The following is a 108,631-nucleotide window of genomic DNA, read 5'->3' on the forward strand; positions in this document are numbered from 1 at the left end:
TTACTTATTTTACAATTGGAAGTGTGTATTTTGTTGTTGTTGTGAGGGCATCTCTCATATTTATTGATCAAATGGTTGTTCACAACAATAAAATTCTGTATAGGGGAGTCAATGCTCAATGCACAATCATTAATCCACCCCAAGCCTAATTTTCGTCAGTCTCCAATCTTCTGAAGCATAACGAACAAGTTCGTACATGGAGAACAAATTCTTACATAGTGAATAAGTTACATGGTGAACAGTACAAGGGCAGTCATCACAGAAACTTTTGGTTTTGCTCATGCATTATGAACTATAAACAGTCAGTTCAAATATGAATACTCATTTGATTTTTATACTTGATTTATATGTGGATACCACATTTCTCTATTATTATTATTTTTAATAAAATGCTGAGGTGGTAGGTGGATACAAGATAAAGGTAGAAAACATAGTTTAGTGTTGTAAGAGAGCAAATGTAGATGATCAGGTGTGTGCCTGTAGACTATGTGTTAATCCAAGCTAGACAAGGGCAATAAAACGTCCACGTATGCAGAAGATTTCACTCTGAGCCTTTTATCAGAGATGGATTACCCAGGTTTTGCCAGTTTCCCACAATGCTGCCTTTTTCCCTTGCACTGTGAAAGAGATGCTTACGGGGCTTAAAGGGAGCCTCCAGGAGTTATGAGGCCATGTAGTTGGCCTTTTAAGAGTCATTAGATCACCAGAATTGGAGGGGGGGGTGTCCACCAGATGTGTCCGGTTGAGACCTGGGACCAGGAGACACAGAAATAGTCTGCTGCCGACCTGCAGGGGGTCTTTTGGCTTTTGGGACTGCCCAGGGAAGACGTAAAAGTGGCGCTCTTTTTCGAGACAGAGTCCCGATGGGCATCCAGTAGGGAAGAGGCTCAAACCTGAGTTCTGAGAACCAGGTGTCCCTGGTGTGGGTTTGGGAGGTCTGATTAAGGATTGTCCCTCAGCTGGTGTCTATAATTTGCCATGTGATATTCAGGGGAGTATGGGGACTCTCGGGAGCGTGAACAGTGAGTGACAAGTAGAGCTAGCAGAATTACTAACATCAGGTGGGTTGAGTGCGCCATAGTCTGAGTTTGAGCGGGTTGCGTTGGTCTCGATTGATGGTCCATTGGGCGATGAAGTCTTCTCGGATTGTGGAAGGTCTGACTGCTGAAAGTAGCTGTGATGGACTCAGGTTGCAATGCTGTCTGCTTTGAGAGCAGTGGGGGTTGTCAGCACCACGATGTAGGGTCTTTTCCAGCGCAGCTCAAGGGTCTCTCGGTGGTGCCTCTTGATGTAGACCCAGTCTCCTGGCCTGTACCAATGAGGTGCCGGGGTCGCTCCAGCCTCATAAATGGCACAGAGGCGTGGCCAAACATCCTCATGCACTTTCTGGAGCTCTCTCAAGGAAATAAAGTTCTTGGTCTTTAAATTCAGCAAAAGTTCAGCTTGAAGGTTAGGAATAATAGGGGGTGACTTGCCAAACACGATCTCGTAGGAAGTGAAACCTAGGGTGTAAGGAGTGTTCCTAACCCAGTAAAGGACATACTGTAGGAGGGCCACCCAGACCCTGCCCACCAGTCTCCATGGTTAGTTTGGTAAGGGTCTCTTTTAAGGTTCTATTCATTCTTTCTACCTGTCCTGAGCTCTGGGGCCTATAAGCACAATGTAATTTCCAATTCGCCCCAACCGCTTGGGCTACTGCCTACATTACCTGCGAGACAAAACTGGTCCATTGTCTGATCCTTTCATGGCACGAAAACCATACCTGGGTAAGATGTCTTCTAGTAGCTTCTTAACCACCATCTGGGCCGTTTCATGTTTAGTTCGGTATGCTTCTACCCGGCCAGAGAAGGTGTCTGTACATACTAAAAGATATTTATAACCATACTTTCCTGGTTTAACTTCAGTGAAGTCAACTTCCCATTGGGCTCCTAGTTTGGTGACTCTGAGCCTGGTTCTTTTTCAGTTGATGTGGCTCTCGCGTTGGTGAGTTGGCAGATCTTGCCGGTAGATACAACTCATTCTATTTTGGTGTCCTGTTGGTGAATTTTAATTCTGGCGTGTCGGATCAAGTCTCTTTTAGTTTTTGGGCTCCCAGATGAGTAGACCAGTGCATGTGTTCTAATATGGAGACTCCAAGTCATTCTGTCAGCATGAGCTCCTTGTTAGGTGTATACCACCACCCCTTTATCTCTTGGGCCATGGGGATTTTCTCAATCCGCTGCCTCTCTTCTTGAGAGTATTTGGGCTGGTCTAGTAAGACTGGGTTTCCTGGGTCTGGTAGTCATAGGGCCATGGTGGGGACTGAAGTAAGAGCTACAGCCTTGGCTGCCTGGTCACCTTTGCTGTTACCTCCAGCTACTGGGCATCAGTCTTCTGGTGCCCTTGGCAGTAGTTGATGGCCAATTTGGCAGGAAGCCATAAGTCTGTAAGCAGGTCAAGTATCTCTTGCTTTTTTTTTTTTTTGAGAGGGCATCTCTCATATTTATTGATCAAATGGTTGTTAACAACAATAAAATTCTGTATAGGGGACTCAATGCACAATCATTAATCAACCCCAAGCCTAATTCTCAACAGTCTCCAATCTTCTGAAGCATAACGACCAAGTTCTTATATGGTGAACAAGTTCTTACATAGTAAGTTCTTACATGGTGAACAGTGCAAGGGCAGTCATATCACAGAAACTTTCGGTTTTGATCACACATCATGAACTATAAACAAGTCAGATGATTATTCGTTTGACTTTTTTTTTCCTTTTTTTTTTTTATTTTTTATTTTTTTTTATTGTTTTTTTATTGAAGGGTAGTTGACAACAGTATTGCATTACATTAGTTTCAGGTGTACAACACAGTGATTCAACATTTATATACATGATGATTCTAGGTACCAGGTATCACCATACCAAGTTGTTAAAATATTTTGACTATATTCCTTATGCTATACATTACATCCCGGTTACTTATTTATTTTACAATTGGAAGTGTGTTTAAATATATATATTATTTTGTGAGGGCATCTCTCATATTTATTGATCAAATAGTTGTTAACCACAATAAATTTCTGTATAGGGGGGTCAATACTCAATGCACAATCATTAATCCACCCCAAGCCTAATTTTCGTCAGTCTCCAATCTTCTGATGCATAATGAACAAATTCTTACATAGAGTACAAATTCTTATCATTTGATTTTTATACTTGATTTATATGTGAATCCCACATTTCTCCCTTTTTTATTATTTATTTATAATTATTTTTTTAAATAAAATGCTGAAGTGGTTGGTAGGTAGATGCAAGATAAAGGTAGAAAACATAATTTAGTGCTGTAAGAGGGCAAATGTAGATGATCAGGTGTGTGCCTATAGACTAAGCATTAATCCAAGCTAGACAAGGGCAATAAAACATCCACGGATGCAGAAGATTTCTCAAAATAGGGGGGGTGAGGTTCTAAGCCTCACCCTGTTGATCCCCAATTTCTCCCTGATGGCCCCCCTGCGACTGTGCCTGTCTTAGCTTGTTCCTCCCTTGAGGAATCTTACCCGTCTCTGGCTAACCAGCCATCTGCCAGGGCCATACAGGGAAATGTAAAGTTGGTAAGTGAGAGAGAAGCCTTATTTTTTGAAAAGGTTAGCTTTTTACTTCTTTGCATATTTATGCCCTGTGGCTTCTATGCCCAGCATTTGTCTTAGGTATCTTTACCACTTGGAAGAATTATGATACTTGGTAATTTTCAATATGAGGCACGAATTCTACTAAAGGGTTGTAATTAGAAAGGAGAAATCCCTTGCTTATTTTTTATAGTCCGTCCTGCCGTCAGCAACCCCCACTCTTGATAGATTGCTCCATGAACATGAGCTGTAGCAAATTCATATCATCTATCTGTGTAGATGTTGAGCCGTTTTCCAGCTCCTAGCATCAACACCTTTGTGAGGGCGATAAGCTCTGCTCACTGGGCAGACGTTCCAGAGGGTAGAGCCCCTGCCCATATGGTGTCCACTTCGATGACCACTGCTGCACTCGCATACCTGCGTCAATCCTGCACAAAACTGCTGCCATCAGTGAACCAAGTAGCCTCAGCATCAGGGAGGGGTCGGTTGGTCAGGTCTGTCTGGAATCCGTGTACCTGTTCTAAGATCCCTGTGCAGTCATGTAGCGGGGCATCTAGGTCGGGGTCAGGCAATAGGGTCGCAGGATTAGGGCTGCATTGGGGTGGAACTGCACCCGTGGACGGTTAAGTAGCAGGCTCTGGTAATGAGTCATAAGTGTGTTGCTCAACCATCTACCAGGAGGCTGTCTCAGAACCCCTTCAATGGTGTGTGGAGTAGTGATCCAAATCTCTTGCCCTAGGGTCAGTTTCTCTGTGTCTTTGACTAGGAGTGCAGTTGCCGCAATAATTCTCAGGCATGGTGGCTAGCTGGCAGCCACTGGGTCTAGCTTTTTGGACAAATAAGCAACTGGGCAGCTCCAAGGGACTAAGGCTTGAGTTAGATCTCCTTTTGCTATTCCCTTGCGTTCATCTACGAAGAGGTGGAAGGGCTTCATAATGTCTGGCAGGCCTACCACTGGAGCACCTAGGAGGACTTTTTAAAAACTGATTAAAAGCAGTCTCTTCCTTTTCAGTCCATTTAAATGCTTTTCCCTCTTTGGTAGCTTCATATAGGGGCTCGGCAATCTCAGCAAAGCCCGGGATCCAGAGGCAGCAGTAGCTGGCCAATACTAGGAATTTTCTTACTTCTCTTCGGGAGGTGGGAGTAGGGATCTTCAGGACAGTTTCTTTTCTGGCCCACTAATAACCACCACTGTCCACCCTCCAGGATGTATCCCAGGTAACTTACCCTCTCCCTGCATATCTGAGCTTTCTTCGCAGATGCTTGGTACCCTAAGGCCCAAGGTTGTCAGCAGGTCCTGGGTCCACCGCTCAATCTTCGGCTGTGTCGGAAGCAATCAGGATGTCATCTATGTACTGTAGGAGGGTGAGGCTAGAATGATCCCTTCTGTACTCACCTAGGTCTTCATGTAGCGCCTCATCAAAGATGGTGGGTGAATTTTTGTACCCGAGGCAGCCGTGTCCAGGTGAGTTGCCCACTACAGCCCTCTTCTGGATCATGCCACTCAAAGGCAAACAAGGGTTGGCTTTGGGGTGCCAACTGCAGACTGAAGAAGGCATCCTTTAAATCTAGTACAGTATACCAGATCCTGGAGAGCACTATGGAGCTTAAGAGAGTATATGGGTTGGGAACAGTTGGGTGTATGTCCATGACTCTCATTTACTTCCCAAAGGTCTTTTACCGGTCAGTAGTCATTCGTGTGAGGCTTTTTGACTGGCAGTAGGGGGTGTTCCAGGCAGACTGGCAGGGAACTAGTATCCTTAGGCTTTGTAGCATCCGGATTTGTGGCTGGATTCCCTTCCAGGCCTCCTGAGACATGGGGTATTGCCTGATCCTCACCAAACTTTCTGCTGGCTTGAGCTCTACTAAGACTGGGATCCTGTGAGTGGCTAGTCCTACCCCTCCTGTCTCTGCACAGACTGTGGGGAATTCTTGTAGCAGTCTGTCCATGTTATCCTCTCTCGGGAGGGCTTTCTGGTGGAGGTGGTATTCATCTTCTAATTTCATAGAAGGTCAGGTCTAATTTCATTCATAAGGTCAGGACCTGGATGGGGTGGCCCTTGCCATCAGAGACCTGAGGCCCCCCTTGTCTGAAAGTTATCTGGGCTCCAATCTTAGTAAGTCCCACCCTAACAGGGGGTAGGGGCACTCTGGTATCACCATAAAGGAATTGGATACCCGGCCCATCCCCAAATCCACTATTCTTCGGGTAGTCCATGAGTACTGGCTTATACCACTTGCCCCCTGTACCCAAGACTTTTTGCTTGCTAGCTTTCCCTGTGGGGTGCGGAGTTGTGCTCCGGTGTCAACAAGAAAATTGACAGGGGTCCCTTCCACTCTAAGAGTTACCCTGGGCTCGGGGAGGGGGTCTGAACCCTAACTCCCCTAATTGCTCAGTTCATCCAGCTCTAAGACTTTTACTCGATCAGTCTTGCTCCCCTTCCTGCCAGCCTTTTCTGGTCATTCTTGGGCACAATGTCCTATTTCCTTGCAGTATGCACACTGATCTTTCTGCAGCCTCTGCCTACCACACCCCCACCCAGGTGGTTCCTTTGCCTTCTTTTTGGTCCTCCACCAGCTGCCAGAGATGGTGGCCTTGTTCTTCGGGAGAGTCAGCAGTGGTAGCTAGTAGTATTCTGGGCAGGTCTCAAGTTTGCTTGCTGCTGGCAGCTGCCATGGCACGAGCCTGCTTACTTTGGGAGCTCTCGGTTGTCATATACCTTTTTGGCTACTACCAGCAAGTCCTGCAGACTTTTCTCTCCTAGCCTATCTATTTCCTGTAATTTTCTTCTAATGTCTGCAGCCGATTGGTTTACAAATGCCATGACAACAGCTGCCTTGTTCTCTGGAGCTTCTGGATCTATGGGGGTGTAGGTACGGACTGCCTCCATGATCCATTCTAAAAAGGCAGCCGGATACGATATGAAAAAGAACTTCCAACATCAGCACTCTCTGGAAGACTCATGCCAGAAGATGATCATCAAAAAACCCCAACAAAGATCCACGCACTGCTACAGCTGTAGATGCACTCATCCCACCAGTTCCTGGACTTGCCATGGGAATGAAGAAGGAGATATCTAAGCTGGCCTGTGCATACAGTAAAACAACAAATTTGACTGGAACTATACTATTGGAACTCAACCAAGAATTAGGAGAAGTGCAAATTGTAGCGCTCCAAAATCTTACAACTACAGACTATTTACTGTTAAAAGAACATAAGGGATGTGAACATTCCCCAGGAATGGGTTGTTTTTAATTTGTCTGATTTCTCTCAGACTGTTCAAGTTCAGTTGGACAATATCCACCATGTCATAGATAGGTTTTCACAAGCGCCTAGGGCACCTAACTGGTTTTCTTGGTTTCACTGTTGATGGCTGGTAATTACAGGTATGCTTTGGTTATGTAACTATACTCCTATTATGTTAATGTGTGTGCGCAATTTAAGTAGTAGCTTAAAACCTATACATGCTGAAGTTACTCTACAAGAAGATATGTCAAAGAAATAATCAATCTTCCCATGTTTTCTTCCACCTGCTACTCCTATAGCTTTTCTTCTTCCTTCCTAATTACAACCCTTACATAGAATTCGTGCCTCATATCAAATTTACCGAGTATCATAATTCTTCCAAGTGGTAAAGATACCTCAAGACAAATGCTGGGCATAGAAGCCACAGGGCATAAATATGCAAAGAAGTAAAAAGCTAACCTTTTCAAACAATAAGGCTTCCCTCTCACTTACCAACTTCACATTTCCCTGTATGGCCCCGGAAGATGACTGGTTAGCCAGAGACGGGTAAGATTCCTCAAGGGAGGAACAACCTAAGACAGGCACAGTCACAGGGGGGCCATCAGGTGAGAAATTGGGGATCAACAGGTGAGGCTTAGAACCTCACCCCCCCTGTTCTGAGAGAAATCTACTGCATACGTGGATGTTTTATTGCCCTGGTCTAGCTTGGATTAACACATAGTCTACAGGCACACACCTGATCATCTACATTTGCTCTCTTACAACACTAAACTATGTTTTCTACCTTTATCTTGTATCTACCTACCACCTCAGCATTTTATTAAAAATAATAATAATAAAGAGAGAAATGTGGTATCCACATATAAATCAAGTATAAAAATCAAATGAGTATTCATATTTGAACTGACTGTTTATATAGTTCATAATGCATGAGCAAAACTGAAAGTTTCTGTGATGACTGCCCTTGTACTGTTCACCATGTAACTTATTCACTATGTAAGAATTTGTTCTCCATGTAAGAACCTGTTCATTATGCTTCAGAAGATTGGAGACTGACGAAAATTAGGCTTGGGGTGGATTAATGATTGTGCATGGAGCATTGACTCCCCTATACAGAATTTTATTGTTGTGAACAACCATTTGATCAATAAATATGAGAGATGCCCTCACAAAAACAAAAACAAACAAACAAAAAGTACACACTTCCAATTGTAAAATAAATAAGTAACCGGGATGTAATGTATAGCATAAGGAATATAGTCAAAATATGGTAACAACTTGGTATGGTGATAGCTGGTACCTAGAATTATCATGTATATAAATGTTGAATCACTGTGTTGTACACCTGAAACTAATGTAATGTAATACTGTGTGTCAACTACCCTTCAATAAAAAATAATTATCTACAAAAAAAAAAAAAAAGGCAGCCAGAGATTCATCTTTTCCCTGTTGTACATTTCCTACCTTGGCCAAATTGGTTGGCTTCCTAGCAGCCATTTGGAGACCCCCCATTAGAGTCTGGCGGTAGATCCGGAGTCTCTGCTTACCTTTTCTGCTGTGTTGAAATCCCACTCAGACCGAGTTAAGGGGAAGGAGGTGTCTGTCTGAGCCTGGTTGTTGGTGGGGTTCCCATGTGCACCCGAAACTAATTTTCAGGCCTCATTTAGGATTCTCTCCCTCTCTTCAGTCATGAACAGGACCTGCAAAAGCTGCTGACAGTCATCCCAGTGGGCTGGTGGGTAAAGAGGACAGAGTCCAATAAATCAATAAGCCCTGCCGGTTTCTCAGAAAACTTAGGATTTTGAGCTTTCCAATTGTAAAGGTCACTAGTGGCGAAGGGTCAGTAGTGGTGGGGCTGATTTCTCTGCTTGTTGAGGGGGCCAGTGGTTCATAGGGGCAGAATGGTGGAGTCAGCAGCGGAGGCAGACTGCTCTCTCTGGGCCCTTCCTCTGGTAAAGGGCGGGCTTCCCACTGGAGCGCCTCCGCCTCCTGCTCCTGGAGCGGCATCTGCCTCCCCCAGAGAGAGGGGGATGTCCCTCTGGCAACCTAGAGGGCTGATATGGGGGAGGAAAATTAGTTGTTCATCAGTTCCCCTTTGTAGGACAGGGTAGAGGGGTGCTGAAGGCTGGGTAGGACTCTTCTTATTCTTTTTCTCCGTCCCCTGCAAAGCAAGAATGGGTTTTAGCTCCAGAGGGTGTGGGGCCAGGAAGGACTTAAGCCAAGAGGGTGGGTCTTCTACAAGGCCCTGCCAAGTGACAATGTAAGGGAGTTGATCAGGGTGACTCGCCTTCAACGGAGAGATGATCTCCTTGACTCGGTGGATGGTAGGAAGGTCAAAGGTTCCCTCTGGCGGCCATCCGACATTGTATGCTGGCCATTCACTAGAACAAAAAGTCTGTGACGGCAACTTCTGGACTTTTACATTAAGGTTGTTAGCCCTTCCCCTTAAATCTTTAAAGTGATCAATCATAATACTTAGAGGAGTAGTTTGAGTGTGTCCCATAATGTCTGTCCAGTAAGTCCACAAAATAAAACAGAAAAACACAGAAACAAACAGAGGGCCCCTGAAAAACAGTCTTCCAATTCCGTGGAAGGAAAACTGAAAGTTAGATGACAGCCTCACGCCGACTGGCAGGAGTGACCCGCCTCGTCTCAGACTTTTTAGGGGAATTCACATCCCTCCACAAGAGGGATCAGAACGTCTTCCAAATCCTCTGGCCCGCGGTCTTCCAGTGCATGCACTTAGACTGTGTGGAGCACTACCAGAATTCCAGAAATGAGCTCATGCAAAAGAGACAGGAAGCGGACACACAAAAGAGACAGGGAACGAACAAATACAATACCTACTGTGGCCAGTCAAGCTCTCTGGGTCGGGGTCCTTCGGGGTCTTGGGGATCCCAGACGAGCCCCCCAAATGTTATGTCCAGAATTCATGATCCCCAAAGACTGCTAGGGAGCCGAGTCCAATGCAAAAGCAAAGAGCCTTTATTGGAGCTAGCAGGAGCTCAGTCTCCTATCAGCACTGACGCAGCGGCGAGATGCCAGAGAGAGTAAGTTTCAAAAGCACAAAGGTTTTATAAGGGTCTAGGGGTGGTCAGTGAGGTGATGGGCACGGCTTTGGCTGATTTGTTGGGGAGTTGGCGGGCTTTTTGCTGACTGGTGAGGGGAGAATCCGGGTCTCGATTGGCTGGGGGAGGTTCCGGGTCCCAGTTTGCTCTTTCAACTGCTTCTCAATTCGATCACCTGGGATCTTTTGTAAATGCAGATTCTCATTCAGTAGCTCTGGAGCAAATCTTGAAATTCTGAGTTTCTATCAGTCTCTCAGGAAATGCCTGCACTGTCTGTGGCCCAAGCTGATAAGCCTCCTGTAGCCCCATCACCTGTGGGTGTGTGTATACCTTGGGTTGGTGCCACAGCAGAAGGTGAAGATTTAAAAAAGAAAGAAAAAGAATAGACCTTGGATACGATGAAAATCAACTCATCAAGCTGCACAATTCCTGATATAAAACTGCATTGTGGAATTTTCATTCTTCAGAAGGTGAAATTTCATTAGAAATGAACATTAACATTTTTAATGACGCACATCATGGGTGAAATTCCTTACAGGGAATTCCATTCACAAGGACACAAGGACAGGACCTGTTTAACAAATATTCTCACTCAGTATATCTGGAGCAAGTCTTGAAATTCTGTTTCTATCAAGCTCCCAGGAAATGCCTGCACTGCCTGTGGCCCTGCATTCCACAACTCAGCCTATAAGAACAGAGCTTGGTTATTCGGCTTACAATGCAGCCATCTACAACAGCTGTGTTCTTTTGTCTTTGTCCTTGTAGGAATAACAAGATAAAACTAATCTGTACACTGTTTGAACTCAAGGAAGGGAGCAAGCTACACTCTATTTCTTCCGCCCTAACCTCAAAAAATACTCTTCTTGATTTCTCCTCAATTATATTGCTCTTGAACAACTCAAACTCTTCCAATTTATAAACAGCAATTAAAAGGAAACAATACTGAAATCCTGGTATCACCAGGGGTTAACAGACATACAGACTGTGCCCATCACCTCCCTCCTTTCTTTTCTTGGTAAAAAATACTTTTCCTTATCAATTGTGGGGAGTTTGGCCTTTTGGCTTTACTCTTCCTTTAAAGATCTGCCCTTCCTATCTACTTTTTTATGTCTGTAAGTCCAGAGAGAGGAAATCCCAGGGCAAAATACCTCTAAAAACTGAAATCAGTCAAAGGGAGAAATAAAGTTGAAAACCTGTTTATTGCTTACAAACTGCAGTCCAGGGCTGTCTTTCTCCTCTGCTCGGGAAGCAAAACCGACCCTCTCCCTCCCCTCTCAGGTACAGATAAGCCCGCTGTTGCCCAGGTAATTACCCATTGCTATAGAGATGACTTCTCTCCACCCGAGGAATGATGCAAATGCACGAAAGCCATACTTCTTTCCACCTCTGAAAGCCTATTGATAAACAGATCTACTAAAGCCAGGTGAGATATTCTGAAAATATTACAACTGTACCCACCACCTCCAAGTTCTTTAGAAAGTGATTTGTTATTATACTCCAGAAAACAGCAAAGAAGCACAGCAAAGAAGTGGGAGGGAAGCAGAGGTCCATGCTTATATTTAAAAATTAGGGAGAGGCTGTAAATGATAGGTTGAGCTTAGAATAGGGTAAAATCCTTAGCAACTTTGATTGCTGAGTGTGGGGCCATCTTTAAGGGAGCTGGGCATAGGAAAACAATGTTGGACAGGATGAGACAATCTGTTAGGGGGGAAGTCGGTTCGGAGATGCAGGGAAGTCATAGTATAGGTGATTAGAATGAAAAGGCAAAGTAACAAAGACACCACTGGCAAAGCACAGAGACAAAATGTTATAAGTGAGAGATTTATTTAAAGCAAAAAATGTGCACACTCAGAGAGGGGAGAGTGTGCACTACCTCAGAAGAGAAGGCACCCTCAACGTTTTAGGGTCTGCGGTTTTATAGATGGTTGAGTATTTTCAAAGGGCTAATGGTGTGGACTTGTTAAGTGGTCCCTGAATGTTTATCCTTCAGGAGTCATTACATCTTTCATTTGATTAGTTTTCCAGGTAATTCTGCAAAATTAACATAAGAAATTTGCTGCTGATTTCTTCCCAGAATAGCAGCTTTTTGGTCTGGGGGCATATCAATTAAACTATTTGCCCTGCCCTCCAGGATGGGTTGAGTTACTATTTGTTTGTTAGACGGTGAGTTAAGAATTTTACTTCTTAACTGTGAGAAACACACTCACTGGTCCTAATTCAGTAAGTGGACACAGAGACAAAGAGAACAGCGGAGCAGGGCTTTAATGATAGTCTTGCAAGATCGGGTGTCTGGTGGGCAGGCACACCTGGGGAGTTTGGCGCCAATAATTTATCTCCTAGTGCGCGGGTCCCTCCCCTGGTTCATCATTGACTGAGTACTACAGGGTTCACATTCTTTCCCGGACGTCACCTAAGTCAGTTATATCTTTCCATCTGTCTTAATCTTACTGGTAGGTTTAAAAAACTCAAACAGGTATCGCCAGGCCCTTATCAATTCCCCCACCCCCGCTCTCAGCCCGAGCAGCTTCCACCACGTGGCCCTTTGTTAATAACTTACTGTTAAAATGTTTAAACATCCTAGTGGGAATAAATCACATTTAGGTTTTATGCTCTTTCTTAACAGTTCCCCCCTCTTTTTATTTAAGAATTTCTGATTTTATGCCCAGTAATGTATTTTAATTTACACTTGGTCCTTTCTCAAATTTCTTTAATAGCTTTTTACTCTCTTCTTCATAGTTTAATTTTTCTTCTAATAACATAAGATTATTTTGGGTATAGGTCATAGGTATTTGCTTGTTTATGGCTGCCTCTATAAGCTTTTGAGCCAAGCCTCTCATGCAAGGGATGATACAGCATCCACAGCAGTTAAAACTCCTGCAACTATAACAAGGGATGTTAAGACAGAGGCAACCATACCTTTCTATTTTCTAAACCATCTTTCCAACCAGTCTGTAAAAGGGTCACCGATGCCAGAGTTTTCAGATAATTCATTAGCTAAAGTGGTGAGTCCCTGTAGGGCTTTAGTAACAGTACCACCAGGGGCAGTATTATTGGGGATAAAAGTACAGTATTTTTCTCCTAACATAACACAGATGACTCCTTTTTCTGCTAACATATGCTATTCTGTTTTCCCAGTCCATCTTGCTGGTAGCATCTAGTTGGCTAGCTACTCCTGGAAGAGCATCCCTGATATAGTTAATAATAATCTTTTGTTGATTATAGTAAATACAACTGACCAAATTTACCTTTTTGTTGATGGTGGACCACCAAAATAGTGCTGATTTAAACCCTACAGCTATTTGGTTTTTAGCTTTAAATTAATTGGGACTCCCCTAGGGACTTCTATTGAGTCAATGGATCCTTGTAATAATCTGCGATTTTCTAGTTAAGCTTTTTTTGTTGGGTGTGGAGAAAAATGCCAGGGTAAATGGAATGGCCAATTGGACTAAAGCACAAGTCCCAGTCCAGTTTGGTGGCAATGAGTAGCGCAGGTTCCCCTTTCCACAGTACCACCAAACATCCACTCGGGAGATGCGTAATTTTGAGAAGTTGCCCTCTTTAGAGACATTTAGGGCATGGGTACAAGTTAGTAAGTTTCCCACAGGAGTTGTGAAACCTTCTCCTTGCCCAGAGAGGCATAAGGAGTGATTCATCTTCCCTATGGAAAAAGAGGGGATTGACCTGGGGTCTGACTTCTTTAGTGCATGAAAGAGTAAAGACAAGCCCTTGCAAGTCTCATTTCCCCAAGCGTCCTTGTCCTGGTACAGGGCCAACATGCAGTTCAACCCTCCATGGGGTCTGTGTCCCAGCAGAGAGGGAAGGGGACCACCTGCACCTGTGGCCATCCAGCAGCACATGCATAACAATCGCTTTTATTCAAAGTGAGTACTGAAAATTTAACCCACTCTACCCAGGCACTGGTGTCTCCATAACCTATCTCTATTTCAAGAGTCTGTTTTAGGTCTTTTATCTCTGTTAGAGTAACTAGTCTAGGGTCATTTTGGGGAAGCTCTGGCTCAATATTTCCCTCAGGATTGGGGGTGGCCACTTTGGTGAAGTCTTGCCTTTGATTAAATTAAAACCAAACCTTCCCACAGGATCTACTCCAATGACATCTGCACCGAGTCCGTCTTGAGGTTTATGTATAGTTAAAAAAAGGGGTTTACACTGTCTGTCCTGGCAATTATCAGGAGGAATTCCTTTAGCTAAGTAGAGCTCTTTTTAAAGATTTTTCTACTGCATGAAGGGCCGTCCACCCTTGAAACCGGGTAGTCCCTACTTGCCTTTTTTATTCTATTAAGATTTGTCCATTCAGGACAGAGATACTTATCTAGAACCCGACAAGCATCAAACCTAATGGTTTGGGGCTTGATGTTTTAGTAATATTGATTACCAGTTTGACAGGACAACCAGGACTTCCTTCCCATTCTAAGGGCTCCCTGTGACTTAACTGTGAAATACAGAGTTAGAAGGATAAAAGTTAACATTTTTAGGTTCTTTTTAGTTTCAGCCTTAAGAGTTGGTTAGCCACCTGGGACACCTGCCAATTCTCTGTTTTGTCCCCAGATCCCACAGTCAGTTTCTTTACTCTGGTGTAATGAGTCCAACCCTTTTCAGCCATCCTCACTGTGTCTCAAGTGATCAGGAGCACTTGGTAGGGATCTTCCCAGCTGGGCTGGAGTCTATCTTCTTTCCAGGATTTTACTAACACCAGGTCTCTAGGCTGGAAGCAGTGAGTAAAGAACTCAAGTGGAGGAGTCTGGGCAAGGAGTCCTTTCAGCTTGAGAGAAGATAAGTTAGAAGACATGGCCAGCACATATTCCCTTAAAAATTGATCTTTTGTTTCCATAGTGGGTAAGTCTGTTGCCCTTCCCAGATATGGTAGCTCATATAATAATCATTATTCCCTGTAGTACTTTTGAAGTAAACTGACTCCTGTTATCTGAATCAACATTTTCTATTAACCCAAACCTAGGAATAACTTGCTCTAAAAGTACCTTTATCACTAATCCTGCTGTTGCAGTTGTTAATGAGTGGGCCTCCACCCATCCATTGAGATGGTCAGCAATCACTACTAAATATTTAAGCTTTCCCACTTTCAGCTTCTCAGTAAAGTCAATCTGAATACTTTGGAATGGTCTTATTCCTGGGAGTCTCTCTCCAGATACTGGCTTTCTCATACACTTCTTAATTCTTTGGCACATTATGCAGCTCCTACAAACCTGTTTAGCAATGGTGTAAATGCTAATACATCCATAAACCTTTAGCAAAGCATCACACATTGCCTGAGGACCCCAATAGCTCCCGCTATGTAACATGTTCATCAGCTTTCTCATAATAGGCTGGCTGATCATTTCTCCCATCTGGTAAAGTCCACCTCCCTTTCTCATCTTGAGATGCCCCCACCTCCTGTAGCTTCTTAATCTCCTTCTTGGAAAACTTTGGGAATCAATGAGATTTTAGGGATATTTGGGGTGAGGTTCAAAAATCTAACTTCATCTTCAGATGCAGCCTCTTTAGCAGCTACATCAGCAATTTTATTACCCATTGCTTCATAAGAACTTCCTTTCTGGTGACCATTCACATGCATTATAGAAATCTCAGCTGGAAGTACAAGATTTTCCAGAACCTCCTTAATTAATTCCCCATGAATCAATTCCTTTCCTTTACCGTTTGAGGCCTCTTTCTGTCCAAATTTTTCCAAAGGTATGGACTACTCCAAGTCTGATACTCTATGAGGTCTATGTAACTAAGGCTCAATTCTGACTGGCCTTCAGCTTCCACTGCACATAAGCAGCTGGTCAGACTGAGACAGTGTCTGTGGTTAAGATCAGGTCATCTTTTTCGAGTAAACTTGCTTCATGTTTTAAAATTTGAGAATCTGTTAGCCAGTGCCCAGCCCACTGATTAAGTATGACCCAAACCTGGTGAGGAGTACTGACCATGAGGGTTCCTCCAAGTTGATTTCCTGCTCTCTTCCACCAGTAAGGTCGTGGCTGCAATGGCCTGAACACATTCAGTCCATCCTCAAGGGACAGGGTCCAATAGTTTAGACATAAAGGCCACTGGTTGTTTCTTTCCTCCTCAGTCTTGGGTCAAAACCCTACAGAGAACCTTGTTCAACAGTAACAAACCAGTGAAATGGCTTCTCTAAAGATGGCAGTGTCAGGACTGGAGTGGTAAGTAAGGATTGCTTTCATTTCCTCTAGAATTTACAGTTCCCCTGGGGTCAATTGGAGAGGGTCTGGCTCTCCCTCTAACAATCTGAAATACATGCTTCTAGCCTCTCTTCTAACAAACACTTCTTGAGCTTCTCTCTGTTTCCTCTATAGGTTTCTCATTCCATCCATCTAAATTCTGTCATTTCTTAGCAATATCTGGCCAACTTTTGGTTACAAAATTGACTTTTAAAAGACCCTGTCCTACCTGAGCTTCTGGATCATGTCCTGAATACTTTCTCATCTGGTCCCTGAGTCTCTATGAAAATGCAGTTGGGGTCTCTTCATTTTCCCATTGGACTTCAAACACCTTAGAAACACTTTGAGATCTTGGGACGGATTCTCTAATTCCCTTTATAATTAGCCCTTGAAGATCCCACATTTTAATTCTATTCCCTAGATTATTATTATCCCATCTAGGATCTACATTTGGGAACTTTTGTTCCGCTGACTGGACACCCTGGCCTGGTGGATGTTTTTGTTCCCAAATGGACACAGCAGCTCTCCTGATCACTCCCCTCTCACCACCAGGGAATAGGATATTCATGATGGACATCAGTTCAACCTAAGTATATATATTAGGTTCCAGGAATTGATCTAGTTGGTCCACTAGGCCAAGGGGATCTTCTAGCAATGCTTAAAATTTCTCACCTCAGTACCCGTGAGGGGAGCATTAACAAATTTCCCCTTGTTCTAGTGGGAGCTCTCTCAATAGAAACACCTTGGGATTCCTGCTGGATTCCTCAGAAGGCAAGGGGAAACTCTAAATCCTTCTTACATTGTTAAGTCCAGGGAGAGGAAATCCTGGGGCAAAATACCTCTAAAAACTGAAATCAGTCAAAGGGAGAAATAAAGTTTAAAACCTATTTATTGCTCACAAACTGCAGTCTGGGGCCGTTTCTCTTTCAGGCTCTAGCATCAGCCAAAAACCACCCCTCCCCCTCACCTGTCAGGTACAGATAAGCTCTCAGTTGCTCAGGTAATTCCCCATGGAAATGGAGATGAATTTCTCTCCACCCCTGAGGAAAGATGCAAGTGCACTAAAGCCATACTTCTTTCCACCTCTGAACACCTGTTGATATGCAGATATGCCAAAGCCAGGGAGATATTCTGGAAATGTTACAATTTTACCCAAAGGGAGGGAGACAAGAAAGTGGGTCCCAATGTTAAATAGATATGAATGGGGTGGAAAGAGAAAAAGGCCAGGAAAGTCCACTAAAAAGACCCAGAGTTAATTAATTAAAGCTCCAAAAGACAGGAGCAACTTGGCCTGAAATGTTTCAATATTCCTCAGATAAAGGAGAGGGTACCTCAGCATAGCCTGTCTTTATTATGTTAATCATACAGACCCAGCCTTTTCTTTTCTTTTTTTCACTTTACCTATATGCTTTTATTTTTTTCTTTCCAACCTCAATCAAATATTCTGCAACCCAGGCAATCAATTTAGCATGCAGGCGCAGCTGTAAACAACATAGCAAAGGCAGTTAGGATTTCATCCCAAAGATTGCATTTTAATACCCAGGAGGTCAAGAAGCAAGATTCTCAACTTACTCATTAGCAAACAGACAATAACTCTGCCCCCCTTGGAAGAAGGGCAGCCAGACCTGATATGCTCCCAAACCAGGAAGCTGCCATCCTGGGAGGGGACTAAAAGCAGTAAATTTCTTGTGTTAACCTAATTTTGCAGAACTACCTAGATGACTGATAAGAAATATAATGTCTCATCAAAGATACTTGAGACCACCTAACAAATCTACACCTCCAGGTCCCGGCCACACTCTTAAAGAATCCTTAAAAAGGGAACCCCAACCCCTGGGGTGCTCCACTCTCCGAGGCCGCCGGCACCCTCAAACTGCACAATCTTTTAACTTCAAACTTTCTTCTCTCTAACCTCCAAGGGCGCCCCTCCCTGCGGAGGCCACCTGCACTTTCTCTCTCCCCCAGTAACTCCAAACAAAACTCTCACTCCATGACACCACTGTGTCCCCACCCCTCAACTCTCCCCTGTGGCTGCGGCTGTGGCTGCAATGGGGAAAGGGACCGAGGGAAACACACAACGCTCTCCCAACACCAGGGCTTGTCCTGGGCAGTCTCTTGTAGTTCCTCCCTAGCTTTCCCTTCTCTAGTGTTAGGGGAAATAGGGGAAGTACTCTTGGTAACCAAAAGATTCCTCAGGTGAACTGGAGGCTTTATTACTATAAAAAAAAATAACTTAAACCTGGCAAAGCCAGTTTTCATCTGATCTAACTTTAATCCAGACAAAACAGCAAAATTTGATTATCTTCTGTTTGTCCTTAACCCAGTACAGGAGGCGTCTCCCCAGTACCATTTAACCTTCACCCCAGAAGGCTATCTGGGGGAATTCCAAGGGAACTCATCTAGTTCTCTTTCCCTGCTTCCCTAGGCCTGCAATTTGTATTTTCCATCTTTCAAGAGGTCCCGGTGTACTCAACCTCCAATAATGGAAGTTTCTTGCACACACCCCGAGATTACATGTCTCAGCCACACACACTCGACCTCTGAAAAATGCCCAACCACCAAGGCAGTACTTATAGCCCGATTTTCCTACCTTGGCTCATACACAAGGTTGCCTGGTTGCTGCGGTGCCTGCATTTTCTCCCCTGCGTCGGTCACTCTGTCTCCGCACAACAGTCTCGGGTCTCCCCTCGGCCTCCGTGCAAAGGTGAGATGCCCAGACACAGCGAGCTGCCCAAAGCCGGGTGGGACGCATCTTCCCACTCTGCTTGGGCCCCCACCTTACACAGGCAAGAGGATCCCAGACGGGCCCCCAAATTGTGAGAAACACAGTCACTGGTCCAAATTCAATACAGAGACAAGGAGAACAGCAGAGCGAGACTTTAATGATGGTCTTGCAAGATCGGGTGTCTGGTGGGCAGGCACACCTGGGGAGTTTGGCGCCAATAATTATCTCCTAGTACGCAAGTCCTTCCCCTGGTTCCTCATTGGCTGAATACTACAGGGTTCACATTCTCCCCCAGACTAGCCTAAGCCAGTTATAACTTTCCTTTCCATTTGTCTTAATCTTATTGGTAGGTTTAAAAAACTCAAACAGGTATCACCAGGCCCTTACCAATTCCCCCACCCCCACCCCCACTCTCAGCCCGAGCAGCTTCCACCACGTGGCCCTTTGTTGATACCTTACTGTTAAAATGTTTGAACATCCTAGTGGGAATAAATCACATTTAGGTTTTATACTCTTTCCTAACATTAACTTCCTGGATTTTTTTAAATGAACTTTTGGCTTTAAGGTGGGATCACCCTGTCTTTATAATGCTCTTTATAGGTGAGACTTTTAGCAGGCTAGACTAAATTTTACAGCGATCTAATTGACACAATGAAGACATGGGCTGTGCTCAGATACTTTTCCTTATCTAGGGAATATTCAAACACTCAAGGCCAAGTTGCTCTTAATCTTTTGAGCTTTAACTGATTAAGTCTAACTCTGAGTCTTTTCTGACTTTCTAGTTTTAACTGGTTAGCTGAGTCCTTTCTAGGAGACTTTACTGAGTTGTTCTCTTTCCACCCTGCTCATATCTACTTTCCTGCCTAACAAATCTGCTATGGATTTATTGCTATAAGTTTATGTAAAGCATTTTCTAGTTAAATATATCATCAGTCTACACAGACTCTTCAAGCTTTCATCTCCTCTGTAAAGACTTTCACTGTACCGTCCCCATCAGGCATGGCTATTTCCACCTATGGCTACACAGATGCAGATGTGGGTAAAAATGTGGTATTTTCAGAATATTTTGCCTGGTGAAATATTATATCTGCATATCAACAGGTGCTTGAGGGTGGAGAAGAGTATGGCTTTAGTGCATTTGCATCATTTCTCAGGGGTAGAGAGAAGTTCATCTCCGTATCAATAGGTAATTACCTGGGCAACAGAGCTCATCTGTACCTGAGAAGTGAGGGGAGGGCTGGTTTTGCTGCTGCTTGAGCAGGAAAGAGAGAAGGGCTTGGACTGCAGCTTGTAAGCAATAAACAGCTTTTAAACTTTGTTTTTCCCTTTGACTGATTTAAGTTTTTAGAGGCATTTTGCCCTGGGATTTCCTCTCCCCGGACTTGCAACCACATTATTTATAAAGTAAGAGTGACACTTTATGTGTGTCCAGAAGGAGCTCTAGTCCCTGAGGGAAGCTGCCAGGGACAGCATTCGAGCCTCTTCACACAGGCATAACTTAAGTATATAGTTAATTCCTAGTCAGTAGCATTTGTACTTAACCACGTCAATGAACCAAGCTTGAAGGAATTTAAAAGGCAATTAAGCTTAAAAACAAAATTTTTATTTTGTTAAAAAATGTTTAAATATTCTTTTATTAATTAAGACACATGCATTCATACTTCCCCCAAAGAGCTCGGGCATAGCAGCATGGCTCCCAGGCCCGGGATGTGTGGTTCTGGAATGATTGAAGAATGGAGAAGGGCTGGGGGCCCTACAGGGAAGAAAACTTAAGAATTTTTAAGTGTGGTTTTCCAACACATACTCGGGGCAATCTGGCCTACAGTGAGTTCAGGTAGGTGGGAGCAACAGCTGAGGGAAAAGGTCTTTGCTTCCCCTTGGCCCCATGCTCCTGGGCTGCCAGCCCTTAGAGTCAAACACCATTTAATAGCTGTAAAATGGTGATACATTCCACATTCAATTCTAGGCCCCAGAAACTTGAAACAGTTAAGTCCGGTATTACCAACATGCCGCCACTCATACAATTTGATTCTTCCTCTAAATTCGATTCAAAGAGCAAAAGACAAATGTAAGGCTGGAGGCACCAGAGGGAGGGGTGAGCATGTCAGACAAGCTCAGCCCTAACCAAATCAAGGGGGGGGGGCAACAAAGCCCCCAACCCCAGCCTAGTAAGGGAAAGAGAACAACAGATTCCGGCCTGAAGACCTGCCAAAATCCCCAGCTGCTGCCCCCTCCAAACCTGCAAATGGTGCCTTAGGCTAGCTAATCCTCATGCCACTGTAAACTTATGCTCTCCCTCTCCCTAACTTCTTTATAAACTCACTGCCTGCCATGCTGGGCATGACTTCTCCAGCCTGTGACTAACCAGACCAGGGAACACCGCCCAGGATTGCACCCTATTAAACTTTTGGCTCCTTTGTAGCCTCCTTGTCTGGTTATTTCAGCTCAATTTTACCTTACAACAAGCATCAGACAAAGTAACAGGACAAAGCTTTATACATACAATCCGGAGAGGCAGCTGAGCCTGGTGAGGCTGTTGGATTCTCTCAGAGGAGGACGCCGCCCCAAATCACTCACGGAAGGCGTCTCTTGATGCAACAAGCAAGAGGAATTTATTCAGAGGCCAGCTAGCTGGGGTCCATGCGTTAGCCCGACGCAGCGGGTCTCAACGAGGACCCCGAACTCACAAAGCCAGAAGTTTTTATAGCATTTTCAAAGGGGCAGTATTTTCTACAGTCACAATACAGTGTTTTTTTTTTCATAGACACATAAATTTTCGGCTGACGCCTCATCCTGGGGGTCTGGTTAGATAAAATCACTTTCGGAATGTTTAGGGTGGTTCTAGCAAGATAAGCTTAACTGATTGAGGTTGGCTAACTAAAGGTCACTACAATTAACACTGGCTGACTAACTTGTTTTTCAAAGTTCTAGTAATTTTTCTCTTTCTAGGTTAGAAAATGGTGTTTGAGCCTTTAAGATGGCTGTGCTTATGCTAACTTTTGATTCTTCAGGTTCTACAAGGCCAGTAGGCAAGCTGGGTCAGGTGGCAGCTAAAAGTGGTGGCGGGCACCCTGCCTGCCCCAAAGGCTTCCCTCCATGGATTGAGGCATCGCTCCAGGATCTGCCAGGCTAAAAGTCTTGAACCACCAAGTTTTAGGGGCCAAACTGGCAGAGGGTTAGGGACAAAACACTGACTCAGACTTGGCAGGAGGAAGCAGAACAGCACAGGCAGCACCACCCACAGGGGACTCCAAGGCAAAGCCAGATTCAAGGTCATTTTAAAAGATCCTGCAAGGACCCAGTGAGGGGCAAAGCAGCAAGAAATGGGGAAACAAAAGTCCCCTTAAGGGACCAGAGGAGAACCAGTTGCTGGCCAAGCACGGTAAAGCTTTAGGGATAACCCACTTCCCCGACCCCATCAGATGCACACCAGAGCTGGTGCAGGTGGGCCAGGGCTGGACCCGCCACCCTCCAGTGAAGACAGCTCTGGCAGGTGGGGAGAGGGAGGCCGCCTGATGAAGCTTATAAACTAAACAAGTTGGGGCAGTTAACTGGACCGTATTACAGATGTTTCTTGGATTCTGTCTAGCCTCACCAGTGGAACCATTCAAGTAAAGAAAGGTATCAATCAGGCTTCTGCTCTGCCACATCCTGCCTCCCCTCCTGCAAAAAGCCTGAGGCTCTGCTTCCTCCAGGAGAGGGCGATGGCCTCCAGGGCTGCCCTTCCCTCCCTGCAGGCTGAAGCCAGAGATGTGCTGCAGTCAGTTTGCCTTATGGGTGTAGGGGTGGGGGTCAAGGTAGGGGTGGCATTGGGGGTGGGAGCAAGGGATGGAGGCTACTTCTTGTGGATGGGCTGCCTCTGGGCCTGCATTTTGCTGTCAGGCCCCTGGGGCCTTGGATCCTGCACCAATGGAAAAGGATGGGGCCGGGGATCCTGGAAATTCAACAAGACCTCATCAGGGCGGCCACTACCAGAGACTGCTTCTCTGGGTGCCCTAACCTGTGCAGGGCCAGGCCAGAGAACACCGGGTGCTTCAACAGGCCTTCCCAGGCTTGAGTTCCATGGGAGGCAGAAGGCTCAGGAAGGTTTTTTTTTTTTGGTATCATTAATCTACACTTACATGAAAAACATTATGTTTACTAGGCTCCCCCCTTCACCAAGTCTGCCCCCACATATCAGGGAGGTATTTTTACCTGACTTCCCAATTGTGGGAGAAAAGTTCTGCCAGAAACGGCTCCTCTCTGAGCTCTACTGCCTATCTGCAAATGGCTGAGCTGGACTGCCAGTGACTTCACATCTTTCTTGTGCTTATGAGCCTGTTTTTTCCCAGAGGGGAAGGTATAAGAATATAGTAATTTATACTTCATTTACCCCATGGTCCCAAGCACATAAGCTGGTGAGAATTATGCTGGGGCTTGCCTGGGGCTTACCCCGCCTTATCTCTCAACATCCCGACCCTCCCCCAAGGCAACAGGCCTAGCGGATCCACCACAATAAAAGGCACAACTCTGCACCACCTGCTGCTCTCTCTGCTCTCTCTGTCTTCCTGCTCTCTCTTGTATCGGCCTGTGTCTCCTGGGCCTGTGTCTCCTGAGTCATCCTGGGTAAGGAGGGTCGTGGTGAGATACCCTTTCAGAAGGGACCCCACCCTTTTAGGCAGAAAAATAGATATGAGTGGGATGGAAAAAGTATAAGTCCAGGAAAAAGCCCACTAAAAAAGACCCAGAGTCAATCAGTTAAAGCTCAAAAAGCCAGGAGCAACTTGGCCTGGAATGTTTGAATATTCCCCAGAGAAAGGAGGGTACCTCAGCAGAACCCATGGCTTTATTGTGTTAATCATGCAGGTCCAGCTTATTTTTCTAATTTTACCTATATGCTGTCTTTTTTCTCCTTTGACCCTAATCAACTAGTTTGCAATCTGGTCAATTAATAATGGCAAGCAAGCTCAGCGTAAACAACATAGTAACAGGCAGGAAGGATTCCATCTTAAAAATAAGATTGCATTATAATGCCCAGGAAGTGAAGAAGTAAGATTCTTAACTTACTCTTTAGCAAACAGACTATAACTCAGCCCACCTTGGGGACAGGGCAGTCAGCCTGGTTTTTGATTTGCTCGGAGACCAAGAAGGCCGGGATCTCAGGGAGAAATCAGAGCAGGAAATTCCTTGTGTTAAGTTAATTCTAAGTATTCAAAGACCACCTAACAGGTCTGCACCTGCCAGCCCTTGGTCACATTCCTGAAGAATCCTTAAAAGGAGGAACCCCCAACCTTTCGGGGAGCTCCTCTTCCTGAGGTCGCCTGCACTTTCTAAGTGTGTAACCTTTTCACCTTAAACTCTCTTTTCAACCTTTCCGGGTGCTGCTCTCTCTCTGAGTAACTTTAAATAAAACTTTTACTCTGCTTCACTACTGTGTCTCTGCCAATGAAGATACACAGCGCTCCCCTAACAACCCCACCCCATCTTCAAGGAACATGCAGGTCATTCTGACTACAGAGGCTTGCAGCTTACCAAAGGTTCCAGCTCCAGCAAAGCCCTGGGCAGGTGTTGAGGACGCCCCAAAGGAGAGGCTGCTGCCTGATGCGCCCACCCCAGGGGCAGGGGTGTTCTGACCAAAGGTGGGTGTGGATGTGCCTGGAATGGAGAGACCGCAAAGAAGTGTGACAACTAGGCCCAGAAGCAGAAGGTGCCAAAGCAGGTGGTAATGAACTCGGGGGAGGTCTGCTTGCAAGCGCATCCCCACAGGATCCCTTAGCCCGCACCACTGTCCAGCTCACCCTCGGTAAGGAAGCACATGGGGCGACTGGGTCCTAAGCCCTGTACTCCAGGTGAGCCTGCCCCTCCCCCACCAGCTGCAGCAGAGCACAAACCCCTGAGCTGCCTTTTGGCCACCTGAGTAGAACCTCTGTCCTCCCTTGGCCACCAAAGCACAGCTGAGGGGAACACAGAGTGGACCGCCCTTCTCTCAGGACTAATGTTATATCTCCTCCCCATTTACCTGCCCCCTCTCCTCTAATTCACCAAGGCCCCACTCCAGAGTCAGCCCCATTCTCCCGGGGGCTCACTCCAACTCGGTCTCCTGTGCACACTTGCCCTCCTGGAGCCTCCTGTCCAGCGCTGGGTTGCCCTCCACAGTGGCTTTCCAGGAAGATGCTCTCACACGTATCTGTACCTGCCTAGGCCTGAGGTGGGGTGGGTGCCCCCCGAGGTGCTGACCTTGCATGTAGTCTTCTCCCCTACCCGACCTCTGGGGGGGCACACCTTATCACAACCAGGAACTGCTCTTGCCCTCCAATCTCAGCTGCAAGCACAGTGCTGTCCCTGCTCCCACACCTACTGCACCCACCCCAATCCTCTGCCTCATTGGGGCCTGTAGTCAGTCCCCTGCCCCTCCTGCTCTCTGTGCAGTTTAACCAGGCTGGGTTCACTCCCTGTCCACTTATTTTAGGTCCACACCTCAAGACTGAATGTTGTTAGGGAGACACACAAAACAGTGCTGACCAGCCTTGCTTCAAATTCCTAACCACAATTTCCCAGACTTCAGAACTACCCAGCATGGCTCTCACACATTGTTTTCTCCCCCTCTCCAAAATGACTACTGAGAGAGGCCCTCCTTGGGACACATCTCCCCCTAACCCATTCCGAAGGGCTCTTATATTCAGTGAAGAAAATGGAAACTATCAGGGTCAAAACTCCTTATTATGCATCTTCCACATGGCAAATAAAATCACTTCCTTCTGCGTTTTCACTGGATGCTCAAACTCTGTGGTGACGCGGACACTGGGCTGGGCTTGAGGGGCGGCTCACACCCCGGCCACGCCCGCGCCACCCGCCCCTAGGTCACGGCTCCCCAGCCGGGAGATCGCAATTTTGCAGAAAGAATCATCAGAAGCATCTTCCAGATACAAAACCCAGTTGGAGGACCCACTGACCCCGAAAGAATGACAGGCCTGTGCTGAGAGGCAGCGGTGAAAGGCTATGATCATCTGTGGAGACAGTACCCTCAACACCCAAGCTTGCCTTCACATGAAGAGTGTGAGCACAGAAAGGACAGAGTTGGCAATATTTATTTTGAAAGGTAATCCTAGGTTTCCATGCAGCAGATATTAGCAACTTCGAACACAATCTCTAGGAATAATTCACAGTTCTAAACCGTGCTTTAGGAAAACATTTCCTGTACAAACAGTTAAGTATTTAAAAAAGCACACGTTATCTTAACATTCCAACAATTATTATACATACAGCAAAGTAGAAAAGTACAGAAGCTCAGTCATTATCAGAACCCAATTCCATGCCTTTTATGGCAGCAGGTCCGTCTTCCTCTCACATCATTGCAACCCTTTAAGTAAGCCATTGAACAGTTTAAGAACATTAACACCATTTCTAACAATACACTCAGCAAGTAACAGTGTAAATTAAGTAAACTATCAACACTTGCTTTAATACACAATAAAACACCTAAGGAAAGAAATAAAAATAAAGTCTAAATTACTACAAGTGACAAACATTTAGATACCCGACCTGACCTGTTTTTGTTCAATTGCCTGCTGAATTTTTCTTCATGCCCCATGAAAAACACAATTCAACTTGGAAGGGTAATGTTACAGGCAACTTGTTAGAATAAGCAGTAATTCAAATTAAGATAAACTAATGAACATTTCCAGAATAAGAAAAAACAAAACCTTTATGTAAAACCCATTTAAAGGCATATACAATAAATATCTTATGATTTTCAATGAATAACCTTTTTAATAAAATATATACATTAAGGTACTGGTTAAAGTGAAGATAATTTACAATTATAAGTCCTTCATTTTCTCTGACTGAATTTCAATCCTATGAGGACAGCGTAATTTTGTTGTGATACAAAAGTACTTTATAATAATTTAAACATAACTACTGCTCAAGACTGAGGTTACACTATGTGAAAACATGCTTAATTTCAAAGCAATGTAATTAGATTATAAGCCAGAAAGGGTACATCTAAAAAATGTAAAATGACCTGTTAAAAAGTTTAAGATTATTTTTACCCTGCCTGCTTGTTAGACCATCATACATAGCATTGTATAATGTTAAGTCTGAAGCTCTGAGAGTGAATTAAGTCCCCTGAAATTTAAATGACTGTACTTATTTTAAATAATAGTAATAGGTGGCACTTCTTGAATGTTTACTATGGACAATGTAAACTCTTGAACATTTTATATGTCCTACCTCACAACTATCTTATGCAATAGGTCAAAATCATTATTTCCATAAGTGTATAATCTTACCTTCAGATTTTTTGTTACATATATTAATTAAATACTTTTAATGCTCAGAGAAAAAAAAAAAGAGAGAGTCTAAGAGACATGTGAACCAAATGCAATGAGTTGATTTTTGGTCCCTGATTCAAAGTAACTATAATAAGACAGGGTAATAAGGGCAAATTGGAGTGATAATAACTAACATTAAGTCATTATTATTCAGAGGAATAGAGGTATTGTGGTTATTAATGTTCAAAAAGTTTTAAAAATACACTGATGTACCTATGGGTGAAACAAAGTTTGTACTTTAAAACACAAGAGCAAAACCAATTTGGGGTGCAGGTGTTGATGGAATAGGACTGACAAAACACTGTTAACTGCTGGAGCTACATGGAGGTTCATTATGATATTTTTCCTTCCTTTTGTGTACGTATGACATTTGATGTAAAATTGTAAGAAGGAACAATGATCATGTATCTCATAGGTCTTTTGTGATCACTGCTTGAGGAAATGTATATAAAGTGCTCAGCAGAGGGCCCAGTGCAGAATGAAGACTTTGTACTATTATCCTCTGCATTGCCATAACTGCCTGGCTGGGGCCTTCATCTCCTATATTTGTCATTTATCATTAACATGTCATTTATATTACTCTAAGAGCCTTCTGTATGGATGAAAACTTATGTCAAATTCTTTCTCCTCTCAAAAACCTCCTCCACACATGCGTTACTTTTTTTCAAGCTCCTATATATTGGGTGCCCACTTACTGACAAGCACTGTAATGGGTGCTTTCCAAACATTACCTTCAATCTTTACAACAGTCCTTTAGAGATGAGAAAAAGAGAGTAAGTCATTTGCCTGCCCAAGAGTCTATAGCTACTAAGTGTCAAAGCCAAGATTTGAACCCAAGTCATTCTGGTAGCAAAACTTGATCCGTTCTCCAGTCTACACTACATCCTTCCTAAAAAGAATTATAACCACTCATTTTAAAAACTTTCATTAAATTCCCAGTGTCTACAGGATGGATTTATGACCCAATGGAATCCAGACTCAATCTACCTTTTTGATTAAATTAGTACCATTTTTTGAATTATTTTGAATTACCTCTGTCTATTTATCTGTAATAATGGCTCTGTCTTGTATCACCTTTCCACTGAGGCATTCTGGGTTTTCTAGTTTGTTCCGCTGGTCCATAGCAATCATTCAAGGGTTGGTAACTGCTGTTAGCTTAGAGGTGATCTCAGCATCTGACAGAAGGCGGCTAGTAAACACTACATAATCAGCTAATAAATGCAAATAACCCACTTCTTCCACACCACCAGGAGCATGTACCTGAGAGATCCCTCCAGTAGAACTGTAGGAACTGGTAATAGCATTGTGGCTGGACATGGGGATGCCACATGTGCAAGTGCTTGTCGAGGAGCTCACAGCAGAGATGCCAGATGTCTTATGCAAGTAGCCATTTGAGCTCTGGGAATTGAGGCCTCTCTTCAGAGGCACAGGCCTAAAAGGGAAATAAAAGGGGAAATCACAGATGTACTACTAAAAGGCAACAACATTGTTTAAGGCTTTATCCATGGTCACAAAATCATTCTAATGTAATGAAAATGGATAATGTTCTTAATTTTACTGTTAGTTCAGCTAAATATATCTCACAAAGTCAGAAAGGGAAAGCTAAGTATTTTAAAAATTAAACCTATGATTCTACTCTTATATATACTCTATGAAATGCACACAAATCTATAGTGACAGACTGGAGGTCAATGGATGCCTGGCAACAGGCGCAGGGTGAGAGGGAGGTTTTAAGGCTTTGCCAAGGGACACGGGGAAACTTCTGGCAGTGATGGTGATGTTCATTATCTTGACTGTGGTGATGGTTTCATGGGTGTGAAATTTAGACAAAATAGTTATTGTGGAAAGTTACTCAAAATGTTCCTCTCTGATTTCAAAGAGGAAAACGTATAGAACAATAATTCTGATAAGGATACATGTCAAAATTTATCAAATTGTACACTTTAAAGAGGCACAGTTTATTTATGTCAATTACACCTCAATAAAGCTGTTAAAAATTTTTAAGAGGAACCAATCACCTTTTTCTAAGATTCAAACTGAAACAGAAATTCCCTCAACATCTTTCCTGTGAAACAGTCATCCAAGCTTTGTGACAGTACAGACAACTCACTATCTCCTGGCTGATGAATGTCAACCACAGACCAGTTTATTCCTACACTGGATGAAAACATACCTCCTCTATCACCTACTTCACCTGTGGGTCCCATTGGGAGCCAAACCAAGCCAACTGTTCTCCTTTGGTGTGATAGTCCTTCAGTTTTTTGTAGGCCATTATCCTTCCCTCCCTCATTTCCTTATGCCCATGGGGTTTTTCTTCTCTGTGCTAGTAGTACTTCTGTACCTTTAGAACCCCCTCACCCACCACCACCACCCCGTGACATCTTGAGTTCCTTCACTTGCAGTGAATTTCAGTCTGTGTCTGCCTCCTCTTACAGGGCAGCACAGCCCACCAACAGCACTCTGTGGACAACAGGACTAAGACATTCAGGACCACCACTGACCTGCCTCCTCCTAGTCTTTGTTCTTCTGTCAGCACAGAGTAGGAGAATGTTCAGCTTTTTTGGCAGCCATAATATAGTGCTGACTCAAATTAAAAATGAAAGTTACCCCAAGTCTTTTCACACACAATTCCAGCCTCTTTCCCTTATAGCCAATTCTTCCTCAAATATAATCAAGCTCAAATGCAGAAATCTAACATTTTTCTAAAATTTTGTACTATTGCATTTTATCCATTGCACAAACCTTGTTATCTGTTTGTTACATACTTGGTTATGCAATGTATCTACAAACCCTCTTAGCCTTAGCAAACTTTATGCATATTAATGAAAAATAGTAAAAGGAATTAGACCAGAGTTATTGTAGCAAGTTACTCAAAATGTTCCTCTCTGATTTCAAAGAGGAAAATTTACAGGACAATAATCTGATAATGACCTTTTTTCAAATAGGAAATCTCACCCAGATGGATTCTCACTTACTTAGGCACAAAAGCAGCAGGGACTCGGTTGGCCACCATGGGCTCAAATGCTGAATGTCCACTCCCACTGCTGTCATGGTGCCTGTGACAAATCACAAACCCTCAATTAGATGATACGACTTTTTCCTTAAAACATACTCTCATGTTCCTGGGATGTTATACTATTTCTAAGGAACACAGGCTCATGCTAGACAAGAAAAGGTTGCCTCAAATCTCAAATATTCAGGAAGGTAAATTTATTCTACAACTGTCCTAATCTAATAAGAAAAGTATAAAAATGCTTCAAGAGCTTTGTTTTATTTTTGGTATAATTATTCTACAATTACATGAGGAACATTATGTTTACTAGCCCCCCTCCTTCACCAAGTCCCTGCCCACAACCCCCATTACAGTCACTGTCCATCAGCATAGTAAGATGCTGTAGAATCACTATTTCTCTGTGTTGCACAGCCCTCCCCGAGCCTCACCCCACACTATACATGTTAATGCCCCCTTTCTTTTTCTCCCCCCTTATCCCTCACTTCCCACCCCTCCTCCCTAGTCCCTTTCCCTTTGGTAACTGTTAGTCCATTCTTGGGTTCTGTGCTTCTGCTGCAGCTTTGTTCCTTCAGTTTTCTCTTTGTTCTTATACTCCACAGATGAGTGAAATCATTTGGTACTTATCTTTCCCTGCCTGGGTTATTTCAGTGAGCACAATACCCACTAGCTCCACCCAGGCTGTTGCAAATGGTAGGATTTGTTTTCTTCTTATGGCTGAATAATATTCCATTGTGTATATGTACCACATCTTCTTTATCCATTTATCTACTGATGGACACTTATGTTGCTTCCATTTCTTGGCTATTGTAAACAGTGCTGCGATAAACGTAGGAGTGCATCTGTCTTCTTCAAACTGGGCTGCTGCGCTCTTAGGTTAAATTCCTAGGAGTGGAATTCCTGGGCCAAATGGTATTTCAATTTTGAGCTTTTTGAGGAACCTCCATACTGCTCTCCATGATGGTTGAACTAATTTACATTCCCAGCAGCAGTGTAGGAAGGTTCCCCTTTCTCCACAACCTCGCCAACATTTGTTGTTGGTTGTCTTTTGGATGGTGGTGATTCTTACTGGTGTGAGGTGATATCTCATTGTGGTTTTAATTTGCATTTCTCTGATGACTAGCAATGTGGAGCATCTTTTCATTTGTCTGTTGGCCATCTGAATTTCTTCTTTGGAGAACTATCTGTTCAGTTCCTCTGACCATTTTTTTATTGAATTATTTGCTTTTTGTTCATTGAGGTGCATGAGCACTTTATATATTTTGGATGTCAAGCCTTTATCGGATCTGTCATTTATGAATATATTCTCCCATACTGTAGGATGCCTTTTTGTTCTATTGATGGTGTCCTTTGCTGTACAGAAGCTTTTCAGCTTGATATAGTTCCACTTGTTCATTTTCGCTTTTGTTTCCCTTGCCTGGGGAGATAGGTTCATGAGAAGTCACTCATGTTTATGTCCAAGAGATTTTTGCCTGTGTTTTTTTCTAAGAGTTTTATGGTTTCATGACTTACATTCAGGTCTTTGATCTATTTTGAATTGACTTTTGTGTATGGGGTTAGAACAGTGATCCAGTTTCATTCTCTTACATGTAGCTGTCCAGTTTTGCCAACACCAGCTGTTGAAGAGGCTGTTATTTCCCCAATGTATGTCCATGGCTCTTTTATCATATATTAATTGACCATATATGTTTGGGTTAATGTCTGGAGTCTCTATTCTGTTTCACTGGTCTGTGGCTCTGTTCTTGTGCTAGTACCAAATTGTCGTGATTACTGTGGCTTTGTAGTAGAGCTTGAAGTTGGGGAATGAGATCCCCTCCACTTTATTCTTCCTTCTCAGGATTGCTTTGGTTATTTGGGGTCTTTGGAGGTTCCATATGCATTTTAGAACTATTTGTTCCAGTTCATTGCAGAATGCTGTTGGTAATTTGATAGACATTGCATTGAATCTTGTTTGCATACAATCTTGACATTGTATATTGTTTTGGGCAGGATGGCCATTTTGACAATATTAATTCTTCCTAGCCAAGAGCATGGGATGAGTTTTGATTTGTTAGTGTCCCCTTTAATTTCTCTTAAGAGTGTCTTGTAGTTTTCAGGGTATAGGTCTTTCACTTCCCTGGTTAGGATTATTCCTAGGTATTTTATTCTTTTTGATGTAATTGTGAATGGAATTGTTTTCCTGATTTCACATTCTATTAGTTCATTGTTAGTGAATAGGAAAGCCACATATTTGTGTGTATTAATTTTGTATCCTGCAACTTTGCTGAATTCCAACTTTGCTGAATATTAGTTCTAGTAGTTTTGGAGTGGAGTCTTTAGGGTTTTTTATGTACAGTATCATGTAATCTGCAAATAGTCACAGTTTGACTTCTTCTTTACTGATCTGGATTCCTTGTATTTCTTTGTTTTGTCTAATCCCCATGGCTAGGACCTCCAGTACCATGTTGAATAACAGTGGGGAGAGTGGGCATCCCTGTCTTGTTCCCAGTCTCAGAGAAAAAGCTTTCAGCTTCTCGCTGTTCAGTATGATGTTGGCTGTGGGCTTATCATATATGGCCTTTATTCTGTTGAGGTACTTTCCCTCTATACCCATTTTGTTGAGAGTTTTTATCATGAATGGCTGCTGAATTTTGTCAAATGCTTTTTCAGCATCTATGGAGATGATCATGTGAGTTTTGTCCTTCTTTTTGTTTATGTGGTGGATGATGTTGATGGATTTGAATGTTGTACCATCCTTGCATCCCTGGGATGAATCCCACATGGTCATGGGGTATGATCTTCTTGATGTATTTTTGAATTCGGTTTGCTAATATTTTGTTGAGTATTTTTGCATCTACGTTCATCAGGGATATTGGTCTGTAATTTTCTTTTTTGGTGGGGTCTTTGCCTGGTTTTGGTATTAGGGTAATGTTGGCTTCATAGAATGAGTTTGGGAGTATTCCCTCCTCTTCTATTTTTTGGAAAACTTTAAGGAGAATGGGTGTTATGTCTTCTCTGTACATCTGTTAAAATTCCAAGGTAAATCCTTCTGGCCCGTGGCTTTGCTCTTGTGTAGTTTTTTGATTATGTCTTCAATTTTGTTGCTACTAATGGGGCTATTTAGATTTTGTGTTTCTTCCTTGGGCATTCTTGAAGGGTTGTATTTTTCTAGGAAGTTGTCCATTTCTTCTAGGTTTTTTGACTTGTTAGTATATAGGTTTTCAAAGTATTATCTAATAATTCTTTGTATTTCTGTGGGGTCCGTCGTGATTTTTCCTTTCTTGTTTCTGATTCTGTTGATGTGTGTTGATTATCTTTTTCTCTTAATATGTTTGGCTAGAGGCTTATCTGTTTTGTTTACTTTTTCAAAGAACCAGCTATTGGTTTCATTGATTTTTTTCTATTGTTTTATTCTTCTCAATTTTATTTATTTATTTTCTGATCTTTATTATGTCCCTCCTTCTCCTGACTTTGGGCCTCATTTGTTCTTCTTTTTCCAATTCTGATCATTGTGATGTTAGACTATTCATTTGGGATTGTTCTTCTTTCTTTAAATATGCCTGGATTGCTATATACTTTCCTCTTAAAACTGCTTTCACTGCGTCCCACAGAAGTTGGGACTTTGTGTTGTTGTCATTTATTTCCATATATTACTTGATCTCTATTTTGATTTGGTCATTGTTCCATTGATTTTTTAGGAGCATGTTGTTAAGCCTTCATGTGTTTGTGAGCATTTTTGCTTTCTTTGTACAATTTATTTCTAGTTTTATAGTTTTGTGGTCTGAGAAGTTGGTTGGTAGGATTTCAGTCTTTTTGAATTTACTGAGGCTCTTTTTGTGGCCTAGTATGTGGTCTATTCTGGAGAATGTTCCATGTGCACTTGAGAAGAATGTGTATCCTGTTGCTTTTGTGTGTAGAGTTCTGTAGATGTCTATTAGGTTCATCTATTCTAGTGCATTGTTCAGTGCCTCTGTCTCCTTACTTATTTTCTGTCTGGTGGATCTGTCCTTTGGAGTGAATGGTGTGTTGAAGTCTCCTAAAATGAATGCATTGCATTCTATTTCCTCCTTTAATTCTGTTAGTATTTGTTTCACATATGTTGGGGCTCCTGTATTGGGTGCATATATATTTATAATGGTTATATCCTCTTGTTGGATTGAGCCTTTTATCATTATATAATGTCTTTCTTTATCTCTTGTTACTTTTTTTGTTTTGAATTCTATTTTGTCTGATATTAGTACTGCAACACCTTCTTTTTTCTCCCTATTGTTTGCATAAATATCTTTTCCATCCCTTGACTTTTAGTCATGTGCATGTCTTTGGGTTTGAGGTGAGTCTCTTGTAAGCAGCATATAGATGGGTCTTGCTTTTTTATCCATTGTTTTACTCTGTGTCTTTTGATTGGTGCTTTCAGTCAATTTGCACTTAGGGTGGTTATCAAATCATATGTACTTATTGCCATTGCAGGCTTTAGATTCGTGGTTACCAAAGGTTCAAGGTTAGCTTTTTTACTATCTTACTGTCTAACTTAACTCACTTATTGAGCTATTATAAACACAGTCTGATGATTCTTTATTTCTCTCCTATCTTATTCTTCCTCTTCCATTCTTTATATGTTTATGTGTTTTGTGCTCTTTTGTGTTTCCTTTGACTGCCTTTGTGGGTAGTTGATTTTGTTTTTTGCCTTTAGTTAGTATTTGGTTGATCTGCTTTCTTTGCGGTGATTTTATTTTCTCTGGTGACATCTATTTAGCCGTAGGAGTGCTTCCATCTAGAGCTGCCCCTCTAAAATACCCTGTAGAGGTGGTTTGTGGGAGACAAATTCCCTTAACTTTTGCTTGTCTGGAAATTGTTTAATCCCTCCTTCATATTTAAGTTATAATCGTGGTGGATACAATATTCTTGGTTCAAGGCCCTTCTGTTTTATTGCATTAAATATATCATGTCATACTCGTCTGGCCTGCAAGGTTTCTGTTGAGAAGTCTGGTGATAGCTTGATGGCTTTTCCTTTGTAGGTAACCTTTTTTCTGTCTCTGGCTGCCTTTAATACTCTGTCCTTGTCCTTGATCTTTGCCATTTTAATTATTATGTGTCTTGGTGTTGTCCTCCTTGGGTCCCTTCTTTTGGGAGATCTATGTGTTTCTGTGGTCTGATTGACTATTTCCTCTCCCAGTTTGGGGAATTTTTCAGCAATTATTTCTTCAAAGACACTTTCTATCCCTTTTTCTCTCTCTTTTTCTTCTGGTACCCCTACAATGTGGATATTGTTCTGTTTGGATTGGTCACACAGTTCTCTTAATGTTGTTTCATTCCTGGAGATCCTTTATCTCTCTCTGCATCAGCTTGTATACGTTCCTGTTCTCTGATTTCTATTCCATTAACAGCCTCTTGCACCTTATCCATTCTACTTCTAAGTCCTTCCAGAAATTGTTTTATTTCTGTATTCTCCCTCCCAACTTTATCCATTAGCTCTTGCATTTTTCTCTTTCACTCCATCAGCATGGTTATGACCTTTATTTTGAAATCTTTTCCAAGAAGATTTATTAACTCTATCTCTCCAGGTTCCATCTCTGGGGATGTCTGTTTGATTCTGGTCTGGATGAAATTCTGCCTTTTCATGGTGATAGAGGTAGTTGTGGGCCATTGTCATATGTGTCCACTGGGAGAACAAATTCCCTTCCCACTTGCTCATTGCCTTCCTCTCCTGTGAGAACAGCAACCACTAGCGGCTTGTGCTGGGCAGCTATATGCAAACAGGGTCTCTGATTCTTACCCAGGCCACCGTGGAGGAAGCTCTGTGTGTCTCCTGTGGGCATGGCCACTCATGCTGCTGCTCTGGTATGGTGGGGCCATGCCAGAGTTGGAACAGGTGGGAGGCTGTTTATCACCATGAGGGGCCTCCGAGCTGCACTGCCACCCAGGAGGTTAAGGCGCCCGGAGTTCCCCGGGATTCACAGCTGCTGGGCTGTGTGTGCTGGGTTGCTTCCATCCAGCTGTGAGGCTCCTGCCCCTTTATGACTTTCAAAAAGCACTCACTTTTCTTTTTTCTCAGGGTCACCAGCTGTGGGAATCAGCTCACAGGTTTTACTGTTCCATTTCCCTAATATTCAGCACACTATGCACTGTGTGTCTGTGCTCCTGGTGTGGATGACTAGGGCTGGGTATTTAGCCATCCTGGCTCCCCCTTCCTCCCCACTCTGACTCCTCTCCTGCCGGGGAGCTGGGATGGGGGTCACACTCGGGTCCCGCCATGCTGCGGCTTTTATCTTACCCCCTTTGTGAAATGCTGTGTTCTCACAGGTATAGATGTAGCCTGGCTGTTGTACTATATCTTCTGGTCTCTCTTTTAAGAATAGTTGTATTTGTTGTATTTTCAAAAATGTATATGATTTTGAGAGGAGATTTCCATTGCCGTACTCATGCTGCCATCTTGGCTCCTCTGCCTGGCATGTTTTTATCTCATCCCTTTATATTTTGCCTTTCTTATTCTTTATATTTTCAGGTGCCCCTCTTGTAAATAGCATATGGCTAAATAGTATTAATAGCACATGATCACCTTATGTCTGCTATTCAATTGGCAAGTTAGTCTATTTTCATTTACTGTAATTATTGATATATTTGTATTATTTATATTGTTTTGTACTTTATATATGTACATTGCCTTTTCTTTGATTGCCTTTTTAAAATTCTGTCTTCTGTTAAGTTGATAGAACTATCCTATTCTTTCTCCCAACTGTTAAATAGTAACTCTATTTCAGATAGTTTAAAAGTTGTTACTCAATTTTCAGCAAGCATGTTTGTTTTAACAATGTTGAAAATGAATCCCAGGCAAAGCAAGGACCTTAGCACTGCAATGACTCTCTCACCATCTGTAGTAGGTTGAATAGTGGCCCCCAAAATCATGTCCAAGTCTTAACCCCTGTGACATGGGATGTGAACTCATTTGGAAAAGGGTCTTTGGAGATGTAGTTAAGGATCTAGAGATGTGATCATTCTGGATTTATGGTGGGCCCTCCATCCTGTGACAGGTATCCTTAGCAGAGAAAGGAACAGGGGGATTTGAAACATGGAAACAGAAGGACAGGCATGTAGAGATGTAGGCAGAAACTGGAATGAATCCGTAGCAAGCCGAGGAATGCCAGGGAGTGCCAGCAGCTACCAGAAGCTGAGAGAGGGGCAAGGAATGGGTTTTTCCTCAGAACCTCCAGGAGGAACTAAGCCTGCTGACTCCTTGATTTCTGGGTATCAAGCCTGCAGAACTGTGAGAGATTAAGCCTCTGTTGTTTTAGGCCATCCAGTTTGTGGCAGTTTGTTAAGGCAGACCCAAAAAAAGAAAACAAAAACAAACACAACATCTTACAAGTTACTGATTTCCAGTATTTTGTTTTCAGTACCAGAATTAGTCTTTTTAAAGTCCATGCTTATTTGGAATTCTGTGTCTGCTCCCATCATTTCTTGCAACCTACCACTTCATTGTGGATTCTAGTTGTTTCTTCCAAAAAGGAGTACATCCCATTTGTTTAAAAGGATTTATGAGAAATTCTCCTAGTCTTTTCTGGGAAAAAAAATTTTTTTAACTTAAATTATTGAAGGATGATTAAACTGGGTCGATTTTATGGTTAAGAACTGTTTTCCCAAAGAAGTGAATGGTATTGTTCCATTGTCTTTTTTTTTTTCATTCATATAATATTAACTCATGAAACAAAACTGCAGTGAACACCTTTGTGGGTAAAATCGTAACATTTCCAGTATATCTTGCCTGGTTTTAGTGCATTTGCATATCCTCAGGGGCGGAGAGAAGTCATCTCCTATCAGTGGGTAATTACTTGGGCAACCCAGGGCGTGGCCGAACCAATGAGGTTAAGGGGAGGGGGCTGGCTTGCTGGCTGGCTTCTTCCGGAGCCGAGGAGAAAGATGGCCCTTGATTGCAGTCGGCAGGGTTCCTCCGAACCCAAAATCTGTTATAATGGGTGCGAACATTGGGAGGGCTGCCCCAAGAAATGATGGGGAGAAGTGGCGCTCGTGCCAATGGGCATGTGTCTACACTCATGTGGTCGTGGCAGCGCCACCACCGCCGCTGACTGCACTGACCCCAGCCCGTCACCTGAGTGTAAGGCTACTACTTCTGCCACTGCTGCTGCTCCTGCTGCTGACCAGAGCCTGGCCACAACTATGGAAAGGAGCAGAGGTCCAGGTCACCCTCATAGATAAGTAACTGGCTGCTGTGTACCACGCCTTGCTGGCTACGGAACCCATCGCCGGAACAGCTCCAACCAAGGTAATAACTACCTATCCCAGCACGGGGTGGGTGTGAGACTGGACCCAAAGGACACGGAGTGGTGTGACCCAGATACCTACCGTATATCATATGACTGGCCACTTGCCTTTGGCATCCCTGGGGAATGATGAAGCAGACACATTGACCCAGGTGCGCTGGCTTAAGGAAAGCCTGCCTCTGCTGTAGCCCAATGGCTACATCAGCGTTTGTTGCATGTTGGGGCAAAAGACAATGTGGGCCCATCAGTGTGGCTTGCCTTTCACCTTTAAAGAAGTCAGCCGAGCCTGGAAGGAGTGCCCTGCACATTGTGCAAATCAGCAAACCACCAAGAGGGGCCTAGAGTCTCTTTACAGCCTATGGCCAGTCGCCAGTGACTGAGAGCAATCAAGGTACCCACTTTATTGGACATGTGTTGCAAGGATTGTTGCAGCAATTAGGAGTAAAATAGACGTGACCCTGGACATTTCAACACATGGCTCGGCGAAGGCTGGCTCTTCTGTCACCTTGGGGAAAAGGCCTGGAAGTCGGTCTCCTGTGGCCCCCCACAATCACGATTATTTGCTTCTACAGTCCTTGTGTCGGGGATGTGACCCCTGGCTGCAGGGGCCGCGTGATGGCTGGAATGGACATGCTTTGGACTTAATCTGCATGGGACTTTGAACCTAGCTGAATCCTCTGGCTTGAGAATTATCATGATTGTGTTGTTGTTGTAAAAAAAATGCTTATAGAGAGGCTTGACTTTGTCTAATGTTTGGTAAAAGTTTTGTTAGCAATCTGGCATGGTTGTTAGGAATGAGTGAACAAGTTGTAGAAACATATTTTGTGCTTAGTGAGAGATTGTGGTGTAAAGTACATTTACTTAATCTGCATAGGCTGAATCCTCTGGTTTGAGGATTATCAAGATTTTATTGCTGTTGTTATTGTATGTCATTAGTTGTTGGAAGAGGGGGAACGAGAACATTGTAAGGCGAGATTTCTGGAGGGGTGGCCTTTGGGTAAAATTGTAGTATTTCCAGAATATCTTGCCTGGCTTTGGTATATCTGCATATCAGCAGGCATTCAGAGGTGGAAAGAAGTATGGCTTTAGTGCATTTGCATCTTTCCTCAGGGGTGAAGGTCATCTCCATATCAGTGGTTGGTTACCTGGGCAAAGGAAGGCTCATCATCGTACCTGAGAGGTGAGAGGGAGGGCGAGTTTTGCTTCTGCTGGAGCAGGAAAGAGTGATGGGCTGGACTGCAGTTTTCTAAGCAATAAACGGATTTTAAACTTTATTTCTCCCTTTGACTGATTTTGGTTTTTAGAGGTATTTTGCCCCATGATTTCCTCTCCCCAGACTTACAGTGGCTACACTCCGAAGTATTCCATTTACCACACTGTTCTGTAAGTATTTGTATCGCTGTGGGGTGGGCAACTGAGGACAGGGACTATGTCTTACTATATAGTATCAAGTAGTGTGGCTTTACATATACAAGATAATGCCAGTCTTTAAAAATGAATACCACGTGGATGGACCGTTGATAGAAACTTCTCTCCACCCCTGAGGAATGGCGCAAATGTACTAAAACCATTTTTCTTTCCACCTCCTCTGAAAGCCTACTGATATGCAGATGTACTAAATAAAGCCAGGCGAGATATTCTGGAAATGTTACAATTTTACCCATGACCGTTAATTTAAAATTTACAAAATTTTATTCACGGACAATGGGTTAAAAAATGGCATTCAAGTTGTAAAAGAAGAGAATCCTTTAGTTCTGTAAACTGAAGGGCTGTAAGCTCCACCAGGAAAGATACCCACCCAACACAGCGGACCTCTGGAATGGGCGAGGACGGCAAACCACTGAGATGCAGCTCACTCCTCCGGGGCGCCTAGAGTGACCCCGGAAATGCCTGGAAGAGGTAGGCACCCAGCGAGGCGGTGACGCACTTCCTGCCTTGGTGGTTTGTGTATTTTATCACGGGGATGGAGCGGTTTCCGGTAGAATAGCTGCGGGTGGGAGGAGTCTTGGAGGGGCCGAGCAGGGTGGGACACTCTTTAGCCCGAGACGGTTGTGAGCCGCTGTTCTGGAGAGGTCCGCGGCTTTTTGCAGGCTCGGCTGCTGTCTTCTCACCTGAAGGCAGAACTCCCGCTAAGTCAGTACGTGCTGGGGAAAGATGAATTCGACCTGGTCGGCAAGTCCAGCCAGTGATGCTGAGGTCGGAGCCCGGATGATAGCTGCGAGCTCCAAGGTCGCTGGGCCGCCCCAGCGTGATGGACTTTTGATAGTGAAAGTGGAGGAAGATTCACTCGGAGGTCGAGAGTGGGACCCGCCCAGACACAGTCAGGATCCCGAAATTTCTCGACAGCATTTTAGGCGGTTCCGTTACCAGGAGGTGGCTGGCCCGGAAGAGGCGCTCAGCCGGCTCAGGGAACTTTGTCGTCGGTGGCTGAGGCCTGAGGTGCGCTCGAAGGAGCAGATCCTGGACCTGTTGGTGCTGGAGCAATTCCTGACCATCCTGCCCCAGGAGCTGCAGGCCTGGGTGCGGAAACACTGCCCGGGCAGTGGGGAGGAGGCTGCCGCCGCGGTGAGCGCTCTTCAGAGAGCGCTTGGTGGGACCTCCCCGCAGGTGAGCAGAGAAACTGTTCTGGTGATGGGAGTGTGGAGAATGGAGGTGTATAGGACACTAAGTTTCACACCGCCTTCCCCTCTGTATCACAGTTCGTGTGAACTGTAGGATGTGCATGAAAGTTTCTTTACTTTCTTTGGGAAACTGGTGATAAATCCTTTCAGAAAGTGATCCTTGAGTTATAGACCTCGCAGCACAAAACCAACACTGGAGTACTGTTTACCCATTGTAAGACATCCTCTTGTCTAGCTAGACTTCTGAGAAAGAAAGTTGTGATGATGGAAAGTGGCCCCATGTTGTTAAGTGCTTATGTAGAACAGCGATTCCTGCTATTTTTAATATTAAGATCTGTTTTTACTTCCCAAGGGTTGGTTGGAGACCCCCTAGTCCCACAATTGATAATGGTACTCCAGAGAGCAGAGAGGAGATGGAAATGGAGTTAATAATTGATCGTGCCTACATGATGAAGCCTACATAGAAATCCCAATAGTCTGGTGTTCAGACAGGTGGGTAAATACATCCACCTTAGGAGTTAGGAGAGTGGGGCACCCCAACTCCATGGGGACAGAAGCACCTGAGCTCCTGACTTTGACAGACCCCACCCTATGCAGCTCTTCCATCTGTCTGTACTTGACATATCCTTTTATAATAGGCTAGTAATCTAGTAAGTAAGCTGTTTGCCTGAATTCTAGAGCTGTTTTAGCAAATTCCCAAAAAGGGGATCACAGGAACGTCTGATATAGAGACACTTAGGCAGAAGCACGTCCACAGATGACAACATGGACTTGTGACTGGCATCTGAAATTGGGAAGTAGGCAGTCTTGTAGAACTGAGCCCTTAACCTGTGGGATCTGATGCCATCTCCAGGTGGTAGTGTCAGAATTTAGCTAAACTTTAGGTTGCCCATATGGTGTCACAGACATGTGGAAACAGACTCACATGGTGTCAAAAGTGAAGAGGTGTTACAGTGATGTACTCAGATTTACTGAGAGTAGAGGAGCCACACAGGAGTGTGGTTTTCCTTTACAAGGAGACGGGAGGCACTCAGGAAAGAGCAAAATGTATTTTTTGTCTCAGGTGCAAAGACAGAAGGCACACAGAGTCTCATGGGAAAGACACCCAGGTGGGCAGGAGGCAGATGACAGGAGATGGGGGCAAGTTTAGGTCAGAGCCTGTATTGGGGTTTTGGAGGGTAAGGCAGGGCAGGGTGAACAGTTTAGGGTTGGCTTGTTTGAATCATTTCAGTGGCTGTACATTATAGTCATGGTCTCTACTTGCCTATTGCCTGGCCATGGGATGGTTAAGGCAGAGAAATGTTGCCTTCTGGGGTGTATGGGCCGACTGAAGAGGTGTGGCTCTGGATTATTGAGTCTTGCTGAGCCCTTTGCTCTAAGGATTGCAGAGCCCGGACAGGGGGTGCATTCCCCATCCAGAAAGGTTTTTTTTTAAAGATGTCAAAACACAAAATATCTGTTAGTCCTGGGAGAGGAAATCCCGGGGCAAAATACCTCTAAAAACCGAAATCAGTCAAAGGGAGAAATAAAGTTTAAAAACCATTTATTGCTTACAAAATTGCAGTCCAGCCCATCTCTCTCTCCTGCTCCAGCAAGCAGCAAAACCGGCCCTCCCCTCCCCTCTCAGGTACAGATAAACCCTCCATTGCCCAAGTAATTACCTATTGATATGGAGATGACTTCTCTCCACCCCTGAGGAAAGATGCAAATACACTAAAGCCTTGCTTCTTTCCACCTCTGAACACCTGTTGATATGCAGATGTACTAAAGCCAGGCGAGATATTCTGGAAATGTTACAGTTTTACCCACAATATCCCAAAACATAACAAAGTTAACAAATACATTCCCTTCTTTGTCATTGAGTGAGAGATCCTTGGAATCCATTTGTGACCCATCAATGGAAACTAGACAGCCACTCCCTGCACCAGTACTAGAACCTTCCCTAACGTTCCCCTTCTGTGAATGGTCAACAGCCATTTAAATAAAACATCTCAAAAGCTCGTCTTGTCGGATAATTATAGTGCAATGGTCAAGAGAAGGCAAAGGAAATTTTACTGAGCCCCAGCTGGCAGTAAGGGGCCTCATCTTAAGATAGAGATTTCTAATTCTAACATGAGGACACTGTCTCAGAGCCAGTGTTGAACTCAGGACTTTCTATTTTTAATCCCTGTCAGGTTTCCATTTTGATAAATAACAGTGATATGACAACATTTTACTCTGACCCCAACTCAGTGTAGACAGTCCACAGAAAGGCTTTCAGGGTTCCAAAAGAACATCAGCCTCCATCTTTGGCCACTTTGAAACTCCCCAGACAGGACTCACTGGTAAAGACTCAACAGCCATGGTTCTTACTCATGATTAAGAATTGTGGTTGTTTCTCAGTGCTCCCTCCTTGGGGCTTGTGGACTCCTGTCTGGGGTCTCGCCTCATCCCGAGATGAGCAGGTATGCTGTCCTGGGACTGCAGGTGCTAACTGGAGGTACCATGTTGTTTCAGGGGTTGGTGGGAGTCAAGGATGTGGCGGTGTCTCTAACCTGGGAGGAATGGGAACGTCTGGACCCTGCTCAGAGGGACTTCTGCAGGGAGAGCGCGCCAAAGGACTGTGGGAACGCAGTGTCACGGAGTAAGTGCGGGGGTTGTGCTTGTTCCCAGTGGTGTGTGATGTGCGAAGGGCTGGCTTCAGCCAGTCTGCCATTCATAGTCATAGTTTGAGACCCCAGCGTCTCTTGTGTAAGCCAAGCTATCCTATCACCCAGAAATAGTAGGTTGTACTTTTTATTTTGGTTCATTTTTAATAAAACACATACAGAAAAACATAATGGGCACCTGTGTATTTATCACCCAGGTTTATCACATTTTAATATTTTGCCGTATTGTTTTCCTTTTTTTTCAAAGAAAGAGTAATTTATAGCTATAGGTGAAGCCCTGGACAACCCTCTCTGAAAGCTCTTCCCCGTGCTCCTTCTCCAGAGTAACCACTATCCTGGATGTACTATTAGTCTCCGTCTGTGTTTTATTTGTTTGTTTGTTTGTTTGTTTTCAAGTAGTGAGTTTATATTTTCTTATTAAGGTATCATTGATATACACTCTTATGAAGGTTTCACAAGAGAAACAATCTGGTCACTACATTCACCCTTATTATCGAGTCCCCCCCCCACCCCATCGCACTCACTGTCCATCAGTGTAGTAAGATTCCACAGAGTCCATACTTGTCTTCTCTGTGCTGCACTGTCTTCCCCGTGACTCCACACACACCATGTGCACTAATCATGATACCCCACAATCCCCTTCTCCCTCCCCCCCCACCACTCCACTTTAGTCACTGCTAGTCCCTTCTTGGAGTCTGAATCTGATGCAATTTGTTCCTTCAGTTTTGTTTCATTGTTATACTCCACAAATGAGGGAAATGATTTGGTATTTGTCTCTCTCTGCCTGACTTATTTCTCTGAGCTTAATAACCTCTAGCTCCATCCATGCTGTTGAAATCATCTGTTTTATATTCTTTCTACATCTACACTTAGCTACATACATACACATACTCTATCTTTATGTATAAATGTGTATCGAAACATGTAAGTACATGAACATGTAAGGATATATAGCATTATGTGTTCTAATGGCACGTAAATCATACTACTGTGATTTCTTTGCAATGCCTTTTTTCTCAACAACGCCGTTTGCAAGATTTAGCCATGTGGATACATGTAGCTCTAGTTCATTCACACCTATAGATTGCATTGTGTGAATGTTCCAAAAGTCATTTATCCATTCTCCTGCCAATAGATATTAACACTTCTAATTTTTCACCATTTCTTATTACCTGAACATTCTTGTACCTTTCTCCCTGTGTTCATATGTAGGAGTTTCTGAGGGAATATGTTTGTGACTATTTGACTGTCTTGCTGTACAAAAGGACTGAACCCAATCGACTCCTACCGGCAGAATGTAAGGATTCTTCTTCCACATCCTTGGCAACATTTGGAGTCAAGCTGATCGCATGATGCCTTAACACAGTCGCACAAGTGTTCCCTTTAACGTGTTAGGTTTTGGTCATGCCCCTGCTCAGAACCTGCAGTGGCTCCTCATTTCATTTTATCCTTACATCAATGGATAAAAGCCATTGACCTTTACACCCATGTCTTGGCCGTGTTACCTTGCCTACCCATCTCCTCCTATTCCCCTCATTCTTTTCCAACTCCACTGGCCTTGCTGCTCCTTGAACATGGTGGGCACCCTGCCTCATACTCTTTGCTCTAACTGACCCCTCTGCCTGGAATATTTTTCCCCCAGATTTCCACTAGGCAGACTCCCTGACTTGGTTCAGGTCGTGGCTCAAATCTCACTTTTCAGTAAGGCCCGACCTGACAAGCATGTTTAACACTGCAGTTCACTTCTCACGCTGTTGCCCAATCCCTTACCTCACCCGACATGGTCCACAGTTTCTATGACCCTCTCTCATCCTGTGTAGTTTACTTTGTTTACTTACTGTCTGTCTTCTAGAATGTAAACTCCACAAACGGAGGGATTTTGTCTGTTTTGTTCATTAATCTATCCCAAGCACCTGGAATAGTGCCTGGCACACAATAGTTGCTCAATAAGTACTAGTTGGATTAATTCATGAATGGTGGGTGCCTTATTTTAACTTTTATTTCCCTCATTTCTCCAGGGCCAAACAGTTTTTCAGGCAATTTTTTCTGGGTGTTCTAGTTCCCTCTCCTGTGGATTGTCTATTCATGTCACTACTCCCCTTATCCCCTCCATTACCTTTTTGTAAATTACTTTGTGGTAGTTCCTTATTTTTTTTATTCAGGTATTATTGCTATACACTCTTATGAATGGTTCACATGAAAAACAATATGGTTACTTCATTCACCCATATTATCAAGTCCCCGCCCATACCCCATCACAGTCACTGTCCATCAGTGTAGTAAGATGCCAGCAGATTCACTCTTTGCCTTCTCTGTGCTATACTGTCTTCCCCATGACCCCCCCACACCATGTGTACTAATCATAATACCCCTGAATCCCCTTCTCCCTCCCTCCCCACCCGCCCTCCCACATTCCTCCCCTTTGGTAACCCGCTAGTCCCTTCTTGGAGTCTGTGAGTCTGCTGCTGTTTTGTTCCTTCAGTTTTGCTTCATTGTACTCCACAAATGAGGAAAATCATTTGGCACTTGTCTTTCTCTGCCTGGCTTATTTCACTGAGCATAATCTCCTCCAGCCCCATCCATGTTGTTGCAAGTGGTAAGATTTGTTACTTTCTTATGGCTGAATAATACTCCATTGTGTATATGTACCACATCTTCTTTATCCATTCATCTACTGATGGACACTTAGGTTGCTTCCATATCTTGGCTACTGTAAATAGTGTGATAAACATAGGGGTGCATATGTCTTTTTGAATCTGAGAACTTGTATTCTTTGGGTAAATTCCTAGGAATGGGATTGCCAAGTGAAATGGTATTTCTATTTTGAGTTTTTTGAGGACCCTCCATATTGCTTTCCACAATGGTTGAACCAGCTTACATTTCCACCAGCTGTGTAGGAGGGTTCCCCTTTCTCTGCATCCTCACCAGTATTTGTTGTTCTCAATCTCTTCCATGCTGGCCATCCTAACTGGTGTGAGGTGATATCTCATTGTGGTTTTAATTTGCATTTCCCTGATAATTAGTGATGTGGAGCATCTTTTCATGTGCCTGTTGGCAATCTGAATTTCTTCTTTGGAGAATTGTCTCTTCATATCCTCTGCCCATTTTTTAATCGGGTTATTTGCTTTTTGGGTGTTGAGGCATATGAGTTCTTTATTTTTTGTGTTAACCCCTTGTCGCATATGTCATTTACAAATATATTCTCCCGTACTGTAGAATGAATGCCTTTATGTTCTGTTGATGGTGTCCTTTGCCATACAGGAGCTTTTTAGTTCGATGTAGTCCCACTTGTTCAATTTTTATTTTGTTTCCCTTGCTTGAGGAGATGTGTTCAGGAAGAAGTTGCTCATGTTTATATTCAGGAGATTTTTGCCTATGTTGTCTTCTGAGAGTTTTATGGTTTCATGACTTACATTCAGGTCTTCGATCCATTTTGAGTTTACTTTTGTGTATGGAGTTAAACAGTAATCCAGTTTCATTCTCTTACATGTAGCTGTCCAGTTTTGCCAACAGCAGCTGTTGAAGAGGCTGTCATTTCCCCATTGTATGTCCATAGCTCCTTTATCATGTATTCGACCAATATCACATATTCAATAATATTGTATATTCAACCATATATGGTTGGGTTTATATCTGGACTCTCCAGTCTGTTCCATTGGTCTATTGTTCTCTTCTTGTGCCGTTATCAAATTATCTTGATTACTGTGGCTTTGTAGTGGAGCTTGAAGTTGGGGAGCATAATCCTCCCAGCTTTATTCTTCCTTCTCAGGATTGCTTTGGCTATTTGGGTCTTTTGTGGTTCCACATGAATTTTAGAACAATTCGCTGTAGGTCATTGAAGAATGCTGTTGGTGTTTTGATAGGAATTCCATTGAATCTGTAGATTGCTTTAGGCAGGATGGCCATTTTGACAATATTAATTCTTCCTATACGTGAGCTTGGGGATGTGTTTCCATTTGTTGGCATCTTCTTTACTTTCTCTCATGAGTGTATTGTTTTCAGAGTACAGGTCTTTCACTTTCTTGGTTAGGTTTATTCCTAGGTATTTTATTCATTTTGATGCAGTTGAGAATGGAATTGTTTTCCTGATTTCTCTTTCTGCTGGTTCATCGTTAGTGTATAGGAATGCAACAGATTTCTGTGTATTAATTTTGTGTCCTGCAACTTTGCTGAATTCAGATATTAGATCTGGTAGTTTGGGATTGGATTCTTTAAGGTTTTTTATGTATAATATCATATCATCTGCAAACAGTGACAGTTTAACTTCTTCTTTACCAATCTGGATGCCTTTATTTCTCTGTGTTGTCTAATTGCTGTGGTGAGGACCTCCAGAACTATGTTGAATAAAAGTGGGGAGAGTGGGCATCCATGTCTTATTCCCGATCTTAAAGGAAAGGCTTTCAGCTTCTTGCTGTTAAGTACGATGTTTGCTGTGGATTTGTAATATATGGCCTTTATTATGTTGAGGTACATGCCCTCTATACCCATTTTGTTGAGAGTTTTTATCATGAATGGATGTTGAGTTTTGTCGAATGCTTTTTCAGCATCTATGGATATGATCATGTGGTTTTTGTCCTTTTTGTTGATGTGGTAGATGATGTTGATGGATTTTTTAATACTGTACCATCCTTGCATCCCTGAAATAAATCCTACTTGATCATGATGGATGATCTTTTTGATGTATTTTTGAATTCGGTTTGCTAATATTTTGTTGAGTATTTTTCCTTCTGTGTTCATCAGGGATATTGGTCTGTAATTTTCTTTTTTTGTGGTGTCTTTGCCTGGTTTGGGTATTAGAGTGATGCTAGCTGCATAGAATGAGTTTGAAGTATTCCCTCTTCTTCTACTTTTTAGGAAACTAAGGAGGATGGGTCTTAGGTCTTCACTAAATGTTGATAAAATTCAGCAGTGAAGCCATCTGGTCCAGGTGTTTTGTTCTTAGGTAATTTTTTGATTACCAGGTCAATTTTGTTGCTGGTAATTGTTCTGTTTCGATTTTCTGTTTCTTCCTTGGTCAGCCTTGGAAGGTTGTGTTTTTCTAGAAAGAAGTCCATTTCTTCTAGGTTGTCCAGTTTGTTAGCATAGTATTCTCTAATAATTCTTTGTATTTCTGTGTGTCCATAGTGATTTTTCCTTTGCCATTTTTGATTCATTTATGTGTATAGATTCTCTTTTTTTCTTGATAGATAAGTCTGGCTAGGGGGTTATCTATTTTGTTTGTTTTCTCGAAGAACCAGTTCCTGCTTTCATTGATTCTTTCTATTGTTTTATTCTTCTTGGTTTTATTTATTTCTGCTCTAATCTTTATTTCCCTCCTGCTGACTTTGGGCCTCATTTGTTCTTCTCTTTCTAGTTTCATTAATTGTGAGTTTAGACTGTTCATATGGGATTGTTGTTCTTCCCTGAGGTAGGCCTGTGTTGCAATATACTTCCCTCTTAGCACAGCCTTTGCTGTGTCCCACAGATTTTGGAGTGTTACATTATTGTTGTCATTTGTCTCAATATATTGCTTAATCTCTGTTTCTATTTGGTCATTGATCCATTGGTTATTTAGGAGCATGTTGTGAAGCCTCCATATGTTGTGGGATTTTTCATTTTCTTTGTGTAATACCTAGTTTCATACCTTTGTGGTCTGAGAAACTGGTTGGTACAATTGCAGTCTTTTTTAACTGAGGCTCTTTTTGTAGCCTAGTATATGATCTATTCTTGAAAATGTTCCATGTGCACTTGAGAAGAATGTGTATTCTGCTGCTTTTCTGTGTAGAGTTCTGTAGATGTCTGTTAGGTCCATCTGTTCTGGTGTGTTATTCAGTGCCTCTGTCTCCTTACTTATTTTCTGTCTGGTTGATTTGTAGTTTGTAGTGAGTAGAGTGTTGTAGTTCATTGTCCTAGAATGAATGCATTGCATTCTATTTCCCCTTTTAATTCTGTTAGTATTTGTTTCACATATGTAGGTGCTCCTGTGTTGGGTGCATACATATTTATACTCATTATATCTTGTTAGATTAACCCCTTTATCATTACATAATATCCTTCTTTGGCTCTTGTAACTTTCTTTGGTTTGAAGTCTATTTTGTCTGGTAGAAGTACTGCAAATCCTTCTTTTTCCTCCCTATTAATTGCATGAAATATCTTTTTCCATCCCTTCACTTGTAGTCTGTGCATATCTTTGGGTTTGAAGTGAGTCTCTTGTAGGCAGCATATAGGTGGGTCTTGTTTTTTTATCCATTCAGTGACTGTCTTTTGATTGGTGCATACAGACCATTTACATTTAGGGTGATTATCGATAGGTATGTACTTACTGCCATTGCAGACTTTAGATTCATGGTTACCAAAGGTTCAATGGTAATTGCCTTACTATCTCAGAGCCAAATTTAATTCACTTAGTATTTTATTACAAATGTGATCTAAAGGTTCTTTTTTCTCTTCCATTTTCTTCCTCTTCCATTCTTTGTATATTAGTATCATATTCTGTACTCTGTCTATCTCTTGACTGACTTTGAGGGAAGTTGATGTAATTTTGCATTTGCTTAGTAATTAACTGTTCTACTTTCTTTACTGTGGTTTTATTACTATTAAAACTTAGGAACACTTCCATCTACAGTAGTCCCTCCAAAATACACTGTAGAGATAGTTTGTGGGAGGTAAATTCTCTCAGCTTTTGCTTATCTGGAAATTGTTTAATTCCTCCTTCAAATTTAAATGATAATCTTGCCAGATAAAGTATTCTTGGTTCGAGGCCCTTCTGCTTCATTGCATTAAATATACCATGCCACTCCCTTCTGGCCTGTAAGGTTTCTGCTGAGAAGTCTGATGATAGCCTGATAGGCTTTCCTTTGTATGTGATCTTATTTCTCTCACTGGCTGCTTTTTAATAGCCTGGGTTTATCCTTGATCTTTGCCATTTTAATTATTATATGTCTTGGTGTTATCTTTCTTGGGTTTCATGTGTTGGGAGATCTGTGCACCTCCATGACCTGAGAGACTATCTCCTTCCCCAGATTGGGGAAGTTTTCAGCAATTACCTCCTCAAAGACACTTTCTATCCCTCTTTCTCTCTTCTTCTTCTTCTGGTACCCCTATAATATGAATATTGTTCTATTTGGATTGGTAACACAGTTCTCTCAATATTGTTTCTTTCTTATAGATCCTTTTTTCTCTCTATACCTCAGCAGCTTTGTATTACTCTCCTCTAATTTCTGTTTTATTTTTCGTCTCCTCCACCGTATCCATTGTATGTTTAAAACCTTCCATTGTATGTTTCACTTCTGATACTGTGTTCTGTAATGATTGGATCTCTGAATGGAATTTATTCCTGAGTTCTTGCATATTTTTCTGTACCTCCATGAACATGTTTATGATTTTTATTCTTTCAGGAAGATTCATGAGATTGGTTTCATTTGACTCTTGCTGTATGCATGATTTTGCTTTGAACCAGGTTCCTTTGACATTTCATATTTGTATGTGGTGCCCTCTGGTGCCCAGAAGCTCTACTCTCTGGAACTGCTCAGCCCCTGGAGCAATACCAGGAGTTGCAGGGGAGCAGTGTTGGCACCTGGGGGGAGGAAAGAGCTGTTTCCTGCTTCCCAGCTGCTATGCCTGTCTGTCCTGCCAGAACCAGTGGGCCAAGCACACAGGTATAAGTCTCTGTGCTTTGCATTTGTAGCTGCTGTAGGTGGGGTTTCCCTCTGGCTGGCCTGACACCAGGGCAGGGCTTGCCAGTTTGCGATCCAGGTGTGGGCTGGCCAAGAGGAAGGCTCAGCAGGCTGTGTATCACGGTGTGGGGCCTTGAACCTGTGTAGCCAAGCAGGGGGTTGGAGCACCTGAAGGTCATGAAAGTTCCCAACCTGCTGAGCAGAGTGCAACCGGACAATTTTGTCTACCTGTCCTTTCTCCTGAGCAGTAAGCTCTGTGCAATCCTTGCCCCTTTAGCAGCCCTCTCACTGTTAGGAAGTCTCTCAGACTGCCCGCCTTTCTTTTGTCCCAGAGCAGCCGGATATGGATCCCTGTTTTCTACAAGTGGCTGGAGTCTCAATCTCTCCATTTATTCTGCCTGTCTTCGCTTTCCAACCTCCCTGTTCACCAGAGCACCATGCAATGTAGGTTTGTGCTCCCAGAGCAGATCTCCAGAGCTAGGTGTTCCACAGTCCCAGTCTTCCCCTCCCTCCCTGCTCCATTTCTCTTCCTCCTGCCAGTGAGCTGGGGTTGGGGAAGGGCTTCGTCCCACTGGATCATGGGTTTTTTACATTACCTTGTTCTGTGAAGTCTGTTCTGTTCTCCAGGTGTATGCAGTCTGGCACAGCCTTCCTTCCTGTTGCTCTTTCAGGATTAGTTGTATTAATTCTATGTTAGTATTGTATGCGGTTTTATGAGGAGGCCTCTGTCTCATCTCTTACACCGCCATCTTTATTCTAGCAGTTCCTATTTTTTACAGTAATCCTATTACTTTATTGGTTATATAGATGGCTTCTTTTTTCACCATGGCATCTATAGTTACATAAAATTAAAAATTTTTAAGTCAGATTTTTCATTTACCTTGTAATTTGTTTTTCCAGTCTCCTTAGAAAATATCAGACCATTCTCAATCCTGATTCCTCACAGACTAAATTAAAAATTTTAACTTTTTCCATTGGTATTCATTTTCATATTTCCAAATAAGATGCGTATTCTGCAATTTTCTCCTCCAGTTTCAGTTATTATCTCTTGACTGCCTACTGAGGAAGACAAGGATTCTCTGCCCCCAAAATGCACACACTTACTAGTCTGTAATTCTGTTCCTTAATACGTTTCAGTATTCTGCCTATATAAATATCACCTGCATTCACCCACATAATCTATTTGATTGTATGTCTTTAATTTTACAGCATTAGTTTCCCTGGAATTAATAGTGCCTTGTTTGGCATGTGCCTACTTTTCTAACTACTGAGCACTGATTCACCCAAAAACTCTGTTAGAAATGTAAAATTCCTCTCAGTGTGTTCAGATATGTCCACTGTGCCGTCTGTTTCATTTTGCCCTTGGTGAAATCCTTCTGGGTTTCCTCTGCTCCGCTGTAAATGCTTCTCCAAGCATGTTACATGGCTGTTGTCCCAGGACTTTCCTTCACTATCACCCTGGAAATTCCTTTTCTCAAATCTGGGTCCTGTACCATTTTCTTTCTTGGTTTCCCCTCTCAATTTGATGGAAAATGACTTCCAATATCTTCTGGACATACGCTTGGGAGCTAAATGTTGTGAAAGTTTGCGTGTCTGAAAATGCCTTTATTCCTCTCTGAGATTAGAATCATTGTATGGCTGGATTCTCCTTTAGAAATTATTTTCCCCTTTGAATTTGGAAGACAGTGAATTTTCTATCTAGCTTGCCATGTTACTATTGAGAAATCTGATACCCCTGTGATGTTTTATTCTTGGTGTATGATGTTTGCTCTGTATATTTTCTTCCTGCTAGTTTGAAATTTCACAGTGGGTGTGGCTTAGTGCAGAGGTCCTTTTCCATTCATTGTTCTGAGTAAGTTGGTTGGCCCTTGTAGTACAGACACACCCATGTCTTTGAGTTGCAAGACATTTTTTTTATAGTACTTTTTAACTTATCTAGTTTTTATCTTTTTTCCCCCATTTTCTCTCTTGGATTTTGTCCATTTGGAGGTTGAAACTTGTGCACTGATCCTGTAATGTTCTTCCTCACCTTCCCATTTCCTTACTACTTGTTTCTCTTTCTAGGAGATCTTGTTAGCTTTATTTTTCCAACTCTTAATGCTGAGTTATTTCAGCTTTAATTAATATTTTCAAGAGCTTTTTCTTTAAATATTTCTTATAACCTCCTTGCTTCGTGGATGCAATGTCTTCTCTTATTTATCAGAGAGTATTAATGATAGATTAGTAAGTTTTTTTTTCATGCATTGCATATTTCACCAGCATTTACTTTACAGGTCTTCTTGAAATGTTAACCTTTCACTTTACATTTGTATTTAATAGTCAAACATAACAATTTGGATTGGAAACTCTGTATTTGGGTAGGACTTTTGAACTGGTAACCTTTAGTATAAGGTCGCTCATCAGGTGCTATTACACAGGAGTTCCCATATGCCAGTGTCCCCAGGTCTTCTGGCCTGGGCTGGTAAGTTTTACCATTCAGATTCATTCAACAAATATTTTATTGAATGTCTGCAATAGGCCAGGTGCTGGGGATGTATTAGGTAATAAAACCTGTGAAATCTCTGCTTTAAAGTGCCAGCCCTTTCTGGCTGGAGGATATAAGCTTTGGAGCTAAATTTGGGGCTTGAACAGAAGACAGTGCACTGAGGTTCTGCAAGTTAGTGTGTCCCACTCTCATGTGATTCTCCTGATGTGAAAGTGGTACCTGTGCCTCTTCTCAGCTGTGCCTGATGTCCCCAATCTGGAATTTATCTGGCTCAGCCTTCCTGAGTAAACTGCAAAAATTTTATATTGGGGGATGGAATCTAGGGGCTTGACTGTTCCTTTAAAGACTTTCAGTCAAAGCTCGATTGATCTCTCCCACCCACATCCTGTCTTCTGACATCAAAGGCACCTGACATGTCTGCTGGTACAAATCATCACATCGTAAAACTTCTCTTGTTAAACCATCTTTCATTCATGGGTCAAAGGCCATATTGCCTTTATTGACATCCCTTTCATAGCCGCCTCATATAATGACTCATACAGCATATGAGGGCAGAAGGGAGTGTAGGCACAAGTATAAAGGGAAAGAAATAGGGTTTGTATAGGTAAATATGAGCATACCTGATGGAGAACATTATAAAGGTTTTGGGGGGTGGTTTTTCTGCTAGCACTTGCTTATTTCACTCTTGCACAGGGATGAAATATCAGCAGGTTTTTTTTAACTTTTCAGGTTTGGAAACCAGAACTGAGAACAAAGAGTTCATTACAAAGCAAGAAATTTTAGAAGTAGAGCCATGGGGGCAGCTACAAGAGGGGCCCCAAAGGAAGGCTCCCCTATTTTCTGAGCATGGTGAAGCCAGTGAGGACAGGGTAGAGAAGCAGCCAGGAAAGGTCTCACCGCTGAAACTTGAAGATTCTCCTGAAGAGCAAGGACTCACCAGCATCTCAGATCCCAAGAATGGTCCCACAAAAGAGGGAGCCTCCAAAAATAATGAACTTGAGGATCGTGCCAGAGGTTCCAACCTTTGTCGGCATTTCCAGATAGCAGAGAGGCCCATTAATGGGAATGGTTGCACTCAGGGTTCAGAAATGGCAAAACATCAAGTGGCGAAACCTCACAAATTTGTTGACCGTGAGGAAAATGTCCATGGTTCAGTTCTGTTTGAGACCCAGAGGTGGTTCCGTGAAGAAAGGCCTTATAAATGTGATAACTGTGAGAAGAGTTTCAAACAGCGTTCTGACCTTTCTAAACACCAGAGAACCCACACTGGGGAGAAGCCCTATGAGTGCCAAGCGTGTGGGAAGAGCTTCAGTCAGAGTGCTGCTCTGATTAAACACCAGAGGACACATACAGGTGAAAAGCCATATACCTGCCCCAAATGTGGGGATAGCTTCGGACAGAGCTCACACCTCAATCGGCACCAGAGAATCCACATAGGAGAGAAACACTATATATGTAACAAATGTGGGGAAACCTGCCATATTTCTAACCGTTTTAGACATCAGAGAATACATAAAGGGGAGAAGTGCTATACATGTGAAGAATGTGAGAAGAGCTTCAAATGGTGCTCTGATCTCTATAAACACCAGAGAATCCACACTGGGGAGAGGCCTTATGGATGTTCTGTCTGTGGGAAACGCTTCAGTCAGAGTGTAACCCTCACTATCCACCAGAGGACTCACACTGGAGAAAAACCTTATAAATGTCATGAATGTGGAGAAAGCTTTAGACAAAGTCCACACCTTACCCGACACCAAAGAATCCATAGGAATAAAGTCTCATCATTTTGACATGTTTTGCCTGAGCTGTTTTTTCTTTACTATTCTTTGGCCTTTGGCATATTTCAGCCAGTTGGGGATTCTACGTCCTTGGGCATCACATGAGTCTTACGAGTCACAGTACATATTTCAGCAGAGTATTGGAATGGAGGCAGAACACGTAAGTTGGAAGCCCTTCTGAAGGATGAGGTGCGTCTGCAGGAGAGACTTCCCACCAAATCTGGCCAGCTCCTCAGAATGTATCTTAGTCACTTAGAATTGTATTTTAGTCACTTAGATGGCAAAGAGCATTATAATCCAGAACACCTTACAAAGTTCACAGGCATTCTACTTTTTTTACTATTTTAAAAAAATCAATTTTGCGAAGTCCCTCTCTATTTCCCATTCTAGGAGTCTAAGAGTTCAGTTTTATAACTGGTTGATTTCTTTTAAAGCAAGAGAAGCAAAGAAAAATACCACCCAAATATACACTAATTCCTGCCATTGTATCCTTTTCAAGTCTTATTAAATTAAGGGTACTTTATTTGATAACCATTGGTTTCTTAAAAAGGTCATCACTAAACCTTTCACTAAGATTTGGGGCGTTTAGAGAGCCTGTGATATCAAATAGCCTAAAACATGGTTTTCTGTCAAGGCTTCCTAATGTGTGGGACATAAGGGAATGTTCCAGAGTGTTTCCTCAGGGTGGGGAGGAGGATCCAAAAGAGGACTGCAAAGTGCTTGTTTAGTAGTAGTCACTGACAACATACAATACTCTTTAGAAAATGCATCCATGTACATCTTCCCTCTTGACTTTCAGGCAACCCTATGAGTTAAGTAGGAACCTGTGTTCCCATGGAGAAAGGAAGAAATAGTGGTTCATGCTTCAGAACTTGGGTGATCTGACTGCTTGTGCAGCAAACATGTTTTCTTTTACTTCAGCAAAGGGCTCCCAGCCTGCCTTCACCACCGCTGACTGCCTTTGTCCCTGCTGCCTCCAGATTACCCAGCAATAGCAGGCAGGGAGGGCCAGTGGTGTGTGCGTATGCATCATAAGACACAGGCTGAAAGAGGTTTCAACCTTATTCCGAGCACTCTCCACCTTTGTGATTGGTGAAGGAAGGATATGGGGCTGGCTTTACTGCCCTGCTGGGTTCAGCTGTAGGCACACAACTAAGCACTAGGATCAGAGACTCACTCTCTTACCTTTCCAGGTATTGCATTCAAATTTTTTTAAATCAAGGGAATCATAAGCATGTTCCTGGATATTGGGGTAAAAACAGGAACCTACCTGCCACACTGATCCACCGGTTATTGGCATTTTGTTATATTTCCTTTTAGTTTTTTCTACACAAACTTTCTATAATGAAAATAATACTGTTTATATTTTACATCTTTACTGTCTTAAGGCTTTATGCCATCTTCATAATCTTTATGTAACAATTGAGCCATTTTCCTTTTATTGAACAGTTCGGGCATTTCTTAATGTTCACTGTTAGAAGCAATGCTGTAGTGAATGTCCATGTAATTTTAACAACATGGATTGTTCTTTAGAATCTAAGGCTAGATTTACAGAATTCCTTGATCACTGTGTGAGCTACTTTATGGCTCTTAGTATACTTTTCCAATTTCTTCCCCCCAATAAGTGCCAATTACATTCTATTATGAAAGTCTTTCTCCAGTCTTTTCATCTTACCTCGTTAGTTTTTCCCCCTAAACATACAAAAACCAAAACTGAAAGAATTGCCTTTTAGAATTCACCTCCTTGACCTTGGACATGGTAGAATAGTAGTACATATTTTCTCCCTGGACCCGTCTTGTAACCGAGGAGGGATGGATTACTCAGGCTTGAGTGTCCAGAGGAGAATTTAACTTACTTAAATGAGATTTCATATCAACAGTACTGGGCTGAGGGTGAGATGTGTACATAATACCAGTTTAAGCAGACCATGTGCTGTATAACACTGGTATTTTTCCCAAGCTTATCAAGGTTATTTGCCCAAGGTCACATAGCTAGTAAGTGATTGGGTAATCAGTGTATCAGTACAGGCAGTGATCCTTGTGTTCTTTTTGCTGTAGGGATTCTGCAAACTTAGAATTGACTGTCCTGTTGCATTTTGCAGTTTTCCTCTGCTCTCGTCCTTTCTTGCCATCCATATACCATAGATTGATATTGACATCATAATCTGTGCTCTTGGCCTCTTGGGAAAGCAGGAAGCCTAACCTGCACTTGCACCCGAGGTGGGGGCCTGCAAAGCCAGTTAGTTCAGCAAGGCTTCCAAACCAGCTCCATTCCTCCATGTTCCAGAAATTCTACTGAAAAAAATACACATTTTTTCCAGCAAATCATTTTATAGGTGCCATTTATAAAGGGAAAAGAAGTTCCATAATTGTAGAGCAGGGAGTGGCAGTGAATACAAGCTCCTTTGTTTCTCTGTAAGAAGTTCTTAGGGTCTTTCTACCAGTGCAGTGATCTTTGTGATGATGGGAATGTTCTTTACCTGTGCTGAACTTGAAATGTGGCTTTTGACTGAGGAACTTTATAATTCATTTAATTTTGATTCAAATGGCCTCCTATGGCTAGTGCTACCATATTGAATGTGCAGCTCTTCCTGGGTCAGATGTGGCTGATGGTAGGCGTTTCATGTTATGCCTGGATCCTTAGTTGTGCCATCTTTCTGAAGAGCTGGAAGCATGTAAATTATCTAAACAATACAGATTTAATTGCCACTCAAGGCTGAATCTGCTTTTCATGGATCCCCAACTCCTAAGGTTGTTGTAAGCAGGGCGTCTCTCTCATTGGCTTACTTCCTCCTCAGGCAGAAGTCTCAATTTTGTTCAAAGAAGTACAATTTGGCAACCTTTTCTTCTAGCCAATTCATGCTGACCAGTAAAAAAAAAAAACACTGATTTTTGAATTTACAATCTAACACTTATTTTCCTCCTGCAAGGTTTAAGATTCCTGAATTTTCTGGAGTGCCACTTGCTTCTCATTTTTCATAGAACATTTTTGTTTTTATATATGCTGGGTAAGAAGTCATGGACTTGGTAGGAATAATAAAATAAATCAAGAAGAAACTAGAGAATCTGAATTATATGAAAGAGTCCAAACAGCAGTCTTAATTACAGACCTAGGAGGATGTTTAGGATATTAGAGTATCAAAAGGGCTTCTCGTATTAGCTGCAGGGAAGAGTCATACAGTCAGCTCAACCTATATAAAACCCAAATGTAAAAAATGTGCTTGGAATAACTGGCCACAAAAAGGATACAGCTCCTCAAAGACCAGAGTCGAAACTTTGAGCACAAGCAACTTAACCTGCAGGGGTACGAGGTGCTGAAACCCCAGCAGGGGATTGTAGAAGGGATACAAAGAAGGGAAGATGGACAATAAAGCAGCTACTGCGGTGAGTGAATGTAATTCCACGGAAAAACTCAAGAAAACTAGAGAACATCTGCTTCTTAGCTATTCCACCCAAGAGCAGAGGAAACTTGGTATTTATCAATTCCCATCAAGCATTGGCTGAGACCAGAATGTGCTACTCACCCCACACATAGTGCAAGTCAGATGAAGCTCACAGAAGAGGTAAGGCCAGAGCACTAGCAGGATCTTAATTTATGGGTCAGTGAATTCTCAACATCTTACTAGTTACTAGTGAGTAGCTCTTTATTTCTAAAAATTCTCTGCCATATCAGTGCATTTTTCTACATGAAACCAAGAAAAGCATTTTTTTTCACCTTTACTTTTTATTAAAAACTTTTTCCCCAGTTTTACTGAGAAATATGAAAAGCATCCCCAAATAATTCATGATCCATCAAATGGTCTCCAGCCTGGGGTCCACAGAGCAAAGCTGCTCTGCCTCCATCCTGCTTTGGCCTCAGGGCAATGAAGGGATACGGGGGCTCAAGGGAGATGGGACACAAGAGCCTGTTACATTTTCTAGTCAGCTACAAAAAGAGGATCCCCTAGAAAAACCACTGCAGTTCCTGTTTGTTAATTTTTTCATAAAGCAGTGATAAAGTAATTATAATTTCATAAAATAATAACTACTGCAAGGTATATATACTTGCTATGTTAAGTTCTGGTCTTTAAATGGTAGCTTTCCTGATTACTGTCACATAAGTACCTGCTCTCTGTGAGTGCCCTGATGCTTAATAAAGCTTGTGCGCCAACTGAAAGACTTCCCACATTTGTCACACCTATAGGGTCTCTCTCCAGTATGAATGACCTCATGGCGATGAAGATTGGCCTTAAAACTGAAAGTTTTTCCACATTCTCTACATTCAAAGAATTCCTCCTTGGTATGGGTCCTCTGATGCTGAATGAGATCCACATTCCGACCAAAGGATTCTCCACACTCACAGCATTTATGAGTGTTGGGTTTTGTGTGAATTTGTTGATGGCTCGTTAGTGTGGAATGCCGACCAAAGGCTTTTCCACATTCAAGGCATTTGTGGGGTTTTTCTCCGCTGTGGATTAACTGATGTCGAATCAGGGTTGAATTCTGACTAAACATTCTTTCACATTCACTGCATTTATAGGGTTTCTCTTTGGTATGGATTCTCTTATGCTCAATAAGATATGCCATTTGACGAAAACATTTTCCACAGTCGTGACATTTATATGGCTTTTTTTGCGGGTGACCCTGCTTATGGACACTCAGAATGGACTTTTGTTTGAAGGCTTGCCCACAGATGTCACATTCAAAGGGATCCTCAGAAGTGTGAATTCTCTGATGTCGAACAAAATTTGCCTGCCGCCTGAAGGCTCTTCCACATTCTCTGCACTTGTGAGATATTGCATTTGTCAGGATTTGCTTACGTCTCAAGAGGAATGACCTCTGGTTGAAGGGTGTTCTATAACCGTCAAATCTGCCCTGCCTCTTCTGAGCTTGAGCATTCTGATCTTGAATAAAGTTAAGGTTTTGAAGGAAGTCCTCATTGTATTCATCACCAATAATAGGGAGTGCCAACCTGTAAATGTCCACAATTTCATTGAATTTATGTAACTTCTCTGAAGGTTTCTTGGTCATTTCCTGCTTTGCCACTGATATCTTACATGACTCGAAATGTTCAGAAATTTTCTGCTTTGGAGTTAGTGTTTTCGTCTTGTATCTGCCTTCAGAATCTAGCCAAATAGAAAGACAATATATAAATGGCCTGTCCACTACATAAGGAGAAAAGGAAAAGAGGACAACTGTTTGTAACATGACACCCAAATGAAGGTAAGGGCTCACTTAGTTACATCATCATCCTAAAGAGGCCAAAATTCTGCCTTTCACGGGACTTTCAGCTTTCAGAACAGAAAGAGTTCTTAACATCAACTAACCAATTAAAAATTGTACAAGAGCCTGTCAAAGAATGTGAGAACTGAACAAATCTACCACTGTTACTGGACAAAATAACTTATTCTAGGTTCTCAGCATTGTCACGTAAATGCAGGAGAAGTAGCATCTTATACTTTCTAGATGAGTATGTTTCTTAAAATTCTGGGAAAAACTCCTAAAAATGGAGGAAGTATAAGAATAGAAAAGGAACCAGAGGGAAGTAGGTAGAAAAGTCAACAGAAGAGAGCAGTGGTTCTCATCCACGGGTGGTCTCACCTCCCAAGGGACATTTGACAATGTCTACAAACATTTGTAGTTGTCACAACTCAGGTGGTGGTACTGTAAGCTAGTGGGTAGAGGCCCCTGGGTATACTGCACAGGACAGCTCCCCAACAAAGAATTATCCAGCCCCAAATGTCAACGGTGCTGCAGCTGAGAAGCCTTGGCATAGAGGAATATGAACAAGGATAGGAGCAGCAATCAGAACACAGAACATAGGGAAAAGCTAAGTACATAAAGAAACACCCAGGGGATATGAAAGCTAGGGAGCAAGAGAAAATGTAGAGAAAGGATAAGTAAAGACGGTAGAAAAAAGGCATATCCAGGATGGCATAAGAGCTGTCAGAAAACACCAGACCAGCTGCTTCAGGGAAGTGCTTACTGCAGCACAAAGAGAATGGGCTTTGCAGACTTGAGATCAAACCCCAGCTCCCAATCTACTGTGGGTTAGATATCTTAATCTTTAAATTTCTTCATCTGGAAAATGGAGGTGATGGTCATGCCTGCTACCTTCAGAGGCAGTAGGGATGAGTAAGTGAGATCATAAATATATGCCGAACACCTGGTTCAGTATCTGGGCACAGAAGGGGCTTCATTAACATGACTTCCCTTCCTTGTATGATTTCCACTGGACTGGGTCTTCTCACCCACCTGGGCAAGCACTACAGCAAGCCTTCCTAGTCCCAGCTCTTGGCAGGTCCAGGATCCATGGCTCCTCCCACTGCTCCAGCAGACAGATCACCTCAGGTTTGGGAAACTGAAATCCTACTCGGGGAAGTAAATGGAATGTGGTTAGTGGGTTACAGAGAGATGTCCTTGAGCTCAGGTTAACCCCTTGGGGTCTAAGGTGGGAAGCAGAGATAAGGACAATAATTAAAAGAGCTGGTGGGAATAGAAATCGGCTCAATCTTTGTGAAAAATCTGATAATCTTTACTCAAAGCCTGAACAGTATTCACTCTTGGACATGGTCATTTCCCTCTTAGAAATACAGCTTAAGAAAAAATTAGGACAAAGATTAATGTACCAGAGATGCTCAGCACGGTTGTAATAGTGAAAAAATAGAAATAAAATGTCAATGGGGGACAGATTAAAGCATAGCAAGTTAACATAATGAAGGCAAGAGTATTAGGCAGATATTAAAAATCCTTGTGTTCAGAGAATATTTATTAAAATAGAAAAATACTCCCTATACATTTGAAAGCAGAATACAAAACTCATGTGAAGTATGATCCAAATTTTGCTTTTAAAAACTACATGTGTATGTGTATACACATATTAAAAAGACTGGGAAAAAGTATACCAAAATGTTAACGGGTTACTTCTGGGCAGTGGGCCTGCAAATGATTTTTATTTTCAACTCCTATTGAAAAGTCACTCAGAAATATATAGGAAAAGACTTAAAAGTGTCTATACCCGTTAACTCCAAATTCCAGTTAGGAAATAATCAGATGTTCATGTAAGGATTTATAGTCAGAAATCCACTGGAACATTGTAATACAGAAGATGTAAACACACATGCAAATCAACAAACAAAAACAAAGCCAAGCAAGCATCCCAAAATGGAATAATGATTAAATATGGCTCATACAACAGAATTATACTACGATCTTTTGATATTGATGGGGACTTTAACAGGGAAAATGCTGATACTATCGTCATCAAGTTTTAATGGGATTACAGAATTATACAAAGCATATGCTCAGCTGTTTTTTTTTTTAAAGCGTAGGGGGAGAAAGGTGGAAGGAAATATTTAAAAGATATTGTTACCCCTGAATGTTTTCCTCACCTCTTCATGCTTTCCTCTACCTTCCATGCATTCAAGTATGCTCTTACAGTGCTTTCAAAATGAAAATAAACCTCAAAAATCCAGAGGTGGATGGGCAATCCCACGAGAGGGGGGTCAAGACTATGCCAAGAGTGTCTGTGGGGTGGGAGTCAAACATGTGGCCCCAGAAACAAAACTATTTATCAAGGAAGTGCCCAAAGGAGGAGACTGCATTGGAGTAAGACAAAGGCAGGTCCTGGGAATATGAAAGTGATAAAGGCTCAGAAATGGAAGTCCGTTAAGAATCATTTCCCAGGCACTTGGTGATGCTGCACACAAGGTGTGCAGAGAGAAGAAAGAAAAATAACTTATCAAGAGGGAAAGCAGCTAGCCTTTGGGACCCATAATCTTTTCAACTCCTACAGGTCTTACAGAGGTGAAGGATGCAGTGGGGTGGGAAACAGATTAAGCAACTCCAACCACTAAAACAAGTTAATTATTCATTATCCGCAATCCCGTATTTGAAACCCTTGAGTTCAGATGTGTTTCAAGAGTCAGAATCTTTCCATATTTTAGAAAGGTGACTTGGTGTGCATGTTTTCTATTATGTACCACTGCAACAGGTTTGGAGCTATACCCCTAACGAAACTCACTGATAGTTCTGATGCTAACTGCATAGATAAAAAGATCATGTGGGAAAAAATAAGGATGATAAATAGCTTCATGTACAATACCAGGTTTTACCCCTCATGACTTCAGGATGGTTCTTGTAGCCAAACAAGCTATGAAAGAACTTCTAGATTTCAGAGCTTTTACTGATTTCAGAATTGCAGATAAGGGGTTGAGGACTGGTGCAGACATTCAAAGCCCTCAAAGCCACTTCCTCAGGCCGAATCATTACCCAGCAAGATCATGTTTCTGTAATTCTCCAACATCACGTCTCTGTAGAGGTCCTTCTGAGCCCAGTCCAGCTTGTCCCACTCTTCTCTGGTGAAGTACACAGCCACATCCTCAAAGGACAGCAATTCCTGAAAACACAGCGACTAGTTAGAGCTTCCATTCTTACTGTAACTTGTGAGCTATTAGTATTATTCCACAGGTGAGGTTCGATGAAGGAAGGCAACTTGACCAAGCTCATTAATAAGCAGATTCAGGGTCTCAGGTCTTATGACCTCAGGTCACACACGTTCATTCTTTTGTACTATGGTGTTGACAAACCTTTTTCTCTAGAAGGCCAGATGGTAAATATTTTAGGCTTCTCAGACCATTTGGTGTCTCCTGCAATTACTCAACTCTGCTACTGCAGCACAAAAGCAGCCAGAGACTACTGGTAAGTGAATGGGTGTGGCGATGTTCCAAACTTCCTACCAAATCTAGGTCAGTGTGCTGATCCCTGCTCCATACAACACTACCTTTTACAAATAGTGTATTTCTTCTGCCCCAAGTTCCCTTAGGAAAAAAATGGCACACTCAAATGAGGTCACTGAGGATAGATTAGCATGCAGACTACCCACAAAGGAATGGACAGGCTTAAAGGAAACCAAAAAGGCATGCTGAAGCAGGCAGGGGCTGGCTACCTTGGGAAACCATTACAGGGCAGGGTCAGAGAGGGGTTATTGGAATCCAGAAAGTTGTTGGAGAGAAAGCAAGACTGGAGCTAGGGCCTCAGAGGAAGACAGCCCAGCAGGGAAGGAGCTATGGGAATAAACACCCGACATGAATTTTCCCCAAATCTCTGGTCCCCTGACCCCCTCCCCTTGTCTGACCCCAGAGATCAAACTCTTTCCATCACACCTTCTACGAAGGAAAAATCCTCAAGTGGATAAAGATAGCCCAACCTGAACAAGGGAAGTTAAAGCCATCACCTGGCTGTAGGGACTATACCAAGGAAGTGGAGGAGGAACCCAGCTCACCTTCCAACATGCTGTCAGGAATATAGCTTCCATAGCCTGGTCTCTGAGATGGGGCAGAATCACAGCCATCAGGCTAGACTGAAGGAGAAAAAAGATAATGAGTGAGGCCAGCTGGAATTTGAAGCTCTTACCAGGCAGGCCTGGGACAGAGAAGTCCATCGGGGCCAATAAATCTCAGCTAATTAATACACAGTCACTGTGTTTGCTGCTGGAATATGTGATAAGATGAAAGGAGCCTCTAGAGCTGTCTTTTTAGGAATTTCTGAAGCTAGCTCAGTTTCCAAAGCTTGACCCAAGGGAACCTATGGCTCTGCCCCTACCCCTTCTCCCTAGAACATGTTCTGCAGCACCCCACTGAGAGACTAAATATATAAAGGGACCAGATCAGAGCTCAAAGTGGGACTAACTGGTAACCAGCAGCAACCAGTCTGGAATCCAAACCACAGTCAAAGCAGCAATGAGCCCCAAGTCAGGACTTGGTCAATAACTGCCGGCTTAGCCCCTCCTCCAATTTAGGTCCAACAGTGGAAGCCAAATATGCTCCTCTATCCAATCACACAGGGTGTCCCGCTTCTATTTATTCAAACTGCCACCAGCTTTCCCAAGTCAACAGCCTCCAAACTGGGCATATATGAGCTTTCCCCTTTTTCCCACCATGAAGCTCTCCCCTGCCTGCCTTTGAGTCTCTGCCAAACACAAGTGATGGTGGCTGATGCCCTTGCAGTAGCAGGCTCTGAAAGGAGAACCTTTGTTCTAATTTGGGTGGGCTTCATTCATTTTCACATCATACAGAATCAGCTCAAAAAGTATGAAAATGTTTCGGGGCAGTCATCAGAGAATTCAAGCTACATATTGTATACAAAGAGGTGATTACTGTCAAAAGGAAATTCAGAGAGCTTTACCTGATACAAATATTTTTATTGAGCAAGAAACAAATTAGACTTAGAAACTCAGAGTGTTAAGAAGCTGGGCTTTCAGCAGTTACACTCAGTTCGTAAAGCATGAGAGGGCTAGCAGAATATGCCACTCAAAAAATATGCTACTTTGGAATATTTATTTATTTATTTATTTATTTTGAGTTGCAGGCACTTGAAAAACAATAAATGCAGGGAGAGGCTTTCTTTCAATTCCCCTCATCTGCCTAAAGACAGATCCTCCAAAAGGTGCTCAATTGTCCTCCACCAACACCCGGGGAGTTTCATCAACCAGGTAAGATTGACTCTTGTCACGAGAGACTGGACATCAACCCCATACTCAGACAAACTTTGTCAGAAACTACCAGATCTCCCATCTATCCTTCTAAGGGCCCATTCATCTTTCCTAAAAATCATTTCTTCACCTCTAAGAGGCCTAGATCTCCCCTCCCCTTCCCCTATTATTATGGTACATAGGCCTGAATTCAAAGCCCCTAAGGAGTTACTTATTTTTCCGAGTATCTTCCAGGTATACATGGCAATAAACTTGTTTTTCTCTCTGACTTTGGTTGCAGGGGTCTTAGCTAAGAACTGATGATAGACTTGTTTTCCTCTGCTACAAGTGAATGAAGAGATGCTCTGCTTTGTGTTACTACTGGTTACTAGAAACTTATATTCTGTTTGTGGTAGCACTACACAAATTTACTTGTTTGTAGCTTATTGGCTAGGAAGCCGCAAGGTCATCCAGGCATGAAGAAGGCTAATGTTTCCCTTTTCAGCACTTTTGGGGAAATTAGGACAGTTTACATTGTGGTTCCACAGCTATGGGTGGTTGGCCTAGGGGTACGCCCAAACTGTGGCCTTTTTTCTTTAACATTATAAAGAAATAATTATATAAACAAAAAATTATCTAATATTTAACATACACATATACATACATACATACATACACACACACCCATATATATTTCTTGTGCTTTTCTGGGCACAGGTGAAATTGTTTATGTAAGTGCATTTTAAACAAATCCCCTCACACACCGTTCACCTTCCCCAAAAACATTGTTTGGAAGACCCTCTGCCTCTTAAGCAAGGAGACACTCCAAAAAAATGTCCCGATCAACAGCTCCAAGATAGGGGAACGGACCTCGACACTTTCTTTACCCAAACTATATTATCTACTGTGAACACTGTGCATTTGGAAGTAAGGATCTAAAATGCTACTTCACAATGATGTGAACCGCTTAAACTTTAAATCACATCTCTTTTTCCCCTACGACAAACGCAAACCAAACCGTAGTATTAACCAGCCTTTCATTCATTGGACTCTTTAGTTCTTTCTTATTATTTTAGACCGGAAAACATGCATAAGCTGACACCTTCAGGAACACGCTCAGTAAATTATTTTCCCCGCAGGCGGTGTGTATGTGTCTCGAGCCCTGACAACTTCAGCGGCGCGGCCACAGCGGCTTCCCCTCGACACCCACCCCTCCCATCACGCTGGCTCCTTTCTCCCCAAACCTGCTCGGCGCCTCCTCCAGGAAGTCCTCAGTGTTCCCTTGTGGCAGTCTCTCGACGTTCCGAGCCGGACCCGGGAAGCCGTCTGCGCCCCTCGGAGAACCCCCAGCTGAGGGAGCGAACACGGAAGATCCCAGCGCCTCGCGTCGGCTCTACTCCCGCGCGCAGAGAAGAGCGTCCCCCGCCCTCGTACCTTCTAGGAACTGCGGAGGCTTCGCAACTCTCTGGTCGGGTTGAGAGAGAGGCGGCCTTCGGCTCACGCACCCGCCTCTCCGGCAGAACTAATCAGCGGCCGTAGGCGGTGCCAACTCAGTCACGTGACAGATAAGCCTGTTCCCGCCCACGACGCCGTCAAGAATCGCCTAGTAAGGAATCGGCTGAGGGTTTAAAAACGCTAATCTCAAGTGTGTCAGAACCTCGAGGGGAAGGCCTCGTGCAATTGAATATTTTCATAAGCTCCTCTTCTGAGTCCAATGTAGGGAGACCAATTTAGAGGGCCGTAACCGTACCAGACAAAAAACAGTATGTTGAATATAATGAACTGTTTGTTATACACGTATGTGTTCTTACTTCAACATAAAAGTTTGAAAAATAGGTACTTATCTAAAATTGTGTCATTCGGGATTATTTTTCTGTTACATGAATGCTATTATTTAAGCAACCTGGGATTACTTAACTGGAAATTAGTTGTAATTGAGAGTAGGACTAATTAATGTTTGATAGGATGCTATAGTTAAAAAAAAAAGAGTATACAGATTTAAAGAAAAAAAACTTTTGACGTATTGTGTGAAATCTCCCTTTAAATCTTGATTTCCGTGGGCCATGTGTCACCAGCGTCATGCTAGTTGTTTGACTTGGGACAAATCATTTAATAACTCTGTACCTTAGTATCCATACACTTAAAACGAAGACACTAGTACTGTGAATTTCATAGGGTTGTTATGAGTAAAGAGGTGCGCACCACATTACCATGGATTTCACTTTCTCTGGTTTCAGTTACCCAAGGTCAACTGTGGTCCTGACCAGAAGCAAATGATCTCCTTCAGATATAGGGTGAGAAGGTCAATAGTGGCTTAGCTACCTCACAGACACCTACACTGTTCACCTCATTTCATCTCTTCACTGGCATTTATCATCTTGCATCATCGCAAGAGGAGTGCGTACAGTACAATAAGATATTTTGAGAGACCACATTCACATAACTTTCATTACAGTATATTGTAATAAATTATTCCATTTTACTATTGTCGGTGTTAATCTCTTACTGTGTCTAATTTATAAGGTAAGCTTTATCATAGGTATATATGTATATATAGGAAAAAAGTATATTTAGGATTTAGTACTACCTTAAACCATCCACTGGGGGTCTTGTAATGTACCCCTCAGAAATAAGGGGTGGACTACTGTATTAAAAGAGTTAATATATGTTGTTAAATAAAAAGCACAAATACCTAGGAGTAAACCTAACCAAGGAAGTGAAAGACCTATACCCTGAAAACTACAAGTCACTCTTAAGAGAAATTAAAGAGGACACTAAAAAATGGAAACTCATCCCATGCTCTTGGCTGGGAAGAATTAATATTGTCAAAATGGCCATCCTGCCCAAAGCAGTCTACATATTCAATGCATCCCTATCAAATTACCAACAGCATTCTTCAATGGACTGGAACAAATAGCTCAAAAATTCATATGGAACCACCAAAGACCCCAAATAGCCAAAGCAATCCTGAGAAGGAAGAATAAAGTGGGGGAGATCTCACTCCCCAACTTCAAGCTCTACTACAAAGCCACAGTAATCAAGACAATTTGGTACTGGCACAAGAACAGAGCCACAGACCAGTGGAACAGAATAGGGACTCCAGACATTAACCCAAACATATATGGTCAATTAATATATGATAAAGGAGCCATGGACATACAATGGGGAAATGACAGCCTCTTCAACAGATGTTGCTGGTAAGACTGGACAGCTACATGTAAGAGAATGAAACTGGATCACTGTCTAACCCCATACACAAAAGTAAATTCGAAATGGATCAAAGACCTGAATGTAAGTCATGAAATCATAAAACTCTTAGAAAAAAACATAGGCAAAAATCTCTTGGACATAAACATGAGTGACTGCTTTATGAACATCTCTCCCCAGGCAAGGAAAACAAAAGCAAAAATGAACAAGTAGAACTACATCAAGCTGAAAAGCTTCTGTACAGCAAAGGGTACCATCAATAGAACAAAAAGGTACCCTACAATATGGGAGAATATATTCATAAATGACAGATCCAATAAAGGCTTGACATCCAAAAAATATAAAGAGCTCATGCACCTCAACAAACAAAAAGCAAATAATTCAATAAAAAAATGGGCAGAGGAGCTGAACAGACAGTTCTCCAAAGAAGAAATTCAGATGGCCAACAGACACATGAAAAGATGATCCACATCGTTAGTTATCAGAGAAATGCAAATTAAAACCATAATGAGATATCACCTCACACCAGTAAGGATGGCTACCACCCAAAAGACAAACAAAAACAAATGTTGGCAAGGTTGTGGAGAAAGGAGAAGCTTCCTACACTGCTGGTGGGAATGTAAATTAGTTCAACCACTATGGAAAGCACCATGGAGGTTCCTCAAAAAGCTCAAAATAGAAATTCGATTTGACCCAGGAATTCCACTTTTAGGAATTTACCCTAAGAATGCAACAGCCCAGTTTGAAAAAGACAGATGCACCCCTATGTTTATCACAGCACTATTTACAATAGCCAAGAAATGGAAGCAACCTAAGTGTCCATCAGTAGATGAATGGATAAAGAAGATGTGGTACAAATACACCATGGAATATTATTCAACCATAAGAAGAAAACAAATCCTACCATTTGCAACAACCTGGATGGAGCTAGAGGGTATTATGCTCAGTGAAATAAGCCCAGCGGAGAAAGGCAAATACCAAATGATTTCACTCATATGTGGAGTATAAGAACAAAGAAAAACTGAAGGAACAAAACAGCAGCAGAATCACAGAACCCAAGAATTGACTAGCAGTTACCAAAGGGAAAGGGACTGGGGAGAATGGGAAGGAAGGGAGGGATAAGGGCGGGGAAAAAGAAAGGGGGTATTATGATTAGCATGTATAATGTGGGGGGGGCATGGAGAGGGCTGTGCAACACAGAGAAGACAAGTAGTGATTCTACAACATCTTACTATGCTGATAGACAGTGACTATAATGGGGTTTGTTGAGGAGACTTGGTGAAGGGGTGACCCTAGTAAACATAATGTTCTTTATGTAATTGTAGATTAATGATAAGAAAAGAAAATGGGCAGAGGAGCTGAATAGACAGTTCTCTAAAGAAGAATTTCAGATGGCCAACAGACACATGAAAAGATGCCCCATATCACTAATCATCAGAGAAATGCAAATTAAAACCACAATGAGATATCACCTCACACCAGTAAGGGTCACTACCATACAAAAGACAACAACAAATGTTGGCGAGGTTGTGGAGAAAGGGGGAGCCTCCTACACTGCTTATGGGAATGTAAATTAGTTCAACCATTGTGGAAAGCAGTATGGAGGTTCTTCAAAAAGCTCAAAATAGGAATACCATTTGACTGAGGAATTCCACTTCTAGGAATTTACCCTAAGAATGCAGAAGCCCAGTTTGAAAAAGACAGATGCACCCCTATGTTTATCACAGCTCTATTTACAATAGCAAAGAAATGAAAGCAACCTAAGTGTCCATCAGTAGATGAATGTATAAAGAAGATGTGGTACATATACACAGTGGAATGTTATTCAGCCATAAGAAGAAAAAAATCCTACCATTTGCAACAACATGGATGGAGCTAGAGGTTATTATGCTCAGTGAAATAAGCCAGGTACCAAATGATTTCACTCATATGTGGAGTATAAGAACAAAGAAAAACTGAAGGAACAAAACAGCAGCAGAATCACAGAACCCAAGAATGGACTAACAGTTACCAAAGGGAAAGGGACTGGGTAGGATGGGTTGGAAGGGAGGGATAAGGGTGGGGAAAGGGAAAGGGGGCATTAAGATTAGCATGTATAATGTGTGTGGCGGGGCACGGGGAGGGCTGTACAGCACAGAGAAGACAAGTAGTGATTCTACAACATCTTACTACACTGATGGACAGTGACTGTAATGGGGTTTGTGGGGGGGACATGGTGAAGGGAGGAGCCTAGTAAACATAATGTTCCTCATGTAATTGTAGATTAATGATACCAAAAAGAAATATATATATATATAAACACTCATTGAGATGGACACTTAAAGAAAAAAAAAAAAGCACAAGCCCAACAGGGTTACTTCTCCTGGGCCAAGTCACCAAACTGGGACTTAATTCTAACCTAATTGCAGTTTCAGCCTCTCTCAGGAGTGGAATTTTAAACCAGTCAGTATGCAATCTCCTAATGATTAGTTATGTAATCTGCCTAAGACCCCCTGCTCTTCCTCCTGAGGGAGGTGACCTTACCTGAAACAATCTCTGATCTTTTGCCAGTAACTGCCGCACCCTATTATCTATAAAACCTTCCATTTGTGCAACTCCTTGGAGCATCTCTTTACTTGCTAGATGGGATGCTGCCTCATTCATGAATTGCCTAATAAAACCAATCATATCTTCAAATTTACCTGGTTGAATTTTGATTTTTAACAATGTAAAGTACTTATAAAAATGCCTCACACAATAAGTGTTCCTGAAGCATTAGGGAGAAAACCTTCAGTTTGTTTCAAACATCTTTAGATGAATACAGATTTTCACAACTCAGTGTTGTAGCAGTTTGAATTTCCAAAAGACAAGATAATTAGGAAATATAATGAGTTCATTCATTCAGTTATATTTGTTGAGTGCCTACAACGTGCCAGGCACCGTTAAATTTCAAATATTACCCATTTAAGTGTTACCCAGTGTGTTTAGGGCTCAGTCCAAGCAAGTGTTGCTGACTCAGAAAAACCATTTGAGCTTTTGACACTCAAGACTGTGCCAGAATGACAACACTGGAGACTTGGGGGCCTCAAACTCAAGGATAGCTTATCTATCAAGATATTTACAGGTATCTGAAGCTACATGGAATGGGAGGCTAACAAGATAAACTAAAACACTGGGAAAGGAAAAGAGGAATTTTCCAGTCTTCCAGTGCTACTGAGATAAAGACCATTACAGGAAGATCAATAATAGTAAGTCCAATAAGCAATAGTTTCTATTACTACTCTTTAAGCTCAATGATCCTTTCAGATATTGATGGGTTTTTTAATCTCTACAAGTGCCATTTATTTCTTTTTATTATCTTGTATTTTTCTGTGTATTATGTTTATGTTTTCTTTTAAATCTTTGAGCATATTACTAATAATTATCTTAAATAATTATCTAAGTTAAAATAATTGTCTCCTCGGGTAAGATTCCTCAAGGGAGGAACAACCTAAGACAGGCACAGTCGCAGGGGGGCCATCAGGTGAGAAATTGGGGATCAACAGAGGTGAGGCTTAGATCCTCACCCCCCCGTTCTGAGAGAAATCTTCTGCATACGTGTATGTTTTATTGCCCTGGTCTAGCTTGGATTAACGCATAGTCTACAGGCACACACCTGATCATCTACATGTGCTCTCTTACAACACTAAACTATGTTTTCTACCTTTATCTTGTATCTACCTACCACTTCAGCATTTTATTAAAAATAATAATAATAAATAGAGAAATGTGGTATCCACATATAAATCAAGTATAAAAACCAAATGAATATTCATATTTGAACTGACTGTTTAGAGTTCATAATGCATGAGCAAAACCGAAAGTTTCTGTGATGACTGCCCTTGTACTGTTCACTATGTAACTTATTCATTATGTAAGAATTTGTTCTACATGTAAAAACTTGTTTGTTATGCCTCAGAAGATTGGAGACTGACAAAAATTAGGCTTGGGGTGGAATAATGATTGTGCATTGAGCATTGACTCCCCTATACAGAATTTTATTGTCGTTAACAACCATTTGATCAATAAATATGAGAGATGCCCTCACAAAAAAAAAAAAAAAGGACAGACTTCCAATGGTAAAATAAATTAGTAACCGGGATGTAATGTATAGCATAAGGAATATAGTCAAGATATTGTAACAGCCTGGTAGGGTGATAGCTGGAACCTAGAATTATGTATATAAATGTTCTACCACTGTGTTGTACACTTGAAACTCATGTAATGTAATACTGTGTGTCAACTACCCTTCAATAAAAAATAATTATTAAAAAAAAAAATAATAATAATTGTCTCCTACCACCATCATTTCTGTCATTTTTGGGTCTGTTTCTATTGACTGATTATTTGCTTACTTTTGGATTACATTTTCTTGCTTCTTTACATACTATTAACTTTTGTATGCTAGACATTATAAATTTTACATTGAGTGTTAGACTTTGTTATCTTTTTTAAAAAAGCATCAGACCGTACAATCCAGAAATTCTACTTCTGGGTAAATACCCCAAAGAATTGAACACAGTGACTTAAAAAGATATTTGTATAACCATGTTCATAATAGCATTACTCACACTAGCCAAAAGGTGGAAGCAACACAATTGTCCTGGATAGATGAATGTATGAGCAAACTGTGGTATATCCATACAATAAATAGTGTATTCAGCCTTAAATAGGAAAGAAATTCTGACAAATGCTATAACATGAATGAACTGTGAAGACATTATGCTAAGTGAAATAGGCCAGACACAAAAGAACAAATATTGTATGATTCTACTTAGATGAGGTCTCTCTAGAGTAGTGAAATTCATAGAGACAAAAATTAGAGGGTGTTTCCAGGGCCTGGGAGAAGAGGAATGCAGAATTAGCATTTAATGGGGACAGAGTTTCAGTTTGGGAAGATGAAAAAAGTTTTGGAGATGGATGGTGGTGATGGTTGCACAACAATGTGAATGCGCTTAATGGCACTAAAATGTCCAGTTAAAAATGACTAAAAAGATACATTTCATGTTACATATCATTTACCACACAAAAAATGTTTCCCCCCCGGGAGACAGAACAGATGGCGTTCAAATTAGCTTGATTCTTCCAAGGCTTATTTTAAAGCTTTAGAAGGCTGAGTCACCACAGAAACAGTGGATTCTAGGCTTGAAAGCTTGAGCAAATCATTAAGTACTCTAGGGTTAAGGCATTATCCTTCCAGGTACTCTATTGAATGCCTCACGTTCAGAGGACTCCCTATTGTGGGTTGTGGGGACATGAACATCTCCCAACAATGCGTGAGTTCAGAAATATTCACCTTACATCTTCCTGCTCATTCTTTGCCTGGCACTGATTCTGCCAGGAACAGACTCAAGAAGACTCCTTATGGGGATTTCTAGAGTTTTTTTCCTTCTGTGTAGCTTCTGGCCATCTAGGATTCTGTTACCCAAAAACCAGCTATCTCGACTTCCGTGAATGCAAATTTCTGTCTCTTCATCTCCGAAGAGCCTTCTATGTTCTGTTTGTGTTCTTCCTCCCCTGCGCTGTGGACCAGAAATTGCCTCTAGATAGAAAGCCAGGGCAACAACAGGCCTCGCCTCATATTATTCCTTTTTCTTTGGGATCACAGGTCTGCACTGCCTGTTATCCAAGGTCTGAAGACATTTTTTCATATATTCTGTCTAGTTTTACAGTTTTTACATGTACAGTAAGTCAGTCCAGTCTTATTAACTGCATCATGGCCAGAGGAGGAAACTTAGTAGTTTTAATGTGCATTTCTTTTATTATGAGTGTAGTTGAAGTTTTAATATGTTTAAATTATATTAAAAAGAAGCAACAGGCCACAAACAGAGTCACTTAGTTAATTTTATGACATCAAACCAAGACTTTTTTCCTATTATTAATGTACAATTACATGAGCAATATTATAGTTACTAGACTCCCCCTATTATCAAGTACCTACCACATACCCCATTACAGTCACAGTCCATCAGTGTAGTAAGATGCTATAGAATTACTACTTGTCTTCTCTCTGTCATGCTGCCTTCCCAGTATTCCACCCCTGCTACATTATGTATGCTAATCATAATACCCCTTTTGCCCCCTTATCCCTCCCTTCCAAGCCATCCTCCCCAGTCCCTTTCCCTTTGGTAACTGTTAGTCCATTCTTGGGTTCTGTGATTCTGCTGCTGTTTTGTTCCTTCAGTTTTTCTTTGTTCTTATACTCCACAGATGAGTGAAATCATTTGGTACTTGTCTTTCTCTGCCTGGCTTATTTCACTGAGTATAATACCCTCTAGCTCCACCCATGTTGTTGTCAATGGTAGGGTTTGTTTTCTTCTTATGGTTGAATAATATTCCATGGTGTATTTGTACCACATCTTCTTTATCCATTCATCTACTGATGGACACTTAGGTTGCTTCCATTTCTTGGCTATTGTAAATAGTGCTGTGATAAACATAGGGGTGCATCTGTCTTTTTCAAACTGGGCTGCTGCATTCTTAGGGTAAATTCCTAGGAGTGGAATTCCTGGGTCAAATGGTATTTCTATTTTGAGTTTTTTGTGGAACCTCCATACTGCTTTCCACAATGGTTGAACTAATTTACATTCCCACCAGCAGTGTAGGAGGGTTCCCCTTTCTCCACAACCTCGCCAACATTTGTTTTTGTTTGTCTTTTGGATGGTGGCGATCCTTACTGGTATGAGGTGATATCTCATTGTGGTTTTAATTTGAATTTCTCTGATGATTAGTGATGTAGAGCATCTTGTCATATGCCTGTTGGCCATATAAATTTCTTCTTTGAAGAAGTGTCTGTTCAGCTCCTCTGCCCATTTATTATTGCATTATTTGCTTTTTGTTTGTTGAGGTGCATGAGCTCTTTATATAATTTGGATGTCAACCCCTTACCAGATGTGTCATTTATGAATATATTCTCTCATACTGTGGGGTGTCTTTTTGTTCTATTGATGGTGTTCTTTGCTGTACAGAAGCTTTTCAGTTTGATATAGTCCCTCTTGTTCATTTTTGCTTTTGTTTTCCTTGCCTGGGGAGAGATGTTCATGAAGCAGTCACTCATGTTTATGTCCAAGAGATTTTTTGGAAAACTCTAAGAAGAATTGGTATTATGTCTTCTCTCTATGTCTGATAGAATTCTGAGGTAAATCCATCTGGTCCGGGGGTTTTGCTCTTGGGTCGTTTTTTGATTACCAATTCAATTTTGTTGCTGGTAATTGGTATGTTTAGATTTTCTGTTTCTTCCTTGATCAGTCTTGGAAGGCTGTATTTTTCTAGGAAGTTGTCCATTTCTTCTAGGTTTTTCCAGCTTGTTAGCATATAGGTTTTCATAGTATTCTCTAATAATTGTTTTTATTTCTGTGGGGTCCGTCGTGATTTTTCCTTTCTCATTTCTGATTCTGTTGATGTGTATTGATTCTCTTTTTCTCTTAGTAAGTTTGGCTAGGGGCTTATCCATTTTGTTTATTTTCTCAAAGAACCAGTTCTTGGTTTCATTGATTTTTTTCTATTGTTTTATTCTTCTCAATTTTATTTATTTCTTCTCTACTCTTTATTATATCCCTCTTTCTGCTGGCTTTAGGCCTCATTTGTTCTTCTTTTTCCAATTTCAATAATTGTGACTTTAGACTATTCATTTGGGATTGTCCTTCCTTCTTTAAATATGCCTGGGTTGCTATATACTTTCCTCTTAGAACTGCTTTTGCTGCATCCCACAGAAGTTGGGACTTTGTGTTATTGTTGTCATTTGTTTCCATATATTGCTTGATCTCTATTTTAATTTGGTCATTGATCCATTGATTATTTAGGAGCATGTTGTTAAGCCTCCATGTGTTTGTGAGCATTTTTACTTCCTTTGTACAATTTATTTCTAGTTTTATTCCTTTGTGGTCGAGAAGTTGGTTGGTAGAATTTCAATCTTTTTGAATTTACTGAGGCTCCTTTTGTGGCCTAGTATGTGGTCTATTCTAGAAAACATTCCATGTGCACTTGAGAAGAATGTGTATCCTGCTGCTTTTGGGTGTAGAATTCTGTAGATGTCTATTAGGTCCATCTATTCTAGTGTGTTGTTCAGTGCCTCTGTGTCCTTACTTATTTTCTGTCTGGTGGATCTGTCCTTTGGAGTGAGTGGTGTGTTGAAGTCTCCTAAAATGAATTCATTGCATTCTATTTCCTCCTTTAATTCTGTTAGTATTTGTTTCACATATGTTGGTGCTCCTGTATTGGGTGTATATATATTTATAATGGTTATATCCTCTTGTTGTACTGACCCCTTTACCATTCTGTAATATCCTTCTTTATCTCTTGTTATTTTCTTTGTTTTGAAATCCATTTTGTCTGATACTAGTACTGCGTCATGTGTTTTTTCTCCCTGTAGTTTGCATGGAATATCTTTTTCCATCCCTTGACTTTTAGTCTGTGTATGTCTCTGGGTTTGAGGTTCATCTCTTATAAGCAGCATATAGATGGGTCTTGCTTTTTTATCCATTCTATTACTCCATGTCTTTTTATTGGTGCATTCCATCCATTTACATTTAGGGTGATTATTGAAAGATATGTACTTATTGCCATTGCAGGCTTTAGATTTGCTGAAGACAGGAAGAATGGATAGGTTAAGATACAATAAATATAAAAAAAGTTAAAGGTTCGGTTGTTTCTGTTTTATCTGCATGGTCTGATGCAGAGGTACCTGTTAAATTTGAAAACAGGCAAAAATGGATTTCAGGAATTTCATTTGTCATTTGCTCCATTTATTTGGCTTTCCTGGTTCTCCTAAATTTTGATAGTGTTACTCTAATACACTATATTAAATTGAAATGAAATTAGAAAATATTTACTGAGCATTTAGGATATATCATTGTTGGTTCACAAGATCCTGGAGGGCTTCCTGGGTGTAATCTGAAATCAGCCCCACATGTGGAGGGCAGGGAGAGACCAAAGAAAGAGGCAAACCATTCCTGATTGGTAGGTGGCAGGTTTAACAATAAGGGAATCTACACATGAGGCTTGTCTTGGGTGGCTGCAAGATGATTAGCTTTTAGCACCCATCAGTAAAATCTCAAAATCTTATATAGAGGCCTTAACTGGGTTCAGTCGTGTATGCCATCCAGATGGTCTCAACACAGAACACTCTCTCAAGGCAAGGCTCTATTCTTGGGGGCGGGAGAGGGAGTAAGGAGCCTCTGATTGCTGGGTTCCAGCTCACAGATCACGTCTTCTCGATGATCTACCCCAACTGCCATTTACCCCTCTTCCTTGATCTCTGTGTCTTCTGGGAATTGGGTTATTTTTTTAGATGTCTGAACTTCCTCATAATTGTATTTTTATTCTTCACAGAAGGTGTAGACCATGAGTAGGGATGGAACTTGGAAGAACAGCTTTAGTTTTTCAATGTGCATTATGGCTGTATATTCCTTCCCAATCAATACCTTATTTGCCAACCCATGTCTCATAAAAATATGTCTGCTCACAATTGGCCCTCTGCAAATCCTTTATACCATAAATTTAGTGAAAGTGGAGCTTCTTTTCAACTAGCATGCCCCACTACAGTGTTCCTGCCACCATCTATTCTGATTAAGCAGCATTTGTTCAGATTGGGTGGTGCCCATGCCATGCATCAGTAAATATTTTCAGTATCACTCTCAACTTAGTGTGTCCTATGTTGAAAAACTGCCTTTATGAGGAGTTTCTGTGCATCTGACATTTCTCACCTATGTTTGTTTAACTTAATGGCATCTAATAGCTGAGACAAATTTTTTAAGTTACCTTGTTTTTAGTGACTATAGAGTCATCTCTTTAAACATCTCTGAACATTCTTTCTAGGGCTCAGCAGAGTGACATCGCACTTGGAAATAAATACGAAGAGGAATAATGTGGCACTTGAAGCTAATATGGAGAAGCTCTCCATAGCCACCATGACCTTCCCCCTGATGCTGTGGTAAGGGAGAAGAAAAGGGATCCAGTCCCTGTAGAACACGAGGATGCTGAATGTAATGGACTTGGCTCTACTGAAGGAGTCAATGAAGCCTCCTGGCCAAAAATGCCACAGAGACACTCACACGCACCGGGAAGCCCATGTAGCCCACGACACAGGAGTAAGCAGTCAGGGAGCCCTTGTTACCTTCAATGACAGTGAAGCCTGGCTCAGAATGAGTGTTTAGAAACAGGGAGAAGTCCCCAGCCAAATCCCACAGATTGTTGCTTGGATCAGTGAGCAAACAACAATGGTTTTAAAGGTTGTGAGTCCCATACACTCCCTTATTCTACTCCCAGGCTTCTTGGCTCTGAATGCCAGGGCTACAGTGATAGTTCTGGCTAAAATAGAGGAAATTATTCTAAAACCTGTTTGTTGAAGGAGGCAAATGGCTGTTGTAGTTCGACCAATAAAAAGCAAAGAACAGAAGCAGAAGATGAGAGAGATGAGGGAGTAGCTGAGGCCTCTATTATTGGCTTTGACATAGGAGAGTCACACTACCTTACATGAGTATGAGAACTAGAACTGTGAGGATGGAGAAGCAAATGCTCAGAGGACAGGGTCATTCCAAAGATTCTTCAAATTCTAGAAATATTTCTGCTTTGGGGGAGCAGCTGTTCCTCTCCTTGTGTGGATACTGATCCTCCAGACACTGCACACACTATATGGAATCTAAGTAAGCAGATAAGGAATTACTTTATCTCTTGCAGTCTCTATTCTCTCTCTCCAAGCCAAGATAATGATAATGGCAATATATTTCTTTTAGTATACGAACTATAATTCTCTGCTGCATGGGAATTCCAAAATCTTAGAAGTGAATTTCCTTACTATAAATGAAAAGATGGTCATTAATATATAGTCTAGTACCTTGGATTGGTCATTTTATGGGTTAATCTGAGCAACCATTATTATATTTGGCAATGTTTTTTTAGCTGCAAGTAATGATGATTCAGACAAACTTAATCACCATGGAAATACCTGTTATAGTTGATCATCGAAACATACATTCCTTATATTTTTCAGTAACTTTCTATACTCTCAGAAGAAAAGCTAATGTAATCCTCAATGTCCTGCATTCTTTGGCTTCTGCCTCATTCACACACTGCTTGTCATAGTCTCCCCTTATGGCTTTTGTAACTTTAGCCACACTGCCTGTTCTTAAACTGACATGTTCCTTCTTGCCTTAGGACCTTCTCACATTCAGTTCTTCTCTAGATATATTCTTACCTGTTCTTCATTTGGCATCTCCCATGGATAATAAAGATCATAGCTTCAACATTACTCTCTCATGGATGCTATCATCATGTGTTCTAATATGTTATATTATTGTTTATTCGTGGTAAGGCCAACAGATCAGGAGGCAACTGCCATTGAAAAGTATTTTGCTCGATTCACAGTTCTCTCTGGGAGGGCACTGCCTTGGACATGCACACAATCTTCCAGACAATGAGGGACATGCAATTTTTTTTTAAGCCTGACTTTATAGGAAGTTGTTCTTGAGTCAAAGAAGCTTATTGTTATGCCCTCTAGTACCAATGAGGCTTCTGCCCTTTGTTGATTGATGTGAGGCTTGGAGATGGTTTTCAGATCTGCCCATGCCCTATTCTGACTGCTCCTCTGTGGGTACAGCCTCAGCTTATGCATCATAGCATTCTTGACCCTTGGGCTTGTTGACTTAAAAACAAGAAACCAGTTCAAGAGGCAAAAGATTTATTTGGAATCAAAGAATTACAATTTGGGGTACACAGATTTAGGTAGAAACCCAAATAGTATCCTAATTACAAAAGGTGGACTAAAGGTTTTTATGGGGAAAAAAGAGGAAGTAAGTTATTTTTAAGAAGGGTTCATTGGTGCTGAGAAGCAGGGCTAGATTTGTACTTCATTAATTGATCAAAGTGTCCACTAGGCAAAAGGTCACTTTTATTCATCTTTTCAAACAGGATATCTCATCTTGCTGACTACTAGGAAGGTTGGTGGTTTGGCCTAGTCCCAAGGTTCAGAAAACAGAAGTGCAAGGCAGTTCCTCTAAACTGGCTGTTTCAGCTTGATTTTTTAAATGGCTGTACATATGTCATTTTCTACAGGGTTGACTTTGAACCTGGGAGGGCTTTTCTTGGCTGAACCTTCCTGGTTCTGCTAAACTTCTGTTTTCTCTGCTGTTTAGCTTGTTGCTACTAGTATCATGGAGTGAGAAGGCTCCTCTTACTTGCTCTCCACCAAGATTTCTGTTATTTTTGATGTGCCCTTGGACATGGAATTCTCCATGCTCTGTCTCTATTCCAAATAAAGTCAGTCCCATCAGGCAGAACTAGGGAGCTTCTGTCACAGCCTGCCTCTTATACCTCTTATACCACTGCAGAACCTCTTATACCACTGCAGAAGAGCTGGGGGCAGGGACAGCAGCCCACTTCTCTCGTAGTAGTTCTCCTGCTCAATGGAGGTGCTGACCCCTAGACTTCTTGGTTTGCTCCTGGTGGAGTGGCACTTCCACCCTACAAATAAGTTAAGTGAGGCCATTTGAGAGCATTAAAGCCTCAGTGTTTTTGGTCTGCCATGCCTAGTGTGGCTGGACGCTGAATAGATCTTTTATAACAAGCACTGAGGAAGATGAGAAACAGTGATCTGCCCCTACTAGGGGCAGTTACACCCTAGAAACTGTAGCCCTAGATTGGGAGCTTGGTGAGGAAGGAACTGATAAAAAAAAAACAGGATTCAGATGACCATCAGTAACATCAGCCATGGGTAAAGAATAGCCTCCCCTTATCACTTATAGATCCAGGGAGTATATTGCACTTCATAGATACAAGCTTAATCAGTACTAAACACCAAAAATATCTTAACCCACATTTGTTTGATAGTGTAACAGATATACTAAGGAAAGCTACTTTTCCAGACCACAAAATTGTTTGAATGTAACAAACATTTTTATGTCATGTGCCATGGGTAAAGTCTTTTTATATTTTAAGACAGGACTGAGTGCTCTGAAGTACTGTGGTGTGAATAATGATTTAGCAAATATCAGAAAATAAATCCAACAGAACTCAGAAGATAGAATCTAAGTCCATATGCAGAGAGGACCTGAGCTTGGTTCCCATGTATGTACCCTTACCTGTGCTGTCTGAAAACTGCACTTCAGGGCAAGGTCTGCAACTGAAACAGCAATAGGGCCACTCAGGTTGGGGGATCTGGTTTATCAAAAAATGAACAATAGTTTTAAATTTTCATTAGGTCTAATTTGCCATTTTTCTTTTCCTGTTAGGGTTATTGCTTCTTTGTCCTAAGAAATCTTTGTCCCCAGGTCATGATGATAATCTCCTATGCTTTCTTCTACATGTTTTATAGTTTAGTTTTTACATTTAGGTCTCTGACCATATCTAATTAAATTAATTTTTGTATCTACAGTTGACCCTTGAACAACATGGGTTAGGGGCACTAACCACCCCACCACACACACAAAAATCCACTATAGGTTTTGACTCCCCAAAAACTTCCTACTGTTGACTGGAAGACTTACCAATAACACTGTATCTTGCAATAAAGTAAGCTAGAGAAAAATATTTTCAAATTGTCACAAATCTCAGAAATAATTTTCAAATATATTTATTGGAAAAAAATCACATGTAAGTGCACCTGTGCAGTTCAAACCAATGTTGTTCAAGGGTGAACTGTAGTGCAGAAAAGAGGTCAAGGTTTGTTTGTTTTCCCATATGGATATTCAGTGGTTAAAGAACCTGTTGTTGAATTGCTTTGACACCTCTTTTGAAAATCAGTTGACCATGTAAACATGTGGGTCTGTTTCAGGACTGTTCTGCTTCATTGATCTATTTATCTAGCCAACATGAATACACACTCTCTTATTAACTTCATAGTAAATCTTGTTGTCAGGTAGTGCAAGTCTTCCAACTTTGCTCTTTTTGAAGATTATTTAGGTTAATATACATCTATTGCATTCCCAAATTTTAGAATAAGCTTGTCAATTTCTAGTTTTAAAAAATCTGTTGGAATTGTAATTGGTAATAATAATTGAGAATCAATCAAACTATTGAATATTTTGAGTCTATATTTTAGTTTGGGAAGAAAAGACATCTTAAATATTGAGGCTTCCAATCTATAAATTCTATTTATTTGGGACATTTAAAATTTCAGCAGTCTTATAATTTTCAGTTATAGAATTTTATACATTTCAGTTATACAATTTTGTAGAATTCCTGTACATTTTTGTTAAGCTTATTCTCCAGTATTTATTAATATTGTAAGTGGTATTTTTAAATTTTCATTTCCAATTCTGGTTTATACAATTACAGTTGATTCTGGGACCTTCCCAGATATACATATTAAAATACTTATATAGATTTTTTAGGATTTTCTACATAATTATATTGTTTGCTAATAGAATCTGGGGCTGACAATAGAGTATTGAATAAAAAATGATAAAATGGGCTCCTTGCTTTGTCCCCAGTCTTATAGGAAAGTCACTTAGTATTTCATCATTAAGTATAATGTTATCTGTGGGTTTTTCATAACTGCCTTTATTCAGATTGTGTTAGTTCCCTTGTTTCTAGTATGCTAAGCATTTAAATCATGGATGGGTGTTAAATTTTGTCAAATGTCTTCATTCTTCTATTAATATGGTCACATGGGGTTCTTTCCCCTTTCTTTTATCCTTTTAAGTTGGTAAATTGCATTGATGTCTGATTATTAAGCCAAACTTGCATTCCCAGGATGAACCCCATTTTGGTATATTATATACTTGGTGTGTATATATATATTTCTGGGTTCATTTTCCCCCACATTTTCATAAGGATTTTTGGTGTATCTATCTACCTGAAGGATATGGTTTATATTCTTTTGGGAGAGGGGAGGGAAAATAGGGGTCATGTCCTTGTCAGGTTTTTATGTGAGAGTTAAGCTAGCCTCACAAAACAAGTTCTTTTCTGAAAGACCTGTACAAAATTGGTATTATTTATTTCCCAAATATTGTCAAATTATTGGCATAAAAATATTCATAATATTCCCATATTATTTTAACTTTGTAGAAGCTTAAGTGATTTTGCACCATCTTCCTTGCTAATATAAGCATTTAAAGCAATACATCTCCCTTTGCTGCATCCTGCAATTATGCATCTCACACAATTAGAGTTTGAATTGAATATATTTTCAGTATCACTCAATGCAAAATATTTGTAAATTTTCCTCTACATTTTTTTACTTGGATTAGAGATGTAGCATTTAATTTCCAAATATTTGTGGATTTTCTAACTATGTTATCTTATTGATCTAGACTTTCATTCAATGTAGTAGAGAATATTTGCAGTCCTTTTGAATTTATTCAATCTTGTTTCAAGGCCCAGAGAATAATCTAACTTGCACATTTCATGTTCACTAGCATTCTTAAAAGCAGCATTTTTATTGTATATCTTATAAGTGTTTCTGTAGAGTGTGACTCTTTAGATATAATTGAGTCATTCTTCATTTTCAGTGTGTCTTTGTTTTATTGAAATGTTTTTTCCATTTAATGTAATTATTGACATGGTTGAATTTAGGTCTACCATTTTGCTGTTTACTATTTGTCCCATCTGTTTGTTTCTCTCTTCTTTCTTTCCCGCTTTCTTTCTGGGCTAAACACTTTTTAGTATGTAATTTAATTCCTCTACTTGCATTATCTCTTAATGAATGTTTTATATTAAAATATCATTTTAATTTTTCATAATCTCCTTGGAGTTATCACTGTGCTTCATGTTTAATATAGGAATATTCTTGGTTTACCCTTTCTCCCACCTATATTCCTTGAAGTTCAATATTCATGCACACAACTAAATTTTATTTTAATTTTGGGGAATTCTAAGATACAAACTATATGGTTGGAGTCAAAAGTTGAACTCTCTACAAAAAGTCCCCCTTCAGTCACTATGTCTTCACTCCTGGCCTGTAGGTTCTCCCCTGTTTGTTTCTTATGGTTAATATTTGCCACCACTGGGCAAGCACAATATATAATCCTGGTAGCTAAAGAGGCTGAGAAAGCTGTAACCAGACTTAAAGGAACACATTTAGAAAGGATCAGGGTCAGAACAGAAGTTAGCATCAGGCAGGTCAGTTCACACAAGTCAGAGAAAACAGCAAAAGTCCAAAGGGATCCAAATCAGGTTTTAAAAAAAATGATGTTACATTATTAGCAAGAGAAAGAAGCAGCAGACATAAGGATACAAAGAGCTCTTGAGAACTAATGTAGGTCATCATTATCCTTTGGGCTGCCTGTAATCCTCCCATCTTATTGAGTTGATTCTTGTACAGAAAGAATCTAAATCAGTGATTCTTAATCTTGGCTGCATATAGGAACTACCTAAGGAGTTAAAAAATTCCTGATGCACACCCCAGTCCAACTTAATCAGAATCTCTGTTTTAAAAAATACCTAGGTATTTTTTAAAGCTTCTTAGATGATTTTGATGTACATCCAGGGTTAATAACTACTGCCTTAAATGTTTGCAAATGTGAAAAGGAACAAGTGGAGTGTAGGGACAGAGAGAAAGAGGATATTCTGGGCTTAGGTTTTTTCTTCTCTTTTTATTTCCCTAGAGAAACCTCCCAGAAATTTTTCTCTTTGGGATCCTGATCCTACCCACTTTGGCTTCAGGTTGAAACTACCATTTAGAGAGCTATCAGCCCCAAATAATATTCAGTCTGTACCTCTAATTAGTTTTCCCACTGATATTAGATGCTCAGCTCCTTACTCTGTTACTCTTCACTAAACTAGACTTTCTTCTTCTGTATTCCCCTAGAAATTCTCTCCTCTATTGCTTCAGCTATTTTGGTTTTGTAGTTGTACCTCTTGTCTTCTCCCATAACTAATAACATTTCAAGAAAGAGGACTAGTGTTTGTATGACACAGCCTTATATATTAGGAGAGAATACATAATTATATAATGAATTTACTACATTGTATTCATCATGAATATCTTTATGTTGATGAAAAGCTGAACGTACACTGAAGGTTTTCTCACATTTCTTGCATTTGTAGGGCTTTTTCTCCTGTATGAATTTTCTGGTGTTCAATAAGAAATGAACTCTGTATAAAGGCTTTGTCACAATCATTGCATTTATAGGGTTTCTCTCCAGTATGAGTTCTCAGATGCTTTGCAAGGGATGAGCTCTGGCTGAAGGCTTTCTCACATTCTTTATATTTGTAAGGTTTCTCTCCAGTATGAATTCTCTGATGTCTTACAAGAGCCGAATGGTCACACTGAAGGCTTTCCCACATTCATTTACATTTGTAAGGTTTTTCCCCAGTATGAGTTCCTTGATGTTGAATAAGAGCTGAACAGTAACAGAAAGCTTTCCCACATTTGCTACATTCATATGGCTTTTCCCCTGTATGAGTTATCCAATGTTGAGTAAGGCCTGACCTGTCACTAAAGGCTTTCCCACACTCTTTACATCTACAGGGTTTTTCTCCAGTATGAACCCTTTGATGTTTAATAAGGGATGAAGTGTCATTAAAAGCTTTCCCACATTCCTTGCATTTACAGGGTTTCTCTCCAGTGTGTATTCTGTAATGTTGAATAAGGTATGTACTTTGGTTGAAGGCCTTCCCACATTCATTGCACTCATAGGGCTTTTCTCCAGTATAAATGATATGATGTTGAATAAGAGCTGAACGATGACTGAAGGCTTTCCCACACTTGGTACACTCATAGGGTTTCTCTCCAGTGTGAATTCTCTGATGCTGAATAAGTAATAAGCTCATACTGAGGGCCTTTCCACATTCATTACACAAATAGGACTTCTCTCCAGTATAAATTCTCTGATAGAGCATAAAGGCTGAGTAGTAACTAAAGGACTTCCCACACTTTGCATTTCCAAGGTTTTTGGACTGATTTAATGTTCTGATATTTGGTTGAGTTTGAATTTTTCCCAGTTTCATTACAATCCTCCATAGAGTTATTCTTGTGTTTGATTATGACTTGCCTTAAATCTTTCTTCTGATTTCTTTGTTGCCTTTGTAATGTGCCTTCACATTGCCGGGCTTCTATCAATCTGGAGTCCCAGTAATCATCTTTGTTAATTCTTTCTATTATCAGCTTCCTTTCAGATAATACTTCATAAACTTCCTGCTTTGAAAGGGACTCTTTTGTTTCAGATGTAGATTCAGACTCTGAAATAAATAAAAAGTACAAATGTTTGTGTTCATGTTGAGAGAAAGAAAACTGAGTTGACAAGAGGATAAAGAAAATTAAAATGCCTATTAAAAATGCTTATTTGAATGTTTTCAGAAACACCTCAAGGTAACAGCAGATGAATAAGGTTTAGGGAATAACAGATGGGAAAATGACTACTATAAGGCACAATGAAAGGGCAATGAGGATGCTGTACCTAAGAATGGAAAAGTGAAGAGACTAAGCAGGAAGAGGACAAGCACATGAGAATAGAATAAATTTTAACATAAAACTGAGGAAGGGAGAAAGAAAGAAATGGTTGAGACTGGGTAGTTTTGAAAAAGTGTTACACAAAAAATAATTTATAATACCACCACCTGGAGACAACCACTTCTGACTTTTCAAATAGTTCCCTCTAGTACTTTATGAAATGCACAGATTTTTTGTTTATTTACTATATATTTTAAATATAATTTTGTGCCACTACGTATCACTGTCCCTCTCCTTACCTACCTCCTTTCCTTCTTTCCTCCCTTCCCTTTCTTTTTTTTCTCTCATAACCAAATTTCCCAAAAAGGTTTTGTACATTCTGTCATCACATATTTGCTCCTGATTCACTGCAGCCAGGCTTCTCTTCCTACCACTCAGCTGAAATTGCTCTCACTGACATCACCAACCATTTCTATGTCACCAGCAGATCCTTTTCATTCCTGGTCTAGCTTTGCTTCTCAACAGCACTTGACAGTTTTAACCAAGCCTTCTTCCTAATAACATTCCCCCCCCTTTTCCCCCAAATTTATTCACATATAATTGACATATATTCTATCTTCTATGATTCTAAGCCCTACAGGTTTTTCTCCTGATCCACATTTCTTTGGAACGTTTTCTGCTGTTTCTGTTTAAAGACTGACACTTCTTCATGTTCTATTTTAGGATCTCCTCTTTTGCTCTCTTCTGTCTCCACTCCTCCCCAATTGCATTGTGTCATTTAAAGACCGTGTCCAATCCATGGTATTAACTGCCTTCTTTTTTCGTTATTATCTCATTAGATTTTTTTAAATTAAAGTATCACTGATATACAATCACATGAGCAACATTGTGGTTACTAGATCCCCCCTGTTATTAAGTCCCACCACATACCCCATTACAGTCACTGTCCATCAGCATAGTAAGATGCTATAGAATCACTACTTGTCTTCTCTGTGCTATACTCCCTCCCCCATATCCCCCTATATTATGTGTGCATAATGCCCCTTAATCCCTGTATACCATCCTCACCACCCACTGTCCCCAGTCCCTTTCCCTTTGGTAACTGTTAATCCATTCTTGGGTTCTGTGAATCTGCTGTTGTTTTGTTCCTTCAGTTTTTTGTTTTTATACTCCACAAATGAGTGAAATCATTTGGTACTTGTCTTCCTCCACCTGGCTTATTTCACTGAGCATAATACCCTCTAGCTCCACCCATGTTGTTGCAAATGGTAGGAACTGTTTTCTTCCTATGGCTGAATAATATTCCATTGTGTATATGTACCACATCTTCTTTATCCATTCATCTATTGATGGACACTTAAGTTGCTTCCATTTCTTGGCTATTGTAAATAGTGCTGCGATAAACATAGGGGTGCATATGGCTTTTTGAAACTGGGCTTGGGCATTCTTAGGGTAAATTCCTAGGAGTGGAATTCATGGCTCAAATGGTATTTCTATTTTGAGTTTTTTGAGGAACCTCCATACTGCTTTCCACAATGGTTGAACTAATTTACATTCCCCCCAGCAGTGTTGGAGGGTTCCCCCTTCTCCACATCCTCGCCAGCATTTGTCATTGTTTGACTTTTGGATGTTGGCCATCCTAACTGGTGTGAGGTGATATCTTATTATGGTTTTCATTTGCATTTCTCTGATGATTAGAGATGTGGAGCATCTTTTCATGTGCCTGTTGGCCATCTGAATTTCTTCTTTGGAGAAGTGTCTTTTCAGCTCCTCTGCCCATTTTTTAATCAGGTTATTTGCTTTTTGTTTGTTGAGGTGTGTGATCTCTTTATATATTTTGGGTGTCAACCCCTTATTGGATATATCATTTATGAATATATTCTTCCATACTGTAGGATGCCTTTTTGTTCTACCAATGGTGTCCTTTGCTGTACAGAAGCTTTTTAGTTTGATATACTCCCACTTGTTCATTTTTGCTTTTGTTTCCCTTGCCCAAGAAGATATGTTCATGAGAAAGTTGCTCATGTTTATATTCAAGAGAATTTTGCCTATGTTTTCTTCTAAGAGTTTTATGGTTTCACGACTTACATTCAGGTCTTGGATCGATTTCGAGGTTACTTTTGTGTATGGAGTTAGACAGTAATCCACTTTCATTCTCTTACATGTAGCTGTCCAGTTTTGCCAACACCAGTTGTTGAAGAGGCTATCATTTCCCCATTGTATATCCATGGGTCCTTTATTGTATATTAGTTGACCATATATGTTTGGATTTATATCTGGGCACTCTAGTCTCTTCCATTGGTCTATGGTTCTGTTCTTGTGCCAGTACCAAATTGTCTTGATTACTGTGGCATTGTAGTAGAGTCGTTATTATTTTTTAACAAAAAAAATCCCCTCATTTCCCCCCCCCCCAATATTGACTTTCTGAAGAAGTCATTTTATAGCCTGTCCAACAGTCTAGATTTGTCTGATTGCTTCTTTTTGGTGTAATTTAAGTTCCTCCTCTGACTACTGTATTTCTTGTAAACTGAGGATTCAAATGAAACAACTTTGGCAAGAAAACTATGTGTGCTTTTTGAGTGTGTTTGTGCTTTAATATATATATATATATCTTTTACTATCATTAATCTACAATTACATGAGCAACATTATGTTTCCTAGACTCCCCCATCACCAAGTACCCACACACACAAATCCCATTACAGTCACTGTCCATCAGTATAGTAAGATGCTGTTGAATCACTACTTCTCTTCTCTGTGTTGCACAGCCCTCCCCATGTCCCCCCACCACATTATATATGCTAACCATTATGTCCCCTTTCTTCGCACCCCCCTTATCCCTCCCTTCCCACCCATCCTCCCCAGTCCCTTTCCCTTTGGTAACTCTTAGTCCATTCTTGGGTTCTGTGATTCTGCTGCTGTTTTGTTCCTTCAGTTTTTTCATTGTTCTTATACTCCACAGATGAGTGAAATCATTTGATATATCTCTTTCTCTGCCTGGCTTATTTCACTGAGCATAATGCCCTCTAGCTCCATCCATGTTGTTGCAAGTGGTAGGATTTGTTTTCTTCTTATGGCTGAATAATATTCCACTGTGTATATGTACCACATCTTTTTTATCCATTCATCTACTGATGGACATTTAGGATGCTTCCATTTCTTGGCTATTGCAAATAGTGCTGTGATAAACATAGGAGTACAAATGTCTCTTTCAAACTGGGCTTCTGCATTCTTAGGGTAAATTCCTAGAAGTGGGATTCGTGGGTCAAATGGTATTTCTATTTTGAGCTTTTTGAGGAACCTCCATATTGCTTTCCACAATGGTTGAACTAGCTTACATTCCCACCAGAAGTGTAAGAGGGTTCCCCTTACTCCACATCCTCACCAGCATTTGTTGTTCTTAGTCTTTTCAATGCCGGCCATCCTTACTGGTGTGAGGTGATATCTCATTGTGGTTTTAATTTGCATTTCCCTGATGATTAGTGATGTCGAGCATCTTTTCATGTGTCTTTTTGCCATCTGAATTTCTTCTTTGGAGAACTGTCTTTTCATGTCCTCTGCCCATTTGTTAATTGGGTTATTTGATTTTTGGGTGTTGAGGTGTGTAACTTCTCTATATATTTTGGATGTTAACCCCTTGTTGGATATGTCATTTACAAATATATTCTCCCATACTGTAGGATGCCTTTTTGTTTTGTTGATGATGTCCTTCGCCATACAAAACCTTTATAGTTTGATGTAGTCCCATGAGTTCATTTGTTTCCCTTTCTTAAGGAAATGGGTTCAAGAAGAAGTTGCTCATGCTTATATTCAGGAAATGTTTGCCTATGTTGTCTTCTCATAGTTTTATGGTTTCATGACTTACATTCAGGTCTTTGATCCATTTCTAATTTACTTTCGTGTATGGGGTTAGACAGTGATCCAGTTTCATTCTCTTACATGTAGCTATCCAGTTTTGCCAAAACCAACTGTCGAAGAGGCTGCCATTTCCCCATTGTATGTCCATGGCTCCTTTATCATATATTAATTAACCATATATGCTTGGGTTTATATCAGGGCTGTCTAGTCTGTTCCATTGGTATATGGGTCTGTTCTTGTGCTGGTACCAAATTGTCTTGATTACTGTGGCTTTGTAGTACAGCTTGAAGTTGGGGAGTGAGATCCCCCCCCACTTTATTCCTCCTTCTCAGGATTGCTTTGGCTATTTGGGGTCGTTGGTGGTTCCATGTGAATTTTTGAACTATTTGTTCCAGTTCACTGAAGAATGTTGTTGGTAATTTGATAGGGATGTCATCAAATCTGTATATTGCTTTGGGCAGGATGGCCATTTTGATGATATTAATTCTTCCTAGCCAAGAGCATGGGATGAGTTTCCATTTGTTAGTGACCTCTTTAATTTCTCTTAAGAGTGTCTTGTAGTTTTCAGGTATAGGTCTTTCACTTTCTTGGTTAGGTTTATTCCTAGGCATTTTATTCTTTTTGATGCAATTGTGAATGGAATTGTTTTTCTGATTTCTCTTTCTATTAGTCCATTGTTAGTGTATAGGAAAGCCACATATTTCTCTGTGTTAATTTTGTATCCTGCAACTTTGCTGTATTCCAATATCAGTTCTACTAGTTTTGGAGTGGAGTCTTTAGGGTTTTTTATGTACAATATCATGTCATCTGCAAATAGTGACAGTTTAACTTCTTCTGTACCAATCTGGATTCCTTGTATTTCTTTGGTTTGTCGAATTGCCGTGGCTAGGACCCCCAGTACTATGTTGAATAACAGTGGGGAGAGTGGACATCTCTGTCTTGTTCCCGATATCAGAGGAAATGTTTTCAGCTTCCCACTGTTCAGTATGATGTTGTCTGTGGGTTTATCATATATGGCCTTTATTATATTGAGGTACGTGTCCTCTATACCCATTTTGTTGAGAGGTTTTATCATTAATGGATGTTGAATTTTGTCAAATGCTTTTTCAGCATCCATGGAGATGATCATGTGTTTTTTGTCTTTCTTTTGGTTGATGTGGTGGATGATGTTGATGGATTTTCGAATGTTGTACCATCCTTGCATCCCTGGGATGAATCCCACTTGGTCATGGTGTATGATCCTCTTGATGTATTTTTGAATTCGGTTGCTAATTTTCTGTTGAGTATTTTTGCATCTATGTTCATCAGGGATATTGGTTTCTAATTTACTTTTTTGGTGGGGTCTTTGCCTGGCTTTGGTATTAGGGTGATGTTGGCTTCATAGAATGAGTTTGAGAGTATTCCATCCTCTTCTATTTTTTGGAAAACTTTAAAGAGAATTGGTATTATGTCTTTTCTGTATGTCTGATTAAATTCCAAGGTAAATCTGGCTGGCCCGGGGATTTTGTTCCTGGGTAGTTTTTTATTACCACTTCAATTTATTTGCTGGTAATTGGTTTGTTTAGATTTTGTGTTTCTGCCTTGGTCAGTCTTGGAAGGTTGTATTTTTCTAAGAAGTTCTCCATTTCTTCTAGATTTTTCAGCTTGTTAGCATATAGGTTTTCATAGTATTCTCTAATAATTCTTTGTATTTCTATGGGATCTGTCATGATTTTTCCTTTCTCGTTTCTGATTCTGTTGATGTGTGTTGATTCTCTTTTTCTCTTAATAAGTCTGGCTAGAAGCTTATCTATTTTGTTTATTTTCTCAAAGAACTTGCTATTGGTTTCATTGATTTTTTCTATTGTTTTATTCTTCTCAATTTTATTTATTTCTTCTCTGATCTTTATTGTGTCCCTCGTTCTGCTGACTTTAGGCCTCATTTGTTCTTCTTTTTCCAATTTCAATAATTGTGACATTAGACTATTCATTTGGGATTGTTGTTCCTTCTTTAAATATGCCTTGATTGTTATATACTTTCCTCTTAACATTGCTTTTGCTGTGCCCCACAGAAGTTGGGGCTTTGTGTTATTGTTGTCATTTGTTTCCATATATTGCTTGATCTCTATTTTAATTTGGTCATTGATCCATTGATTATTTAGGAGCATGTTGTTAAGCCTCCATGTGTTTGTGAGCATTTTTGCTTTCTTTGTACAATTTATTTTTAGTTTTATCCCTTTGTGGTCTGAAAAGTTAGTTGGTAGAATTTCAGTCTTTTTTAATTTACTGAGGCTCTTTTTGTGGCCTAGTATGTGGTCTATTCTAGAGAATGTTCCATGTACACTTTAGAAGAATGTGTATCCTGCTGCTTTTGGATGTAGAGTTCTATAGATGTCTATTAGGTCCATCTGTTTTAGTGTGTTGTTCAGTGCTTCTGTGTCCTTACTTCTTTTCTGTCTGGTGGATCTATCCTTTGGAGTGAGTGGCATGTTGAAGTCTCCTAAAATGAATGCATTGCATTCTATTTCCTCCTTTAGTTCTGTTAGTATGTGTTTCACATATGCTGGTGCTCCTGTGTTGGGTGCATATATATTTATAATGGTTATATCCTCTTGTTGGACTGACCCCTTTATCATTATGTAATGTCCTTCTTTATCTCTTGTTACTTTCTTTGTTTGAAGTCTATTTTGTCTGATACTAGTACTGCAACACCTGCTTTTTTCTCCCTGTAGTTTGCATGGAATATCTTTTTCCATGCCTTGACTTTTAATATGTGCATGTCTTTCAGTTTGAAGTGTGTCTCTTGTAAGCAGCATATAGATGGGTCTTGCTTTTTTATCCATTCCATTACTCTGTGTCTTTTGGTTGGTGCATTCAGTCCATTTACACTTACGGTGATTATCGAAAGATACATACTTATTGCCATTGCAGGCTTTAGATTCATGGTTACCAAAGGTTCAGGGTTAGTTTCTTTAGTATCTTACTGCCTAACTTAACTCGCTTATTGAGCTATTATAGACACTCTCTGGTGATTCTTTATTTCTCTCCCATTTCATTCTTCCTCCTCCATTCTTTATATGTTGGGTGTTTTATTCTGTGCTCTTTTGTGTTTCCTTTCACTGCTTTTGTGGGTAGTTGATTTTGTTTTTTGCCTTTAGTTAGTATTTGGTTGGTCTGCTTTCTTTGCTGTGATTTTTTCTGGTGACATCTGTTTAGCCTTAGGAGTGCTCCCATCTAGAGCAGTCCCTCTAAAATACCCTGTAGAGGTGGTTTGTGGGAGACAAATTCCCTCAACTTTTGCTTGTCTGGGAATTGTTTAATCCCTCCTTCATATTTAAATGATAATCATGCTGGATACAGTATTCTTGGTTTAAGGCCCTTCTTTTTCATTGCCTTAAATATATCATGCCATTCTCTTCTGGCCTGTTGAGAAGTCTGATGATAGCCTGATGGGTTTTCCTTTGTTGGTGACCTTTTTCCTCTATCTAGTTGCCTTTAAAACTCTGTCTTTGTCCTTGTCTTTGCCATTTTAATTATTATGTGTTTTGGTATTGTCCTCCTTGTGTCCCTTCTGTTGGGAGTTCTGTGTACTTCCGTGGTCTGAATGATTATTTCCTCCCCCAGTTTGGGGAGGTTTTCAGCAATTATTTCTTCAAATACACTTTCTATATTTTTTTCTCTTTGTTCTTCTTCTGGTACCCCTATAATGCAGATATTGTCCCTTTTGAATTGGTCACACAGTTCTCTTAATATTGTTTCATTCCTGGAGATCCTTTATCTCTCTCTGCATCAGCTGGTATGCATTCCTGTTCTCTGGTTTCTAATCCCTTAATGGCCTCTTGCATCTTCTCCATTCTGCTTTTAAATCCTTCCATAGATTGTTTTATTTCTGTAGTCTCCCTCCCTACTTTGTCCGTTAGCTTTTGTATTTTTCTCTGCAGCTCCATCAGCATGCTTATGACCTTTACTGTGAATTCTTTTACAGGGAGATTGGTTAGGTCTACCTCCCCAGATTCCTTCTCAGGGGAGGATGTCTGGTTTAGTTTGGTCTGTATCAAATTCTTCTGCCTTTTCATGGCGATAGAGGTAGTTGTGGAGAGCTGGCGCATGTCAGCTGGGAGAATGTCCCTTCTCCCTGGTTTGTGGCCTTCCTCTCTTGGGAGAATGGCAACCCATAGCGGCTTGTGCTGGGCAGCTGCTTGCAGCTGGGGTTTCTAATTCTTGCCAGGCCACTGTGGAAGAAGCTCTGCCTGCTGCTGTGGGTGTGGCCAGCCTCAGGCTGCTGCTCCACTATGGTGGAGCTGCGTCAGAGAGGAAATGGGCAGGAGGCTGTTTATCGCTGAGAGGGTCCTCCGAGATGCACTGCCGCCCAGGGGGTTACAGCGCCCGGAGTTCCCCGGGATTCCCAGCTGCTGGGCTATGTGTTCCGGGACGCTTCTGTCCACCTGTGGGGTTCCTGTCCCTTTAAGACTTTCAAAAAGCACTCGCTTCTCTTTGTCCCAGGGGCGCCAGCTGCAGGGACCCACTCACAGATTTTACTGTCCTGTTTCCCTAGTATCCAGCACCTCATGCACTGTGTCTGCACTCCCAGTGCGGATGGCTAGGGCTGGGTATTTAGTAGTCCTGGGCTCCCTCTCCCTCTCTTCTCCAACTCCTCTCCTCCCACCAGGAGCTGGGGTGAGGGGCACTTGGTTCTCACCGGGTGCAGCTTGTATCTTACCCCCTTCGTGAGGCGCTGGGTTCTCGCAGGTGTGGATGTAGCCTGGATTTTGTCCTGTATCTTCTGGTCTTTCAGGGATAGTTGTATTTGTTGTATTTTCAAAGGTATATATGGTTTTGGGAGGAGATTTCCACTGCTCTACTCATGCTGCCATCTTGGCTCCTCATTTCATTTTGGATACACATGCATTAAACCAGCCCCCTCTGCCTTTGGCTTATCATGTAGAAGGAAGGACTGAAGGGAAAAGAGGCTGTGAGTTGCCCTATCTCTGCCTTTCCTTCTAGGTCATCATTTTGGCTAATGGAGGGAAGTACCGGGTGAGAAAAGGTGTGTCAGGGTTCCCTGGTCCCTCGTGACTGCCACTGCCCATCTTGTCTCCTTTTTGCATTCCATACAAGTTCTGGTTTGAACAGAAGCAAGGTTGTCGGCAGCCCTTGATACGCCATGCTTGTCTTACACTTCCTTTGAGCCTTGCTGAGCCTCTGCCCCCCATGAGGCCCTGGGATTCCGTGCCCATGGGGCACTGCCAACACTGTATGCTAACCGGGGAGCATGGAGATGTACCCACGTTCCAAGTACCCCGTTTTTTCTCTCATGCTCATTTTTCTGTGAATTTCACTTACAACACACACAGAAAGCAAAATCATTAAGAACTTCAGGATGGCCACAGGGGAGGAGCGTTTACCCAAGTGGGGAGCCTTTCTAAGCGCGAGGCCCTGTGTGGCCTAGGAAGTGGGCCCTGCCAGGCCGACAGTTTGCTCCTCTGCCTGTTGGCACACCTTTAGTGCCCATGTTCACAGCTGGTTCCTTCTAGTGACCAAAGGAGCCTGCCAGAGCCCTAGAAGCCCCACCCAGGCCCACCTGGGACACTCCAGGGCCAGTCAAGGCCATTATCCCTGCATGGGCTTCCTAGGGAACGGGCAAGCTTCTGCTTCAGGAGCCCATTGACTGCCCCCCCGCTCTTCCTCCCACCCAGAAACCAGAGGCCCGCACCCCCAGCCCTGCTGCTCCTGGGCTACGCAGCCTTGGGTAGGGCCTGCCCCTCACAGTCTCGGTTTCCCTGGGGTGACAGAGGCAAGGCTGTGGGCTGCCTGACCTGCTCCGGGAGCTTGCCATCAGCCAGGCCAGGGGAGCAGTTATCCTCCCTTGTCCACTTCTTTGTCACACTCAGGGACATCTTAGGAAACAGTTGGTGTCAGCGGTCACGCAGCCTGGCCGCCTTCCAGGAGTGGGGAATGTTCATCCCAAAGTACGCGGTTTCCCACCCAGCTGGAGTTTCCGCTGACACAGCCGTATTTTCAGCACTAGCATTGTACTTACCTATAGGTCAGGCCTATTTTAATTCCGCTGGGACTAGTGCTGGGCTGAGACCGCCTTCCGGGGCTGACAGAGAGAAGTACTAGGCTGGTTCAGCCCACCTGGGCTGCTGAAGGGAGGTGGCAGAGGGAGGTGTGGGGAAGCAGGAAGGGGCAGGCAGCCCTGGTCTCCAAACCCCAGCACACCTGGGGCCCCTTCACCTTGTTCCTTCCTGGCAGGGACCCCAACACACACACTTAGCTGGTGAGGCAGGGAAAGAATCCTGGACTGAGCATCAGGGGACATGGTTTATGTCCCACAAACGTGGAGTATGATTTTGGTAAGTGGTGCTATCTCCTGCCTCAGTTTCCATACCTGTGTCATGACAGGCTGCTTCGGTCATGCTAGACAGCACTTCCAGGTCCTTGTGTCCCTGTGGTTCAGAGCCCAGCTGGTGCTCCAGGGCAGCCCCCTGTAGCTGTGTGACCCTGTCAAGTTACAAAACTTCTCTGTGTCCAGGTGTCCCCAACTGCAACAAGGGGATAAAAATGGGGCCCATCTCAGGCTCCTGGGAATGAGATGACAGGTGCATACAGGCAGTCACGTGGCCCTGCCTGGAACTCGGTGACGACTCAGCAGGAGGTAACTAGGTTATTTCCAGCCCCAGCCATCCACCCAAGGTGCCCCTCACCTCACCAGCCCACATCAGCCCAGGCCCAGCCGGGGAGGCCCGGTGCTCACTGACATTCTGACCACCAGGATCCATACCCGGCCAGAGTGAACCTAACCTGCATCTCTCACCAGATCTGGTAATACCCTTGACGGTTTTTATTGAAATGAAGCAGAACCTGCACATGACTTACTTTTTCATTAATAACCAGCCTCCCTCCTCACGCCCCTCCCCTCCTGCTGCTGTCCTTGAGGACAGGCTCGGGTGGGGAACTGGGAGTCCCCCGAGGCCGGTTCAGCCAGCTCCGGGGCAGAGGTGCATGGGGCGGCCTGCCTCCAGTTCCCCTGCAGGCAGATGCCCCCAGCAGTCTATGTGCTGGATGGCCCAGGAGATGCCCCAGGGGGCCCCAACCTGGGGGGGGGGCGTGCCTTGTAGCCCCACAGACACATCAGCCCCAAGGGCAGGTGCTACAGGAAGCAGAGCCAGACACAACCAGCTTGGCCTGGAGGTGCTGGGAAGGTGCCTTTGAGCTGATGCTTGAGTGATGACGTAGCTCTCCTGCTGAAAAGGAGGCACCGGCTGTTCCAGGTGGCAGGAGTGGCCCTTGCAAGGCTTAGGGTCTGGGAGAGGCCTGGCCAATCAGAATGGAGCTTCTCTTGGCTGGGGCACTGGACAGTGCTGGGCATGTGGCAGGAGATGAGGCCAAGGGACCAGGCAGGATGGGCCTTGAGTGCAGGGCCAAGGCCTGGCTTTATCCTGAGGACAACAGGCAGCCTCAGCAGGTTATATACAGAAGAGTGACATGGTCAGATCTGATTTTTAGATCACATGGGTCCAGTGCATGAAAGGGGGCAGGAGGACAGGGGCAGGGTTGCAACTGGGGTCCTGGAGCTGTTAAGAGTGGCAGGGGCGGGGGGGCACCAGGAGCCCAGGCCTTTTCAATGCACAGGTCCTGGCAGCCTCACCCCAGTCTTAAACTCACCTCCTTCCTCTGCTGCTTTTCACATAGCAATCCTCTTGAGATTCAAGTGAGCATTTCCTATCTGGGCTCCTTTGCGTAATTTCCCTCAATTATCATTTCCAAGGTGCCAAAGAAGACTGCACACATCCCTCTCCAAGCAGCCACCCCCTCACTCCACAAGAGACCGTGTTTCAGCTTCACTCCCAGTGTCCTGAGCAGAGTCCCAGTCAGGGACGTATTGAGACTGCCTGAATGTGCTCAGGCAGGCCCTTGGCCTCTGTGGGTCTGTTTCCCCATTTGTGAGACGAGGGGCTGGGTGGCATGATTCCTAAGGAGCATTGCCCACTCCAGGCTCAAAACCACAGTCGCCTTTCCTCCTGGCAAACTTGGGAGGGTGACAGGATGATGTACCTCTTTAACAGATGAGGAAGCAGACCTAGAGAAGGGAAGGGATTTGCTGTGGTCACTCGGCTTCAGTGGCGGCATGAGCCCAGTCCTTCCCTCTCCACCCATAGGGCCACCTGAGCTCTATGGGCTCCAGGGCAGGTGGGGAGAGCAGAGCCTCACAGGACAATGATGAAGGGGAAAGTGAAGCAAGCCAGGGTCACAGGCCCTGAGGGCCAAGGCAGCTAGGAAACCCTTTTTGCTCCCCAGGTCTCAGCCCCACTTGCCTCCTCTAAGAAGTCTTCTGAGATCTCTTGCTTCTCTGAGTCATGTTATCCCTTCCTGTCCACACTGCCTGTTGTCACCTAATCCTCTCACAACCCTTCCCCCAGGATGCTCTGGTGTCCTGGCTAGATTGTGGCTTCAGTGAGGGTGGGGATGGAATCAGAGGTGCTTATGACAAGGCAAAGAGGAGGGAAGTGCTTCTGGGCACCCAATGGGAAGCTCTGGACAACAGCCACCCCTGGTGACCTAGGATAAGGTCCCAAAGTGGTCTGGGGTGCCTACCAAGGCTCCACAGTTCAAGTCCCTTGGCTGCCCTTTGGGAGTTGTAGAACAATCACCCAGCCTATGCTCTGGGAGCTCCTGACACACAGGGAAATGCTAAGCCAGTGAGGCAGTCCATGTGACAGTCACCTTTTATTGGGTGTTAATTCTCAGGATATGAAAGGATTCAAGGGTGCCAGGCAAAGGTCGTGGTTAGGAATGCAGAATGTATCCTCTTCAGTGGTACTTCCGTAGCCGCTCATGTTCTAAAGGTAGAAAGGTGAAACAGTTAACTTTTTCAATAGGCATAGTGAAAGCACAAGATAATAGGGAGGGCAGTGGGCTAAAAAATCCCAGGAAACCATCCTGAGAATTTTTTTCAGATGACACAGAACCTGCTTACCAGCTACTCAGTGTAACAGCGGACGTGGGGGCATGACGGCACCTCAGGAGCTGACCTATGTAGACAGTCTCTTCCTTCCCAGAACACACACTCAGAAAAAACAGTCCCCAGTAACCCATCCTTCAGAGCCAGCATCACCACGAGTGCCACAGACTGGCAGGGGGCTTGGTGCTGTCATAAACCACCCAAGAAACAGCAGCCACTGTTGACACATCCCGGCATCTCCTGCCAGACCAGCTCCTCTCAGGTCTCAGAATCAGGACTAGCTATGCTTTCCAGAGCACCGCACAGATAGCAGGCCACCCACGTGTTTCCTTCTGCACTGGCTGGCTGGCTAAGGAGATGAAGCCAAATTTCCCACCATGCCGTGACAGAGCCTGCAGCACCTGGCAGAATGCTTCCTACCTTTACCCACCTTCATCTTATTTCCCTTCCTTTATTTTCCCTTTGCACAATTTTCTCACTGAAAATAATCCTTATCCTGGTAAGTCCCTTCAATTCTTTGCTGCTTGTGAACAAGTACTGCCTTCCTGGGAGACTGAAGGCAAACCAATCCCCAAGACACTCACTGAGCTCCTTGTAACAGCGGCAGTAGTTGAAAAGCACATACGCTGCCAGCACCATGGAGATCCCAGCAACGCTGCCTTTCTTCACGTCGACATACTTGTTGTAATACCGGTAGTAGCCTGCAAACAGGAGAGGAGGTCATGGCCCTGCTTTGCTGTGAGTGTGTCACACAGTGCAGTCCAATCTGGCCTGAATGTGGGGACCCAGTCCTGCACTGGCTCTTCAGGCTGCTCACCCTCCCTCAGCTGGGTGATAAAACAGCACAAATGCCCCATGGGGTCTTGGCTCTATCTTGATCCTACCCCTACCCTTTGGCCTTGATCATGTAGACTTGGCCCAGCCCATCTGCCTTTGAACCCTACCTCACCCTCATCTCCAGTCCTGCGGGTTCCCTTACCCTAATTGTGATCAAAATTCAGTAATTTTTCTTGGTTGACCTAATCCAACACCCTGAAAGGCCACCTGGCTGTGGCCAGCTGGGTTACCCTGGCCCTTGGGGAAGAGGAAGGCTTCATGCATTCACCTCTTCACTGGGTGCCCTGCCAGTAAGGAAACAGTCGCTGCCCTCTGGACTCACAGCCTATCCCATAAAACAAAATGCAATGACCACAGGTGGCCTGTGGAGCAGGGTGGGGAAGTGCAAGCATGAACGGCCACACTCACCCTCTGCTGAGGGGTCAGGGACTGTTGTAGCTAAGCATGGGGAAAAGGCCACGTACTCTAGAGCAATCTAATGTGAGGGCAAAGCCGAGGAAAGGCCTCAGGGCAGGAAGAAACGTGGCAAACGAAAAGAGCCACAGTGTGACCAGAATAAGAAAAAAGACAGGAGGGGAGACCTTGGAGGAGGCTGGGGGCCACACAGGCCCCAGTGGGATGATGTGGGTTCCACAGGATAGTCGTGCACTCTAAAACGCACGGACCTGAAGGGGAGACCACTTCCAATACTTTTGCCTGGCAGGGAGATGAGCACTCTTGTTACAGATGGAGGTTTGCTATGCTTCCCAAGGGGCCTAAGATGTAAAAATGGCCAGAGACATTTCTTTTAAGCCAGAGGCAGTGGTACTGATTTCATCCTATTGAGAACATTTTCTTGGCTGAAATATCTAGGGCTGGCCTTTGATAGGACCAATTAAAGATGGGAATTCAAGGGCTAACAATCTCTCCCTCTCCTCTGTGTAACTTACCAGTCTGAGACAAGGCCTTTACTGCCCAAATTACTTCAGGACAAAGAGATCTGAAGACCCAGAGATTCCCTTTTGTTTACAAAGTCCCCAGGGCTCTGACCTCTTTGAAATGCTCCAGCAATGCCTTTAGGGGAGAAATCCCGCATCAGTATCCAGCTTGGCAGCTCCCCTAATTTGACATCCATGAGCTTCTTCTCCTTCACTGGTACTGAAAAGGAAGAGCAGAAAAAAACAGACTGCAAAATCTCCCAATAACACAAATAGCATCCTTTTGCATCACTTACTTAAACCTTTCAGAAAGGTGCATTCAATAATGTTGTTACATGGAAGCCACATATAAGTAATATTATGAATAACTATGTCACCAAATTCACTATTTTAAGCCAGAGTATATAATGGCACAACTGTTGCAGTGACACCTTTATTAACAAACAGATTTTGAATAACAGATTGCTGGGAGTAGCGATGTAAAAAGAGAACTATGGGCCAAGAGGAAGAAAATAACCCAGTGGAGGACAGACTAGACAAGAGCACTTCAAAACTAGTATTTATCGCACACATATTAGGTCATTTAATCTTTGCACCAAGTAGCTGGTGCCTTTATTTTATGGTGGGAGGTGTGGGGGTGACTCAGAGAAGTTGGGCAACTTGGCCAACGTGACAGTGGAGTGGAGGCAGGACTCAACCTCAGATCTGACCCCCATGATCCTGAAGGCAACCTGATTTCTACCTCAAGCATCTTTCCTAGGACCAGACATCAAATGACTTGGTAAAACCACTCCAAATGATCCAATGGGCCCAGACCATATTTCACTGATAGTCTGGGGACAGAGGACACAAAGGGCTCCTGGCTGAGGTCCACCTGTACTCAGGTATGGGCTGAAAAGTAAAATAGGAAGGGGACCAGGGAGGGCAGGGGATGATGTGGGCTGTGAACATCCAAATGTTCCTAAGGAGGAACTGGTCTCCCTTCCCATTTCCTCCCTCTAGAGATCAACTTAAACTAGCTGCTTAGCAGATGCCCTCTTCAGGGCAGAGTCAAGGACAACCGTCCCTTTTTAAAGATGTCATAGGAAAAGCCAGACTAAACCACTCCAAGGTTTCTTCTCCATTTTGGGGATCCAAAGAAAGACTAAGGCTCCTCGAGCACGAACTTCAAGTCCATTGAGCAAACTGGGCCCAACCTCCCACCTAGACTCATCCAACAAATATAGAACACCTACTGTATGCCATGCAGCAGGCACTGTGGATACTGCACTGACCACAGCTGTCTACTTTCAGGAGCCAGCATTCTACCAGGAAGACAGCCATCTCATATCCACCCTGAACTCACTGTGCTTCAGCTAAACCCGACTGTTTCTCACATGCAATAGGATTATTTTCACCTGCAGGCCTCTAGATTTGCAGTGCCCCTGGATGGTCACAGGGCTATCTCCACTTACATGTCATCTCATAAAACACCTCCTTCCTAGCCCGCCAAATGTCAAGCGCCAGCACTTCCTTCCTTTCTGTATAACCCCTGAGCTCCAGTTCCCTAATCTGTAAAACGGTTTACTCCAAGGACTGAATGAGAATCTATGTAAAAGCATTCTGAACAGTGCTCAGACCCATAAGCTGTTATTATTACTGCTGAAATCTCATTAAGGTCTACATTCAACATAAAAAATAAAAATTTAAAAAAGGGTAGGCAATGAAATGGCATATAAACCCAACTGAAGACATTTTAAGCATATAGGATCTGAGGGATTAATTGAACCCTATAGTTCTTTTACAGATAAAAAACTGTGATTAGTTTGGTAATATTTTTGAAATGTGAGAGAGTCTCAAATGAATTTCCGGATATGTTCCAAATCGCTGTTGCAAAGTTTACTGGCAGTGATATTAAGTTCAACACCACTTGAGAACGACCTGTACCTTTCTCTATCACCTTGCCTGCACTATTTCTAGAAAAGTTAAACAAGTACACCTCTTACATCCCAGTTTTGTCTTCACTTGGAATGGCAGGCTTATAGTCAAAGGATTATGATAATACATTTCTTCTTGAATGAGAACAGTCAGCACCTCTGCTACACTCTCAGTGTCTTCTTGCAGGCCATGAGGAATGCACACACATCATTCTAAAACCAACCAGCTTTAAGTACGGCAATGTGGTGGGGAGTGTCCGCTTAATGTGGAAGCAGAATGACAGAGTGCTGCTAGCTATTGACACTGGGTAACAATACAAAGCATGTGTCACGTTATTCCGTTTCCTTTGTATTTGAAATCATAATAAAAAGTTTAAAAACGATTTTAAAAATAGAACTATGGTGAGGGAGATGTGCCAAAGAAAAACAGTATTTTAATGCAAAGTATGTTTAACAGGTATAAGCCTGGAGACAAAAAAAAAAAAAAAATCAGGTCACTTCTGGGCCAGTGAGGCTATTTTTTCATTCACATGAACTATGAAAATATATTCTGCATTCTCATGACCACATTCAGGAGCTGGCATTGTGCCTTGGCATTGTCACAGAAGCCAATGATTTAAAACTTATTTTTCTACATATTTATATCTCTGCACTGTGAAGATAATGTTTCCTTAACCAAAACTAGGAAATTTATAAGCACAGAAAAATAAGTCACATTAGCTTTAAGGAGAGTCAAATACAGCACTACCACAAACGTCAAAGGAGCACTAGATTCATTATAGATAGATGCATCTACACTTACTGCAAGGATTTTTCTAGTAGAAGACAAAGTCCTCAGTCCCCGGCAGCCATCCTGGAACCCTCCCCCAACACTCCTCTGCTGCACATCCCTCTGCAGTCTGGCTCACATCCGCATAGAGTGGGGTGTGAGCAGAGCAGACCCTGGGGTCAAGGATTCCAGGTGTGTACCTCTGCACAAGTTACTGCCCTCTCTGTGCTTTAGTTTCCTCCTTGGTAAAATAAGACTAGGAATAGCACCCACCTCAGGACTTGGCTCTAAGCACTGTGTAAATGGGAATGATTTTTTTTTTTGTATCATTAATATACAATTACATGAGCAACACTGTGGTTACTAGATTCCCCCCATTATCAAGTCCCCACTACATACCCCATTACAGTCACTGCCCATCAGCATAGTAAGATGCTAGAGTCACTATTTGTCTTTTCTGTGCTATACTGCCTTCCCTGTGCTCCCCCTCTATATTATGTGTGCTAATCCTAATGCCCCTTATTCCCCTTCTCCCTCCCTTCCCACCCACACCCCCAGTCCCTTTCCCTTTGGCAACTGTTAGTCCATTCTTGGGTTCTGTGAGTCTGCTGCTGTTTTGTTCCTTCAGTTTTTTCTTTGTTGTTATACTCCACAGATGAGTGAAATCATTTGGTACTTGTCTTTCTCCACCTGGCTTATTTCACTGAGCATAATACCCTCTAACTCTATCCAGTTTGTTGCAAATGGTAGGATTTGTTTTCTTCTTATGGCTGAATAATACTCCATTGTGTATATGTACCACATCTTCTTTATCCATTCATCATCTACTGACAGACACTTAGGTTGCTTCCATTTCTTGGCCATTGTAAATAGTGCTGCGATAAACATAGGGGTGCATATGGTTTCTTGAAACTGGGCTCCTGTATTGTTAGGGTAAATTCCTAGGAGTGGAATTCCTGGGACAAATGGTATTCCTATTTTGAGTTTTTTGAGGAACCTCCATACTGCTTTCCACAATGGTTGAACTAATTTACATTCCCACCAGCAGTGTAGGAGGGTTCCCCTGTCTCTGCATCCTCATGAGCATTTGTTGTTTCTATTCTTTTCTATGTTGGCCATCCTAACTGGCATGAGGTGATATCTCTTTGTGGTTTTAATTTCCATTTCCCTGCTAATTAGTGATGTGAAGGAAGCATCCTTTCATATGCCTATTGGTCATCTGAATTTCCATTTTGGAGAATCATCTGTTCATATCCTCCACCCATTTTTTAATAGGGTTATTTGCTTTTTGGGTGTTGAGGCGTGTGAGTTCTTTATATATTTTGAATGTTAACCCCTTGGGAAATGATTATTATTTTTCTGCCTATGAGCTATCTGAAAGTGGGAGCATCCACACACATAGCTTCTGGTCATGACAGCATTTCAGAGAAGGCTGAGGAAAGACTGCAGGTTCGTGTGAGGGTAGGTGGCTACATGGTCTGATTTTATCACTTCAAGGAGCATACTGTCCACCTATATGGAGAGGCAAAGAAATGCCAAGTGTCTTCTGGGTGGTAAATCTGACCTAAGCATTGGCCAGAGCAGAGTTTAGGCTTTGCAGATCACACAAGGCCTCTGCAGCATGATCTTTTCCTTTTTTTAAATACATTTTTAAAGAACAAAAATATGTTTCCAGGATGTACAACAAGAGGCCACAGAAAAATCAGCCACAGGCCACAGTTTGCCAACCCTTGGTTTCATCTACTGCTGTTAATGCATATTTACATCACTTTATTTGCTAATGAAACTCGTGGGTGTTATGTTCTGGGGACAGACACCATCTAAAAGATCATCAAAACGACAGCGCTCTTCACTACAACCCTCTGCTTAAATAAGATGCCAAGTTTCAATGCTTCCTTTTCACCTGTTGACTTGTTTAAACACAACCACCGTGGATAATCTCATGCCCATTTTTACGGATGAGAAAAACAGCGTCATTCTCATCTTTTTCTCCAGGCTGAGATTAATAATACAGAAACTGGGGTAAGACACACGTAGGTTAATCAAAACTCTGTCACATTCAATCTTTACACTGGGATCAACGTTCCCAGCACTGACTTCCTGATAAAGCTACTGCGAGGATCTAGGGCTTAAAACAAGGTTTCTGTATTTAAAAAAAACATCGTGCACAGTCCAATGAGTGCTGAGATTTATTACATGCGTGTCACCGAAAAGTCTCTGGTCATAAGGTCATCCTTGTGATTAAAGCTCACTTTGCCACGAGGCCCCAGACCCCTAGGATTGAATCCCAGCTCAACCCTCGCACTAGTAACCTTGAATAGGTCACCTCACCTCTCAGCCTATTCAGCACCCTCTCAACATATATGCGTCGAATCTTACGTGGAGCCAGGCACCGGCCTAGCACTGGCTCCTCCTGGAGCTTAATCTGAGCTTCAGGTTTAGGATAGACAAATAATTGCGCGGGGTTCAATGCAAAGCACCTGGGTAGGGGCGGAACAAAAGCAGCTACTGCTTAGGGAGGAAGGGAGGGCGGCCGAGGCGGCACATTCCCAACGTGCGGGGGCCTCAGGTGAAGCCGCGGCGAAGGCCCTGACCGAAGGGCAGAAGGCTCCGCAGCTCCCTCCCGTCCCACTGCAGCCCTGAACTCCGGGCCCCAGGCCCGGCTCCTGCCTTCAACCTGGCAGCCTAAACCGGCTCCGCAACTCACCGACTGACGCCATCTTGGAGTCCTGGGTGTCCGCTGCCCCGGCCGCGTGAGGGCTGCTGGGTAGGGAGCACGCGCACTGGCCGGCGCGGGGAGCAGAGGTTCACGGGAACCGACCCGGTAGCGATTGCTGCGAGGCTAAGGCTGCAAGGGCGCTGTGGGGTGAAGGGAGACGTCGGGGGAGGCCGAGCCCGGGACCCCGCAGGCGGGGTGGAGTGGGACTCAGCCTGGGCTTCCCATCCGGGAAGGGAGGAGGTTTGACGGGACCAAAATATGGAAAATCAGGGGAAAGGCCGGGATTGGCCTCCTGGCTTTCTTACTCTGTCGCCATAAATTTGTTGTGAGAGATGACAGGAACAATTCAAGACCCTTCCTTCCAACTGCTCTTGATGGGGGATGAGCTCAGATTTCAAGGAATTTCCAGTCACCAGGAAAAGCTTAGGCTTTAAATTGGTCCAAACCCATAGGCTATACACCGAGTGAATTCTAAGGTAAACTGTGGACCTTAAGTGATCATGATGTGTCCATGTAGGCTCATCTTTGGTTAAAAAAGGGAAAAAAAGTGCCGTTCGGGCGAGTCATGTTGAAAGTGCAGATGCTATACATGTGTTGCGGTAGGGGGTATAAGGAAACTCTCCATACCTCCCTCTCAATTTTTCCTAAACCTAAAACTGCTCTAAATTATGGCCTTTAAAAAAATGCATCAAGTATTGGCCACAGGTTGCAGCTGCTATCATCTCTCTAGAAAGAACTTGAGCTGCAAGGTAACAGCCATGGTCTTCTACCGACTTGTCTGTCTGGGTTTTGTAGGACTGCTCTACTCTGTATTTTCTTCTTCTGGTTCTTGAATTATTTCTTTATACCACTTAATCTCCTTTGATTGTCTTTGCTCATTTTCCTCACATTCTTCGTTATCTAGAATAACTTACCTTGGAGAGCCCTTTGTGTGTGTGTTTTTTCCAAAAGACTTCTTTATGCTTTGACTTCCATTAATATTCTGACAATATTGTAAGAACTTCTTGCCTGTTTTGTGAAGGTATTCTCAAAAAAAAGAATAACCAACTGCTGATTCCAGTGTT

General features: G+C 42.2%; 3 protein-coding genes and 1 pseudogene across 3 annotated transcripts; 1 reads left to right on the top strand and 3 right to left on the bottom strand.

The window, feature by feature from the left end:
* Nucleotides 1–40,394: 40,394 nt before the first annotated feature.
* On the top strand, nt 40,395–55,618 carry ZNF394 (zinc finger protein 394). The gene is made up of 3 exons (XM_036896966.2): nt 40,395–41,024; nt 43,535–43,661; nt 54,556–55,618. Exons 1-3 carry the CDS (start codon nt 40,572–40,574, stop codon nt 55,614–55,616), a joined length of 1,641 nt encoding a protein of 546 aa, XP_036752861.2. The 5' UTR covers nt 40,395–40,571; the 3' UTR covers nt 55,617–55,618.
* A 3,271-nt stretch (nt 55,619–58,889) lies between these two features.
* On the bottom strand, nt 58,890–67,594 carry ZNF789 (zinc finger protein 789). The gene is made up of 5 exons (XM_036896971.2): nt 67,299–67,594; nt 64,867–64,944; nt 63,855–63,981; nt 61,839–61,952; nt 58,890–60,709 (listed from the first exon to the last, which is right to left on the bottom strand). The coding sequence occupies exons 2-5, from the start codon at nt 64,933–64,935 to the stop codon at nt 59,697–59,699; spliced, it is 1,323 nt and encodes a 440-aa protein (XP_036752866.2). The 5' UTR covers nt 64,936–64,944; nt 67,299–67,594; the 3' UTR covers nt 58,890–59,696.
* An 18,311-nt stretch (nt 67,595–85,905) lies between these two features.
* On the bottom strand, nt 85,906–100,025 carry LOC130679174 (zinc finger protein 892-like; annotated as a pseudogene).
* Nucleotides 100,026–100,157: 132 nt separating this feature from the next.
* ATP5MF (ATP synthase membrane subunit f) lies at nt 100,158–107,704 on the bottom strand. Its single transcript, XM_036896972.2, has 4 exons — nt 107,556–107,704; nt 102,276–102,383; nt 100,994–101,110; nt 100,158–100,287 (listed from the first exon to the last, which is right to left on the bottom strand). Exons 1-4 carry the CDS (start codon nt 107,566–107,568, stop codon nt 100,259–100,261), a joined length of 267 nt encoding a protein of 88 aa, XP_036752867.1. The 5' UTR covers nt 107,569–107,704; the 3' UTR covers nt 100,158–100,258.
* Nucleotides 107,705–108,631: the final 927 nt, after the last annotated feature.

Source organism: Manis pentadactyla, chromosome 10, assembly GCF_030020395.1.
Source record: "Manis pentadactyla isolate mManPen7 chromosome 10, mManPen7.hap1, whole genome shotgun sequence".
NCBI lineage: Eukaryota > Metazoa > Chordata > Mammalia > Pholidota > Manidae > Manis > Manis pentadactyla.

Coding starts and splice junctions, on each gene's coding strand:
- ZNF394 (XM_036896966.2), top strand. CDS start 40,572: ATGAATTCGACCTGGTCGGCAAGTCCAGCCAGTGATGCTGAGGTCGGA. Junction 41,025..43,534: donor TTGGTGGGACCTCCCCGCAG/GTGAGCAGAGAA, acceptor ATGTTGTTTCAG/GGGTTGGTGGGAGTCAAGGA. Junction 43,662..54,555: donor TGGGAACGCAGTGTCACGGA/GTAAGTGCGGGG, acceptor TTAACTTTTCAG/GTTTGGAAACCAGAACTGAG.
- ZNF789 (XM_036896971.2), bottom strand. CDS start 64,935: ATGGCTGTGATTCTGCCCCATCTCAGAGACCAGGCTATGGAAGCTATA. Junction 63,982..64,866: donor TCCTGACAGCATGTTGGAAG/GTGAGCTGGGTT, acceptor CTGTGTTTTCAG/GAATTGCTGTCCTTTGAGGA. Junction 60,710..61,838: donor TTGCTGTAGTGCTTGCCCAG/GTGGGTGAGAAG, acceptor CTATTTGGCTAG/ATTCTGAAGGCAGATACAAG.
- ATP5MF (XM_036896972.2), bottom strand. Junction 101,111..102,275: donor TGCTGGAGCATTTCAAAGAG/GTCAGAGCCCTG, acceptor TCCTGTTTGCAG/GCTACTACCGGTATTACAAC. Junction 100,288..100,993: donor CCGCTGTTACAAGGAGCTCA/GTGAGTGTCTTG, acceptor TTCTACCTTTAG/AACATGAGCGGCTACGGAAG.